Raw genomic sequence first — 144,179 nt, forward strand, 5'->3', positions numbered from 1 at the left:
AGGGTAGAGGGGCTGTGTGGGAGGGAGGTTCAAGAGGGAGGGGACCTATGTATACATGTGGTTGATTCAAGTTGTTGTACAGCAGAAATCAATACAACATTGTAAAGCAATTAGCTTCCAATTAAAAATTTAAAAGTGGAAAAAAATCACATTGTATGTTTTGTTAATATTTTGAATGTTTTAGGCAGAATGTTAATGATTCCTTTTACTTGAATGGAAACCTTAATCTTCCTTTATTTTTCCATAGTTTTTATCACCACCTGGAATATATATTACTTTGTTTTTCTTTCTTATAAAAGCTGCAGGAGTGAAGGAAATTTTCTTGTTGTCCACTATCTAATTCTCTTTAACAAGAACATTTCCTACGACATAACAGGTGATTGGGCTTCCCAGGTGGTGCTAGTGGTAAAGAACCCCGCCTGCCGATGCAGGAGACATAAGAGAAGCTGGTTTGATTCCAGGGTTGGTAAGATCCACTAGAGAAGGAAATGGCAAGCCACTCCAGTTTTCTTGCCCAGGGAAATCTCATGAATAGAGGAGCCTGCTGGGCCATAGCCCATAGGGTCACAATGAGTTGGACACGACTGAAGTGACTATGTACAATAGATGATCCGTAAATGTTTATTAATGAAAGAAAGGATAAGTCAGTGAATGAATGCATCTTAGCACCTAGCCACCATTCCAGCCGCAAAGATCTGCTCATGTTCCCTGTTCCTATCAGGTCTGTGCCTGTGTGCTTCTGCGTGCTGGTTTCTGTCTGACAAAACCCTTCTCTCTCCTTTCTGAAATATTTACTTGTCTTTCAAGCTCCAACTCCCATATGACCTTCTCCATAAATTCTTCTCTCATTATTCTGGCTAACCCAGATCTCTCCCTCCTCCAAGCCATTTTAGCACTTACGATCAGAGCCACATAAGTTATAATTTTAATGTTCCCTGTTAAGGTAATGTGAACTCTTTGAGGACCTTCCTCATTCTATTCTTCTGCATCTAGCACAGTGTTGTTTCCAAGAAATATATACTGGACTGCTATATTTAAAATGGATAACCTACAGGGTCCTGCTATATAGCACATGGAACTCTGCTTAGTGTTATGTGGCAGCCTGGATGGGAGGGGAGTTTTGGGGAAAATGGATACACGTATTAATATGTGGCCAAGTCCCTTTGCTGTTTATCTGAAACTATCACAACATTGTTAATCAGCCATACTCCAATACAAAATAAAAAGTTTAATGAAAAAAATTAAAAGAAATACATATTGGTAATGATGGGGGTCTCTGCTCTTTGTATATCTTGTGGGTGGAGAGTATCTCTTGTTCTTTCTCAGTTTCCATTCTTTCCATGGTGCCAGAAAAATATTTCATGAGCTAGTGACCTGTCCTCTTTGACGTTTCCAGAAACCAGAGTGTTTTAATTGGTTTAGAGCAGAGGAAATGGAAGATATTTGAGGTTTACAAACAGAGGAGAGGGTTTAGAAATTCTTTTCTGGAAGAAAAGGGACAAGGAGTTGGAGTGAGGGACTAATATTTCATAAGCATTTATTCTATCCAATCATTTTGTTTATTATGTCTTTCAATAGCTTCCACCAAACCATACTCTCGCTACGCTAATATCAAGGCTGACATGTTGGAACAATATTGCTTGCTAATGTGGATTCATAAAAGAGAGTGATTGGGTTTATGGCAAAATATACTACTCTGGAGTGAAATGTGTTCCCTGGTAGTGTGATGGTATTTGGAGCCTGGACCTTTGGGAGGTAATTAGAGTTATATGAGGTCATAAAAGTGGGGCCCTCATGATGGAATTAGTATCCTTTTAAGAAGAGATAACAGAGTTCTGTTTCTCTTTCTTCAGTATGAGCATGTGGCGAGATCAACACCACCTGAAAGCCAGAAAGAGTGCTCTCCTGGGAACTCAACCATGCTGGCACCCTGATCTTCTATTTTCAGCTTTCAGGACTATGAGAAAATAAATTTCTCTTGTTTAACCTCCTCCGTCTACGATTGTTTTGGCAGCCCAAGCTGACCAAGACACACACCCATGAGTATGTCATGTCTCAAGAGAGACATGGCAAGAAGAAGTCATGTCTCAGGAGACACAGGCCCGTTGCTTTCCTTGCTTGGCCTTGATGAAGAATCATATAACGTTGATATTTCCAGTAGATACCCCTGAGAGTCACTCCAATATATTGCCCAGTTTTTCTGCTTCCTCTTTCGGCAGGCAGTGAGAAGGCCATCCTGCTGTGTGATTCTTCCTGACGCTCTCGCCATGTCATTGGGTCCAAAGTCACAGTGTGGCTATAAAAAGGCGTTAGAGGCCCCCTAGTTTTGTGGCTCCATGCAGCCCTTAGGAGGATGTACTCTTCCTCTGTTAGATCATGGGCACAATGCTCCGTGCCCTTGAAGCATGAGGTTAGCTCCAAGGGTGAACTATAGGACTCTTTGGTCCCACTCAGCAGTATATGATAGTCACTAGAAAGTAGCTCCATCTACCGTGAGCTTCTAATCCACATTGATCACGCTCCAAATCCCCATCAGGCCTCCATGAGGTTCCCTACTGGGGCACCTCTCTCCTCTTGTGCTTTGTGTCCTTACCTCAACTGGTGGGAGCATCTCCCCCCTGCTGCCATCAGATACTATTATGTAACCCTTCCCTATATGGTTTAATTGCTAAGTCATGTCCGACTGTTATGACCCCATTAACTGCAGCCCACCAGGCTCCTCTGTCCATGGGATTTCCCAGGCAAGAATACTGGAGTGAGTTCCCGTTTCCTTCTCCAGGGGATCTTCTCGACCCAGGGATCAAATGCGGGTCTCCTGTACTGCAGGCATTTTCTTGCATTGCAGGTGGATTCTTTACCAATTGAGCCTCCAAGGAAGATATCAAACAGTATTATGTAACCCTTCCTTAGCTCATGTGTGATTGAGGGATGGTCTCACTACCACCCCTCAGCTGTCCTGGAAAAATATTTGGTTCTTCTCCTCGTAGCAGCGTATGAGCATCAGCGTCTGCTCACTTACGCAGTTAATGCTTCCAGGGGGATCTCATCCCCTCAGAAGCCCCTCTCTCCTTCAGCTGGGATTGGTCTTTGCCTGCAAATAGGAAGCTTGTTATTACATAGAAAGAAGATACCTTGGAAGGTTCCCAGCCAATCAGAAAAACCCATGCCAGCACTTTTAAGACCCTGAGCCCATCCTGGGGGAAGGTCTACAGTGACTTCAGTTCCATTCTAGGAACATGGCCATGTGGGGCACCAAAGATAACAGCTTGGAGGTTTTTTCTGTTTTGAAGTTTTTTTTTTTTTGTAATAATGTTTTCTATTTCAAGAGAAACTCAGTTTTACAAATTCACCTACTCATGTTTATGGCTTTAGGTCTTTTATCTCTCCAGCCATCAGGGAAAGAAATGACTTTGGCAGAAGTAAAGGTGGACTGGCCACTCTTATCTCTGTCAGGCTCAGGGGACTGGCTGTCAGATCTCCCAGCTAAATGACAGGGACGTTCTTCTTCTAGAGTTGATCTTATTCCCTGGCAAGCTGGATGTGATTTGTCTTAACACTCAGATTCCCTTGTCAGGTATGTTTGGACATATGGCTTTGTAAAAGTGGTGTTTTGAACTCTATTTGTTTGCACTCCTGCTAGAGCTGGTTGTTGGTAGAAGGGGAGTCTTGAGTAACTGAATTTGCAGCAGCTTTGCTTGGGCTCCACTGGGAGCCACTGGGGGATGGGCAGACTACATCTCCATGTGACAAATTTTACACACAGTTGTCCTTCTCTACAAACTCATTTATGAACAGAACCCATGGTGTGGAATGGTAGCTTGAGGAATACATCTGCGTGAAGTTTTAGTGGCATCTCTTCTCTACTGGGCCACCTTTGGCAATATTGACTCTTTGTGAAGTCAGCCCAGCTTGGGTTAACAAAGATTAACCAAAGGATGGATAATCTAGATTGGGTAGAAAGGGAATATATCCCTCTTGTTTAAATAGAAGGCATGACTGTCCCAACCCATGGGTCAACAACTTTACACTGGAAAAGTTAGGGGGCTGAAATGGGTGGGCAAAAGAGCTTTTGGGGATCTCAACATATTTTCTCTCCAGGCTTTTTAAGGTATAGATCGCATTTATTGGCAGACTGAAACTTAAAATTGAGTTTAGTTGCTAAGTGTTCCAGTAAAATTGGGTCTTACCCTGCTGGCTCCTAGTCTGACAAGAACAACTTAATGATCAAGATCAAGACAAAACAAACCCCTTCCTAGAACCAAAAAATGAACACACACAAAATTAACTGGATTAGTGAAGACTGGTACAAACAAAAAATCAAGTGTCCAACGGGGACTTTAAAGTCTGTTTTAAATTTTACATTACCTGGAAAATACTTAGGCATAATAAAACTTAGTGAGATGACCTGAATATGATTGATAGATCTGGTAATGAAAACAGACTTTAGGATGATTACATGAGGCACACCATGGGGCTTAAGACTGTGGGGCTCAGATTCCAACTGAGTCTTGGAGGCTTGTTCTCCCAGCTCTAAAAAGCCATCCACCTCAACATTAACAGATCGCAAGTTACTCTTGGTGAAGCCCCTCACATTGTGTAGAATAGTAGCTCATTGTATTAAAAACTGTAGTTGAATACCATGCCAGAGAAAGATCCTTTGTGCTAAGAGCTATTAATGACTCTGAATGGTGGGTTCCCTGCCCTAATAACTTGCTCAGCTTTATTGAGTCTATGAGCAGTGATTGGCTGGACAAAGATGATAAGTTTATCCCATCTTAAAGAAGGAGATCTCTCTCTGCTTCTCCCGAACACACACTTATAAGTTTGGGAACATTTCATAGAAAGTGTCTCTTTGATGAACTCACCAAAGCCTGGGTTTTTCAGATCAATGCTTTATATGAGAAACAAATAGACTTTTGGATAAGGCTTTTCAACCATAGACAATGTCTTTAAGCAATTACCAACTGGTGGTAAAGTCCACTAGGAACAATATTAGATCATGTGTGGTTTTGGTTGACTCTTTTCTAGCCTTTATATTGATTATGAACTAACACACAAGCTCATCAAAGACCCACAGTTATTGATACCTATATGTACTCAGTGGGCTTCCCAGGTGGCTCTAGTGGTCAAGAATCCATCTGCCAAAGCAGGGAGACATAAAGGATGTGGGTTCGATCCCTGGGTCAGGAGAATCCTCTGGAAGAGGGCATGGCAACCCATTCCAGTATTATTGTCTAGAGAATCCCATGGACAGAGGAGCCTGGTGGGCTACAGTCCATAAAGTCACAGAGTCAGACATGATTGAATTGACTTAGCATGCATGCATGGACTCGGTACTACAATTTCATAACAGCAGTCAGGGTTAGTCGATGGAGCAGTAAAATCAGAAAGTGTTTTGAAGCCCATCATTTCAATTTGTTTCTTATACTTTCGAACTGTGGTGCTGGAGAAGACTCTTGAGAGTCCCCTGGACAGCAAGGAGATCAAACCAGCCAATCCTAAAGGAAATCAACCCTGAATATTCATTGGAAGGACTGGGTGCTGAAGCTGAAGCTCCAGTATGTGGTCCTGTGCCTACGTTCTACATCTGTGACTAGCAGTAGGGTCTTTTCCCTAGTACCTATACAGCTCCCAGAGTAGCCTAGTATGGGTAAGGATTTTCTATGAAAGCCCATACATGGTGCTCCTGTGCATATCAACTTAAAAAATTCCAGGCTAAAATTCTTATGTCCATTCTCCGTGGTGTGGACCTGCCCACTCATTCATCTATGTGTTGGGACTGGCCCAAGACTCTTTATCAAGAAGGATCTCAGTTTTGCCTGCTTGTTGGCTCCTCCAGTTGGAGAAAGAATGGCTTCTCCTCAGTCATTCTTCTTGAGGGGCTCTTCAACCCTACAAGAAGATAGCACCTCCACTTTTGGCCCTGTTGTTGATTAAGGTGATAGGTTTGAAATGGTAGCTGAGACTGGCCACACTCTGGGTGCTTTTCAGGGTGGACAGTCCTGAGTTCATTGTCTCTCAATATTGACTTTAAAAAATTCTGCTAAGAAAAGCAATATGTAAGGAGATTGTTCAAGTGAAAACCTGGAGTCTGGAGTCTAAATTCTAAAGGGGCTGACATCTATCCTAGGTCAAGTCCTATCACTAGAGTCTGGGAATGAGATCTTATTACTCTGTCCTTCCTATATTCTCTCCCCTGAATCCTATTGTTTTCACTAGATGGGCCTTTGAGGGGTGCTCTGCTCCTAATCCATATCGGGAGTGGTTAGAAAATCTCAGTGGTGTTTACTACAAAGGCATTGCTCATTGCATCTTGTAGGGTCCTCCTTTAGAGGCTTTCACAGAATGTCATCTCTGTCCTAGTTCAAGTATGGCTATGCATGCATGCAAGCATGTTAAGTCTCTTTAGTCATGTCCAACGCTATGGACTGTAGCCCACCAGGCTCCTCTGTCCATGAGATTCTCCAGGCAAAAATACTGGAGTCGGTTGCCATTTCCTCCTTCAGGGGATCTTCCAACCTAGGGATCAAATCCACATCTCTCATGTTTCCCACATTGTCAGGTGGGCTCTTTACCGCTGGTGCCACCTAAGCCCCAAGTATGGCTATAACTCTGGTCACCTGGTGTTTCTCTTACAAACACTGTGAACCACATAAATGACCAACCTTCCCTTTCCACATTAGCTTCTATAACACTTGAGGTTATATGTGTGGCCAGCTCTTAGCTCTTTACCATCTTCATTTTTCCAGCCTCATTTAGGGACTCTGCTTCATTTCTACCTTAATTCTTTTCCTTTTTTACATGAGTTTCAACCTTTATCTTTTTGACTTAATATGATCTTATAAGCCCTCTTCAAACTTACCTGGAGCAAAGTGAGGATCAGTTCAGTTCAGTTGCTCAGTTGTGTCCAACTCTCTGTGACCCCATGGACTGCAGCATGCCAGGCCTCCCTGTCCATCACCAACTCCCGGAGTCCACCCAAATCCATGTCCATTGAGTCAATGATGGCATCCAACTATCTCATCCTCTGTCTCCCCCTTCTCCTCCTGCCCTCAATCTTTCCCAGCATCAGGGTCTTTTCCAGTGAGTAAGCTCTTTGCATCAGGTGGCCAAAGTATTGGAGTTTCAGCTTCAGCATCAGTCCTTCCAATGAATATTCAGAACTGATTTCATTTATGATGGACTGGTTGGATCTTCTTGCAGTCCAAGGGACTCTCAAGAGTCTTCTCCAACACCACAGTTCAAAAGCATCAATTCTTTGGCACTCAGCTTTCTTTATAGTCCAGCTCTCACATCCATAATATGACTACTGGAAAAACCATAGTCTTGACTAGACAGACCTTTGTTGGCAAAGCAATGTCTCTGCTTTTTAATAAGCTGTCTAGGATGGTCATAAATCCCATGGATGGAGGAGCCTGGTGGGCTGCAGTCCCTGGGGTCGTTGAGAGTCAGACACAACTGAGTGACTTCACTTTCACTTTTCATTTTCATGCATTGGAGAAGGAAATGGCAACCCACTCCAGTGTTCCTGCCTGGAGAATCCCAGGGACGGTGGAGCCTGGTGGGCTGCCGTCTGTGGGGTCGCAGAGTTGGACACGATTGAAGCGACTTAGCAGCAGCAGCAGCAGCAGGATGGTCATAACTTTTCTTCCAAGGAGTAAGTGTCTTTTAATTCTATGGCTGCAGTCACCACCTGCAGTGATTCTGGAGCCCAAAAAAATAAAGTCTGCCACTGTTTCCACTGTTTTCCCATCTATTTGCCATGAACTGATGGGAATGGATGCCATGGTCTTTGTTTTCTGAACATTGAGCTTTAAGCCAACTTTTTCACTCTCCTCTTTCACTCTCATCAAGAGGCTCTTTAGTTCTTCACTTTCTGCCCTAAGTGTGGTGTCCTCTGCATATCTGAGGTTATTGATATTTCTCCCAGTAATCTTGATTCCAGCTTGTGCTTCATCCATCCCAGTGTTTCTCATGATGTACTCTGCATATAAGTTAAATAAGCAGGGTGACAATATCCAGCCTTGACGTACTCCTTTTCCTATTTGGAACCAATCTGTTGTTCCATGTCCAGTTCTAACTGTTTCTTCCTGACTTGCATACAGATTTCTCAGGAGGCAGGTTAAGTGGACCTAATCACATGGACCACATCCTTGTCTAACTCAATGAAACTATGAGTCATGCTGTGTAGGGCCACCCAAGGTGGACAGGTCATGGTGGAGAGTTCTGACAAAATGTGGTCCACTAGAAAAGGGAATGGCAAACCACTTCAGTATTCTTGCCTTGAGAACCCAATGAACAGTAGAAAAAGGCAAAAAAGATAAGACACTGAAAGATGAACTCCCCAGGTATGTAGGTGCCCAATATTCTTCTGGAGATCAGTGGAGAAATAACTCCAGAAAGAATGAAGAGACAGAGCCAAAGCAAAAACAATACTCAGTTGTGGATGTGACTGGTGATGGAAGCAAGGTCCAATGCTGTAAAGAGCAATATTGCATAGGAACCTGGAAAGTTAGGTCCATGAATTAAGGCAAATTGGAAGTGGTCAAACACGAGATGACAAGAGTGAACATCAACATTTTAGAAATCAGTGAACTAAATTGGACTGGAATAGGTGAATTTAACTCAGATGACCATTATATCTACTACTGTGGGCCAGAAGGAGAAGGCAATGGCATCCCGCTTCAGTACTCTTGCCTGGAAAATCCCATGAACAGAGGAGCCTGGTGGCCTGCAGTCCATGGGGTTGCGAAGAGTCAGACATGACTGAGCGACTTCCCTTTCACTTTTCATTGTCATGCATTGGAGAAAGAAATGGCAACCCACTCCAGTGTTCTTGCCTGGAGAATCCCAGGGAAAGGGGGAGCCTGGTGGGCTGCCATCTATGGGGTCACACAGAGTCAGACACAACTGAAGTGACTTAGCAGCAGTAGCAGTTGGCAAGAATATCTTAGAAGAAATGGAGTAGCCATCATAGTCAACAAGAGAGTCCGACATGCAGTACTTGGATGCAGTCTCAAAAACAATAGAATGATCTCTGTTCATTTCCAAGGCAAACCATTCAATATCACTGTAATCCAAGTCTGTGCCCTGACCAGTAATGCTGAAGAAGCTGAAGTTGAATGGTTCTATGAAGATCTACAAGACCTTCTAGAACTAACACCCCAAAAGATGTCCTTTTCATTATAGGGGACTGGAATGCAAAAGTAGGAAGTCAAGAAACACCTGAAGAAATAGGCAAATTAGGCCTTGGAGTTCAGAATGAAGCAGGGCAAAGGCTAATAGAGTTTTGCCAAGAGAACACACTGGTCGTAGCAAACACCCTCTTCCAACAACACAAGAGAAGACTCTACATATGGACATCACCCGATGGTCAACACCAAAATCATATTGGTTATATTCTTTGCAGCCAAAGATGGAGAAGCTCTATACAGTCAGTGAAAATAAGACCAGGAGTTGACTGTGGCTCAGATCATGAACTCCTTATTGCCAAATTCAGACTGAAATTGAAGGAAGTAGGGAAAACCAATAGACCATTCAGGTATGACCTAAATCAAATCCCTAATCATTATACAGTGGAAGTGACAAATAGATCCAAGAGACTAGATCTGATAGAGTGCCTGATGAACTATGGACAGAGGTTTGTGACATTGTACAAGAGACTGGGATCAAGGCCATCCCTGAGAAAAAGAAATGCAACAAAGCAAAATGGCTGTCTGAGGAGGCCTTACAAATGGCTGTGAAAAGAAGAGAAGTGAATAGCAAAGGAGAAAAGGAAAGATATACCCATTGGAATGCAGAGTTCCAAGAAAGAAAGCCTTCCTCAGTGATCAATGCAAAGAAATGGAGGGAAACACTAGAATGGGAAACATTAGAGATCTCTTCAAGAAAATTAGAGATACCAAGGGAACATTTCATGCAAAGATGGGCTCGATAAAGGACAGAAATGGTATGGACCTAACAGAAGCAGAAGATAATAAAAAGAGGTGGCAAGACTATACAGAAGAACTGTACAAAAAAGATCTTCATGACCCAGATAATCACAATGGTGTGATCACTCACCTAGAGCCAGACATCCTGGAATGTGAAGTCAAGTGGATCTTAGGAAGCATCAGTATAAACAAAGCTAGTGGAGGTGATGGAATTCCAGTTGAGCTATTTCAAGTCCTAAAAGAAGATGCTGTGAAAGTGCTGCACTCAATATGCCAGCAAATTTGGAAAACTCAGCAGTGGCCACAGGACGGGAAAAGGTCAGGTTTCATTCCAATCCCAAAGAAAGGTAATGCCAAAGAATGCTCAAACTACTGCACAATTGCACTCATCTCACACGCTATTAAAGTAATGCTCAAAATTCTCCAAGCCAGGCTTCAACGGTCCATGAACCGTGAACTTCCAGTTGTTCAAGTTGGTTTTAGAAAAGGCAGAGGAACCAGAGATCAAATTGCCAACATCTGCTGGATGACTGAAAAGCAAGAGAGTTCCAGAAAAACATCTATTTCTGCTTTATTGACTATGCCAAAGCCTTCGACTGTGTGGATCACAATAAACTGTGGAAAATTCTGAAAGAGATGGGAAAGTGAGGATTTATATGAGTAAATAATAAACTCCAGGGCATGATGTTGTTATATCCCCTTTAAAGATAAGGAAACTGAGGCCCTAAGAGCAAATCAACTTGCCCAGTGTTGTAAAGCTGGTAGTAAGCAGATGGCTGAGGTTGAGCTCAGTCAGGCCTGGCTGACTCTCTAACCTTCTTTCTTCTCACTGCCCCCCAATTCCTCATGCTCAGAAGTACACTCAGAAAGAGGTGTACTGGTCAATGAGAGGAGCTGCTAATACAAGGAGCTGGTGGCGTGAAGTTGATGAGAACTGAAAGCTACACATCTATTTTACATCTAGGAAGGACATATTTATGGAACATTTCAGTCATCAGGGTATAAGTAATCTGCAGAATCAATCCCAATTGTGTTGTAAACTTGATTAACTGAGACTGGTTAGCTTGAGTAATTGAATTGTCAAGTTAACTGAGAGTTAACTCAACAGACTGTACTTTTCCACCCTGACTATTGACAGTTTTCTTGTAGTCTCCGTTTTCCTGCCTTGGTTCCTATACTGTGATGTACGTGTTGGGACTCTTAGTATAATTATAGATTTCATTCAATACCTAATGCAGTGCTCTTAAAGAAAGACCACATCATGCCTCTTGATTCCATCAAATGTTAGGAGTTCTCTTGGGCCTTGGGGTCAATCTTGTGTTTATCAGTTCTCTCTGAGCAAGATAGTTGATGGACAAACAGAGTGTGGAGCCAGGACACTACCGAGCCCACTGCAAGCTTGCATTTATATTATACTTCAACCCACTCCATTGGCTGTCCAGTCCTCTGACCTAAAATGAGGAGGGCTCTTCATAAAACTGCAGAGACAAGTCTATTTTGCTACAATTTGCCTATCTCACATGAAATCAAAGACCCCAAATTACGTTTCAGTTCTGCAAGCATTCCCTTCGGCAGGATTCTGGTTGGTCAGGATTTTGTTTGCCTGTGTGGCTTCCTCATTATCCAAAACCATTTATTGAATTCCTTTTGTGCCTGAAAAACATGCTGGGCTTTGAGAATAGAAAGATGTATGGAGCCTAAACAGTGAAAAGAAAGTGAAAGTTGCTCAGTCATGTCTAACTCTTCACGACCCTATGGACTGTAGCCCGCCAGGCTCCTCTGTCCATGGAATTTTCCAGGCAAGAATGCTGGAGTGGGTTGCCATGCCCTCCTCTAGGAGATCTTCCTGACCCAGGGATTGAACTCAAGTCTCCTGCATTGCAGGCAGACTCTACCATCTGAGCTACCTGGGAGGTCTGTATGGAGGCTAGATAAGTTTAATTTCATGGCAGTGAGCAGACCAAGCTGGTTGTGGCTGGGAGGTACACTGAAGGTGATACGAATCTTCTTCTGTGGTGTATCAGAAAGAGAGCCGGCCTTGACTTCAGACCCACCCCTAACCTTCTGTAGAACAGGTGGATACTTCCCCTAGAAGTTCCCCTTGCTGAACTTCAGTTTCCTTGTCTGTAAAATAGGGATACAAATGGCTATTCAGAGCTTTGTCAGAAAGATCAGGGATAGTGTACATGAATCTCCAGCACATAATAGATGCTCAATAAAAGATAGCTGGTAATAGAGTGCCTCTGAGTGTTTTCTGCTCAGAAAAACAGAGAAAACTTTCAGAATTGTTTGGAGAACTGTTGGTATCATTTCTGTGAGGTCCCCATAGATGGCAGGTTGAGGAGCCAAGGCTGCTGTGAGTTACAGTCTGTGGACATACGTGTCTATAAATTGCCCCAGCCTGTGTAAATGCACGATTGACTGCAACCGTCTGCATCATCGTGAAGATACACGTGTGCTGCTGTCAACCCTTCTACAGCCTCCGGCATCCACTTTGCCCATTCATCAAGCCCCATGGCTGCCCAACAGAAAGAACTCTGTGTGCCTTGCTTGTTCTGCACACTTTATACTGAGAGAGAGCAAATTGATAGGAGAAAATGTGATTTTGTTCTGCTGAGGAAAAGCATGGGGGCTGTAGGGAGTGTTGGGGAAGGGGAGCATGAAAACGAGTGAGGTGCAGAAAGGATACAGATGGAAGGGAAGGGATACTAAGAGAAGGGAAGGTGAGGGCTGGCAGAGTGGTCCCTTGTCTGGGGGTCTGCAACTTCCCATGGGTCCAGAAAGGTGTTTTGCATTCACAGGTTGAAATGACAGCCACAAAACTGGATGAAGGAGCCAGGCATTTTGCTTGCTCGGGCTGGGTCCATGGTCCACACGAGGGACTACCCAACCTCTTCTGTTCTCCGTCACACCTTCCTCTTCTCTCCTTCCATCTCCTCTTTTCTTTCCTTTTTGGTTTGAATTTTCCCCCCGCTCCCTCTCTCCTCCTGCTTCTCCCTCTTCCCACTCTCCTTTTCCAACCCCCAGGGCTGGTGCCAGGTATTCATTTCACTAACTGAACTTTTCCACCGCCCTCATCCCCTAACCAAGCCATTAACACCCCGCAGCTCAGTGGGATGCACGCTCAGCCTGTTATTAACCTCAGTTCAGCTGCCAACCAAGCCGTGTGCAGACTGATCCTGCAGGGAGAGGTGGACCTGGATGTCCTGTGAAATGATGGCATCTGAACGCTGCCTGGTCCAGGCAGCCCAGAGTCATCGGGCAGGATGGGGGCAGGAGGCCTGCGGGGGTGCTGGAGGGTGGGGAGGGTGGAACATAGAGGGAGTGAGACAGTCCAGAGCCACCTCCCAAGGCCTGGCTAAGGATAGAGAGGCAGCCTGAGCCCGTGTGTCGCCCAGGGGAGCAGACAGAAGCATGGGGAAGCCAGAAGGGCCCTGGGTCCTCATTATGGAGGGTCCAGTGTCCTCCCAGGTACTTACCTGCTTTGAGCCTCTACTTTCTCAGCTTTCAGATGGGAATGATGCCTTGTCCTGCCCCTCACGGAGCTCTAACGAGGTTTGAGTGAGGGAAAGGGAGGGAAAGCACTATGAGGCATGGCGGGTCAGTTTGGCTGTCATGACAAAGCATCCCAGACTCGGGGGTTAAACACAGTCCTAGAGGCTGGTAGTCCAAGATCAAGATGTCAGCAGGATTAGTTTCTTTTCAGACCTCTGTCCTCAGCTTGTAGACAGCCATTTCTTCTTCCACTGTCTTCATGTCATCTTCCTCTGTGTGTATTTGTGTCCTAATCTCTTTTACTTACCAGGCCACCAGCCATACGGGATGAGGGTTCATCTTACAGACCTCATTTTAACTTAAGTATCTCTTTAAATACTGACATGCAAATTGGTGAAGAGTTCCATATATTTTTGGGTGAGGGGTGGGGGGCTTCCCTGGTGGCTCAAATGGTAAAGAGTCTGCTTGCAAAGCAGGAGACCTGGATTCGATTGCTGGGTTCGATCCCTGGATTGGGAAGATCCCCTGGAGAAGGGCATGGCAACCCCTCCAGTATTCTTGCCTGGAGAACCCCCATGGACAGAGGAGCCTGGTGTGCTACATACAGTCCATGGGGTCGCAAAGGGTCGGCCATGACTGAGAAACTAAGCATACACATGGCTGCTGCTGCTGCTAAGTCACTTCAGTCGTGTCCAGCTCTGTGCGACCCCATAGATGGCAGCCCTCCAGGGTCCCCCATCCCTGGGATTCTCCAGGCAAGAATATGTGAGTGGGTTGCCATTTTCTTCTCCAATGCAGGAAAGTGAAAAGTGAAAGTGAAGTGAAGTCGCTCAGTCATGTCCGACTCTTAGTGACCCCACGGACTGCAGCCTACCAGGCTCCTCCATCCATGGGATTTTCCAGGCAAGAGCACATCTCTTTAAAGGAGCTTCCCAGACGCCTCAGTAGTAAAGAATCTGCCTGTCAATGCAGGAGACGTGGGTTTGATTCCTAGATCTGGAAGATCCCCTGGAGAAGGCAGTGGCAACACACTCCAGTATTCTTGTCTGGAAAAGCCCATGGACAGAGGAGCCTGTGGGCTACAGTCCATGAGGTTGCAAGAGTCGGACACGACAAAGTGCACACACACACATGCAAGAAAGGACATGAAGGAAAACACCTGCCATCTGTCATCATACCTTTTCCTAAAAGAGAGGATATTTTAACATCTGCTGCCGCAAAGAAGAGAGAAGGGACATAACCTCAGAATGATGTGTAGTCCTTTAAATTGAATAAATATAGCATCGGGGAAAAATTCTCTCCATTGCCCTTTTTAAACTAATTTTGCTGAGGTGGATGAAAACTTCAGTAATCTGACCTGACGTTTAGCTCATTATGCCTGCGTGTGAGCGTGTAACCTGAGTATGAGTCTGCGTGAGAGGAGGGGAGTATATGAACGTCTCCGTGAGAGTGAGTTTGTGAGTGCACGAATGAGTGTGTTTGTGGGTATGTGTTGGGGATGGGGAGGGGTGAGGTGTGTGAGTGTGATGGGAGGAAGGGGAAGGGGCACGGTGGCAGGAGCTGGAGTTTGCACTTTATCCCAGAACCTTGACTTGCTAGCAGCCCGCTCAGTTATGAGGGACATTTCTCTCTTCTGTCCTGCCCCTCCTCCACTTTCCTCTCCTCTTCTCCCCTACTCTAATTGCCCATTCCCTGGTCAGTCGGCAACCCCGCCAGACTTCTCACATCCTGCCAAGAAGAATTGCTGTTGTGTAAAGGAAACTTTACATCCTCCTGACACACAGTCACTTTGGGAAGAGAAACTGGGCCAAATCCTTATTCAGCAAAGGACTCAGCTCCCTCGGGGCCTGGCCCTGCCCGAGTCTCTCACGTGGTTCGCAACCTTGAGTCACTGATGCTGCCCTTCAGCTTCCCCACCCCAGCTGGGACAGAGCCACAGGTGACCTTGAAGCTTCCTGCAGGGACCCTTTGGTCCTCTCTCCTTGTTTCAGGGGGCAGAGTCACTTGATCATGGTTCACACCACTGGACTGAGGCTTCAGGTTCTCCCTGGCTGGCCCCAAACCAACTTTTGGCTCCTTTGCACTACCTTAGGGCAAGAGCTTGCACCAGTCAGCCAGACTGCCACCCCATTCCTCCATAATTCTGCACCTTATTGTCTCTATGATTTTTGTAGAAATTAATTTTATTTTTTAATTGAAGTATAGTTGATTAAAAATGTTGTGCCAGTCTGCTGTACAGCAAAGTGACTCAGTTTTACACATACAGTTAAGTTCAGTTCAGTTGCTCAGTCATGTCCGACTCTCTGTGACCCCATGGACTGCAACAGGAAGTTGGTCCATCACCAACTCCTGGAATTTACTCAAACTCATGCCCATTGAGTCAGTGATGCCATCCAACCATATCATCCTCTGTTTTCCCCTTCCCATTCTGCCTTCAATCCCTCCCAGCCTCAGGGTCTTTTCCAATGAGTCAGCTCTTTGCATCAGGTGGCCAAAGTATTGGAGTTTCAGCTTCAGCATCAATCCTTCCAATGAATATTCAGGACTGATCTCCTTTGGGATGAACTGGTTGGATCTCCTTGCAGTCCTAGGGACTCTCAAGAGTCTTCTCCAACACCATAGTTCAAAAGCATCAATTCTTCGGCTCTCGGCTTTCTTTATAGTCCAACTCTCACATCCATACATGACTACTGGAAAAACCATAGCTTTGACTAGATGGACTTTTGTTGGCAAAATAATGTCTCTGCTTTTTAATATGCTGTCTAGGTTGGTCATAACTTTCCTTCCAAGGAGTAAGAGTCTTTTAATTTCATGGCTGCAGTCACCATCTGCAGTGATTTTCGAGCCCCCCCAAATAAAGTCTGCCACTGTTTCCACTGTTTCTCCATCTATTTGCCATGAACTGATGGGAACGGATGCCATGATCTTTGTTTTCTGAATGTTGAGCTTTAAGCCAACTTTTTCACTCTCCTCTTTCACTTTCATCAAGAGGCTCTTTAGTTCTTCTTCACTTTCTGCCATAAGAGTGGTGTCCTCTGCATATTTGAGGTTATTAATATTTCTCCCGGCCATCTTGATTCAGCTTGTGCTTCATCCATCCCAGCGTTTCTCATGATGTACTCTGCATATAAGTTAAATAAGCAGGGTGACAATATCCAGCCTTGATGTACCCCTTTTCCTATTTGGAACCAGTCTGTTCCATGTTCAGTTCTAACTGTTGCTTCCTGACCTGCATACAGATTTCTCAAGAGGCAGGTCAGGTGGTCTGGTATTGCCATCTCTTTCATACACATACAAACATTCTTTTTAAAATATTCTTTTCCATTATAGTTTATTGTTGTTATTTAGTCACTAAGTCATGTCCCACTTTTTTCTGACCCCCTGGACTGTAGCTCACCAGGCTCCTTTGTCCGTGGGGTTTTCCAGGCAAGAATACTGGAGTGGGTGGCCATTTCCTTCTCCAGAAGATCTTCCTGACCCAGGGATTGAACCTGCTTCTCTTCCATTGGTAGGTGGATTCTTTACCATTGAGCCACCTGAGAAACTCCACTGTAGTTTATCACAGGATATACTGAATATAGTTCCCTGTGCTGTACAGTAGGACCTTGTTGTTTATCCATTTTATATATAATAGTTTGCATCTGCTCTTATGACTTTGTTTTGAAAGTTCTCCTCTCCTGGGAGTAGTGCCCTCTCAAATGCCCAATTTCAAAGTTCAGCTAAATGCCACCTCTTCCAGGAAGACTTTCTACATCACTGCAATGAATGCTGACTTTGCCAACCAAGATGAGGGAAGTGTAGGGACTGGAGTCCAACCTCCAAATCTTCCCCCATTTTTTAAAACTTGTGCTCCTGGCACTGGGCCTCTCATTTGCCTCTAAGGCACAGTTTTGTTTGAGATGATAACACTGAGATTAATCTCCTTGTTGGTCCCCTGTGCTGATTTCACCCACTGTTTTTTTAAAGCCACACTTTTGTTTTTACTGTTCTTAAGTCTTTTAATGTTTTTACTGTTTCTGTCTTTTTATGGAGTCGTTTTTTTAATGCTTATTATTTCTCATTGATTTTACTTTCTCGTTTAGTGTTTACTATAAAAGAGGAAATAGGAAATGGCAGCGTGAGGGGAGGGCTGGGCATCCTGGGCTTAATGGGCTGGGTAGGGGAGAAGGCGGCTGGGCTTTGAGTCAGACAGAGACAAGTGAGTCCAATTGCACCCCTCAGCCACTCATTACTCGGGGATCAAATCTACCTCTTGCTTGGAGCCCCAGTTTTCATCTGTAAACAGACCTGAGTACACCAGGTTGGGAGAATGAAATTAGATAATGCCTGTACAACTCGAAGCACAGTTTGTGGGCCCTTCTAGGTACTCACACAATAAAATTTCTGCTCTTTCATTTCACTCCCCAGGCTGAGCCCAGAGCTGGTCTTTAAGGAAGCCCTGGCTTGGATGTGAAAGGAGCACCGTTAGCCTGCACAACACCTTTCTGCGAGTTGGAGAAGGGCGCCCCTATGGGCAGACAGGGCACTGCACTGGGAACGCCAGAGCTTGGCTGGAACCCACACCCAGGGCTTATCTGAGCCTCAGAATGATGGCTGAAGGCAGCCAACCTCATGTTCACCATCCCACCATCCCTCCATCCCACCAGCCTCCCATCCCCAAGGCTGAGTTGATCGCTGTGAGGCCAGCCCCAAAGGAGCCTAAAGGGCACTGTTAGGCAAAGGTGTTCATGCTGAGAACCTTCTGGGGATAGGGGGTTGGGGCCCACATGCCTCTCTTCCCACGTCTATGCCACCAGGTGCGGGCCTCCCACTTCCTTCCTTTTGTATTTCCCATCGCTCTGTATTTTCTAGTGTATTGCAGGTGCTTAATAAATGCTTCTCTTGTGATGTACAAATGTGAGGGGACTCAGGGAACAAGCTGTGGAATAAAAGGAAAATGGCCTATGGACCGTTGTGGCCCCGCCCCCAGTTGCAGCCTCTGTGGGCCCAGGGGTGACACCAGGTCCTGATTCTCCTTCAGTCTCAAGCTCACAGACACTGTTAACTGGCCAAATGCATCGCCACAAGTTTCTGTTGCATTTTCTAGGCACTCCTACATTCAGACAGACCTGCAGGAGCCAGACAAGGTCCCTTTCACCATGCATTTTTAATATCCACGCGAGAGTTGACTCATTGGAAAAGACTCTAATGCTGGGAGGGATTGGGGGCAGGAGAAGGGGACAACAGAGGATAAGATGGCTGGATGGCATTACTGACTCAATGCACATGAGTTTGAGTGAACTCTGGGAGTTGGTGATGGACACAGGGAGGCCTGGCGTGCTGCAATTCATTGGGTTGCAAAGAGTCGGACACGACTGAGCGACTGAACTGAACTAAACTGAGGTCTGTGGAAGATTAAGTGCTCTTGGGGTAAAAACCCTGACTTAATCTCATTATTTGGAAAAGGTGATGGCACCCCACTCCAGTATTCTTGCCTGGAAAATCCCATGGAGAGAGGAGCCTGGTAGGCTGCAGTCCATGCGGTCGCTAGGAGTCAGACACAACTGAGCGACTTCCCTTTCACTTTTCACTTTCATGCATTGGAGAAGGAAATGGCAACCCACTCCAGTGTTCTTGCCTGGAGAATCCCAGGGACGGGGGAGCCTGGTGGGCTGCCGTCTATGGGGTCACACAGAGTTGGACATGACTGAAGTGACTTAGCAGCAATCTCATTATTACACTTCCCTTCAACAAATCCTCACTGAGCACTGACTCAGGGCCAGGTCCTCTTCTAGAACTGGGGACTGGTGGTCAAGGAGACAGTCGCAGGCCTATTCTCGGGGAGCTGGCATCTAACTGTATTGTCAGTGATGTTCTTTGTCACCTGTTTGGTCCCAGTTCAGAGGGACTCAAGCCGCAGATATTTGGGAGCAGTAGCAGAGCATGGTGTGGACAGGTTTGGTGTGAGAGGGGAGCGAACCAGTGCTGGAGGAGCAGTGAGAGGGTGGGAGGGGCAATTCCTCCTAGTAGCACCTTGAGGGTTGGCTGTGTTCCGTCTCCATTCTGTCACCTGCTGCTGCTGCTAAGTCACTTCAGTCATGTCCGACTCTGTTCGACCCCATAGATGGCAGCCCACCAGGCTCCCCCGTCCCTGGGATTCTCCAGGCAAGAACACTGGAGTGGGTTGCCATTTCCTTCTCCAATGCATGAAAGTGAAAAGTGAAAGTGAAGTCTCTCAGTCATGCCCGTCTCTTCGCAACCCCATGGACTGCAGCCCACCAGGCTCCTCCGTCCATGGCGTTTTCCAGGCAAGAGTATTGGAGTGGGGTGCCATCGCCTTGTCCGTCTGTCACCTGAGTGATTTTCTAAAATACGCATCTGACTACCTTACGCTCCTTCATAAGTGGCCACTCCCCTCTCCTCTGCATATGTTCCAAACAATATGGGCTTCCCAGGTGGTGGTGCTGCTGCTACTGCTGCTAAGTCGCTTCAATCGAGTCTGACTCTGTGCGACCCCATAGGCGGCAGCCCACCAGGCTTCCCCGTCCCTGGGATTCTCCAGGCAAGAACACTGGAGTGGGTTGCCATTTCCTTCTCTAACGCATGAAAGTGAAAAGTCAAAGTGAAGTCGCTCAGTCGTGTCTGACTCCTAGCGACCCCATGGACTGTAGCCCACCAGGCCCCTCCGTCCATGGGATTTTCCAGGCAAGAGTGTAACAAACATAGCTGCTAGTGCAGGAGACATAAGAAACGTGGGTTTGATCCCTGGGTCAAGAAGATCCCCTGGAGGGGGGCATGGAAATCCATTCCAGTATTCTTGCCTGGAGAATCCCCACGGACAGAGGAGCTTGGCTGGCTACAGACCAAGAGTTAGACATGACTTAAGTGACTGAGCTTGCAGGCTGCATGAACCTACCTATCTACCTTGTGCCTCTGGAACCCCAGGCCTCACACCATGCTCACCAGCCATTTAACCTGCTGTGGCTCCCTGGCCCATCCTCTGAGCTCGCAGCTTCATATGTTTGTTTGGGCATATCCTTCTGTTTGAAATGTCTTTATCCACCTCCATTGTCCCTTGGCCGATGATTAGTCATCATCTGGAGCTTTTTATTTTAATGGAACTTGAAACAAATACTTTTATTGCTGGGTTTTCTTTGCTGCTTGGACTTTTCTCCAGTTATAATGAGCTACTCTCTAGCTGTGGTGCACAAGCTTCTCCGATTGTGCAGCAAGGGTCAGTAGTTGCGGTTCCTGAGCTCTAGAGCACAGGCTCAACAGTGGTGTTACATGGGCTTAGTTGCTCTATGGCGTGTGGGATTTCCCAGAGTAGGGATTGAATCCAAGTCTCTTGCACTGGCATGCGGGTTCTTTACCCCTGAGCCATTAGGGAGGCCCTTATGTGGGGCTTATTTCATGCATTGCCTCATCCAGGAAGACCTTCCTTGCTCTCACAGGCTGTTTTCGGGACACAGAGATCTCCTGGGGATCTTGCTGAGAGCCAGATTCTGATTTAGTAGGTCTGGAGCAGGGCCCACAATTTGCATTTTATTTCTTTTTTTTTCCTCAGAGAGATGTTTACTTTATTTATTTATTTAAGTTTCATTTCTATTGAATATTTTATTGTGTATGTAGACCAAAAAATGTTTTGGTTGATCATTATTGACTGAATTGTGTCCCTGCCCAGAATTTGTACGTTAAAACTCTCCCCCCACTACCCACCCCCATGCAACCACCCCCTTGTAGACTATATTTGGAGACAGAACCTTTAAAGAGGTAATTAAGGTGAATGATGTCATGAGGGTTGTGCCCTAATCTGATACTTGGTCTCCTTTTGAAAGAGGAAGAGACACCAAGGAAAATCACAGAGCAAAGGTCATGTGAGGACGCAGCAGACAGTTATCTGCAGGTCAACAATAGAGTCCTCAGGAGAAAGTAAGCTGCCAACATTTGATTTTAAACTTTTAGTCTATAGAACTGTAAGAAAATAGATGCGTTCTGTTTCACAATTTGCATTTTCTTGCAAGCTGCCAGGTGATGCTGATGCTACTTCTTCCCGGACCACACTTTAGATAGCAAAACAGTCTAGGCTATTGAGTTTGGCTCAGAGTAAAATGTTTAACATTAGTCTTTTGCAGGTGAGGGCCTCCTTTGAAAACTAAGTGAAAGTTTTGGAAACTTTCATGAAATGCGTTCACATATACAACTATTTCTGGAATATTTTCAGAGATTATATTTTCTCCTGAAGCTCACCCATGCACCTCCAGCTTGGAAATCCCATCCCAGGGGCCACGATATAATGCAACAGTTAAAGACACAGGCCCCTGAGTTCAGAAACCAACTTTGCGTTGTAGTTGACTGCTCACCCCAAGATTTAGTTTCCTCATTAGAAAAGTTGTTTAAACTTTTAGAAAAAGATGATACTTTTTCCTGAGATAACCTTCTCACAGGGTCATTGTTATGATTCAAAGTGGTAATGCAAGAAAAGTGCTTAGCATAGGGTCTGATAAATTCTTGATAAATATTCTTCTTCTGGTTATTAGTACCATTAATAATTGATGTGTATGGAGAAGAGTTGCAGTCAGAGGAATCGAGACCCACAGAGAACAGAGACTAGCTGAACACTCAGGTTCCCCCACCTTTAAGTGCTCTGGGTGCAAAGCTGGTGGGCCCTATTTTTCCATGAGGACACTGAGGCTTCAGGAGGCTGTATCCTGTGTCCAGATTCACTGTGTTTCAAAGCAGCAGAGAGAGTTTTGCAGAGTGCAGCTCTGTTCCAGTGCTGCAATTATTTTCTGTATTTCCCTGGATGAAAGGAAGTACATGAAGCCATGGAGAGGTCTTTTTTCCCCTTCTTATACACATATTTAAGTTATTTTCCCACATTTTAATAAAATGATATTAACTCTAATTTTCATGATTTTCAGCAACATTACAAAGCTGCCAGTGAACTTTTCTAAACGCATTAGTTGCTTGGGTGGTTAATTATTAGCCATTAATTTTGGCGAGGCTTTCTGCAAAGTGACAGCTCCAAAGAGTCATTTACCTGTTTATTCATACTTCCCACCAAAGACCTATTTTTCTTTACAACAAACCCAATATTAAATGTGCAGCTTGTTTTATTTATTTATTTTTACAAAGAAACCCTGACCTATAAAAGCTCCCTTCTTTTCATTCCAGTTTCAAAACAATTCATTCAAATATTTTAGAAGTTATGCAAACGAGCTTCCCTGAATTTTTTAGAGTATTTCTCTAGAATCGATTTTGGGATTCTGTATTAATTACAAGTACCCAGGCATAGGGACTGTCACATGATGGATATATTTAGCAAGAATGACTAGGCTGATAATTATGCACAAGGAGCCTTAGAAAAGGGATTGTTTACTTTGATGTTTAATTTCATCAGACTTCTTTAGTTTGTTAAACTTAATCAAAAGTAATCAAAATACACTGGCGTGAATTACAGCAAGTTAATTCCAAACCAGTGGAAAACATCATGTCTTTCAAATACGAATGTTGAACTGGAACTTTTGAATGAACCACTCAGAGCTAGAAAGGGGTAGGTTTTTAAGTGTGGAACATTTCTCTAGGGCTTGAATTAGGATCTGAGGCAGGACTAGGCAAGATTCCAAAAGGAACTATGCTTTCAGGAAAGACTGAGGGCTTAGAAATGAGCTGAATTTGGGGGCTTCCCTGGTGGTTCAGTGGTAAAGAATCTGCCTGCCAATGCAGGAGACACAGGTTCCATCCCTGATCCAGGAAGATCCCACATGTCATAGAGCAACTAAGCCTGTGCATGCTCAGTCATGTCTGACTCTTTGCCACCCTATGGACTGTCGCCCGCCAGGTTCCTCTGTCCATGGGATTTTCCCAGCAAGAATACTGGAGTGGGTTATCATTTCCTCCTCCGGATGATCCTCCTAGCCCAGGTATCCGACTCGTGTCTCTGACATCTCCTGCTTTGGCTGGCAGATTCTTTACAGCCGAGCCACCCGACTAATTCTTATCTTGCTACTATTATTAGCGTAGGACACTTTGCCTTTATCGTATTTGTGGAGACTTTTCTCTGTACTAAGTTCTGTGTGTTTTGTAACCTTATTTCCTTTAAACCTGACCACGGCCCCCTTTGTCGATGCTCCCATTGAAAAGATAAGGGTTCATTCCCAAGTCTCTATAAGCCCAGGCATTCTCCCTTCAGATATTTACTCTAGGGACATTGCATTTAATTCTAGAGTCTTCTTTAGTTTGACAGCTTCATTAGGAGCAATCAAAATATGCTTATGAACATATAGAAAATTAATTTCAAGCCAATGCAAAAGATTATCTATCCCTGCCATGGAGAATCAAGTGAGAAAGTGGATGTGAAAATATTTTGCAAAATGTTGCCTGCTGTGCCAATGAACAGCAATAACAGTAAGAATCAGTCAAGCAGATCGTACAGAGGCCAGTTCTACAGATGAAGACACTCAGCTCCGCCAGCTCATGACTCATTATGGGAGGCTACGTTCTGCATTATCAGACTTGCAATTTCAGTGGGGCCTATTGAGTCATCCAAATATTGATTCATCAAATACATTTTCTAACTTTATTTACCATGATCAAGGTACATGGAAGGGGGACAGAGTTTGATAAGGTGTCATCTTGACTTCTGGGAAACCACCATGTAGCAATAGAGACAAACAGATAAACTATTCATGATAAACCAAGGATCTGTTGAAGAGGATCAAATGATGATGCATGTTTGCCACTGTTTTAACAATGGCACCCGAGTCTGTTCCATGTATCAAGGTATCCCCAAAACCTGGCACAGAGATTGGCCTAAGTGTTTGATCCATTTGGTTGAATGAATGAATTATAAATAGGTCCTGGATATCATGGTCCAGAGTTGATGATGGTCAGTTGAATTTTGTAAAGATTAACCTAGTATTTATGGGTAGAGAGGTTCTGAAGGGACACCCTAGGATTAAGGGTTAATATCAAGTGTTTGTGGAGAAGGAAATGGCAACCCAATCCAGTATTCTTGCCTGGAGAGTCCCATGGACAAGGGAGCCTGGTGGGCTGCTGTCCATGGGGTCGCACAGAGTTGGACACGACTGAAGAGACTTAGCATGCATGCATGTCTTGGAGAAGGAAATAGCAACCCACTACAGTATTTTTGCTTGGAGAATCCCAGGGACAGGGGAGCTGGGTGGGCTGCCGCCTATGGGGTTGTACAGTGTTGGACATGACTGATACGACTTAGCAGCAGCAGCATGAATTTTTCGGGGGGCATGACTAGTTGGGTATGGCTGCCACAGAGTGTATTGATCACAGGCAGGGGGTCTGGAGCCTAGACTGTGGTCAGGGGGCTGGGCTTTTGTTCTCATGTCACAGAGGGTGAGTTTATTCTGTGTGGTTTGGAGGAGGGGCATGGTCTAACCCTGTAGGAACTGCCTGTGGTAGGTACTTTGAGGAACCAGACTGCAGGGGACTTGAATCTCTGTCCCATTCTTTGCTAGCTGGGTTAATTTGGGTAAGTTACTTAACTCTTTCTACCTTAAATTGTCACCTATAAAATGGAGATGACAATGTTTTTTTTTTTTTTTTTTCATGGAATTATGAGGATTATATGAACTGTTAGGTACAAAGCATTTAGAACCATTCTGAACCATAGTTGGCCCTGAGTTGGTGCTGGCTCTTATTATTAACTGGTATTTGATTGCTCATGTGGGACTCCTGGCTTTGCCACTTATTGACTGCATAACCTTGACATAAAGGCTGAAGCTCTCCAGTCCTCACATTCCTCTTTTGTAAATGGGGCAATGAAAGTGCATTTGTCTAGGATGAGGCATCCATGAGATAATGCTTGCAGTCTGCCAGTGCCTACCTACCTGTGAACAAGTCCAGCTGGACTGGGTAAGGAAGACCACTTTGATGAGAGGAAGGTTGCATGAGACCGGAATGGTGCAGAGCTTGCTTAGCGGCTGACGAGATTGTCAATATAAGACAGTGGGCTACCCTTTTGTGAAGCGGAAATAAAGCAGTGTCTGGGACGATGGAGAGAAAGGTTATAGTCGCTCAGTCATGTCCAACTCTTTGAGACCCTATAGACTGTAGCCTTGTCAGGCTCCTCTGTCCATGGGATTCTCCAGGCAAGAATACTGGAGTGGGTTGCCATATCCTTTTCCAGGGAATCGTCTCAACCCAGGGATCCAACCTAGGTGTCTTAGGTCTCCCTCATTGCAGGAAGATTCTGTTTTTATAAAAATTAATTAATTTATTTTAATTGGAGAATAATTACTTTACAATATTGTGATGACTTTTGACATGCATTGACATGAATCAGCCATGGGTGCACACGTGTCCCCCCATCCTGAACCCCCCTCCAAGCTCCCTCCCCACCCCACCCCTCTGGGTTGTCCCAGAGCACCAGCTTTGGGTGCCCTGCTTCGTGCATCAAACTTTCACTGGTCATCTATTTTACATATGGTAATATACATGTTTCATTGCTATTCTCTCAAATCATCCCACTCTTGACTTCTCCCACAGAGTCCAAAAGTCTGTTTTTTTACCTCTGTGTCTCTTTTGCTGCCTTGCATATAGAATTGTTGCATCTTTCTAACTTCCATATACATGCATTAATATACTGTATTGGTGTTTCTCTGACTTACTTCACTCTGTATAATAGGTTCCAGGTTCATCCACCTCATTAGAACTGACTCAAATGCATTCCTTTTTATAGCTGAATAATATTCCCTTATGTATATGTACCACAACTTCCATATCCGTTTGTCTCCTGGTGGACATCTCAGTTGCTTCCATGTCATAGCTATTGTAAACAGGCTGCAATGAACATTGAGGTACATGTGTCTTTCAATTCTGGTTTCCTCAAGGCATATGTCCAGCAGTGGGATTGCTGAGTTGTATGGCAGTTCTATTCCCAGTTTTTTATGGTCACTGTTCTCCATAGTGACCATACCAGTTTGCATTCCCACCAGCAACGTGAGAGCATTTCCTTTTTTCCACACCCTCTCCAGCATTTATGTTTGTAGACTTTTTGATGATGGTCATTCTGACTGGTGTGAGATAATACCTCATTGTGGTTTTGATTTGCATTTCTCTAATAATGAGTGATGTTGAGCATCTTTCCATGTGTTTATTAGCCATCTGTACGTCTTCTTTGGGGCTTCCCCGGTGGCTCAGACGGTAAAGCGTCTGACCACAACATGGGAGACCCAGGTTCAATCCCTGGGTAGGGAAGATACCCTGGAGATGGAAATGGCAACCCACTCCAGTACTCTTGCCTGGAAAACTCCATGGCCTGAGGAGCCTGGTAGGCTACAGTCCGTGGGGTTGCAAAGAGTCAGACACGACTGAGCGCCTTCACTTTCACTTTCTTTCACTTTCACGTCTTCTTTGGAGAACTGTCTGTTTAGTTCTTTTGCCCACTTTTTGACTGGATTGTTTGTTTTTCTGGTATTGAGATGCATGAGCTGCTTGTATATTTTGGAGATTAATTCTTTGTTAGTTTGTAGGCAGATTCTTTACCATCTGAGCCACCAGGGAAGATCAAGGGTAAGGTGAATTTGAGACACTTGCCTGTTGAATCTGGAGGTTTATGGAAGGGAAGGGAAGGGGAAGACAGCAAGGTCTCTAAGCTGGTTTGGGGGCATATATGCGCACGTGGACTGAGGTGGGGCACACAGGAGAAGCTGGTTTTGGGGTGAAGAGTGGTGATGTACTCACAGGGGAGGCAGAAGTGGGACTGAGAGGGCTTTAGAGAGTATCTCTTGTAAACTGATCATGTTCTAACAAAGTCTGCATTTTTAAGAAGATGAACTTACCCACATTATTTTTTTTATTATGGTATCATGTATGCAACAAATTTACTATTTTAGTCATTTTTAAACACAGTTTAGTGGCATTAAATACATTCACACTGGTGTGCAATCTTTGCCACCATCCCTCTCTGAAACTCTTTATTTTCAACTGAAAATCTGTACTGTGAAATACTGGCTCTAGATGTACGTTGCTCTTTGTAAATAAGGTTCCATGCTTCATGTCTTCAGTTAGACCAGATTCTTAACATTGGATTCATCTGTGGAATACATGAGGGCCCTAAACTTGTGTGCCAAATTCTGTGTGTGTGTGTGTGTGTGGGGTATGTGTGTGTGTATATATATATATATATATATATTTTTTTTTTTTTTTTTTTTTTTTTTTTGAGGAGCAGCTGGGCTCTACAGACTCACCGGTCCCTTCCTGTGTTGAAAATCCATCAGCCATTATCCCCAGAAAACAATTCATGAGAGCAGGAAAAGATATAATACCCCAGAGGTAAGAAAGGCTTGGGATGAAAGCAAACTGAGCTCACAGAGGAAGCCCTTTGTGTTCTTCCAGCTCCAACAGCTTCCCTGGTGGCTCAGATGGTAAAGAATCCACCTGCAATGCAGGAGACCTGGGTTTGATCCCTGGGTTGGAAGAGCCCCTGGAGAAGGGAATGGCAACCCATTCCAGGATTTTTGCCTGGAGAATTCCATGGACAGAGGAGCCTGCTGGGCTACAGTCCGTGGGTTCACAAAGAGTTGGATGCAACTTCATTCATCTCATTCAGCTCTAATAGGAGTCACTCCAGGGCTCCTGGGAAGTCAAGAATTCTGCAGTGGAGCGGTTCACTGTTCCTGGCACTGCATTCTATTGGCTCACATTCCTTTGGTTCATGCAAGGCAGGTGTTTTGTGGAATTGACCAGAAGGAGCCGGGACTCATTCAGCTTACTCTGCTTTTACCTGTCTCACAGCTGCCCCAGGGGGGAGGCAGCTCCTGCCAAATGCTGGGACACGAGAATAGCTCCCTATTTGTGCTGTTTTCCCTAAAGAATTCCACACTTCCTTGCTCAGTCACTAAGTTGTGTCTGACTCTTTGTGACCCCATGGACTGAAGCCTGCCAGGCTCCTCTGTCCATGGGATTCTCCAGGCAAGAATACTGGAGTGGGTTGTCACTTCCTCCTGCAAGGGATCTTCCTGACCCAGGGATTGAACCCGCATCTCCTGCATTGGCAGGCAGGTTATTTACCACTGAGCCACTAGGGTTTCCCAAAAAATTCCACACAGGCCAACATCTCCATGTTCCACTGTTTCATCTCTATTTTCATAAGATCTGTCTTCTCTCTAAGATGCCTGCTGGCCTCTGATGCTATCCTTTCCCAAGGGTGCCCTGGCACAGCCTCTCTGGGCCCTTCAGCTCTCACTGTTTGCTCAGCACCCAGTCCTGGCAGCCAGCAGAGCGCCTTGCTAGCTTTTATCCTCTACAGCTCTTTGCATGTTTAGTACATTCTTAATTAAAAGCTGGGCACCTCATCTATTTCTGCCAATTGCTTCTCTGTTGTGAAGAAGAGAGGCCTACTGGAGGCAAATGTCAGCTCAGCACCCCGCCCTCCTGTTCTACCCACAAGCACACGCATGCATACACACACGCGCACACACACACAGCAGTAGAACTTGGTGCTGTATTTACATAATTCTATTGACATTTTGAGGCTAAAATTATGTATGCTACTTTAATTTGCTGTTAAATTAAATTATGAATGTTTGGAACGTAGTAATTTCTTTTGTTCTATGAACAGATTGTTTTATATATCTGCCTATATTACCAAGTTATTAATTTAATGATTTCATAATAGCAGCTCATTCCTCTGGGTAATATAAAGGCTGAAGTGCACGCTCTGTACAGCACAGGCAGACGCTGCTTGCCCTACGTGAATTGAAGGTTTTAGGAATAAAGATATTAGTTTTGGCAGAATGTTTAAGTGTGCATGGGGAAACGGGAGGGATGTGTCAGGTCAGCTCCACCTAGCCCATCGCATTTTAAAAAGGCAGGACATAGTCCATTGCCCATGAGACTGAATGAAAAATAATTTTCTTAACTAAAGTCAAGCACCTGGCAAGTTTGAGAGCTGCTTGCTGCCTGCCCAATTACTCTGGCAGTTCTGGACATAGGGTGGATTCATCTGGGGTCTTGCCTCCTGGGGGTCTGTGGGCTATCCGCATCCTGGATACGTGTGGCTATGACAACAGGGAGTCGGTTGCATCATCCCGCTCCTTGCTGGTATCCAACCCTATTGTGGGGAAAGGTCAAAGGGCCAGATGCTGTGTGATGAGAGGTGATGGAGTCTGGATACAGAGGAGTCTTCCTCCATCCTTGAGACTTGCAGCTTGGATTCTTAGAGCCTCATATCCTAATCAATAAAATGGGGGCACTGGGGTCACCTGCCCAGCCAATTTTTTGTAGGAGTCAACAAGAAATGTGATGAGGGTGAGCAATGCTTTGTTATTGGTAACAGGGCTCTTTGAGGGGCTACTTTGTGTGAGATGTGGGCTGGCATCACTAATGACCACATACAATATAGAGTAACCATCATGGGAATTCTCCTTCTAGCCTTAGGGGACCCCTTGCTCTCTGGGTCTCAATTCCTTCAGTTGACTCCTGAGACTTGAACTTACTGACCTCCAAGGCCCTCTCCACCTCTGGTAGTTTGGGACTCTTATTATTTTTCAGGAGAAACCACTGAAATGCTTCATTTCAGTTGCAAAGTCAGTGCTGGAGGTGGAGCCTTACTAAGGAGTTCTGGCATATCCAGCTGTTCAATAAATATTGAACACCTCTAACTCAACAAGTACTGATTTAGAGCCACAGATACCACAGGCTACAACACAACACTGTTTCTGCCTTCTCTGAGCTGAGAGTCCCATGGGAATCAGGTGCACAGATGGATAGTCATGTTACTCTGTGATAATGAGGGTGGGTACCTAACCCAGACTGGGGCCAGGAACAGGGACAGGAAGCCTAGGCTGAGACCTCAAGGTTGATTGTGCTATGGATCAACCATGCAAAGAGGAGATGGTAGGTGGGAAGGACCAAGGCATTTCAGGAAGTTGTAAGGGCATGTGAGAGACGGAGGCAGGAGAGACCAATGCAGCTAGGCTGGGGCATTGAACCTGGGTTTAAGGGGGCAGTGGTGAGATATCAATTTAGAGAGATCAGCAGTGGCCATACCTGGGGGATGTGAAATGCCTCCTTAGGCAAAGGGCAAGGGGGAGCCACTGAAGAAAAGGGACATGATCAGTGTGTCAGAAAGGACCTCATGGCTTCAAAGGAAGGATAGTTTGGAAGATGGTCAGAATGGAGGCAGGGAGACCAGTTGGGAGACTGCTGTAGTAATGGGGTGAAAGGCAATGAGGGTCTGATTTAGGAAGTGACAGTGGAGTGGGGGAAATACACAGATGCAAGAAGTGCTTGGAAAGTAGGCTTGACAAGGTTCCCATTAGATGTCTGGGTAGATGGGATCAACTAGAGAAGAACTGTGAAGGTGAGGCCACCAGAGGGCTTTGAGGTTGCCCTTTCCCCTTTGAGGGCTTCCCTGATAGCTCAGTTGGTAAAGAATCCACCTGCAATGCAGGAGATCCTGGTTCAATTCCTGGGTCAGGAAGATCTGCTGGAGAAGGGATAGGCTACCCACTCCAAGTATTCTTGGGCTTCCCTTGTGGCTCAGCTGGTATAGAATCCTCCTACAATGCGGAAGACATGGCTTCGATCCCTAGGTTGGGAAGATCCCCTGGAGAAGGGAAAGGCTACCCACTCCAGTATTCTGGCCTGGAGAATTCCATGGACTCTATAGTCCAGGGGGTCGTAAAGAGTTGGACACGACTGAGCGACTTTCATTTTGCCCTTTGAGTTCCTTCCTCTGTATAGCACAAGGAGCTCTGCTTAACGCTCTATGGTGACCTAAAAAGGAAGGAAATCCAAAAAACGAGGGGATATAAGTGTATGTATTGCCAATTCACTTTGCTGTATACCTGAAACTAACACAACATTGTGAAACAACTGTACTCCAATAAAAATTAATTTTAAAAAATCTAGAAAAAGAGGAAACATATCACCACTCCCTCCTTCCAGGGCTGCCAACACTGGCATGTGTGTAAACACGAATGGTTGGATGCATGTAGACACACATGAGTTTCAGCCCTCTGTGTGCTCACTAGGATAGGCAAAAAATATTTCTCTGCAGAGCTGACAGATTTCCAAGTTAAAGACAATGTCATTGCTTATGCTTTCTTTCCGTGCTTTTTTTTTTGGACCCAGCATGTCAGCTCTATAAAATATTCCTGATCTCCTCAAGAAAAGAAAAGAGTTTCTTTTCCTCTGTGCTTTGCCTATGGCCTTTGTTCTCATTGTCTCTGTTTCATGTTAGCTTCATGCACTGATGTGCATCTTAATGGTTTCTGGATTTCTGGTGAACAGCGCCAAGTCAGGTATGCCCGCCATCATCATTGTTTAAGGATTGATGTGCCAGTGGACCTCACGGGCACAGGGTCTGATCCCTTACAAAGGAATCTTTCCCAACTTCCCCAGGAAAACCCTGAGATATGAGACACTTAGGTGCCAGCATTTGATGTAGAGCACTGTCCCCATTATAGAAGCTCCAAAGCCAGACCCCTTTGGGGGCCAGAGAGTAGAGCTACAAAGGAGTTGCTTTGTAGATGTAAATTCTTGTTGGCTGACTCCTTAGCTGGAAGTATAGTCAAAACTATGGTTTTTCCAGTATTCACGTATGGATGTGAGTGTTGGGCCATAAAGAAGGCTGAGGGTCAAAAAATTGATGTTTTCAAACTGTGATGCTGGAAAAGACTATTGAGAGTTCTTTCGACAGCAAAGAGATCAAGCCAGTCAATCCTAAAGGAAATCAACCCTGAATATTCATTGGAAGGATTGATGCTGAAGCTCTAATACTTTGGCCACCTGATGCAAAGAGTCAACTCATTGGAAAAGACCCTGATGCTGGGAAAGATTGAGGGCAGGAGGAGGTGGTGATCGAGGATGAGATGGTTAGATGGCATCACCAACTCAATGGATGTGAGTTTGAGTGAGCTCTGGGAGATGGTGAAGGACAGAGAAGCCTGGAATGCTGCAGTCCATGGGGTTGCCAAGAATTGAACAAGACTTAGTGACTGAAGAACAACAACAAAGGCAAGATAGAGACATAAAGGGAAAGAGAGGAGGGCTGATCATGGCTCAGGTGAAAAGAGGATGGGAGCTAGAATAGAGAGAAACAATGCCTGCTTAGACACAAGATACAGAGACAGTGAAAAATAGAAAAGGGCAGGGGAGGTGACAAAAATGATGTGGAAGACCTTGGGGTGAGCCAGGAGCTGGAACTGAAGCAGAAGATCAGCAGGGAAAGGGGATTTTCCTAATAATGTAGGGCAAGAAGTCAGCAGAGGATTTGCCAGCTAGGATCTGGGTGGTATGTGGAGACCAGCTTTTTTGGGAGATCAGAGGGAGATAGGGAATAGAAGAGAGCTTGGACTGGAGCATACATAGCACAAGATGTGTTTGTTTCGTTCATGGCTGTGTGCCAATGCCCGAGGCTGGCACTGCATTGGTAGTGAATACAACTGAATGAAGGCTGGGCGCTGTCTCTGAGAACCAGGCAGACATGAAGGGAGGAGGCATGACAGCAGGTGGGAGAAGCATGCAGCCTCCAGCCTCCAGGGTCTGGAGGCTTCCTTGGTGGCTTAGACAGTAAAGAATTGGCCTGCTGTGCAGGGGACCCTGGTTCGATCATTGGTTCAGGAAGATCCCCTAGAGAAGGAAATGGCTACCCACTCCAGTATTCTTGTCTGGAGAATTCCATGGCCAGAGGAGCTTGGCAGTCTACAGTCCGTGGGGTCGCAAAGAGTAGGACATGACTGAGAGACTTAACGCTTTCACTTTCCAGGGTCTGTATCTCAGGACTGACTTGTAAGAAAGCAGTTTGGAGGCAGATATATGGTACTGGGTTGCATTTCAAGATATTTCCAGCTGGTGCCCGAAGAATCCTCTATCAGCAGTAAATTATTGCTTCTGTGCTAAACATTCTGAATGGAGAGAATCATGGCTCAGAGGTCCCTGGAAGAAGAGCACTGGATAGGAATTAGGGTCAAGGCTGTGGTTCCAGGGTCCCCTAAAGAAAGTCTCAGGGTGCAGAGGCAGAAGGCTCCCTGGGGAAGTGAAAGGGGCCTTTAGTTTTATTGCAAAATATCTGGTGTCCTTTTTGTGCCTTGATTCTCACCTCTCTGGACGAGAATGCAGGTTGGGGTGGGAATAATGGTTAAAATCTAGGAGGAAGGGAGTCTGCCTTCCCATTGTCTGTCTTGAAACACACACACACGCAAAACCTCGGAGAGTGCGAGAGGCCATTTGGAGCGATTTGAAATCTGGAGCCCTTGGCTATTTAATGTTTCCAGCAATGAACTACATGATGAAACAGAGAGCACCCTCATTGATTTCACAGATGACACCCAGCTGAGGCTGGAGGGGCACCTTGGAGGATCCGATTAGAATTCAAATTGACTCCAGTGGGTCTTAGAGAATGGTCAGGAACCAGCCAAATTAGATTCTGGGAGGACAAGGGCAAAGCGAGGAAAATGCAGCCACACAGATGATGGGGAGGAATGACTTGCTGAGCCCCAGTCCTGCCTGAAACCGGAAGACTTCTGTGACCTCTCTGCCTGATTCATCAAGGCTGACATCTGCACACAGCTTACAATGATACAATGAACTTGCACCGTTCTTTCCTTTGAGCCCTGTGACACCCTCCCTACCCCTCTAGGAGAGAGGAATTGTTATGAGTAAGTTCACAGGGCTTTTGAGATGTTAAAAAATCTGCCTAAGGCCACACAGCTGATAGGTGTCAAAGTCAGATGCAAACCCTGTGAGCACTTTCCGGGGCTCCTTTGACAAGTACCGAAGGTATTGACAGTGTCATCTGACCTAAGGTACAGTCCCTTGATCCTTCCCCCTGCCCCCAGGCTATCTCCCATCCCTTTTCTTGTGTCATATTCTCCTCTGGGTGGCCAAGACCCTAGGGGTGTATCTGTGTAACCCAGTTCTCATCAGCACCAGTTCTGATCAACCGTCTGAATGTTGGATGACTTTGGAACCTTGGATGAATCCAGCCTCCCTCACCTGGCTGGCTGAGAGCTCTTGGAGTGAATTACATAATTAGGAAGAGGATGGAGCCGCTGCAGATCCACTGCCCAGGCCCTCCATTCTGCTTGGCAATAGCTTTTGTGTGTCTCTGGTCAGTTCACTCTCCTCAAGGGCCTCACCTCATTACTGGCCTCATTGTTATTGTTCTGTTGAAGAGAAGACGAGGGTTATGGGACAAAACTGTTCTCAGCAACTTTCAACTTGTTTAACTTGACATCAGCTCTCACCTCCTCTTCTCCAGGCTCAGGGCAAGGAATGATGATGCTGTCTACTCGCCTCTCCTGTGCTCGTAGCCTTCCCAGTCCACTTTTTCCCACATGCACTCCCCCGAGGCCCTCCCCACTTTATTAGTTCCTTCCTCATAGACCTTTTGAGAAGGCGATGGCACCCCACTCCAGTACTCCTGCCTGGAAAATCCCATGGGTGGAGGAGGCTGGTAGGCCGCAGTCCATGGGGTCACTAAGAGTCGAACACGACCGAGCGACTTCACTTTCAACTTTCACTTTCATGCATTGGAGAAGGAAATGGCAACCCACTCCAGTGTTCTTGCCTGGAGAATCCCAGGGACGGGGGAGCCTGGTGGGCTGCCGTCTATGGGGTCGCACAGAGTCGGACACGACTGAAGCGACTTAGCAGCAGCAGCAGCGGCAGCATAGGCCTTCAACATGTTCCAGCCTATCTTAGCTCATGAAACTCTCCCTGGATGGAGAGGCAGTGGGGAGTGGAGGAGCAGAGGGGTCTGCTACTGTGGTCCTAATGATGTTCTGGTTCTTAGGATTTTTACATAAACTCTCTCACAAGTATGCATTATTGCATAATTTAAAAAATAAATTTAATGAAAATAACTTCTTCCACCATGCTACTACTGCCTTGCTGCTTGAAACTATTGGAAGATCAATATAAGAGTCTGTGTTCAGTTCTGTTTGACTCTTTGTGACCCTATGGACTGTAGCCCTCCAGGCTCCTCTGTCCATGGGATTCTCTAGGCAAGGATACTGGAGTGAGTGCCATTTTCTCTTCCAGGGGATCTTTCCAACCCAGGGATCAAACCTGAGTCTCCTGCCTCTCCTGTATCTCCTGCATTGGCATGTGGATTCTTCACCACTGAGCCACTGGGGGAAGCCCCCTTAGAGTTCCTATGTGAACCCAAATCCCTAAAATGATCAAGATGGAGCAGCTAGAAATTAAGACTCATCAGCAGGATGTACGTTGCCTGTTGGGTGCTGTGGCCATGGAGTAGATTGGGGGGCTGTGTTACCCAGTGTGATTTTGGGCATCTCTGGGCACCCAGACTGTGCAGTGTGCCGTGGATTTATGGAGAGTTGCCTCACACTCTCTGCCCAAAGTGGCTGTTTGTGGGCAGCTGCCAACAACTTGGCCAACTTCCTCAACAATGCTCCCAAGGGCAGACATCATGTTACCCCAGCCAAGACAAAATCCTGGGCCCCACTCCCAGCCCCGGGGTGGGAGGAGGCTTGCCCAGAGGGACAGGCAGCCTCTGGGCATCCCAAGCACAAGGGCTTGCGTGCCGCCTGGAGGGTGGCCAGCACATTCCTGGGCTTGGGCTGTGCTGGGCTGGGCTGGGGAACAGCTGCGCCCGCCCTGGGCAGAGGCTGATCGAGGCTCCTGGGCTAGGTGGGCAGGCTGCTGTCTGTCTGTGCTCCCTGGGCTGGGGGAAGGGGGTGGAGAGCGCTGGACCTTGCCCACAGCCAGGCCCTGCATGCCTGGTTGGCCACTTTCTGGTTTGCCACTCTATGGGCCCCTCTGTCCTCTCCAGTGTCCTTTAAAGGTTCAGAGTGTGCCTCACTTGGGGCTACAGAACCAGCTGGGGAAGTAGTCCTTCAGTCTGCTCTTCGGCTCTCCAGGCCTGGTTTTGGGGGCCTCACTCCAAACTGCCTCTGCAGTGACTGTCTTCAGTCTCTGTGGGCTTGGCCTGGCCCCAGTGGAATTTGTGACCTGCCTGTGGACAGCACCTTTGGGACCACCGACCTGCAGCGCGTCTCATACCCCTGTTCTCCGTCTGCCCACCGAAGGTGCCACCCAGCCCCACATCCGCCAGAGAAGGCTGGGGCTGCCACTCATCCCCTGTTTGGACCCTCGGGCCTTGCCTGGAACTCATCTGACATTGTCTGCTGTCACTGCAGCACAGAAATGGCTCCTCAGTCCCTTTGCTTCAGGCACAGCCCATCTCCCCATCTGTAAGTGACCCCCCTCCCCCGCCCTGGCTTGTGCAGTGTAATCAGGACAGGCTCTGTGCAGGAGATGGACTCCGGAAGTGGGTCCATGAGACCTGGCAGGACAGGACTGAGGCGAGAGGACGATCGGGGCTGCTGGGTAACGGGACATGTCCTGGGAAATGGCATCTCAGCTGGCTTCCCATAGCTGCCAATTAGCTGTGCCAGCCGGTGAGGGCTGCAAGGGGCAAGGAAGAGCACGCCCTCAGGCCACTGAGATGCCGCCACTGTATTCGAAGCTGCGTCGTGCTCAATCCTAGCCGACTTGTCATCCTCCATGTGTCCCTGTGGGATGAAGACACTAAAGCTGGCCTCCTCCTAATGACAAACAGAGAACCCAGGCAACTTGTGAGGCAGACACGTCCCTGCGTCGGCCCTGCCACCACCCGGGCAATTAACTGCTGCTGTGACTCTGGGTCTCTGTCCCCACCAGCCCCTGCTTCCCAACACCCATGTTGAACAAGAGTCTTCACAGGAGGACAGAAAGTGATGGTCTGGTCTGGCAGCAGAGGTGGCCGGGCTGAGAGATGACAGGGGTCTGAACGGAGGGGCTGTGTGATTTTAATCATGACAGATCCTGTCTTGGGAGGGAGTGTGAGACAGCTCCCCGAGAGACTCTGAGGGGCCACAGCACCCTGAGGATAAGTGAGGATGACATCCAGAAGACAGGATACTCTCCCAGATCATTGTCTCCCCCGGGGCTGGCCCCAGGCCCTGCCAATTACTGCCACGTTGGCTGGGCTCTGCTGTCTGTGAAGGGGCTTGAACTAACCTTGTTGTGGGTATTAGTAGCAATGAGTACGAGGTGCCCCCTGTGCTTGGGGGCCTGGGAGGCTGGGGAGTGACCTCCAGGAGCACAGATCCCTGGGGTCCATGTCGGGCCCTCCCATCTTCTGGCGGGTTGTTTACTCTCATGTCGCAGCCCAGTGGCAGCCTTGGCTAATCGGAAGCTGCGGCTGACCTGGGGACGATGGTCTCTGAGGAGAGATCCTATTTTGAGCTGGTGAAATGAATAGTGGTGCTAATCACACATTCTCAGCTCAGACCCTATGGCCTACTTACGGCAGCTCCCAAGCCTCCGGGGCCTGCGCATTCTCTTCTCTCCCATCCCGCCTCCTCTCCTCTGAGCCCGTGCCCTTGCTCCCCTTTCTCTCTTCCCGCTCTTTCCTCCCATCTCCCTGGGAAAGGAGACCCTGGAAGCCTCTGAGGGCTCTAGTCTCTGCCTCTAGGAATCCTTAGACCTTTAACATGACCCCAGGAACTTATAAAGCTAAATGATCCTGACCGCTGACATGAAGTGAAAGTGTTAGTTGCTAAGTCGTGTCTGACTCTTTGTGACTCCATGGACCATTGCCCCCCAGGCTCCTCTGTCCCTGGGATTTCCCAGGCAAGCATACTGGAGTGGGTTGCCATTTCCTCCTCCAGGGTGTCTTCCCGACCCAGAGATCGAACACATGTCTCCTGCATTGCAGCAGATTCTTTACCACTTGAGTCACCTGGGAAGTCCTAATTGGAGGATAATTGCTTTACGATGTGATTTCTGCCATACAACAACGTGAATCAGCCACAGGTATATGATGTCCTTTCACTCCTGAACATCTCTCTCACCACTCCACCCCATCCCAGCCCTTTAGGCTGTTACAGAGCACTGGCTGAGCTCCCTGCGTTATGCAGCAACTTCCCACTAGCTGCCCATTGACCCACTGCAATGTATATGTTAGTTTGATTTCTTTAATGTTCCTCTGCCTTTGTCCCACCAGCCTAGGAGGCTTTTGGCTTCTTGTGGTTGCTAATATCTGGATGGTCCCATTATTCCTGTTTGGCTTCTCAGCCTCTTTAAATCCCTCTATTTCAAATACTTACCTTTGAATATTTACATGTGCCAGGACCTCGGATGACTTTACGTACATGACTTCATAGAAACACCTCTTAAAGCTCTGTGAAGCAGAGTGTACCCATTTTATAAACAGGAAAACTGAGCCACAGAAAGGCTAAAGTAGAGCTGGTGAACTGTAGTGCTGGGTGTTGAATCAGGTCATCTAGCCACAGAGCTTCCAATTTTTAACAGCACTATGATCTACACTCTCCTTGGGCCAGGCCCTGAGTAATGGTTTGCACTGACAAAATTTAATTATGTGCCAGGTTTTAGAGTAAGATGGGAGACGGAATCCAGTCTGCTCCTGTGATGGGTTTTGTGACCTTGCATAAGTCACTTACCCATGGTGAGCTTCAGTGTGCCCACCTATTAACTGAGAATAATAACAGAACCCAATTCAGAGGGGTTTTGTGGGATCAAATAGAATGATGGACATAAAACATGCATCTCCTGCCAGCATCTCCAGTTGGCACTTAACATAGAGCCTGGCACATAGCAGTGTGCTCAGTTGCTTAGTCGGACACGATTCTTTTGCCACCCTATGGACTGTAAGGTCAGGTTCCTGCATCCATGGGATTTTTCTCAGGCAAGAATACTGGGGTGAGTTGCGATTTCCTTCTCCATTGGCACACAGTAAGTGCTTGATAAAGCTCAGCTTTCCTAGCTCTTGATTTGACACTCCTGTCCTGGTTCCCAGGAGTCCGGCAGATGAGACTGGGCAACCTGGATCCCAGATCAGGTGGGGATGAGGCACAGTTTGAACCAAGGGTGGGCACATTGGGTTCAGGGCTCCTGGTTCTAAAGATGTCCTTGGGTTTCTAGTTACCCTGTTCTTGGCTGTAGTGCTTTGTGTATTCTGGGAAGAATTTCCCTGCAGTCTCATACTGAGAACCTCTCCCTCCACACCCTTTTGTCCAGTAGGGATCTCTTTGTGGTCCTGGGAGGACTTTGCAAGACTGAATGAAACTGGAAGCCCCTAGACCCAGATCTTTGGTGTAATGTCAGCTTGCTGAGAACTTGAGGTGGCCTCTGTTTCTCTTTTCTGTTTGAACCTCAACCAAATATGGAACACACACATGGACACTCATACACATGCACACTCATGCCTTCATACACTCATGTTTGCTCATACACAGACACACATACACACACGCACACACTCACCACTAAAATCAATGATCTGGTAGCAAACCTCAATGAACTGTGGAGCATTGAACAGTTTCAGCCAACTGATGAAGATCCCAAATAATTTCCATTCTAATCTATGTTGCTTGACTTCCAAAAAGGTAATGGTCCCTTTGGTGACATGTCGTCTTTTCTGTACACAGTTGATGGCTGTGACTTCTGAACCGCTACAAATTGTAGAGGAAAAGCAACCCTTGAATTACTGCTAACCACTCTTTGCTGGGATGTTGGGGGCTTATGTAGCCATGCTGGTGGCTGGCTCAGGGGTGGGTGAGGAGAGTTGTCAGGGAGCAGAGGGAAGGAGGTCTGAATCTGAGACCAAAAGATGATAATGATTCTAACAGTCATATGAGATAATACTTATACACTTTCCAATTACAGAGCATATTCACAAGCATAATCTGCCATGAGTGGCTCAGAAGGTAAAGAATCTGCCTGCAATGCAGGGGACCCGAGTTTGATCCATAGGTTGGGAAGATCTCCTGGAGGAACAAATGGCAACCCACTCCAGTATTCTTGTATGGAGGATTTCATGGACAGAAGAGTCTGGCTGGCTATGGTCCATGGGGTCGCAAAAATTTAGACACAACTAAGTGACTAACACTTTCACTGTTCTTTCGCTTTCACAAGCATAGTTTTCATTTAATCTTATTATGACTTGTCATTCTATAGGGGATGAGATTTCTGTTAGGATCTAGGGATACCCAGTTAGTTAGCAGAGGTACAGTCACAACAATCTAATACCAGGTCTTCTGACTACCATATGGTATTTCTGATGGGTGTGAAAGGTAAGGAGGTTTATAGGTCTTAACCAGATAAGGAGTAGTTGGCTCAGGTAGCTGGTGTCTTTCTGGTTGCACAGAACATGACTCAAGGTCCTGTGATTAGTTCCTGAGTTGAGTGATCGTCTGGTTTTAAGCTGAAACCCGATCAGTTCTGCTCAATCAACTTCCAGGTTGTGGTGTCTGGAGATAGGCTCAGAGTGAATTGGCTCATGTAAGACTCTCTCCTCTGGAAAAGGAAATGGCTCAGAGCAGGTACTTTGAGGAGTTTGGGAAGTCTTTTAATTTCTCTCTAAACCTCAGCTCCTTCATCATCTGTAAATGAGATTATAGCAATCCAGTCCTGGTGAGAGTTACACGAAATAAGTATGAAAGTGAAAGAGCTTTATGAATAGTAAAGCACCAAAAGGTAAAGGAATCTTATTGTGTCTTCCATTATCACCATCATCACCACCACCACAGTCACCGTTACCATTGTTTTCACCGCCACCATCGCCATCATTATCAACATCATTATTATCATTGTGATCTGGTAAGGAGAACATAAATCAAAAAATTACTAAAAATGTGGAGTAATAGAAATATCAAGGGGCTCATTTAAAATGTGTCTTCCTGGCCACACTTCCTAGGACCCTGAATCAGAGTTCTCAGTGGAATCCAGAAATCTTCCTTTTAATAGGCACCTTGGGGTGATTTTGTTGCACGCTGTCTGTGGATCATACTTTGAGAGACATTGCCTTAGAGCTGTAGGACCAAAAAAAGAGATTATATGTCACACAGGGTTCAGTGATACATATGAAACGTATAAGCTGATGATATTAATATATGTGTAAGTAGCCTAGAACCTTTGAGAGGGATCCATCAATGCCAGTGGTGAGGTCCCTGACAGTGTGGTCCACCCACCACCGTTCAAGGATAGCAGCAGCCTCCCCAGATTTCTTGGTCTTGCTCTATCTAATTTTAGCCACCTTAGATGAGCTGGTTAGAACACACATGTCTAGCACACTCGTGAACTTGGGGTTGAAACAACAGTGTTAAGACCTAAAGAAAAGAGGTATTTATTTCTACTCATATAGTACAAAGCAGTTAATCCACTTAACTAACCATAATTAAATCACTCAAAATGAAGTTGATGTCTCTAGACTTTGAGCTGGAGCAAATCTCCACTGTGGCTCTTGGGGAGGGCACTCCCCACCCCCTAGCTCTCTGCCTGCTAACCTGGGCCAGTGCTACTCTGTCCTCTGGGCGAAGTTGCTTCAGTTGTGTCTGACTCTGCGACCCTAAGGACTGTAGACTGCCAGGCTCCTCTGTCCATGGGATTCTCCAGGTAAGGATACTGGAATGGGTAGCCTATCCTTTCTCCAGGGAAACTACCCGACCCAGGAATCGAACTGGGGTCTCCTGCATTACAGGTGGATTCTTTATCAGCTGAGCTACAAGTGAAGCCAGAGACATGTCTGCTAAATTGAAAATGGGTTCTGGGAAGAGGAGAAATTAATGGGGTAAACTGATGCCTCGTGAAAGAACCTGTTTTTTAAGACCATGGAAAAGGACTCAGGCAGATTTGAGGCTTGGGGCCCCTGAGTGTTTAGAGAATGTGAAAATTGAAAAAATGAAAGTGAAAGTCACTCACTTGTGTCTGACTCTTTGTGACCCCCTGGTCTGTAGCTCACCATGTTCCTCTGTCTGTGGAATTCTGCAGGCAAGAATACTGGAGTGGGTAGCCATTCCCTTCTCCAAGGGATCTTCCTGACCCAGGGATCAAACCCAGGTCCCCTACATTGCAAGTGGATTTTTTACTGTCTGAGCCACCAGGGACGTCCTTTGGGAGTGTAGGGGCTGTTATCAAGAACCTCTGGCCCTGCTGTTGCCGGGGTCATATACTTATTCCGGGGAGGAAGAAACTCTGGAATGTTCCATTAAATTCTGTAGCTCAGGGATCCTTGCAAGAGAGTGTAACCTGGAAATAAAAGAATGTTGAAGGGTGGGTGGCAGGTACAGTGTGGGTCTCCCTAAGGGCTCAGCATGGTAGCTGAAACAGGCGGGGCCCTGGTGAGCAGGTGCAATGGGTGCAGACAGCCTGGGTGCTGATCTGAGAGGAGTGCGAGGTGTGGGGTTCCCAGAGGCAGCTCCCAGAGGTGGAGGGTGGGCCTGCCAGGGGGTGGACCCCAGCATTTCCTTGAGATGGGAGGGTGGGTGTGGTGGGACAAGAGGACACTTATCCAGTTTGCCTCATGAGGTGGGAATGGGTTGGCCTGCCCAGGTGGTGCTGTTGTGGGCAGACTGGGCCACTGGGTAAGGATTTCTTTGCCAAGACCTTGCTGGTCTTCTCCCTTCCCAGCTCCTTTGCTGGAGAGAGAAGGCTTCCTTTTCTTTCTCTTGAATTCTGTCTGTACCTAGTGGTTCTGGGCTGTGGACTCTTCCATGCCCAGTCTGGCACATATGATACAGACAAATAAAACCTAGAGACCTTGCTGCTGTCCCTTTTCAAGTCTTGTGGTCCCAATCTCCGACCCTCTTCTACCCTGGAGAGTAGATTTATGATTGTCTGCTGAATCACCTCTAGAGTGTCTTACCTTGAGAGGAGGAGCAAGGGAAAGGTGGCTTACTGCATTCTGTCTGGGACCTGCCACACTGTCCTGGTGCAGCCAGATGGGGCATTGGCTTGGAGCTGCTCTGCAGTCTGAAGCAGGATTTGGGGCTGCTGGTGGCATTACTTACAGAGGCCAGGTGGTCTGGAAGAGTACTCAGAATTGTTCTGCGTGCTTCTCTCTCTATACTAGCCCCTGAGGCCATTATTGCAGAGGGTAATAGCTGGACGCTTCAGGTCTGAGCCAACATAGCTAAGCTCAGGGTCTCACTGCTACTGAAGGAAGGGAGTACTGTGTGAGGTGGTTCAACAAAGCAACCCATCCACCACCAGCAAGTACAGTCTTCAGGAGTCATGTCCTCTAGCAGAGCCATCAACCCAAGTGCTTACTGGTATCCCCAGGCATGAGGGCAGCTGGGAAGCTGACCTTATAATCCAGCAACTTTTTCATCAGCCAGAAAGGAACTTGTCTCCCCTCTTTTTTATTGGAATCTTAATTGTTCTACATTGTTAGTTTCTGCTGTACAACAGTGTGAATCAGCTATGTGCTTGTATGAGTGCCCAGTTCTGTCCAACTTTTTGCAACCCCATGGACTGTAGTCTGCCGGGTTCCTCTGTCCATGGAATTTTCCAGGTAAAAATATGGGAGTGGGTTGCCATTTTCTTTTTTTTTTTTTAGTTTATTATTTTTTAAATTTTAAAATCTTTAATTCTTACATGCATTCCCAAACATGAACCCCCCTCCCACCTCCCTCCCCATAACATTTTTCTGGGTCATTGCCATTTTCTAATCCAGGGGATCTTCCTGAAACAAGGATCAACCTTGTGTTTCTTGTGTCTCCTGCCTTGGCAGGTGGATTCTTTACCACTGAGCCACCTGGGAATCCCTGAATCAGCTATGTGTACACATATATCGCCTCCCTCTGGAGACCCCCCACCCCCACCCCTCCATCCCACCGCTCTAGGTCATCACAGAGCCCTGAACTGAGCTCCCTGTGTTATATAGCAGGTGGCTATTCCCACTGGCTATTAATATCTATTTTATGCAAAGAACAAACCCCCTCAGTTTCTCTGATTTATTCATCTCAACGAAGCTTTTACCATGTGCCTGCATGAAGTTTAATATTGTGGGGAGAGAGATGAATGATGTGGTCCCTGTCTTTGGGGTGGTCACCATCTAGTGGGAGTGGCATCAGCCTCTTCAGATGACCAGATGTGCTGTGGCACCACTGAGGAGATCTTCACAGTGGTGGTGACCAGGAGTTAGATGTTGAAGATGCCAGTGGGAAGTCTCCAGGAAGATACACGAGGAAGGCAGCGGGGCATACCTACCCAAAGTCTTGAAAGTCCAAAACACCCAGGTGAATGTCTCCAAGTGGGATTCAGGACAAAGAGGCTTTGTTTCCTAGGGACTCCAGCTGGTTGGAGAGCTGGACCTAGACTTAACCAAAAGGGATCCCTTACTCATGGGCATCACCTTGTCCGAGACTTTTAGGCAAGATGCTAACTCTCCCATGTGGGTTTGTTGAACCTCCCCTCTCATGTCATCATGGAAACTTTTTCTCTGGTCAGTAGGCTCCCAAGCATCTTCAGGGAGGTACTGGAGTGAGTGGGAGACTCAGAGGAGGGACGGTCCTCAGCAGGGTGCTGCCAGTTGGTCTTGGACTAAAGGGTGAGGGATGACTCTCCTGGTGTGTGTGTGAATGAGGGTGAGAACATCAGTGTGTGGATAAAAATTGAACCTGGGATAATCTTCTTTGCACCTTCTCCACTCCTGGTGTCACGCCTGCATGTTGTGGGTTTGCAGTGAATGGGTGTTGAATATTGACAGCCTTTAGAATCTGAGTCACCAAGGAGTATCTGCTCCACAGGAAGGAGATGAAAGAAACTGAGTAAGTCTGTAGAATTTTTAAAAGTTCTTTTATTTAAAATTAATTCTTTTTGGCTGTGCTGGGCCTTTGTTGCTGTGTGAGGGCTTTCTCTCTAGTTGCAGTGAGCAGGGGCTACTATTTTTCTTGCAGTGCTCAGGCTTCTCATTGCAGGGGCTTCTCTTGTTGTACAAGGACTTAGTTGCCCCACGGCATGTGGGGTATTTCCCTACTAGGGATTGACCTCATGTCTCCTGCAGTGATGGTCAGATTCTTTAACCGCTGGACCACCAGGGAAGTCCTGAGTCTGCAGTACTGATGGCGGCAGCTCCATCTGGAGCTTCCATGCTCCGAGAGGGCTGCTCCCTGTTCCTGTTTGGACATGTGTTGGAGCTGGGCTCTGGGGAGGTTCTGAAAAGACTTGGCTACTTGAGACCCTTCATTACGTGTCTCCTAGATTGTCATCTGCTATCGCCCTGTTTCCGGTTACTCACAGAGCCCTCTCACTCCCTCAGTGACTCGACTCATGTGGTTTGTTCTGCCTGGAAAGGGTTTCCCTTCCACCACTGGACAGTTCTTCCTCATCCTTCCAAGCTCATGTTAAATGTCACCTCCTCCAGAAAGCCTTTCTTGATACCCATCATATGACCCTCCTCCGTGATCCCTAACTCTGCTGTGTCCCTGCCATAGCGCAGATACAGTTGCTGTTTGTGGCTGTTACTCACTGCTTTACTTTCCTCTCTTCCCCAGGAGGTTGAGATTCCCTTGAGATAAGACGGTATTTTGTTCATCTCTGAATTTCCAGAGCCTAGAAGGTGCTTAAGCTGTGAGTCATCATCACTCAACAAATACAATGGAGTGCTTTCTCCATAACAGGCACAGTGTCTTTTCTGTTAAATGGGGAACATGTATAAGAACTCTGAGGTTCAAAGAACCTCGATGCATTTGAAAGAAACCAGAGTGTCCAAAGCTCTGTGTGCAAGAAGCAGAGTGATATGAGATGAGGCTGGATAGGAGGGCAGTGGCTGGATTGTGCAGGGCCCCGTAGACCTGTAAGCCTACGAAGAGGGTGTGAATTTTATTTATTTTTTATAATTAAAAAACATTATTGGTGTATAGTTGCTTTACAATGTCATGTTAGATTCTGCTGTAGAGCAGAATGAATTCGCTATATGCACACATATGCATGTGCGTGTGCTAAGTTGCTCAGTCGGGTCCTCCTCCTGGCGACCCCATGGGCTGTAGCCCACCATGCTCCTCTGTCCATAGGATTCCCCAGGAAAGAATACTGGAGTGGGGGGGGGTTGCCATGCCCTCCTTCAGGGGATCTTCCCGACCCAGGAATTGAACCCGCATGTCTTATGTCTCCTGCATTGACAGGCAGGTTCTTTACCACTAGCGCCACCTGGGAAGCCCCATATGTACATGATATATCCCCTTCTTTTTGAATTTCCTTCCCATTTAGGTCACCACAGATCACTGAATAGAGCTCCTTATGCTATATGGTAGGTGCTCATTAGTTACTTATTTTATACACAATAGTGTATATATGGGCTTCCCTGGTAGCTCAGCTGGTAGAGTCAGCCTGCAATGCAGGAGGACCCCTGTTCAATTTCTGGGTCAGGAAGATTCCCTGGAGAAGGGGTAGGCTACCCACTCCAGTATTCTTGGGTTTCCCTAGTGGTTCAGACAGTAAAGAATCCACCTCCAATGCAGGAGACTTGGGTTCTATCCCTGAGTTGGGATGATTCCTTGGAGGAGGGCATGGCAACCCACTCCAATATTGTTGCCTGGAGAATCCTCATGGACAGAGGAGCCTGGCCAGCTACGGTCCATGGGGTCACAAAGGGTCAGACATAACTGAGTGACTAAGCACAGCACAGCACAGTGTACAGACGTCAATCCCAATCTCCCAATTCATCCCAGCCCCCTTTCCCCTTGGTATCCATACATTTGTTCTTTATGTTTGTGTCTCTGTTTCTGCTTTGTAAATGAGATTGTCTATACCAAATTTTTTTTTCAGATTCCACATATGTGGGTTAATATACAGTATTTATTTTTCTCTTTCTGACTTCCTTCACTTTTAAATGCACAGATGCATCTGATGGGCCAGGCATTTAGCAGATTCAGTAATGGTAGATGCTGCTGCTTAAATGTCTCTTAATAATACTTCAGGAGATTCTCATCACTCCCTTTTGAGAGATAGAGGAAAGACAAATAGGTAAAAGCTATAGAAAAGGCAACTAAAATGATCAAGAGAGACGGGGGAGCAATTAGAGTTTTTAAGTCTGGAAAGATCAAGTCTGAGAGACGATGAGATGAAAGGTAAGCTGATCATGAAAGAGAGAGTATGTGTCGGAATCCTGACATCTTAGACCTAAATTCCTCCTTCTCTTCCATCCCCATAAAACTTGACAGGAGATAATTTTAGGAGAACTAAAGGGAATTCTGCTTTGCCCAGTGAGTAGTATAAATTTATGCAACTCTTTATCCCCAAGAGATACTGCACTAGCTGAGCATATAAATAACTTCAAGAAAGGTTTACAAATTTAAAAGATTGAAGTTCCCTAACGAGCTGAGGAATGGAGTTTAGGACTTTAGGATGCTACCCTTTATATCACATTCATGCCCTGACTGGGCTCTGTGCTCTCTCGTCGGTCAGAAGGCGTCAAATCTCCCAGACTTGGCAGTGGGTAATTCCCAGTCTCCTCTGCCGGGTTGCTCTGCTGTTGATTGAGTGTGCCTGTCTGTGGGTGTGGCAGCGTGTTCAAGGTTTGCCTGATTTTGCCTGTCTCTGAAGATGTGCTTGGGCTTCCCAGGTGGCACTAGTGGTAAAGCGCAAGTCCCGCTTGCCAGTGCAGGAGACACAAGGACACAGGTTCCATCCCTGGGTTGGGAAGACGTCCTGGAGGAGGTCATCACAACCCACTCCAGTATTCTTTCCTGGAGAATCCCGTGGACAGAGGAGCCTGATGGGCTACAGTCAATAGGGTCTCAAAGAGTCAGACACTACTGAAGCAACTTAGCACGCAAGGACGAAGATGTCCTTGAGCCTCAGAAAAAGTCTCTACTGGGCTGTGTAGGTTTAGTCAGTGGGGAAGGAGAGCTCATCTTGATGACAAGCTTTGAGAGTTCTAACACGAATTCTTTTTCTATTGTTGAGGTGTACAATTCAGTGGCACTTAGTACATTCACAATATTGTGTGACCGTCACCACGACCTAGTTCTGAGACTTTTTCATCACTCAAAAAGAAAATCTCACACCTTTTAACCAATCACTCCCCATTCTTCCTCTTCCAGCCCTGCCCTCAGACAACCACTCATCTGTTTTCTGTCTCTACAGAAATTTGAGGGTTAATTTCACTTTCCAGGCAACATGTCTGACTGGGTCCTGTCTCCCTCTCGAATCCCATCTGGTTCCACGCTCCCCTCTGATTGTAATAATCTGGCCACCTCAGCCCCCTGATTCCTTACAAATATGACTTTTGGGTCTCATGGCCTGTGTGTGTGTACAGTCACTTGATGGCTCTCGCCTGTACTCTGGGTGGAATGTCCTGCCTGAGTCCACCCTGGGCTCTGAGACCCTCATCCTGGAATTGTCCTTCCAGGCTGAGGCATGGCTGGGCTGGGCAGTCCTGAAAAGAGAGAGATTAGAGATTGTGTGAGAATTCTTGGTGAACTGTATGGTACAGTCTACAGTACAGGGCTGGGCTTTATTACTGGCTCCAGGAAGGCAGTTCCTCCAGAGAACATCCGTGGATCTGGCTGCCTCTGGCGTAAAACATGGCAGGTACCACTCTCCAAGTGAGGGACAAGACATGGCGGCAACATAAAGGCTGTCAGTGGAGGTAAGTGACTCCTGCCAAGGAGACATGAGAAGAGTGAGCTTCCTCAGCCCAAGATTTCTCATAGTGGTGGTTCTGGGGCATTGTCTGTCTGTCTACAGCTGAGAGGGTGGCAGGATGGGAGTGGGGCCATCTATCAGGCCTGGGATCCTGTTATTCCTACTGATTCCTACCGCCTTCCCTGGGCTGTTGGGAGGACCAAAGTGTGCATGGGAAAAGAGTCTGGAAAGAGTGAACTGGTGTATAAGCATAAGGCAGGAATATTCACATTGGTGATAATGATGAGGTGTTGAGTTCTTGCCCACTGTCCTCTAACCAGCATATGTGATGGGCATGAGGGGCCAACCAGTGGTCAGTTTTACATTCACTCATGAACTTTATTCTTTCACTCACCCATTCATTTATTTATTCACTCATGGTTTAGATCTGTACTAACCAATATGGTGGGCCATCCCAGGCGGTAAAGAACCTGCCTGCCAAGGCAGGAGACGTAAAATACGCAAGTTTGAGTCCTGCATCAGGAAGATCCCCTGGAGGAGGGCGTGGCAACCCATTCCAGTATTCTTGCCTGGGAAATCCCATGGACAGAGGAGCCTGCTGGGCTACAGGCCATAGGGTTGTGAAGATTTGGACATGACCGAAGCAACTTAGCATGTATGCATGCATATGTCCAATAGTTGTTGACACTTGAACTTTGCTGGTCCAAATTGAGATGCCCCATAAATATAAAAAACACACTATACCTCAAGATTTAACCTAAAAGTTGTAAACATCTTGGTAATAATTTTTAAAAATATTGTTTGCATATTGAAATAATAGTATTTTTGTTATGAGTATAATATGTATTATGAAAAATAATTTCATCTATTTCTTTTTACTTTTTGTAATATGACTACTAGAAAATTTCTCATTTCCTATGTGGTTTAAATTTTGTTTCTATTGTATAGGGCTGATTTAATCATATCTGTTCCTCTGAAGGATGGGAGTGTGTGAGACTGACTGGCCCAGACTGGGATTTATCCCTTCCAGGAACATCATAGAGGGGGAGATGCTGGCCCACAAGTATCCCAGGTGAGAAAGGGGCACCCCAAACCACGAACGGAGGATTTCATTACAAGTCTCTCCTGAGGGACTTAATATGGTGTTTATGATTGATTAAGGCACGAAAGCTGTTCATTATTTATGTTTGCTGGTTTGTACTTCAGTGTGTCTCAATAGAGTGGGAATAGGAACTGAATAAATTACCCGGCGGTGTGGGAATTCTTGTAACCCAGAACTCGCATACTCGATGGGTTTGTGAGTGTGTGCACACATTTTAATGAGATGCAATTTTCTTTCAATTTGAGAAATCCCCCAAGCGCCCCTGCTTTGTTTGCTCTGACTCTAACCCAGCAGCTTCAGAGGCAGCAGCAAATGGAGATATGAGATGAAAACATCTGGGCACAATCCTTCCCGAGGCTTTCTGGTGTTTTCTTCTTTGGGAACTTTCTGCTGAAGGGCATGTCCTCCTGACACTTTAGAACTCTAGCCTTTGTGCTTTCCTCCTCTCTGGTCTGTTTTCCCTGCGGTGGGCCGTTAAGACAGCACACAGTCAAAGCAGACAGTAAGCCCTTGACACAGAATGTGGAATTTCAGAGTCCCAGTCATATGCTCAGAGGGAAGAAATACCCACAGTCTCAGCATGTAAAATGCTGGAAAGCAGAGCGGGAAGGGCTGGCTCCTGCAGAGGGTTCGTTATGGGCCCGTAGGCACTACATTCATTCATTCATTCATTCTTGAGCACAATCATGGCCCGGTGCTGAAGAAACCAAAATGAAGGGAGTTCACATCTTGTCCTCAAAGTATTCCACTGGAAGAGAAAACAGTGTAAAAGAGAAAAGCAATTCAGCACTGCCACCTTGGGAAGATGGAGTAGAGATAGTTTTCCCTATTCCTCCTGCCAAGGACAATGAAAAGATCCTGGACCTTATATATAAAACAAGCAGAAGGAGACTTCGAAAGGTTGAGGAAAGAAGGCACACTATAAGGGCTTTTGGGACCTGAGAAAAGATCTAATGGTGAGTTCCCTCTGTCTTCTTATCTTTTATATCCAGATTTGGAGCTAACCCTGGAGAAGGAAATGGCAACCCACTCCAGTATTCTTGCCTAGAGAATCCCATGGACAGGGAAGCCTGGTAGGCTATAGTCCATGGGGTTGCAAAGAGTCAGACAAGACCGAGTGACTTCACTTTCACTTTCACTTTCACTTTGGAGCTAAAGAAACAGGCAACCCAGGCATGTTAACAGATGCAGAGAGAAAAAAACACCCACCCCCGCCTCCAGCCTGCTTTCTAGCCAGAGGCCCAGGAAAAGAGTGCCAAGCAAGACAGAGAACATTTAGACTCTAACTACTGTGCTCCAAACAAGCACCAGGAAAGAGACTATAGCGCTGTCCCACCAGCTCAGGCCAAGTGGGGATCCAGGATTCTGACTCTCGCAAGGCTGTAATGAGGTGCCCGTGCCATGGTGGGGGCTGGAGGTAAGGGCCAATGAGCAGTGAGGACTCTAGTCACCATGCTGTCACCCCTCAGGAGAGATCACACAGAGAAAATTAAGGAGCCTTTGCCTCCCATCCGGGGCTTCCTATCTGGGGCTTCCCTGGTGGCTCAGATGGTGAAGAACCCATTTGTAATGGAGGAGACCCAGGTTCAATCCCTGGGTGGGGAAGATCCCCTGGAGAAGGGAATGGCTACCCACTCCAGTTTTCTTGCCTGGGAAATCGCATGGACAGACAAGCCTGACCAGCTACATACAGTCCATAGTGTTCCAAAGAACTGCACGTGAAACTGGGTAGTACGGCCGATTGGTCAAAGGGGCTAGATTAAGAACTGCATGTGACCATGTATGAAGAACCCCGCATCCTCCCAGCCAGGTGGTTTCACTGGGGGTCCTGGTGGAGACCCAGAATTCCCAGCCCTGCCCAGTGGTAACAAGACCCCTCTCACCTGAGGGTCCAAGTAAGGAACCTGAACTTCTACCCCCATCTATTGGTAAAGGGCAGTGCCTCCCCATCTCCTAGAATAGCGTCAGAGGAAGGTAGAAACGTTATCAGATCTGAACAGCAGAGAGAATAGAGTGAAAAAAATGAAGGGTCTCAAGGATTTATGGAACTGTTTTAATCTATCTTTATTTGCTTTATAGCTAATATGTCCTTGTATTTTTTTAGAGTCTTTTGCCTAGGGATTGTAATATTGATCCTTAATTTAATCACATACACCTGAAATTAATATTATACCATGCTTTGTTTAATGTAAGAATCTACAGAAAATGTAATTACATGTATCCCTAATGTCTTTTGTTCTATTGTTTCATATACATAATTCTACATATTTCATAAGCCTTATATTACATTATTACTACTTTGCTGTAGTCAATTTTCTTTGAAAAACTCTAAGAAAAAATTAGAGAAATTTACTGATGTAGTTACCATTTTCAGTGCTCTTCTTCTTTCCTATAGATCCACTGTTCCATTTGGTGCTGAACAACCTCCTTTAAGCAATTATTTTTCTTTGTTTTTTTGGTGGCATGGGTCTGCTAGCAATGAATACTCTGTGCTTTCAATGATCTAAAATATCTTGATTTTGCCTTCAGTCTTTCAAAACTTTAACGTATTTTTCAGATTGCTTTTGTGATTTCTTTCTTTCTTTTTCAGCAATTTGATGATGATACCCCTCAGAGAAGTTTTCTTTGTATCTGTCCTATGGGTACATTTCTGGGCTTCGTGGCTCTTTGGTGTCATTTTATCTAGATTTGGAAAAACGTAGCCTGATATTTTATCACTTTTTTTCCTGACAAAAAATTAAAAATAAAGACAAGGTCAATATTTTTGATTTTTCCTTTCCCCCCATGTTTCAATAAAGCTTAGTTTGGCGTTGCTATTGATTCTCTTTATTTAAATTTTTGATGTTTGTTAACATCTGCATTGATATTGATTTTTTAAAATACTGCATTATATTATTTTGACAATTGAACTTTTGGAGGAAGTTCCCTAAATTTTACACCCAAAGCAAATGCTTCATTTAAACCCTTTCCTTTTCTCCCAATTACTTAAGAGATCTTTCCAATATCTGTGTTGTCTCTGGGTCTATTTCTATTGATTATTTTATGTATTGATTATTTGTCACATTTTTCTGCTTTTTTGCATGCCCAGCAACATTTGATTATCTTTTGGACATTATGGATGATATACTCTAGGGATTCTGGTTTCTGTTTTCCTACACTGAAGAGGGTTTTATTCTATGAAGCAGATAATCACTGACAGAGCAGCGCAATTTGTGGAGATTTGATTTTAGGCTCTTCTAGGATGGCTGTATTTCAGTTTTTCCCTAAGTTTGGGGCTCAGATATAGTCTCGGCTTTGAAAGTTATCACCCTTGTTGTTGTTCAGTCGCCAAGTTGTGTCCGACTCTTTGTGACCCTGAAACTGCAGCACAACAGCCTCCCCTATTGCTCAATATCTCCTGGAATTTGCTCAAATTCATGTCCATTGAGTTGATGATGCTATCTAACTATCTCAGCCTCTGATAACCTCTTCTCCTTTTGGCTTCAATCTTTCCCACCATCAAAGTCTTTTCCAATGAGTTGGCTCTTTGCATTAGGTGGCTTGCCATAGGTAGGCTTTTGGGGTTTGCCAAAGACCTCTATACTAGGTTTGTTTGAACCCCAAACTCTCTCTTCAACATGAGGTAGCTGTTGCAATCTCTCTCCTATGGACTGAATGCTTGTACCTCCTCCAAAATCATATGTTGAAGTCCTAAGGCTTGATGTCATGGTATTTGGAGATGGAACCTTTGGGAGATAATTGGATTTAAATGAGATCACAAGGGTGTTAGTAGCTCAGTCATGTCTGACTCTTTGCGATCCCATGGACTATAGCCTGCCAAGCTCCTCTGTCCATGGTATTCTCCAGGCAAGAATACTGTAGTGGGTTGCCATTTCCTTCTCCAGGGGATCTTCCTGACCCAGGGATCGAACCTGCATCTCTTGCATATCCTGCATTGCCAGGCAGATTCTTTACCATCTGAGCCTGTGAGGTACTCACAAATGGGATTAGTGTCCTTATAAGAAGAGGAAGAAACCAGAGTTCTTTCTCTCTCTTCCATGGAGGACAACAAGAAGGTAGCCATCTGCAAACCAGGAAGTAGGCTCTCACCAGAAACTTAATCTGCCAGCACCTCGATCTTAAACTTCCTAGCTGTCAGAACTGTGAGCAATACATATCTCTGTTTAAGCCACCTACACCATTATACTTTTTTTTTTATAGCAGCCTGAACTGATTCTTCTTACCTCTTTTACCCTACAAGTAATAGCTTTCATTGGATTTATTAGAGCCTTACTCAACATGTGACCAATTTAGAATTCAGCTAAGATTTTGAAGGCAGATTTTATGCATATTCTGTGCCTCACCCTTTGGTGGCCCAGTCTGTTCTGGAATTTTCCTCCTCAATTTCCAGCCACTATGACAACCCTACATTCCAATCTCTGACTTTGCAGCCCAGTAAGACGACTGCTTTCTGCTCATAATCTTTTTTCCATGTGCCATGTGGACCCAGGTGTACCTGGAGATGAAAAGTCAGGTAAATGCCATTATCATCCAGTTTTCTTACTGCTGTGGGTTGGATTGTGTCCTGTCAAATTCCCATGTTGAACTCCTAACCCCCAGGACTTCAGAATGTGACCTCATTTGGATATAAGGTCTTTGCAGAGATAATCAAGTTGAAATGGGTCATTAGGCTGAGTCCTAACCAAAGGGACATTTGGACGCAGGCCCACACACATAGGGAGAGCTCCATGAGAAAATGAAGGCAGAGATTGGGATGATGTTTCTACATGCCATGGGATGTCAGTGATGGCCAACAAACCTCAGAAGCTAGGAGAGAGGCATCGAATAGATTCTTTCTCACAGCTCTTAGAGGTACCCAATCTTGCCCCACACTAAGACTTCCAACCTTCAGAACTGAGTCAATAATTTTCTGTTGTTTAAACCACTGAGTTTGTTACAGAAGCTTTATTAAGGTAAGAAACCTCCCCTTCATTAAGTCTTACCCCTCTAGATTCTCCCTATAGGTCACTCTGTAGGCCTTCAAATAGTTGTGTGTTATTTTTAATATATTGTCTAGAGTTTACGATTGTCATTTGCATGGATGTTAGTTCAATATTAGCCATGCCACTATTGCCAAAAGTTGAAAGTCCATGAGCCAGCTTTCTAATCTTCCTTGAGTCTGTGCTTGGCAGCCTGTAAGCCAATTTTGTTTACCCCTGAATCCAGTCCAGTGTCCCTGATCCCATGTTAGGGTCTGATATCCTGACCTCAGATGGTCTACAAGAAGAATTAGAACAATATTTAGGGTCTTTAATAGTCAAGTAGATTTGTTATGACTGATCTTAAAATTGTGAAGGCAATCCCCCTGAACTTTTCCCTTTCCTGGGATGGCTGAGTGGGACTTCAGTTGAGCCACTATTCAAGTATTTATGCAGATGGCAAGCTGTTCTCTGGGGAAATTTGACCCTATGTATAAGTGATTCTAGGGTTTCCTGGGTGGCTCAGTGGGTAAAGAATCTGCCTGCAATGCAGGAGATACGAGTTAGACTCCCTGGGTCAGGAAGATCCCCTGGAGGAGGTCATGGCAACCGACTCCAGTATTCTTGCCTGGAGAATCCCATGGAAGAGCCTGGTGGGCTACAGTCCATAGTCTTGCAAAGAGCTAAACATGACTGAAGTGACTGAACACACATGCCTAAGTGATTCTGCAACCCACTTCCACGCAAGTGTGTGTGTATTCTTTTGTAGACGTCCATGCACATTGACACATTGGAGAGGAGCTAGGGGACTTTCTGTTTGGAGAAGAATACAAATTGGGCTCTTTGTGTTTAATAACACTTCAATTTTTCTTAAAATCAATGGCTCCCTTTCACTCAATAATTGAACATATCTGTTAACTTGGAGTACTTAACCTGTTAAATCTCCTGAAAGCAGCCTGACAGGGACCTTGGAGAGTTAGCCCAAAGGACAGTAACCATCAATTCTTCTGGATTCTCTAAGCTCATTCTTGCTTTTGTGATTTCTGTTACCAGAAAGTCACACACCCATAATACATTACTTTAGCTTCCCATAGAAGTGTCTTTTCAGAGAATGGTGATCTAATATTATGCCTTCAGTTTTCATCTAATGTTGATAAAAGAAACAGTGATATGAAGACTACTCTGCAACTTTTGTGTAACCACTGTTGAGGCTACTCTCACTGTATTGTTCAACATCTTATATAAAGTTCTAGGAGAGTGGCTTTGACTTTTTTCTTTTTAATCACAAAATCCTTTCTTCAAAGACAAGTTTATGTGAAAACTTCATGCTTATGATAGATGAACATGTTGAAGTGGAAGCTAGAGGCTGTAGAGCAGTGTCTTCCCTCTCACCCTGCTTTTCCTTCTCTAGACTTTTTCTTACCCTCACATTCCCCTGCATGATCTCTTGTTAAAGGGCTTCATTGAACACAGTGTAAAAATCTTTACTGCTAATTCTAAGGTAGATTTTACGTTGGGAGTTTAGTGCTAGGACAAAGTTAAGCTGAGTGCCGAAGAATTGATGTTTTGAATTGTGGTGTTGGAGAAGATTCTTGAGAGTCCCTTGGACTGCGTGGAGATCCAACCAGTTCATCCTAAAGGAGATCAGTCCTGGGTGTTCATTGGTGGGACTGATGTTGAAGCTGAAACTCTAATACTTTGGCTACCTCATGCGAAGAGCTGACTCATTGGAAAATACCCTGATGCTGGGAAAGATTGAGGGCAGGAGGAGAAGGGGACAATAGAGGATGAGATAGTTGGATGGCATCATTGACTCAATGGACATGGGTTTGGGTGGACTCCGGGAGTTGGTGATAGACAGGGAGGGCTGGCAGGCTGTGGTTCATGGGGTCACAAAGAGTTGGACACAACTGAGTGACTGAACTGAACTGAAAGTTTGTCTCATCTCACGAATAGTGGTGTTTCTGTTGACAGAATCAGATTTGTAATTTTGTGTGTTTCCTTCTTGTCTTGGATGACAGGAAACTCAGAAATATTAGATGGTCAAATTTAGTACTTGCTCTGGGATAGATGCAACAATTTGCACCATTTTTTCCAGTCAAAGTTGAAGAGTTCATTGTACCCCTGATTCAAGGTTTATCATCACAGAAGCTCTCTGCTGTATGTATGCAAACTTGCACTTATTTATTATCATTATCCCTTGATTCTCTTCTCATGACCCACTTCCCAGACCCTCCACTCCAGAGATAACTCAATTCTAATGGGTTGAATATATAACTCTATGTTAGACTATGTTTCTACAAAGTCAATATTGTTTTGGGACTTTCCAAGTAGTCTACTGGTTAAGCCTCTGTGTTTCTATTGCAGGGACATGAGTTTGATCACTGGTCAGAGAACTAAGAACTTGCATGCTGTGTGGTGTGGTCAGAAAAGGAGGAGGGCATTGTTTTATATGCATGTGTATTTGTGTGTGTATCATATATATAGTATCATACATATCAGTTCAATTCAGTTGCTCAGTCGTGTCCGACTCTTTCTGACCCCGTGTACTGCATCATGCCAGGCTTCCTACTCAAACTCATGTCCATCGAATTGGTGATGCCATCCAACCATCTCATCCTCTGTTGTCCTGTTCTCCTCCTGCCTTCAGTCTTTCCCAGCATCAGGGTGTTTTCCAATGAATCAGTTCCCTGCATGAGGTGGCCAAAGTATTGGAGTTTCAGCTTCAGCATCAGTCCTTCCAATGAATATTCATGACTGATTTCCTTTAGGATGGACTGGTTGGATCTCCTTGCAGTCCAAGGGACTCTCAAGAGTCTTTTCCAACACCACAGTTCAGAAGCATCAATTCTTCAGTGCTCAGCTTTCTTCACAGTCCAACTCTCACATCCATACATGACCACTGGAAAAACCATAGCCTTGACTAGACAGACCTTTGTCGGCAAAGTAATGTCTCTACTTTTGAATATGCTATGTAGGTTGGTCATAACTTCTCTTCCAAGGAGCAAGAGTCCTTTTAATTTCATGGATGCAATCACCATCTGCAGTGATTTTGGAGCCCCAAAAAATAAAGTCTGACTCTGTTTCCATTGTTTCTCCATCTATTTGCCATGAAGTGATGGGACTGGATGCCATGATCTTTGTTCTTTGAATGTTGAGCTTTAAGCCAACTTTTTCACTCCTTTTTCACTTTCATCAAGAGGATTTTCAGTTCCTCTTCACTTTCTGCCACAAGGATGGTGTCATCTGCATATCTGAGGTTATTGATATTTCTCTCAGCAATCTTAATTCCAGCTTGTGCTTCATCTAGCCAGGCATTTCTCATGATGTACTCTGCATATAAGTTAAATAAGCAGGGTGACAATAACCAGCCTTGATGCACTCCTTTCCCAATTTGGAACCAGTCTGTTGTTCCACGTCCAGTTCTAACTGTTGTTTCTTGATTTGCACACAGATTTCTCAAGAGACAGGTCAGCTGGTCTGGTATTCCCATCTCTTTAAGAATTTTCTAAAGTTTGTTGGGATCCACACAGTCAAAGGCTTTGGCATAGTCAATAAAGCAGAAGTAGATGTTTTTCTGGAATACTCTTACTTTTTCAATGATCCAACGGATGTTGGCAATTTGATCTCTGGTTCCTCTGCCTTTTCTAAAACCAGCTTGAACATCTGGAAGTTCACAGTTCACAGACTGTTGAAGCCTGGCTTGGAGAATTTTGAGTATTACTTTACTAACGTGTGAGATGAGTGCAATTGTGCAGTAGTTTGAGCATTCTTTGGCATTGCCTTTCTTTGGGATTGGAATGAAAACTGACCTTTTCTAGTCCTGTGGCCACTGCTGAGTTTTCCAAATTTGCTAGCATATTGAGTGCAGCATCATCTTTTAGGATTTGAAATAGCTCCATTGGAATTCCATCACCTCCACTAGCTTTGTTTGTAGTGATGCTTCCTAAGGCCCACTTGACTTTGCATTCCAGGATATCTGGCTCTAGCTGAGTGATGTATCTCATATATACATATATATGATATATACTGCAATTTATTTCATATATTCTTCACCACCCATTGTATTTTTAAGGTCCATTCAGTTGCTCTGTTTAAATATAATCTACTGCTTTCAAGTACTACATAGTATATTTTGTATTCTCTTTCCCAGTGACATATACCCAAGTTGCCTCCAACTGTCGGTCGCCACAGATACTGACTGCATTGAGCATCCTTGTCCGTATACCCCTTTGTTGCTGTCTAAGAATTACACTGGGATATAAACTTTAGAGTGGAATTTCTGGGTCATAGCATATGTATCTACTTAATTTGACCAGGTAGTGACAGATTGTTCCCCAGAATGGAAGCACCCATCCACATCCTCACAGCTGTGTAAAGAGTTCCTGTAACTTCAAATCCTTAACAACTCTTGACATTATTCATTTTTACGTTTCTGTCAATATGTATTTTTCAATGCTGCTTTGACTTGGAGTTCTCTTATTCTTAATTATTATTTTTTCTGGATGATAAAGCATGAAATACTTTTATTGAAAAGATGTTTCATGGAAGCAACCTAAATATCTATCGACAGAGGAAAGGGTAAAGAAGATGTGGTATAGGTACACAAAGGAATGTTACTCAGTCATTAAAAAGAATAAAATAACGCCATTTGCAGCAACATGGATGGACCTAGAGACTGTGATGCTGAATGAAGTAACTTAGACAGGGATACTGAATGAAGTAACTTAGACAGGGAAGGAGAAATATTGTATGACATCCTTATATGTAGAATCTAAAAAGAGTGATTTAGATGAACTAACAAAACAGACTTAAAGAACGAATTTATAATTGCAAGTGGGAAGGATGGGGGGAAGGGATAGTTAGGGAGTTTGGGATGGACATATACACATTGCTGTATTTAAAATGGATTATCAACAAGGACCTACTGTACAGCACACAGAACTCTGCTCAAATTATGTGGCAGCCTGGATGCGAGGGGAGTCTGGGGGAGAATGGATACATGTATACGTATGGCTGAGTCCCTTTACTGTTCACCTGAAATCACAACATTGTTAATCGATTATACCTTAATACAAAATGAAAAGTTTAAAATAAAAAAAATAAATGCTATATTAAAGATGCTTAGCATAGTAAAGTCACTTAGGAAATTGTTTGGCAAACATATGCATGTATATATTCCATGTATTCCAACAGCCTCATAGAAAATCATTTTGCCATGTAGTTGAGTAGGTGTTTAAAAATATACGAAGGACACCTTTGTACAAATCATAAGTTTATTGCTCAATAAATCTTCGCAAACATACCAGAATCAAATTATGGGACAATATATTGAGAACTTCAAAATACCTTATTGTGTTCTCTTCCAGTTGCAACACTCCTAACAACAATCTTAACTATTTTGAGCAGATCCTCATATGGGTTATTTTGGATTTCTCCTCTGTAAATAACTTGTTTGTATCTCTTGCCCATTTTTCTGTTGAGGTTACTGTTGCTATTTGGTCCTTGTTGATTTTCATGAATTCCTTGTATATTCTGGGTCAACATTGTTTAACTGAAATATAGAATGAGCCACACAACTTTCCAGCAGCCACATTAAAAGAATAAAAATAACCCAGTGAAATTATTTATTTTAATTAATTTGTTACTTAATTATTGGACAGTGAAACCGTAGTTATAGATTATTTCTTCAGTTCTATAGACAGCAAATACTTCCTCCCATTTTAACATCTGGCTATTTACTTTTCTTGGGAGTGATGAGATATCTTTTCTGGTTTAATATATGGTCATTTTGTTGTAAATCTTTATACATACTTGAAAAGATAGTTATTGTATTGGGTATAAGATTCTTTCTCCATGTTTTAAGAATCTATACCTTAATAATTGATTATCCTATCAATTTCTGAGAGGAAGAGATGTAAAATCTCTGATTGTAATCATGAAGGTGTCAATTTATCCTTGTAATTCTGTTTCCTTTATGTATTCCAGGCTATTTTATTTATGATCTTCTTGGAAATTGCTCATTTAAAAAATATCAAATGATGTCTCTCTTTGCCTCATTAAATGTTTGATACTTAGAAATACAGTTTCATGAAGTTCATTTATTGTTTTTTCGGTGTATCTTTTTTCCAAGCCTTTGTTTTAAGCTTTTGGTGTTGTTTCATTTTACGTTTCTTCATGCCTTCATTTGTTCGTTCTTCCCTCCCTCTCTTTCTTTCTTTCTTTCTCTCTTCTTTTTTGTAACATCAAACAACTCTTAAATTGAAGATAGCAAAACTGCTATTGCAGATCTTTCTCTTTTTCTTGGAGGTAATTTCCCCCCAGGTTTTTTTAAGATTATATTTTATAAGTTCTCACTCTTTTCTGTGTGCTCTTGTATAATATTCTTGGACTTCATATCTTGTGCATTCTGGCTTTTATTTATTTTTTTTAACTACACTGCACAGGATGTGGGATCTTAGTTTCCTGACCAGGAGTTGAACCTGCACTCCTTGCATTGGAAGCTCAGAGTCTTAAACACTGAACATCCAGGGAAGTCCCTCTCCCCAGTTTTATTAAGATATGATTGGCACTCGGCATTGTATTGGGCTAAGGTGTACAACACAATGATTTGATATATGTATATGCTGCGAAATGATCCACAGTAGGTTTAGTAAGCCTCTGTCACCTCATACTGTTAACAGACTTTTCTCTTGTGATGAGAACTTTTAAGATCTATTCTCTTGTCAACTCTCAAATATAAATACAATATTGTTAACTATAGTCACCATGTCATACATTGCATCCTCCAAGCTTTTTTATATTATAGCCAGAAGTTTGTACCTTTTGATCCCCTTCACCCGTTCACCCCCTCATCCCAACTCTGGGATTCAGTAGTCTGTTCTCTGTATCTATGAGTTCATTTTTTTAAGATTTCCATATACCTGAGACCATACAGTATTTGTCTTTCTCTGTCTGACTTACTTCTCTCAACTATTAGCTTTTTTGGATGATGTCCTTTCTACACAGACTTTGTTAATTTTTATATTTGATTTGTCCTCTTTTGTTTCAAGTAGTCCTAATTAACATACTAGAAAACATGCTTTTTCATTCAGAATAGCTCTTGTCTGTGTCTTTCTCAGAGACTCAGATGTAAAATTGATTTGGCAAAAATTCTTTAGAACTGGCTTCTAAAGAGCTTATATCTCTTGAAGAATAAAATAAATATTATCAATCAGTTTCTCTGCTCCTGGCAAGATAGAGAAACAGGGTAAGCTCTAACTTATCCTCCTATGTAAAACAAATGCAGTATGTATATCTGTCTATCCATATATATATATACACTCACACATGTGTATATACACACACACACACACACACACATCCATATATATGTGTGTGTATATGAAACCACAGTTTCAAGTCTTTGGACTTCAGGCAACAAAGGACAGTGATTCCTGAGAGATGAAAAACAGTGTGATTTCCAGTATTTCCCCAGCTACTACTTGGAGAGAGAATAGTACATTATGGTGAAGTACAGTTTATTCCAAGAACACAAGTTGGTTTCACATTAAAAAATAATCAGTGTAATTCACAATACTAACAGACTAAAAGGCAAAACCACATGATCATCTCAATACATGCAGAAAAAAAATTTGATAAAATCTAGTACTGTTTCTTAAAAAAAAAAAGAAAAAACAACTAGGATTAGAAAGGAACATATTCCCTATTCCACCCAGTAAAGGTCATTTCCAAAATTTCTATAGCTAATTCATACTAGTGGTGAAATACTAGATGCTCTCCTCCTAAGGTTGAGCACAAGTCAAGGATGTCACCTTTCAGTAGTTCTATTCAACCTTGTACAGAGGGCCTGAGTGCAATAAGGTAAGAAAAAGAAAAACATTCAGATTATAAATGCTGTTCTTATCTCAGAGGGTATAATTGGCTACTAGAAAGTTGTATAAGGTCTACATAAAAGCAACAATGCAATATAGCTTTCTCCAGATTATAAATATTTTCTCAGGTGATTAAATATTTATAATGTTTTTAGTGACTGCATCTATAGTACTCAATTAAATAGTTCCTTTATATTGCACAATTTAAAATTTTCTGATAGGGATTTCCCTGATGGTTCAGTGGCTAAGACTCCGTACTTCCAATGCAGGTATCCTAAGTTTGATCCCTGGTCAGGGAACTAGATCCCACGTACTGCAACTAAGACTTGGCACAGCTAAATAAATGAATAACATTTTTTTTTTCTGATAATGTTATTAAGATTCTAGTAAACATCTTTATCAGTTTAATTTTATTCATATCTCTGTTATTTTCCATTGTGCAAATTCTCAATAATTAAAGTTGAATTTCTAAGTAAAAGGTGATGCATATTTTAAAACCTGTGATATGTATTATCAAATTGTCCCTAAGGCAGGTTGCCCTAATTATTAAATAGTACTTTGTTTTTTCAATTTGCATTCTTTTGTCACCAAGGTATATTTTGACGATGGGATGTCAGTTTCTTATTCCTGTCCCTGTTAATCAATTTTTCTAGCACCATTTGTTAACAATATTTCTCATTCCCCATTGATTTGAAGCATTATGTAAATATATTTTACATATTCTTAGGCCTTTAGATAAAATTTTCTCTTGTATAAGTACCTTCTTTAAATGTTGTTTTTAGTTTTATCACTTATTTTTAATAATTTATAGAGCTGGTTCCCTTCCATTTTTATTTTTCAAAACATGTATAATATCATATAAGAAATGAATTGCCAGTCTAGGTTCAATGCAGGATACAGGATGCTTGGGGCTGGTGCACTGGGATAACCTGGAGAGATGATATGGGGAGGGTGGTGGGAGAGGGGTTCAGGATTGGGAACTCATGTACATCCATGGTGGATTCATGTTGATGTATGGCAAAACCAATACAATATTGTAAAGTAAAAAAAAAAAATAAAAAAAATGAAGCTCTCAATTAATCCATTATATAATTTCTAGGATTGTTTCCCCAGATTAAAAAGAAAAAATCACTGGAACTTTGGTTGGAAAGACATTGAATTTATGAATAAAATTTTATGGAGAATTGTGTTCTTTATCATGTTAAACCTTTTTACAAGAACACAGACTGTCTCTTCTTTTATCCAAGCTTTCTCCAAGTGTATCTTTGATATCATCCTTAGCTACATAACTATCTGGGAGAGCATTTTACAATTTCCAGTTGATTCGTTACACGCATCTGCATTGACTTTTTGTCTTATCATTGTGTAAATTTGAGAATGAGGATGATAGTTTCTGCTTTTGAATAAACTTTTGAGGTTTTTTTTTTTTAAGGGTCCATTATATCATTTTCATTATAGGGGACTGGAATGCAAAAGTAGGAAGTCAAGAAACACCTGGAGAAACAGGCAAATGTGGCCTTGGAGTATGGAATGAACCAGGGCAAAGGCTAATACAGTTTTGCCAAGAGAACGCACTGATCATAGCAAGCATCCTCTTCCAACAACACAAGAGAAGACTCTACACATGGACATCACCCGATGATCAATACTGAAATCAGATTTTTGCAGCCAAAGATGGAGAAGCTCTATACAGTCAGCAAAAACAAGACCGGGAGTTGACTGTGGCTCAGATCATGAACTCTTTATTGGCAAATTCAGACTTAACTTGAAGAAAGTAGGGAAAACCACTAGACCATTCAGGTATGACCTAAATCAAATCCCTTACGATTATACAGTGGAAGTAACAAATAGATTCAAGGGATTAGACCTGATAGATAGAGTGCCTGAAGAACTATGGTCGAAGGTTCGTGACATTGTACAGGAGACTGAGATCAAGACCATCCTCAAGGAAAAGAAATGCGAAAAGGCAAAATGGTTGTCTGAGGAGGCCTTACAAATAGTTGTGAATAGAAGAGACGTGAAAGGCAAAGGAGAAAAGGAAAGATATACTAATTTGAATGCAGAATTCCAAAGAATAGCAAGAAGAGATAAGAAAGCCTTCATCAGTGATCAATGCAAAGAAATAGAAGAAAATAATAGAATGGGAAAAACTAGAGATCTCTTCAAGAATATTAGAGATACCAAGGGAATATTTCATGCAAAGATGAGCTCAATAAACTACAGAATGGTATGGACCTAACAGAAGCAGAAGATATTAAGAAGAGGTGGCAAGAATACACAGAAGAACTATACAAAAAAGATCTTCACGACCTAGATAATCATAATGGTGTGATCACCAACCTAGAGCCAGACATCCTGGAATGCAAAGTTAAGTGGGCCTTAGGAAGCATCATTACAAACAAAGCTAGTGGAGGTGATGGAATTCCAGTTGAGCTATTTCAAATCTTAAAAGATGATGATGTTAAAGTGCTGCACTCAATATACCAGCAAATTTGGAAAACTCAGCAGTGACCACGGGACTGGAAAAGGTCAGTTTTCATTCCAGTCTCAAAGAAAGGCAATGCCAAAGAATTCTCAAACTACCACACGATTGCACTCATCTCACACACTAATAAAGTAATGCTCAAAAATCTCCAAACCAGGACTCAACAGTCTGTGAATGATTTTCAAGCTAGTTTTAGAAAAGGCAGAGGAACCAGAGATCAAATTGCCAACATCTGTTGGATCACTGAAAAAGCAAGAGAGTTCCAGAAAAACATAAATACTTAAAAAACATAAATACATAAAAAACATAAATATATAAAAAATAAATACATTAAAAAACATCAGTCAGTTCAGTTCAGTCACTCAGTCATGTCCGACTCTTTGCGACCCCATGAATTGCAGCACGCCAGGCCTCCCTGTCCATCACCAACTCCCGGAGTTCACTCAAACTCACGTCCGTCGACTCGATGATGCCATCCAGCCGTCTCATCCTCTGTCATCCCCTTTTCCTCCTGCCCCCAATCCCTCCCAGCATCAGAGTCTTTTCCAATGAGTCAACTCTTTGCATGAGGTGGCCAAAGTACTGGAGTTTCAGCTTTAGCATCATTCCTTCCAAAGAACACCCAGGACTGATCTCCTTCAGGACTGGTTGATCTCCTTGCAGTCCAAGGGACTCTCAAGAGTCTTCTCCAACACCACAGTTCAAAAACATCAGTTCTTCGGCGCTCAGCTTTCTTCACATAAATACATTAAAAAAATACTTCTGCTTTATTGACTATGCCAAAGCCTTTGACTGTGTGGACCGCAACAAACTCTGGAAAATTCTTAAAGAGATGGGTATATCAGACCAGCTGACCTGCCTCTTGAGAAATCTGTGTGTAGGTCAGGAAGCAACAGTTAGAACTGGACATGGAACAACAGACTGGTTTCAACTGGGAAAGGAGTACATCACGGCTGTATATTGTCACCCTCCTTATTTAACTTCTATGCAGACTGCTCATGCAAAATGCTGGGCTGGATGAAGCACAAGCTGGAAGATTGCGGGGAGAAATATAAATAACTTTAGATATGGAGATGACAACAAAGAAGAACTGAAGAGCCTCTTGATGAAAGTGAAAAAGGAGAGTGAAAACATTGGCTTAAAACTCAACATTCAGAAAATAAAGATCATGGCATCTGGTCCCATCACTTCATGGCAAACAGATGGGGAAACAGTGGCAGTCTTTATTTTCCTGGGCTCCAAAATCACTGCAGATGGTGACGGCAGCCATGAAATTAAAAGATGCTTGCTCCTTAGAAGAAAACCTATGACCAACCTACACAGCATATTAAAAACCAGAGACATTACTTTGCTAACAAAGGTCCATCTAGTCAAAGCTATGGTTTTTCCAGGAGTCACATATGGATGTGAGGGTTGGACTGTAAAGAAAGCCGAGAGCTGAAGAATTGATGCTTTTGAACTGTGGTGTTGGGGAAGACTCCTGAAAGTCCCTTGTATTGCAAGGAGATCCAACCAGTCCATCCTAAAACAAATCAGTCCTGAATATTCATTGGAAGGACTGATATTGGAGTTGAAACTCCAATACTTTGGCCACCTGATGAGAAGAACTGACTTGTTAGAAAAGACCCTGATGCTGGGAAAGGTTGAAGGCAGGAGGAGAAGGGGATGACAGAGGATGAGATGGTTGGATGACATCACTGACTCAACGGATAAGAGTTTGAGTCAACTCCGGGAGCTGGTGATGGACAGTGAAGCCTGGTGTGCTGCGGTCCATGGGGTTGCAAAGAGTAAGACACGACTGAGCCACTGAAGTGAACTGAACTGATATCATCAGCTTTTGTAAGTGTTCATGGACACCACAAAAGAAGGTATACCCTCCATAAAGTGTCAGGTTTAATGAAGAATTTAAATTGGTTTTTTATTGATTACATTCTTTATTTATTTTTTGCTTTTATTTTTTAATTTTTTAAAATATAAATTTATTTATTTTAATTGGAGGCTAATTACTTTACAATATTGTATTGGTTTTGCCATACATCAACGAATTTAGAAAGATGGCAATGATAACCCTGTATGCGAGACAGTAAAAGAGACACAGATGTATAGAATAGGCTTTTGGACTCTGTGGGATTACATTCTTTAGATTCTTATGTTCCATGTTTGTTCTATCAAGGCCCAGAAATATCTATCAAGGTGGATATTAAGAAATATCATGCTGCTAATATATTTCTGCCAACTTCTTCTTGTAGTTTAAATAGTTTTAATTTTGATATTATGTTATTCCAAGTGGCCATTTCATATTATTTCATCTGCCTCATGGATTTTCTTTTTTATCGTTAAACGTGATCCTCTTTATCTTGTTAATTGCATATTGCTTTGAGTTCTATTTTAATATTAATCTTATGGACTCTGCTTTCTTTTTTTTGCATTAGCCAGGTACATCTCTGTTCATCTTTTTATTTTTAACCTTTTTGTGTCTTTGTAAATGTATATCCTGGAGATAATTTATAATTGGATTCTTTTAAAAATAAGATCTGAATGTCTTTTGCTTTCGGTAGATGAGTTTATCCGGTTGCTATTTATTACTATCACAGAAAAGTTTTGTTCTACTTTTCCCATTTTGTTTTTATTGGCCACTTTTGTATTTAAAAATATATATTCTTTGCTTTATTTTTAATAATTGATTTAACCCTTTTATTTTCTTCTCTAATGATTAATTTTGACTAAGAATACACACTTTTCCCCTCTAAGCATTGTCAGTCAAGTATCAATTATCTAAATATATAACATTATCAATATTATCTAGTATCTTCTGAAATATTATTAAGAAACTAGCATATTTTTCTTTCTCCATCAATTATTCTCTTACCAAGAGAATGCATCAATTTAATCTGCAGTGTTTGGATTAATTATTTTGATTTGCTATCATCTTACATTATGTATCTTCTTTTGATAATTATTTTTGACATTTCCTTTTGTTTTATAATTACATTGGGAGCAGATGTTTTCCTTTGAATCTGTGTCTTAATGATTTCAATATTTACCACTCATTTAAAGCATGCCTTCTTCATTGTTGATTCCTTTGTTTTGTTGTGTATTTAAGAATGTATTCTGTTGCCATCACAGGTAAGTAACAACTTAATTAGCATGGAATTTTCAGGTACTAACTCTTTTTCTCTCAAAACTCTGTCACTATGATTTCATTTTCTTTGGCGTTTAAATTTAGGAGACACATTCTGAGGTTAATTTGCTATCTTTTTAAAGAGAGCTCTTTTATTTTCCTTACTAAGTTTTTATGATGCTTTGTTTTACTTTATTAAACATTTTCACTGAAGCAATTCTCTCCCTCTATTTTTACTTCATTCTAAGTAACTCCTTTTGGTCTGGCAAATCCAGTTGTTTTCATTTCAGGAAAGTTTTCTTTAATTTTGTCTTTGCGTTACTACTTTTTCATTTGCTTATTTTTTGTTTATTTGTTTTTCCTTCAGCAATTCCAGTTATGTTTATTTCCATCCACTGTCTTCCATATCCATATTGTGTTCTTTGTATTTTTTTCTTTGGGCTTTTCCATTTATGAGAAAAGTCTTCTGAAATGTATATTTCATAGCATTGATTTTGTTTTAGCATAGTCAGGACTGCTCTTTATTGCTTTCTGTTTTTGTTTAACTCTGATGTTGCATCTGAAAATTTCTTGCAATTTCTTTTTCATTTTAGAATTTTATGTAGCATATACATTATAATGTATACATTATACATATACATTATAATGTATATGTAAGAACTAACATGTAAGTTCTGTAAGTCATGAATTATGATATTAATATGATAACTCACAACTGACTCTATCATCCAGTTTAGAACTAGAATATTAACCATAGCACTAAAGGTATTCCTCTGCTTGCTTCAACCCCATTGATAACCCCCATCTTTAACTTATATTTGTTATTTCTTCATTTTTAAGAAATAGTTTATCAGAAGTGAAAGTCGCTAAATTGTGTCTGACTCTTAGGGACCCCATAGACTATGGAGTCCATGGAATTCTCCAGGCCAGTGTACTGGAGTGGGTTGCCTTTCCCTTTTCCAGGTGATCTTCCCAACCCAGGGATTGAACCCAGGTCTCCCACATTGCAGGCGGATTCTTTACCAGCTGAGCCACAAGGGAAGCCCAAGAATACTGGAGTGGGTAGCCTATTCCTCCTCCAGTGGATCTTCCTGATCCAGGAATTGAACTGGGGTCTCCTGCATTGCAGGTGGATTTTTTTACCAACTAAGCTAGAACAGCAGACTGGTTCCAAATAGGAAAAGGAGTACGTCAAGGCTGTATATTGTCACCCTGCTTATTTAACTTCTATGCAGAGTACATCATGAGAAACGCTGAGCTGGAAGAAGCATAAGCTGGAATCAAGATGGCCTGGAGAAATATCAATCACCTCAGATATGCAGATGACACCACCCTTATGGCAGAAAGTGAAGAGGAACAAAAAAGCCTCTTGATGAAAGTGAAAGAGGAGAGTGAAAAAGTTGGCTTAAAGCTCAATGTTCAGAAAACGAAGATCATGGCATCTGGTCCCATAACTTCATGGGAAATAGATGGGGAAACAGTGGAAACAGTGTCAGACTTTATTTTTTTGGGCTCCAAAATCACTGCAGATGGTGATTGCAGCCATGAAATTAAAAGACGCTTACTCCTTGGAAGAAAAGTTATGAGCAACCTAGATAACATATTCAAAAGCAGAGACATTACTTTGCCGACTAAGGTCCGTCTAGTCAAGGCTATGGTTTTTCCAGTGGTCATGTATGGATGTGAGAGTTGGACTGTGAAGAAGGCTGAGTGCCAAAGAATTGATGTTTTTGAATTGTGGTGTTGGAGAAGACTCTTGATAGTCCCTTGGACTGCAAAGAGATCCAACCAGTCCATTCTGAAGGAGATCAGCCCTGGGTGTTCTTTGGAAGGAATGATGCTAAAGCTGAAGCTCCAGTACTTTGGCCACCTCAAGCGAAGAGCTGACTCATTGGAAAAGACTCTGATGCTGGGAGGGATTGGGGGCAGGAGGAGAAGGGGAGATCCAGGATGCGATGGCTGGATGGCGTCATGGACTTGGTGGACATGAGTCTGAGTGAACTCCAGGAGTTGGTGATGGACAGGGAGGCCTAGTGTGCTGTGATTCATGGGGTCGCAAAGAGTCGGACATGACTGAGCGACTGAACAGAACTGAACTGAAGCTATGAGGGAAGCCCTTACCAGAAGTATGAACTCATGTACACCCGTGGCTGAATCATGTCAATGTATGGCAAAACCAATACAGTATTGTAAAGCAAAATAAAGTAAAAATAAAAATAAAAAAATTATTAAAGCAAAAAAGTAAATAATATAGTGTTTAATGGCTTTATAACATAGTATTTTACAATGTGGCTTACTTGTTTTTGCATTCAAGTTGTTCGTTTTCTACTTGCTGAGTTTTAAGAATTATTTATATGGTTTAGATAACAGTCTTTTATCAGTGTGTCTTTTGCAGGTATTATCTCCCAATCTGTGACTTGTCTGCTCATTCTCTTGCCTTTTGTAAAGCAGAATTTTTCATCTTAATGAAGTTAAACTTATAGAATTTTACTTTCATGGATCTTGCCTTTGGTGGTACATCTAAAAAGGCATTGCTATATCCAAGTCATCTAATTTTTCTCATATGTTATCTTCTAGGAGTTTTATAGTTTTGCATTTTACATGTAAGGTTATGATCTATTTTAAGTTAATTTCTGTGAATGGTATAAGGTCTGTGTTTAGATTCTTCTTCTTTTCTCATGAATGTCCAATTATTCTAGCAATGTATTGCTTTTACTCTTTTGTTAAAGATCAGTTGACTATGTTTGTGTGTGTCTGTTTTTGGACTCTCTATTTTGTTGCATAGGTCTATTTGTCTATTCTCTCACCAATAACGCACTTTCTTGGTGTAGTTTTATGTTGTTTTGTAGTCATGTGGTATCAGTCTCCTTAGAATTAATTCATTGACATTTACAAAACTACTTGCTGAAATCTTGATTGGAATTGTTCTGAATCTATAGATCAAGTTGGAAGGAACTGACATCTTGATAATATTAAGTCTTCCTATCCATGAACATGGAATATCTCTCTATTCAGTTAGTTCTTTTTTTTTATTTCTTTCATTAGAGTTTTTTTGTTTTTGTTTTAGTTTTCAAGTAGATTTTGCAATGTGTGTATTTTATTTCTACTTATTCTTAATCATGGTAGCTTATTTCCTTGTGGAATTGGAAAAGATTTCTTATTATGAGCTTAATCTTTGGTTGATCCTAATATGTGGGAATACTGAGAACCTCTAAGTTGGGTTATTTTCATTCAGAGAGGATTTGTGTTTACTTCTACTGGGAAGCAAGCAGCATTACTGACCTAGGATCACTTCAGCCTCTTGGACCTCAATTTAATAAAAGATGTTCTTGTTCATTTCTCTCAACTAGCATAGGCTCACAAGTTTAGTCTCTTGATTTTAATGCAGATGCAAGAATTTAGATATGCAACAATCCTGGCTTTATGTTCCTTGCCTCAAGCTATTTTCTCTTTCTCCATCTCTCTTTTGTAGGTTTCCTTTCTTGAAAACTCAAAACTGATTTAAAAGATGACTTTTATAATCCATTCAGGTCTAGTTTATCAGAATGCTAGAAGATTTATAATTATTTCCATATTTTATCTATTTCCCCTTTGCAGTTCGCTATCTTTTAAATCTCAGCTCTTTTCATTCTGTTCCATTAGAGGCAATTACTTGTTGCATTCTATTGAAGATACTAATTTACAGAACTTTTTTTCTGGTGCCTAGAGGTGATTATCTCTTTAGAGGTTTGTTCTTCCTCTGCGTCTTAGATGATGTCCCATTTCTCTTGTTAAGCGATTTTCTTGCACTGAAAATTTTATTCATATTCAAAAATTAAAACCTGTATGCTTTTGTTGGACATTTGTGCATATCAGTTTCCATGTTCTTTGTTCATTTGAGGCAAAACCTCTAATACTGACTTTCCCAAACCTAAAGTTGTTGGCTGGTTTTGTGCATGCAAGTTCTAGCCTAAGTGCCAGATTCTAGTCATAATTTACCTAGAAGGCATCTTCTTCTGTTTCTCCTGTCTTGTTCTCTGATAAGCTGAATGGATAGAATACCTGAAAAATACATTTCTTAGCTGCCCTCTACTTCTGACAACTGATTTCTAAGGGTTGCTGCTGAAGAGATGTAAAAAGATGCAGAGATTAAGATTGGGGGCCAGTAGAAGGGAGCAAGAGATTGAGCAACAGTTCTCCAGATAAAATTCATCAGCACCAAGGGATGGTTCCTCATATTTATGCTTGGCATAGACCTGGGTTTCTGAATTTTGGAGTCAGAGGTTAGAGAGTGGGGAAAGCATGAAATGTCATCCTAAATTTTTTAAAAAGAGTCTTTGCTTCATATGACACAGAACTTTAATATTTCATAGGGCAAAACTTGGCTAGGTTTTTTTTTCCCCTCAATATACATCTACTTACTTTCCTGTAAAGTTCTCTTAGTTTCCTTTGTTATTGATTTTCATTTTGTCAGGATCTTTGTAGGCATTTTAAAATGGGAAGATCTTGTGTTGGGTACCATGTTAGTGGTAAGTTCAACAGGTGGTTTTTAAAGGGCACAAAATCAGAAGTATTTGTTGCTTCAACTTGATCAATATGGTGAGTGCTGTTTTTACCCTTAATTCTCTTTGCAAAGAGGAGTTCCAGTGGGGTTTTCCAAGCCTGTTCTTTGCACTGGGGACATGATGGAGACTCAGCAGACAGGTTGGGTGGATGGAGAAAATGGGACCTTTTATTCCTTTATCATATCTAAACTGATCTACTCTCAGTAGAAAATAGTAGAATATCCATGTCGAATTGATATTAACAATATTTTCTTCTCTTTCAAAACTGCCTGAAGATAGTAATAAACGCATAACCTAATAATGGACACTTCCTTACTTGATTCATTCATTCATCTACCCATCAATTTACTGAGCTCTTTTCTAAGGATTGACATGAATTAAAGGAGTGATAGCTTCTCATGCTTCCCACAGTCAACTGGGAGAGAAAGGTATTTAAGCACCCAGATATAATTTGATGTGACGAGCATTACAATAGAAATTGGCACAAGAACAGACAACAGAGTGATTGATTCAGCCTCACAGAGAAATGATATTTGCATTGATTCTTGAAGTCTAAATCATTTGCCAACAGACGCACAATGGTAAGAGTTATTTAGAATATGGCTTGTTGAGGAAACTGGAGTTAGGCATGTGTTTGTGGGAATGGGGGTGGGGATTGGTGGTAAGTCTGGAAACACACACTGAGAACAGCTGACAAAGGGCATTGTATGCTAGGATAGAGTGTGGTTTCTAACCCAGGGGCATGGGTAGTCAAAGAAGATGCCTTAATCAGCTCCTGCGGCTGTTACAAATCCCATGGACCGGGTGGCTTGAACAACAAACATTTATTTCCAACAGTGCTGGAGGCTGAAGTCCAAGATCAGGGTGCCTGCACAGTTGGGCTCTTTGTGAGGGCCCTCTCCCTGGTTCTGGCCTCACATGGCCTTTTTTTTTTGGTGTGTGCACTGGGAGCAGAGAGAGAGAGTGAAAGAAAGAGAGAGAGAAAGAGAGAGAGAAAGAGAGAGAGAGCGAGAGATCAAGTCTCTTCTTTTTTCTGTAAAGGCATTAATCCCATCACAGGGACCCCACACTTATGACTTCATTTAACTCTGATTTCCACCCCCACTCCCAAAGTCACCACCTCCAAATACCATCACATTGGGATTTAGGGCTTCATATGAATTCTGGAGAGGCACATATGTTCAGTCTCTAGCAGAAGGGTTTTAAGTAGACTAGTGACAGAATCAGGTTTGTGCAATTCTGGTACACAACAGCAGCCTAAAAACAAAACACAAACGAAACCCACCAATAAGCAAAGCAAAAATACCTTTTCAGAGTGCTTTTTAAAATGCAAAATATCTTTCTCTATATCATTTTATTGGCTTTTCTTTGAAACCAACCTTTGATGGATTTTTGGCTCTGTTTTAGAGATAAGGAAATAGAATACAAAGGTGACTCACTTGCCCAAGCTGGCTCAGCTAGTAGAAGGAGTGGAAAAATACATTTAGGAGCTTGGAAGAACAATAGAGCTGAGGCATTTTCTCAGCTCTTGGCTCAGGGGGATACCTCATGGTACTGATTTTTATCTCCAGTGAGGTCTGCAGAGAAGTTTAGGAAACTGTTAAGTGACTGGAAAATAGTAAGTGGTACACCCAGCAGCTGTAAATCCCAGACCAGTGAGCCTTCACTCCACCAGGATGGCAAGTACTGTGGATTTACATCTTATGTGAGCAAGAGGTTCCTTATGAAACCGTATAGGAACAAAATCAGCCTGGAAAATCCCTGAGAAAGGTTTTGTGTTAGAAACATGAAGCCTTTTACGAATTTCCTCGTGTTTGAACAGGACAGTGTTAATTTGGTTTGCATTTGTGAGTCTACTGTATGCAAGTACTTGGCATTTCACCAGAATCCCACTGAGTGTTGTGAGATACTCACACCAGGAGATGGAGGAGGGGCCTGAGAACCAATCACCCTCTCACTGTGGGCGTGTGTTCTTTGAGTGTAAAGATGGGTAGAGTCACCCACATTTTAAAAATTTCTCTTTCTTTCTCTTTTGCATTTGTATAGAGCCTAAGTCAGAGAAGGCAATGGCAACCCACTCCAGTACTCTTGCCTGGAAAATCCCATGGATGGAAGAGCCTGATAGGCTGCAGTCCATGGGGGGTCGCTAGGAGTCAGACACGACTAAGCGAATTCAGTCCGTTTTCACTTTCCTGCACTGGAGAAGGAAATGGCAACCCACTCCAGTGTTCTTGCCTGGAGAATCCCAGGGATGGGGGAGCCTGGTGGGCTGCCGTCTGTGGGGTCACACAGAGTCGGACACAACTGAAGTGACTTTGCAGCAACAGAGCCTAAGTGGTTGCATTTGAATGAATTAAATGTGCTTAAGATGTGACTCTGGAGAAGACAATGGCACCCCACTCCAGTACTCTTACCTGGAAAATCCCATGGATGGAGGAGCCTGGTAGGCTGCAGTCCACGGGGTTGCTAAGAGTAGGACATGACTGAGCGACTTCACTTTCACTTTCACGCATTGGAGAAGGAAATGGCAACCCACTCCAGTGTTCTTGCCTGGAGAATCCCAGGGACGGGGGAGCCTGGTGGGCTGCCGTCTACGGGGTTGCACACAGTCAGACACGACTGAAGCGACTTAGCAGCAGCAGCAGCAGCAAGATCCAACTCAGTTATACACATGGTAGTTGCTATGTATTGACCTCTGGACTCTTTCCCACTGAACTTGTACTTGACCTGAGAACCCATCTCAGCTCAGAGTTTAACTCAGGCAGCTGCAACCAGTCCATGGGAACTGGCATTCCTGAGCTATATTAATGCTAGTAGTAGTAGTGTTTGTCACTCAGTCGTATCTGACACTGCGACCCCATGGACTGTATCCCACCAGGCTCCTCTGTCTATAGAATTCTCCAGGCAAGAATACTGGAGTAGGGAGCCATTCCTTTCTCTAGGGGATCTCCCTCACCCAGGGTTCAAACCCATGTCTTCTGCATTGCACGCAGGTTCTTTACTGTCTGAGCCACCAGGGAAACCCTATAGTAATGCTATCTATTTTCAAAAATATATTTGAAACTGATGTATTTTAAAAATATCAGTTGCTAATAAAAGGTAAATAAGCACTGATTTCAAGAGGCAGAGTCAGCCTCATCCCCGTGTTCCTGAATTTGGACCCTGTGCCTATAAGAAAGCTGTGCTGTGCTTAGCTTCTCAACCGTGTCTGACTCTTTGCAACCCCATGGGCTGTGAACCACCTGGCTCCTCTGTCCATGGGGGCTTCCTTGGTAGCTTGGTTAGTACGAAAGCTGGTCAAGGGCAAAGTGTGTCTGCAGAGAAGTTCTTCAGGCCCACCTGTAGTGAGAGGTTGGCTCAGGTCACCAGCATGAAGAGGTTTTGATTTCCTTTCTCAAGGAGCTGAACACAGTGAAAGTCAGGCAGTGAGGGGTGCCTGGACTTTCAGCCAAAATGCTACCTCTGCCACTCAATGGCTGCATCAGCCTCTCTTTCTGTAGAGTGTGGGTAATTCTTTCAATCTCCCTGTGTCATTGGGAAGATTAAATGATTTTACAGGGGCAGGTCAGAATGGGTCACCGCCCCCAGATGGCCTGAGGGCCTGGAGCTGGGCACAGTCATCACCAGCCGCTTCATCCTCCCTTCCTTCAGCCTGTCCATCCTTGCAGGATCCTTGCTGCCAGCTGCTTCTCCACCCCAATCTGCCTTCAAATAAATCAATAAGTGGACAGATGAGCCAACTTGGGAATTAGAATATTTGCAAAGTGTAGCTCTCAAGACAATGGACACGTGAAATAATCTGTTCCGGCACTGGGTGAATTTGCTCCAACCAAAGGGCCATCACCAGTGTCAAAGGCAGTTAGCGTCATGGCGCTTCTGTATCTATTTCTTGTTAGCTTTCCAACATTGAACAGTAAACACATTTCACTGTTTTGTAAACCTCTCCCAAACCAATGTTCTGACAGCAGTGTTAACCATTTTCCTCCTCTTGCATCAGCCCTCCCAATAGCTCTCTCTTGCTCTCTCTCATTTTGAAATTTTGCAAATTCAAGACCCAGGGAACCCGCTGAGTTCAGGAGAGAGAACTGAGAAAGTTCTCACAGATAATCTCCTCTCTTGATCTCCTTTCTCTTCACCACAGCTAAAAATACACTTTTCTCCAACCCATCCTGTCAATTCCCCTGTAATTAGAAGGGCTGCCAGAGGCTCACCTGACAAGTCTCTACTCCAGAGCACAGGCTGGAGAACAGGTGGTGAAGGTGGGTGATGGGGTGGGAGGAGCTGGGGGACTGGGTGAACCTGGGGTTTGGAGCTAAAGCCGCTGGTCAGTGAAGGGGGAGACTCATGCAGGATGGGTGGACTCCTGTTCCCAGAGGACATGAGCTGGGGAGCTCCTTCCTCAGCCAGGTATTTGCAGGTGCTGGGCCCCTCGAGAAACTCTGATGGTGTGCCAGAGAGACACACATAAGCCACCACAAAGTTCCATGCATACAAAGATGTCTGAAGTGAGGTTTATGTGTTAACATTGGCTATTTCTGGGTAGTGGTGGGAGTTTGATAAACATTGCATTCTTTATTTTTTTTTATTGGAGTATATTTGATTTACATCGTTGCTTAGTTTACAGCAAAGTGAATGTTTAATCCATTCTTTATCCATCTAGGTTATTATAGAATATGAAGTAAAGTTCTCTGTGCTATACACTAGTTCTTATTAGTAATCTATTGCTTGTTTTAAAAATAATGAACATGTTTACTATATAAAGTGTTAGTTGCTCAGTTGTATCTGACTCTTTGTGACCCCATGGACTGTACCCCACTAAGTTTCTCTGTCAGTGGGATTTCCCAGACAAGAATACTGGAGTGGGTTGCTATTTCCTTCTCCTGGGGATCTTCCCAACCCAGGGATCAAACTCTTAAGTCTCCTGCATTGGCAAGTGAGATCTTTATCACTAGCACCACCTGGAAGCCCCAAATTATACACGTGTGTATTATATTTAATTTTTTAATTAAAATATCAATACAACATGATGAGTTTTCTAGAAGTTTTCTAGTAAGAGGAGCCCCCTGGTTGAAGATAGTTTTTGGACCTGAGTGTAATGAGCTAAATTTTTTTCTACACAGGCCCTGTGTGGTATTTGAGGATACACAGAGGGTACATCTGGGAAAGAATGTGAGTTGTGGAGAGGTGAAAGTTAATTCTGGAAGGCCAGGCAGCAGCTAGGCCACGAAATGTTTACATGCCAAGCTAGGGGGCTGACTTTGCTGCTCCTCAGTTAGGGAAGGGATACAGATGGTGGCTCAAGGCAGTACAGTTAAGGGCAACTAAAGCCCCAAGGGAAATAAATACAGTGCAATCTTTCCAAAGCATTGATTTTACTTGAACACCTTGGAGAAGAAGTTGAGTAGTTCAGTAGCTAGGTTATCTGAAGAATCATTGTGCTGTGCTTAGTCACTCAGTTGTGTCCAACTCTTTGTGACACCATAGACAGTAGCCTGCCAGACTCCTCTGTCCCTGGAATTCTCCAGGCAAGAATACTGTAGTGGATGGCCATGCCCTCCTCCAGGGGATCTTCCTGACCCAGGGATCGATCCTAGGTCTCCCGCATTGCAGGTGAATTCTTTATTGTCTGAGCCACCAGGGAAGTCCAAGAAAACTGGAGTGGGTAGCCTACCTTTCTCCAAGGGATCTTCCTGACCCAGGAATCAAACCCTGGTGTCCTGGATTGCAGGTAGATTCTTTATCAGCTGAGCTACCAGGGAAGCCTTTGAAGTATCATTAGAGCATTAGAACAAGTCTTTGGACTGGGGTCCTGGCCGGTTCCCTAAGAGGGAGTGTGTTTTGTCTACTATTGTTGGGGGGTCTCTGGAGGTGGGGGGATGGGTCACCATCCTGTCTGCTTTAGAAAGATCATCTAGTGACCCACATGAAGAGGGAGGATGAGATTTGAGGCAGGGTGACCAACTAGGCAGAGAGGAGCTACCACACACCTGAGGTCAGGGGCGGTGGCCGAGAAGAGCAACCCCACGTCCAAGGAGCAGTGGCTGAGCAGGCACAGGAGGGCTGAGAGGAGATACTCCACGTTCAAGGTCAGAAGGGGCGGCCCTGAGGAGATACCACTCATCCAAGGTAAGGAGCAGTGGCTGCGCTTTGCTGGAGCAGCCGTGAAGAGATACCCCACGCCCAAGGTAAGAGAAACCCAAGTACGACGGTAGGTGTTGCAAAAGGACATCAGAGGGCAGACACAGTGAAACCATAATCACAGAAAACTAGACAAACTGATCACATGGACCACTGCCTTGTCTAACTCAATGAAACTAAGCCATGCCCTCAGGGCAACCCAAGACGGGTGGGTCATGGTGGAGAGGTCTAACAGAATGTGGTCCACTGGAGAAGGGAATGGCAAAACACTTCAGTATTCTTGCTTTGAGAACCCCATGAACAGTATGATAAGGCAAAATAATAGGATACTGAAAGAGGAACTCCCCAGGTTGGTAAGTGCCCATTATGCTACTGGAGATCAGTGGAGAAATAACTCCAGAAAGAATGAAGGGATGGAGCCAAAGCAAAAACAATACCCAGCTGTGGATGTGACTGGTGATAGAAGCAAGGACCAGTGCTGTAAAGAGCAATATTGCATAGGAACCTGGAATGTCAGGTCCATGAATCAAGGCAAATTGGAAGAGGTCAAACAGGAGATGGCAAGAGTGAATGTCAACATTCTAGGAATCAGCGAACTAAAATGGACTGGAATGGGTGAATTTAACTCAGATGACCATTATATCTACTACTGTGGACAGGAATCCCTTAGAAGAAATGGAGTACCCATCATGGTCAACAAAAGAGTCCGAAATGCAGTACTTGGATGCAATCTCAAAAACTACAGAGTGAGCTCTGTTCATCTCCAAGGCAAACCATTCAATATCACGGTAATACAAGCCTATGCCCCAACCAGTAAAACAGAAGAAGCTGAAGTTCAATGGTTCTATGAAGACCTACAAGACCTTTTAGAACTAACACTCTCAAAAGATGTCCTTTTCATTATAGGGGACTGGAATGCAAAAGTAGGAACTCAGGAAACACTTGGAGTAACAGGCAAATTTGGCCTTGGAGTATGGAATGAACCAGGGCAAAGGCTAATAGAGTTTTGCCAAGAGAACACACTTGTCAGAGCAAACACCCTCTTCCAACAACACAAGAGAAGACTCTACACATGGACATCATCAGATGGTCAACACCGATATCAGATTGATTATATTCTTTGCAGCCAAAGATGGAGAAGCTCTATACAGTCAGCAAAAACAAGACCAGGAGCTGACTGTGGCTCAGACCATGAACTCCTTATTGCCAAATTCAGACTTAAATTGAAGGAAGTAGGGAAAACCAACAGATCATTCAGATATGACCTAAATCAAAGCTCTTATGATTATACAGTGGAAGTGAGAAATAGATTTAAGGGACTAGATCTGACAGATAGAGTGCTTGAAGAACTATGGACTGAGGTTTGTGACATTGTACAAGAGACAAAGATCAAGACCATCCCCAAGAAAAAGAAATGCAAAAAAGAAAAATGACTGTCTGAGGCAGCCTTACAAATACCTGGGAAAAGAAGAGAAGTGAAAGGCAAAGGAGAAAAGGAAAGATATGAGCATCTGAATGCAGAGTTCCAAAGAATAATAAGGAGAGATAAAAAAGCCTTCCTTAGTGATCAATGCAAAGAAATAGAGGAAAAAAACAGAATGGGAAAGACTAGAGATCTCTTCAAGAAAATTAGAGATAGCAAGGGAACATTTCATGCAAAGATGGGCTCAATAAAGGACAGAGATTGTATGGACCTAACAGAAGCAAAAGATACTAAGAAGAGGTGGCAAGAATACACAGAAGAACTGTACAAGAAAGATCTTCACGACTCAGATAATCAAGATGGTGTGATCACTCACCTAAAGCCAGACATCCTGGAATGAGGAGTCAAGGGGGTCTTATAAAGCATCACCATGAACAAAGCTAGTGGAGGTGATGGAATTCCAGTTGAGCTATTTCGAATTGTGAAAGATGATGCTGTGAAAGTGCTGCACTCAATATGCCAGCAAATTTGGAAAACTCAGCAGTGGCCACAGGACTGGAAAAGATCAGTTTTCATTCCAATCTCAAAGAAAGGCAATGCCAAAGAATGCTCAAACTACCGCACAATTGCACTCATTTCACACGCCAGTAAAATAGTGCTCAAAATTCTCCAAGGCAGGCTTCAGCAATACATGAACCGTGAACTTCCAGATGTTCAAGCTGGTTTTAGAAAAGGCAGAGGAACCAGAGATCAAATTGCCAACATCCGCTGGATTATTGAAGAAGCGAGAGTTCCAGAAGAACATCTATTTCTGCTTTATTGACTATGCCAAAGCCTTTGACTGTGTGGATCACAATAAACTGTGGAAAATTCTGAAAGAGATAGGCATACCAGACCACCTGACGTGCCTCTTGAGACACCAGTATGCAGGTCAGGAAGCAACAGTTAGAACTGGACATAGAACAACAGACTGGTTCCAAATAGAAAAAGGAGTATGTCAAGGCTGTATATTGTCACCCTGCTTATTTAACTTCTATGCAGAGTACATCATGAGAAACGCTGGGCTGGAAGAAGCACAAGCTGGAATCAAGATTGCTGAGAGAAATATCAATCACCTCATATATGCAGATGACACCACCCTTATGGCAGAAAGTGAAGAGGAACTAAAAAGCCTCTTGATGAAAGTGAAAGAGGAGAGTGAAAAAGTTGGCTTAAAGCTCAAGATTCAGAAAATGAAGATCATGGCATCTGGTCCCATCACTTCATGGCAAATAGAGGGGAAACAGTGTCAGACTTTATTTTTTTGGGCTCTAAAATCACTGCAGAATGAAATTAAAAGATGTTTACTCCTTGGAAGGAAAGTTCTGACAAACCTAGACATCATATCAAAAAGCAGAGACATTACTTTGCCAACAAAGGTCTGTCTAGCGAAGGCTATTATTTTTTCAGTGGTCATGTATGGATGTGAGAGTTGGACTGTGAAGAAAGCTGAGTGCCAAAGAATTGATGCTTTTGAACTGTGATGTTGGAGAAGACTCTTGAGAGTCCCTTGGACTGCAAGGATATCCAACCAGTCCATTCTAAAGGAGATCAGTCCTGGGTGTTCTTTGGAAGGACTGATGCTGAAGCTGAAACTCCAATACATTGGCCACTTCCTACAAAGAGTTGACTCATTGGAAAAGACCCTGATGCTGGGAGGGATTGGGGTCAGGAGGAGAAGGGGGCAACAGAGGATGAGATGGCTGGATGGCATCCTTGATGGACATGAGTTTGAGTATACTCCGGGAATTGGTAATGGACAGGGAGACCTGGTGTGCTGCGATTCATGGGGTCGCAAAGAGTTGGACACGACTAAGCGACTGAATTGACTGACTAACTGACCAATTAGGAGGCTTCAGAATAGTTCTTTGGAGGGGCTGAGACTTGGCCATGGCAGTGGCCATGGGGAATAGAAGGCAGAGGGATGTGGGTGTGGTATCAATTGGACCCTGGCATTTCTGGTAGAGGGAAGGACAGGTGGGAGCCAAGAATGACCCTCAGAGTTCCATCTTTGATCCCTGGGAAATTAGTACACTATCAACCACCACAGGATATAAGAGGAGGATGAGGTTTTATTTTGTGCCTATAGGTGGGGGTGGACTTGAGACCACTCAAGGAGAGGTTCTGAGATGGAAAGAAGACAGAGATGAGGGGGTGATCATGGTGATGGAGACTTTAGGAAACAAGCAGAGGAAGAGGGCCTAGTGATGCACAGCCCACATTCCCATGCCCCAACCACTCCACACAACTAGGGTTGGGGAAGGGAGGGCAAGGGCTCATCCTGGCCAGTGCAGGCCTCCAGCCTGTGCTTCTTCAGCTCCCCTGCTAGGATGTCACTTTCTCCTGTCTTTTTGGCAAATGCTCATCTTTCAGCTCCTCTCTGAAATCTTCCCTCCTAAGTGTAATGACAGTTCCTTCTTTTTTGCCTTCTCTGACACCTAAACTTCTGTGCCTGTCCCTATAGCACTTTTCTGAGCACTCTGGTGTCCCTGACTGCCTTTGTCCACCAGATTATGAGCTCCTATGTCCAGCCATGCATGAGGTGCTCAAGAAATGTTTTCTGGGTGAGTGAATGAGTTATCAACAAGGAAGGAATGCAGGGAACCAGGGAAGGGCGCAGCCATGGAAAAAAAGGAATTCTTGGTCAAGAATACCAAATACACCAAAAAATAGAGTTATTTAAAAGGCTTCCCAGGTGGTGCTAGTGGTAAAGAACTCTCTTGCCCACTCAGGAGACACAGGAGACCTGGGTTTGATCCCTGGGTTGGGAAGATCCCTGGGTTGGGAAGATCCGTGGGTTGGGAAGATCCCCTGGAGAAGGGAATGGCAACCCACTCCTGTATTCTTGCCTGGAGAATCCCATGGACAGAGGAGCCTGGTGGCTACAGCCCATGGGGTCACAAAGAGTCAGACTTAGCATGCAAGAGCTAAGAAGCATCCATTTCACTTGGCGGTTGGGAGGTGTCCTTGGTAAGAATAACTTCCCTGGCATGAAGAAGGCAGAAAACTGTTGCAGCATTTTACATTAAAAAGTGAATACAAGAAAAGAAGTAGGGACACAGGGCAGACTTTTTTTCCCTTAAAAGCTCAGGATAAAATGGGAGCAAGATAAGGTAATAATTACAAGTGACATAGATTTATAAGGCTTGAGGTGAAGGGGCAAGTGGAGGGGAGCAGCTCAGGATGTAAATAAATGAGGGCCATCGATTGAAGTAGGAATAGATGGGACCAAGGGCACAGGTGGAGGGGATTGGCTGTGAACCTAAAGGCAGATACCTCTTCCATTATGAAGTAGGAGGAGGGGTAAAGAGGAAGGAAGAGGCTACAGGTTTAAGAAGATCAGGAAGACTGTGAATGGGAAAGGACGCTGACACAGACAGATAAAAAGGCTCCTGTGTGTGCTTTGGACCACTTGAGACTGGAAAATATCACCAGGTGTCCAACCCCTGTGGTTTTATCATTTTTCTAGCACTGCTCAGATGTGCAGGTAAAGTTGCAGTGAAAAGAATGTGTAGGGCAGGTGTGACAGAAAGATGAGAGTGTGAGAAAAATCAAGGAGCCTGCTGGAAGGAGAGCTGAAACTCTTGACCTAAGTTGACTGTAGGAAAGACAAGAGAAGATACTGGGAGAAGACGTAATTCTGAAGAACCAGGTATCACTGAGGTTGAAAAGCAGTTATAATGGAATTCAGAGAGCAGAAAAGGTGCTTTTAAAAATACTCCTTCATATATTTTTAAATTGAATGTAAGTTTTCATCATTAGTTTATCAGTTGCAAAGAATATAATCATTTGCATTTTGTAACGACAAACTTATAAATCTATCTTAAAAGTAAATAAACTGCTACATCATTTTAAAAGCATGTTCAATGGACACTGATTACAATAGCAGTGTTACAGTACCATTATACACTTTAAAAAGATACAAACAAGCTTAACGTTAACAATCGAACAAGCGTTAAGTGAACAATATAAATCATGGAATTACTTGGCCAGATGGGAAGTGTGGTCTGAGAGAGCAATGTTGAGGTTTCAGAGGGAGAGTTAAGTTCAGAGGTAGAGTTAAGGGTATTTCCATGCCCGAATACTGTGACACTAGGGTTCTGGGTCCCCTTGCCACATTGCGAGCTCCTGAGCTGGGGGAATCAGAGATGGTGGACAAAATCCTTCACTGATATTCCATGAAACACCAGCCTCACAGGATTCCAGATGACAAAAGTCTTCTGTAATTAGACATATTTTGAGGGGAAATGCCTATTTTGCTCCTCTCTTGGAGGTTAGGAGTGCACATTCTTATTGTGAGGAATGACATTTCAGTTCTCTAAGCACCATTTCTGCTGTCCTAACAATGTAGTTAGATCACAAATTTTGTTTGAGCCAATATTCAGTATTTACATGGTTACAGTACATGAATCAGTGTACTGCTGAACCAAGTAGTGTACTATAATTAAATTTTCTTTCTTGTGTGCTCACATCAGGTTTTTTTAAAAAATATAAATTTATTTATTTTAATTGGAGGTTAATTACTTTACAATATTGTATTGGTTTTGTCACACATCAACGTGAATCCGCCACAGGTATACATGTGTTCCCCATCCTGAACCCCCCTCCCTCCTCCCTCCCCGTACCATCCCTCTGGGTCATCCCAGTGCACCAGCCCCAAGCATCCAGTATCATGCATCGAACCTGGACTGGTGATTTGTTTCATATATGATATTATATATGTTTCAATGCCATTCTCCCAAATCATCCCACCCTCTCCCTCTCCCACAGAGTCCAAAGACTGTCTTATACATCTGTGTCTCTTTTGCTGTCTTGCATACAAGGTTATCATTACCGTCTTTCTAAATTCCATATATATGTGTTAGTATACTGTATTGGTGTTTTTCTTTCTGGCTTACTTCACTCTGTATAATCGGCTGCAGTTTCATCCATCTCATCAGAACTGATTCAAATGTATTCTTTTTAATGGCTGAGTAGTACTCCGTTGTGTATATGTACCACAGCTTTCTTATCCATTCGTCTGCTGATGGGCATCTAGGTTGCTTCCATGTCCTGGCTATTATAAACAGTGCTGCGATGAACATTGGGGTACACGTGTCTCTTTCAATTCTGGTTTCCTTGGTGTGTATGCCCAACAGTGCGATTGCTGGTTCATAAGGCAGTTCAATTTGCAGTTTTTTAAGGAATCTCCACACTGTTCTCCATAGTGGTTGTACTAGTTTGCATTCCCACCAACAGTGTAAGAGGGTTCCCTTTTCTCCACATCCTCTCCAGCATTTATTGCTTGTAGACTTTTGGATCGCAGCCATTCTGACTGGTGTGAAATGGTACCTCATTGTGGTTTTGATTTGCATTTCTCTGATAATGAGTGATGTTGAGCATCTTTTCATGTGTTTGTTAGCCATCCGTATGTCTTCTTTGGAGAAATGTCTATTTAATTCTTTGGCCCATTTTTTGATTGGGTCATTTATTTTTCTGGAATTGAGCTGCAGGAGTTGCTTGTATATTTTTGAGATTAGTTGTTTGTCAGTTGCTTCATTTGCTATTATTTTCTCCCATTCAGAAGGCTGTCTTTTCACCTTGCTTATAGTTTCCTTTGTTGTGCAGAAGCTTTTAATTTTAATTAGGTCCCATTTGTTTATTTTTGCTTTTATTTCCAGTATTCTGGGAGGTGGGTCATAGAGGATCCTGCTGCGATGTATGTCTGAGAGTGTTTTGCCTATGTTCTCCTCTAGGAGTTTTATAGTTTCTGGTCTTACATTTAGATCTTTAATCCATTTTGAGTTTATTTTTTGTGTATGGTGTTAGAAAGTGCTCTAGTTTCATTCTTTTACAAGTGGTTGACCAGTTTTCCCAGCACCACTTGTTAAAGAGATTGTCTTTAATCCATTGTATATTCTTGCCTCCTTTGTCAAAGATAAGGTGTCCATAGGTGTGTGGATTTATCTCTGGGCTTTCTATTTTGTTCCATTGATCTATATTTCTGTCTTTGTGCCAGTACCATACTGTCTTGATGACTGTGGCTTTGTAGTAGAGCCTGAATCACATTCTTCTTTCTCAAGATTGCTTTGGCTATTCGAGGTTTTTTGTCTCACCAGGTTTTGCAACAGCTTGATGATTCTTTAAAAAATGTTATTCTTCCTTGAAGCTAGCACTCTGTCTGTCCCCATCTGGATTAGTTGCTCTCTGGGACTGTTGCAAAGTTGTTGTCTTGGACTTGCCTTCTCTGTCTTTCTAGGATTTACTTTCCCATTCTCTTGCCTGGAGCCCTGTTTCCTGGGATCCATATTCTTCTCTTTTTGGCTTTCTTCCTTATACCTTCTACTACCTACTAATCATTTCCTGAAATGCCTGAATGTGTCTTGTAGGTCTAAAAATATCTTTATTCTATCCTCATACTTGAATCATAGTTCAGTTGATTCTAGGCTGAAAATAAATTTCCCTCAGAATTTTTTCTTCTAGTGTCCCATGTGGTTATTAAGGAGTCAGTTGTTATTCATATTTCATGTCTCTAGATGTGACACTTTTCTTCTTTGGAAGCATTTCAGACATGATCTTTACCTGTGACGTTCTAAAATCTCATGATAAGCAGCCTAGATGTGAAGTCTTTATTCGTTTGCTTTGTTGGGCAATCAGAGAACCATTTCTTTCAATCAGGGGACTCATATATTTCAGTTCATGGGAAACATGTTTGTATCACATATTTGATGATTTTTTCTCCATGTTTTTACCTGCTTTTGTCTGGAATATCTGTTAGATAATTAATGAACTTGGATTATCTTCTCACTTTATTTCCTATTCTTCATCTTTGTTTTTTATTTTCTTCAGTGTGGGCCTGAGAATCCTACCCTTCCCCTTTTTTCCGTCTTCACTTCTTAAGTTACATCTCAGTTGGGATCCAGGTATTTGCTATTGAAAGTTTGTTGCTGAACCATGAAAGATGTCGGGATTCTTGGCCTCCAGAGGAGAAGATTCAATCTGGGGCCAGAAACGAGGCTTGGTCACTCAGAGCTTTTGTGTAATAAAGTTTTATTAAAGTATAAAAGAGATAGAGAAAGCTTCTGATGTAGACATCAGAAGGGCGCATGAAGAGTGCGCACTCGCTAGTGTTAGCAATGGAGTTGTATACTTTTTAATTACTTATTACAGTGAATCAAAAGAATGTCTGGAGTTTGTAAATGCCATACTAGACCCACTCCCATAATTTACATTTTAAGATAATAGGATTAGCCAGAAGGTTTTTCCAGAAACTGTCCTCAAGCAGGATACATTATTGTTATATAATCCTAAGGAATGTAGAGGGAAAAAAAAGTTGGTCCTTTCCTCCTCCTTGAGAATTCCAGATCCTTCTCTCCTTGGGGACCCCTGGACTTTCTTATCAACCTGCCTAGGAATTGACTCTCCCAGTATCAGGGTCCATTATAGTGGCTCTGAGATATAATCTGCTGTTAACCCCCCTGTGAAGAACTGGAGATTCAGACTCAAAATAAGGTTAGCCAACTTCATGGGGGCAAGGAGGCACCCCTATCCTTTTGAGTTTCCTACAGTAAGGAGAGTGAAAAGCACACTCATGTCTTAGTACATAATATGGCTATCATTTGCAGTTGGAAATCCTGGTTACATTTTTTTTCTTTTTAATTTATTTTTTATTGAAGGATAATTACTTCACAGACTTTTGTTGTCTTCTGTCAAACCTCAACATGAATCAGCGATAGGTATACATATATCCCCTCCCTTTTGAATGTCCCTCCCATCTCCCTCCTCATCCCACCCCTCTAGGTTGATACAGAGCCCCTGTTTGAATTTCCTGAACCATATAGCAAATTCCTGTTGGCTATCTATTTTACATATGTTAATATAAATTTCCATGTTACTCTTCCCATACATCTCACCCCATGTCCATTAATCTGTTCTCTATGTCTGTTTTACCACTGCTGCCCTGTAAATAAGTTCTTCAGTACCATTTTTCTAGATTCAGTATATGTGTGTTAGAATACAATATTTATCTTTCTCTTTCTGACTCACTTCACTCTGTATAATAGGTTCTAGGTTCATCCACCTCATCACAACTGGCTCAAATGCATTCCTTTTTATGGCTGAGTAATATCCCATCATGTATATGTACCACAACTTCTTTATCCATTCATCTGTCAATGGACATCTAGGTTGCTTCCATGTTCTAGCTATTGTAAATAGTGCTGCAATGAACAATGGGGTACATGCGTCTCTTTCAATTTTGGTTTCCTCAGAGTATATGCCTAGGAGTGGGATTGCTGGGTCACACAGTGGTTTTATTCCTAGTCTTTGTGTGTGTGTGTGTGTGTGTGTGTGTTTATTTTTATTTTATTTTATTTTTTAAATTTTAAAATCTTTAATTCTTACATGCGTTCCCAAACACGAACCCCCCTCCCCCCTCCCTCCCCATAACATCTCTCTGGGACATCCCCATGCACCAGCCCCAAGCATGCTGTATCCTGTGTCAGACATAGACTGGCGATTCGATTCTTACATGACAGTATACATGTTAGAATGCCATTCTCCCAAATCATCCCACCCTCTCCCTCTCCCTCTTAGTCCAAAAGTCCGTTATACATATCTGTGTCTTTTTTGCTGTCTTGCATACAGGGTCTTTTAAGGAATCTCCATACTGTCTTCCATAGTGGCTGTATCAATTTACATTTCCACCAACAGCGCAAGAGGGTTCTGTTTTCTCCTCACCCTTTCCAGCATTTATTGTCTGTAGACTTTTTGCTGATGGCCATTCTGACCGGTGTGAGGTGATATATCATTGTCGTTTTGATTTGCATTTCTCTAATAATGAGTGATGTTGAGCATCTTTTCATGTTTGTTAGCCATCAGTATATCTTCTTTGGAGAAACGTCTGTTTAGGTCTTTTTCCAGCCTTTTGATTGGGTTGTTTACTTTTCTGGCATTGAGTTACACCAGCTGCTTGTATATTTTGGAAATTAATCCTTTGTCTGTTGTTTCATTTGCTATTATTTGCTCCCATTCTAAGGGTTGTATTTTCACCTTGCTTATAGTTTCTTCTGCTGTGCAAAAGATTTTAAGTTTAATCAGGTCCCACTTGGTTACTTTTGTTTTTATTTCCATTACTCTACTCTGGGTCATAGAGGATCTTGCTTTGACTTATGTCACTGAGTGTTCTGCCTGTTTTCCTCTAAGAGTTTTATAGTTTCTGGTCTTTAATCCATTTTGAGTTCATCTCTGTGTATGGTGTTAGAAAGTGTTCTAATTTCATTCTTTTACATGTAGCTGTCCAGTTTGGCAATGGCAACCCACTCCAGTACTCTTGTCTGGAAAATCCCATGGATGGAGGAGACTGGAAGGCTGCAGTCCATGGGGTCGCTAAGAGTCGGACATGACTGAGCGACTTCACTTTCACTTTTCACTTTCCTGCTTTGGAGAAGGAAATGGCAACCCACTCCAGTGTTCTTGCCTGGAGAATCCCAGGGAGGGGGGAGCCTGGTGGGCTGCCGTCTATGGGGTCGCACAGAGTCGGACACGACTGAAGCGACTTAGCAGCAGCAGCAGTCCAGTTTTCTAAGCACCATTTATTGAAGAGGTTGTCTTTGCCCCATTGTGTATTCTCCTTTGTCAAAAATAAGGTACCCATAGGTGCTTGGGTTTGTTTCTGGGCTTTCTATCTTTTTCCACTGGTCTATAATTCTGTCTTTGGGCCAGTACCATACCATACTCTCTTGATGACTGTAGCTTTGTAGTATAATCCGAAGTCAGGCAGGTTGATTCCTCCAGCTCTATTCTTCTTTCCTAAGACTGCTTTGGCTATTCAGGGTCTTTTGTGTTTCCATTTGAATTGTGATTTTTTTTGTTCTAGTTCTGTGAAAAATGCCAGTGGTAATTTGATAGGAATCACACTGAATCTGTAGATTGCATTTGGTAGTATAGTCATTTTCACAATATTGATTCATCCTACCCAGGAACATGGAGTATCACTCCATCTGTTTATGTCATCTTTGATTTCTTTCATCAGTGTCATAATTTTCTGTGTACAGTTCTTTTGTCTCCTCAGGTAAGTTTATTCCTAGATATTTAATTCTTTTTGTTGCAATGGTGAATGGGATTGACTCCTTAATTTCTGTTTCTGATTTTTCATTGTTAGTATATAGAAATGCAAGTGATTTCTGTGTATTGATTTTGTATCCTGCAACTTTGCTAAATTCACTGATTAGCTCTTAGTAATTTTCTGATACTATCTTTAGGGTTTTCTATGTACAGTATCATGTCATGTGCAACCAGTAAGAGCTTTACTTCTTCTTTTCCAATCTGGAGTCCTTTTATTTCGTTTTCTTCTCTGATTGCTGTAGCTAGGACTTTCAGAACTATGTTGAATAATAGTGGTGAAAGTGGACACCCTTATCTTGGTTTCTGATCTTAGGGGGAATACTTTCAGTTTTTCACCATTGAGAATAATTGCTGTAGGCTTATCATATATGGCTTTTACTATGTTGAGGTAGGTTCCTTCTATGCCCAGTTTTGGAGGAGTTTTAATCATAAGTGGGTGCTGAATTTTGTCAAAGTCTTTTCTGCATCTATTGAGATGATCATATGGTTTTTATCTTTCAATTTGTTAATACGATGTATTACATTGATTGATTTGCATATATTGAAGACTCCTTGCATCCCTGGAATAAACCAAATTGATCATGGTGTATGAGCTTTTTGATGTATTGCTGAATTCTTTTTGCTTAAATTTTGTTGAGGATTTTTGCCCTTATGTTCATCAGTGATATTGGCTTGTAGTTTTCTTTTCTTGTGTTTTCTTTGTCTGGTTTTGGTAACAGGGTGATGGTGCCCTCATAAAATGAGTTTGGAAGTGTTCCTTCCTTTGCAATTTTTGAAAGAATTTTAGAAGGATAGGCATTAGCTTTTCTCTAAATGTTTGATAGATTTTCCTGTGAAGCCATCAGCCTTGGGCTTTTGCTTTTTTGGAGGATTTTTGATCATAGCTTCAATTTCAGTGCTTGTAATTGGGTTGTTCATAATTTTTATTTCTTCTTGTTTCAGTCTTGGAATATTGAACTTTTCTCAGAATCTGTCCATTTCTTCCAGGTTATCCATTTTAATTGCCATGTAGTTTTGCATACTAGTCTCTTATAATCCTTTGTATTTCTGCATTGTCCCTTATAACCTCTCCTTTTTCATTTCTAATTTTGTCGATTTGATTCTTCTCTCTTTTTTCTTGAGGAGTCTGGCTAAAGATTTGTCAATTTTATTTATCTTCTCAAAGAACCAGCTTTTAGTTTTATTAATCTTTACTATTGTTTCTTTCACTTCTTTTTCATTTATTTCTTCTCAGATCTTTATGATTTGTTCCCTTCTATTATTTTTTTTTTTGTTATTCTCCTTTCTCCAGTTATTTTAAATGTAAAGTTAGGCGGTCTATTCAGTGTTTTCCTTGTTTCTTGAGGTAGAATTATATTGCTAAAACCTTCCCTCTTAGAATGACTTTTGCTGCATCTCATACGTTTTGAGTTGTCGTGTTTTCATTGTCATTTGTTTCTAGAAATTTTTTGATTTTCCTTTTGATTTCTTCAGTAACCTGTTGGTCATTTAGAAACATGTCTCACCTCCATGTGCTTGTGTTTCTTACAGCTTTTTCTTGTAATTGCTATCTAGTCTCACAGCATTGTGGTTGGGGAAGATGTTTGATATGATTTCAGTTTTCTTAAATTTACTGAGGTTTGATTTGTGACCCAAGATGTGGTCTATCCTGGAGAATGTTCCATGTGCACTTGAAAAGAAGGTGTATTCTTCTGCATTTGGATGGAATGTCCTGAAGATATCAGTGAGATCCATCTCATCTAATGTATCATTTAAGACTTGTGTTTCCTTATTAATTTTCTGTTTTGATGATCTGTCCATTGGTGTGCTGCTGCTGCTGCTAAGTCACTTCAGTCGTGTCAGACTCTGTGAGTGGGGTGTTAAAGTCTCCTACTATTATTGTGCTACTGTCAGTTTCTCCTTTTATGTCTGTTAGTGTTTGTCTTATGTATTGAGGTGCTCCTATGTTGGGTGCATAAATATTTAAAATTGCTATGTCTTCCTCTTGGATTGATCCCTTGATCATTACGTAATGCCCTTCCTTATCTCTTGTAATCTTTATTTAAAGGTCTATTTCATCTGATATGAGGAGTGCTACTCCAGCTTTCTTTTGCTTCCCACTTGCATGGAATATATTTTTCCATCCTCTCACTTTCAGTCTATATGTATCTTTAGGTCTGAAGTGGGTTCCCTGTAGACAGCTTATATATGGATCTTATTGTTGTATCCATTCAGCCAGTCTGTGCCTTCTTGTTGGAGCATTTAATCCATTTACATTTAAAGTAGTTATTGATATATATGTTCCTATTGTCATTTTCTTAATTGTTTGGGGTTGATGTTGTAGGTCTTTTTTTCTTCTCTTGTATTTCTTGACTATATAAGTCCCTTTAACATTTGTTGTAAAGCTGGTTTGGTGGGACTGAATTCTCTTAACTTTTGCTTGTCTGAAAATCTTTTGATTTCTCCATCAATTTTGAATGAGATCCTTTCCAGGTACAGTAATCTTGGTTGTAGATTGTTCCCTTTCAGTATTTTAAATATATCTTGCCATTCCCTTCTGGCCTGCAGAGTTTTTACTGAAAGATCAGCTGTTAAGTGTATGGGGTTTTCCTTTTATGTTACTTGTTGCCTCTCACTTGCTGCTTTTAATATTCTTTCTTTGTGTTTAGTCTTTGTTAGTTTGATTAGTATGTGTCTTGGTGTATTTCTCCTTGGGTTTATCCTGTATGGGACTCTTTGTGCCTCTTGGACTTGATTTACTATTTCCTCTTCCATGTTGGGGAAATTTTCTTTTTTTAAAAAATTTATTTATTTTAATTGGAAGTTAATTACTTAACAATATTGTATTGGTTTTGCTATACATCAACATGTATCCACCACAGGTATACATGTGTTCCCCATCCTGAACCCCCCTCCCTCCTCCCTCCCCATACCATCCCTCTGGGTCATCTCAGTGCACCAGCCCCCAAATTTTTTCATACCCTTTTATTTCTCTTCTTCTTCTGGGACCCCTATAATTCTAATGTTGGTGCATTTTGTATTGTCTGAGAGGTCTCTGAGACTATCCTCAGTTCTTTTCATCCTTTTTACGTTATTCTGCTGTTCAGAAGTTATTTCCACCATCTTATTTTCCAGCTCACTGGTTTGTTCTGCTTCAGATATTCTGCTATTGATTCCTTCTGGAGTATTTTTAACTTCAGTAATTGTGTTGTTTGTCTCTGTATGTTCATTCTTTAATTCTTCTAGGTCTTTATTAATTGATTCTTGCATTTTCTCCATTTGTTTTCAAGGTTTTTGATCATCTTTACTATCATTATTCAAAATTCTTTTCCAGGTAGTTTGCTTATTTCCTCTTCATTTATTTGGACTTATATATTTATAGTTTGTCCCTTCATTTGCATAGTAATTCTCTGCCTGTTGATAAGTTTTTAAAAAACTTATTGTATTTGAGGTCTCCTTTTCTCAGGGTTCAAGGTTGAATTCTTTCTTCCTTTTGGTTTCTGCTCTCCTAAGGTTGGTCCAGTGGTTTGTGTAAGCTTCGTATAGGGTGAGATTTGTGCTGAGTTTTTGTTTGTTTGTTTTTCCTGTCATAGGCAAGAGTGAGTGAGGTGGTAATTCTGTCTGCTGGTGACTGGGTTTGTATTTTTGCTTTGTTTGTTGTTTAGATGAAGCAACATGCACAGGGTGCTACTGGTGGTTGGGTGATGCCAGGTCTTGCATTCAAGTGGTTTCCTTTGTGTGAGTTCTCACTATCTGATGCTCCCTAGGGTTAGTATTGACCATGACAAAGCCTTTGACTGTGTGGATCCCAATAAACTGTGAAAAATCCTGAAAGAGATGGGAATACCAGACCACCTGACCTGCCTCTTGAGAAACCAGTATGCAGGTCAGGAAGCAACAGTTAGAACTGCACATGGAACAACAGACTTGTTCCAAATAGGAAAAGGAGTACGTCAAGGTTGTATATTGTCACCTTGCTTATTTAATTTATGTGTAGAGTACATCATGAGAAACGCTGGCCTGGAAGAAGCACAAGCTGGAATCAAGATTGCCAGGAGAAATCTCAGTCACCTCAGATATGCAGATGACACCACCCTATGGCAGAAAGTGAAGAGGAACTAAAAAGCTTCCTGGTGAAAGTGAAAGAGGAGAGTGAAAAAGTTGGCTTAAAGCTCAACATTCAGAAAACGAAGATCATGGCATCCAGTCCCATCACTTCATGGGAAATAGATGGGGAAACAGTGGAAACAGTGTCAGACTTTATTTTTTGGGGCTCCAAAATTACTGCAGATGGTGATTGCAGCCATGAAATTAAAAGATGCTTACTCCTCGGAAGGAAAGTTATGACCAACTTAGCATATTCAAAAGCAGAGATATTACTTTGCCAACAAAGGTCCATCTGGTCAAGGCTATGGTTTTTCCAGTGGTCATATATGGATGTGAGAGTTGGACTGTGAAGAAGGCTGAGCGCTGAAGAACTGATGCTTTTGAACTGTGGTGTTGGAGAAGACTCTTGAGAGTCCCTTGGACTGCAAGGAGATCCAACCAGTCCATCCTAAAGGAGATCAGTCCTGGATGTTCATTGGAAGGACTGATGTTGAAGCTGAAACTCCAATACTTTGGCCACCGCATGCGAAGAGTTGACTCATTGGAAAAGACCCTGATGTTGGGAGGGATTGGGGGCAGAAGGAGAAGGGGATGACAGAGGATGAGTTGGCTGGATGGCATCACTGACTTGATGGACATGAGTTTGAGTGAACTCTGGGAGTTGATGATGGACAGGGAGGGAGGCCTGGTGTGCTGTGATTCATGGGGTCACAAAGAGTCAGACACGACTGAGTGACTGAACTGAACTGAACTGAGGGTTAGTTCTCTTGTAGTCAAGGGTCTTGGAGTCAGTGCTCCCACTCCAAAAGCTTAGGGCTTGATCTCTGGTCAGGAACAAAGATTCCACAAGTGATTTGTTATGGTATTAAGTGAGATTAAAACAAATATCAAAAACGAGAAACCAAAGATGAACCCCAGACAAATAGAAGTTACAAAATCAGGCAAATAATAATTAAAATAATGGAATATACAGATATACATATACACCCATGAGCAAAGTCAAAACAGTCCAACAAAAATAAAGTACAATGGATTGACCCAGTGAACAAAGGGAATAAAAAATTACATTTACCAGTTAAGAACAAAACTAACTAAAGCATAAATTGGAAAGCAAAACTAAAGCAACATGCCAAGTGGAGAATAAAGCAATGAAAACAAAACTGACAAATATGTTGAGAGGAAAGGAAAGAAAGAATAGATATGCAAAGTTAAATAGAGGTAGATGACGAAGATTTATATACATTAAAGATTAACTACAAAGGGAAAAGAATAGTAGGAAAGGAAAACAAAGAAATAAATGTAGGAAAAAATGCAATAGGTTTAAAAAAAGTAAAATTATAAAAGGAGAAAAAAAATGGAAGAAGAAAGAAAAAAGAAAAACTCTGCAGAACTGCAAAAGCCCAACATTGAGGCAGAGGTTTATAAAAACAGTAAAAAGTGTGACTGAATATACACATATGGATATACACCCATAAGCAAAATCAAAAAAGTCCAACAAAAATTAGGTACAATAGGTTTAACCAGTGAACAAAGGAAACCAAAAATTATATCTATCAGAACAAAACTAACTAAAGCACAAACTGGAAAACAAAGCTAAAGCAAGGTGTCAATTGGAGAATAAAGCAATGAAAATAAAACTAGCAAATATTTTGAGAGCAAATGAAAGAAAGAAAAGAAAGAAAGAATAGATATGCAGTGTTAAATAGAGGTAGATAAAGAAGATTTCTACATGCCAGAGATTAATTGCAGAGGGAAAAGAACAGTAGGAGAAGCAAAGAAAAGAATAAATGTAGAAAAATTATAATAGGTTTAAAAAATTAAAAATTAAATGATAAAAAGGAAAACTCCACAGAATTGCAAAAGTCCAATGTAGAGGTAGAGGTTTATAACAACAATAAAAATATGATTGGAAGAAAAAGAAAAAAAAAGCTCAAAAGCTTGATTGGATTTCATAGTGCCAATAAAACTGACAACTACAACGGAGGGGGAAAAAGGGGAAAAAACTTGTTCTACAGAACAAGTCAAAAGTTAAGAATAATAAATGTTATTCTTGAGTCATTGCTGTCAGAGTTCTTTACCTCCAACACTGTGCTGATCTCTGGACCTGCTGTGGCGGCAGCTCAGATTCTAATCTGGTCCTACTCCTGTGTGTTCTTGCCTCCGATGTCCACAGCTATCAGAACTAGCTGATAGCTAGTATTCTTTTGTGGGAGCGCTCAATGACCTTTTACATATTCCATAGACACAGAGTTGGCCTAGTTGATCATGTGGATTTAATCTGCAGCTTGTACAGCTGGTGGCAAGGTTTTTGGTCTTCTTTCTTAGTCACACTGCCCCTGGGTTTCAATTGTTTTATTCCCACCTCTGCATGTGGGTCGTCCACTGGGGTTTAGTCCTGAGGCTGCCCTGGAGGACTTGGTTTTGCCCCTGTGAGGGCCAGGTGTGGAGGTGGTGCAGCTGCTTGGGTTGCAGGGGTTCTGGCAGTACGAGGTACTCAGGGGAGTACCTTGGCGGCTAGGGCAGCAGGAAATATAGTGCTCTAGAAGGGTATGGCAACCAGTGTAGGCCAATGTGCTCCAGTATTCTTGCCTGGAGAACCCCCTTTCCTGACAGAGAAGCCTGGCAGGGCATAGTATACAGGCTCACAAAGAGTGGGACACTACCGAAGTGACCCTGTGCACACACATGCAAGACTCTTTTTTTGCCTATGGCAGCTCTGCCCCAGTGAGAGTTGAGCATGAAGGTGGCACAGCTGCTTGGCTTGTGGGGACCCTGGCGGCACCAAGTGTGCAGGGACACAGAGTGCCTCCGCCACAGGAGTTATAGCCCTATCAGAGTCTTTTCTCAAGGCTCTTGTAGCTGGCGATCAGAAGGCCTCTTTGGCCAGTCTTTCTCTGGAGCTCTGTTCATTCAGGCACTTAGTGGGCTCCCTTGCCTGGGGTCCTTCTCTGTTGTTCAGAGTGTCAGTCACATACAGGGGCCCCCCTGGGTGGAGTCCTACTCTGTAGTTCAGTGCGTCAGGCGTTTGATGGGCCCGTCTCTCTGCTGCTCAGCTGACGACGCTGATGTGCGGGGAGAGAGGCTGTGGTGATGGCTCCAATCCTACGTGTGATTCAGCAGTATCACCTTGCATCTATGGCTGCCTAGCTTTCCTCCACAGGCATTTCCCACCACAGTCTCCTCCCTCACATCCCCTCGATCCATCTCTCCACAGTCAACAGCAGTCCTTGCCCTGGGATTGCTCCAGCTTTCAGCCGTTGCGCCTTCCAGGGGACCTGCACCCTGTCCGGGGTATGTATGGCTGCAGCAAGGATTCTCATTCCATTTAGGCTGCCACAGTTCAGCTGTCTCACTCTCAGCCTCAGATGTTTCTCCTCTGACTCAGACAATTGCCCTGATGTGGGGATCGGACCGCTGCTTCAGTGCCCCCACCTGCTGAGGGCAGGCCCAGTCGTACTAACATGCCCGTTTTTCCTCCTACTTCCTTTGTCCTACTGAGTTTTGCATGGGTCATTTTATTTTTCTCCACTGGTGAGGTACTCCTGTCCACTCTCAGCTGGTGTTCTGCATGCACTTCTGTGTGTATTCCTGATGTATCTGTGGAGAGAGATGTACTCCATGTCCACCCACTCCTCCACCAACTTGTTCTCTCCCTGGTTACATTTAACCAGACTTTTCCAGCCTTATTTGGCCACAGAACTCCTTTCCCCTCTTAACACTTATTAACACTGTATCATTTGGGCTGAGAGGAAACAGCTGGCACACTCAGATGGGAATAATGTAAAGAAGGTTAGCTTAGAGACGGACTGGGTGCAAAGGCATGGGAAAGGTGTAATGGATATACAGGAACTTGGGGCCAGAGCAATGGTGTTGTTTCTAACGCATCTTGAAGAGCCAGGAAGGTGCAAGGGAATTGAGGCGGGCCGGAATCAAGTTTATCAGTCTTATCAGCATCTGTTTAAAGTTCCCTGTTCTGTATTTCAGATTCCTGCTCCTTTTCCACCTCTTAGCTTACATCTGAGGTCTGGAGGGTTTGGGAACTACTTGGTGCTGGGACTCTGCAGCCCCACCTGTCAGACTCTGGGCTTGTTCCTCATCATACCTGCCACGTGAAACCTGCAGGAGACGAGAAACTTTTATGCTGTCACAGAATCTCCGGTTCTCCAAGTTTGTTCCTGATGGCACACTCATAACTCTCTAGGAAGGGCACAAGAGCGGGTAAGAGGGGTCTGATGTCTGATGCTCCCTGCTAAGGAGTATCCCAGGATAGGGCTCAGCCTGAGGCATAGCATTCATCCAGAAGTGTGGCCTGGGCACCGGAGTGGGAGTCACTCTTCTAGAAGTTCTGCTCCCTGGAGCCAAGGGTGGTGCCTAGGAAGCAGCATGCTAGTCACTAGACACATTGTCAGCCTGGAGGAAGAGACAGTGAGATGGCCCTGGGTTTAGGCAATCGGGCAGAACCTGGGCAGCCACACTGGAAGTAGACCAAGAGGAGTACTCTGGGTTGGGGATTCTGGCTGCAGTGACTTTTGATGGGTTCTCTGGCAAGCATATGGGCAGAAGGAGAAGCATTCAGGCTGCTGGGATGGAGGGGTGCTGACACTCATTTTCACCAGCTTTACCACTTTTCCTGCCACTACCTCCCACTTTCTCCTTCCCTCTTCCTGGTCCTCTCTCTGCCCTTCTCCTTTCTGCTCATTTCCCCTTTCTCCTGAGATGCTCCTTTTACTTTCCCCCCGTCTTTCCCTCATCTTTTCATTTCCCTTTTCTTCTGTGTTTCAGTCTCTTTTCCCTTCTGTGATACACTTTTTGTATTAGGCTGTGCTATCTATATATTTTAAATCCCAGAGGTGTATCTGCTAATTGTCCTTTTAGGGAAATAATTATGCAAGTTAAGATGTTTAGATAATGAAAGTGTTCTCTGGGGCTGGCCTCTTTACAAAATGATGATGGGGTGGTAGTGGGAAGGGGGATCACTTCTACTTAAAATAGCAGGATAGCTCAGTCAGTAAAGAGTCTGCCTGCAGTGCAGGAGACCCGGGTTTGATCCCTTGTTTGGGAAGATCCCCTGGAGAAGGACATGGCAACCCACTCCAGTATCCTTGCCTGGAAAATCCCATGGACAGAGAAACCTGGCAGGCTACCGTTCATGGGGTTGCAAGAGTTGGACATGACTTAGTGACTAAACCACCAGCAGGCTGGCACAGCTCTTACCAGAATGCTTTGAACACTGGGGATGCAACACAGCCCTCCCAGAGCTTGACCAGAGGGCTAATTCTGGGAGCAGCATCCTGGGAAAAAGATTGGGTATTCTGTGGCCTTCTGGGAAGGCAATGATCAAGGAACTCTGTGATATGACTTGGAGTTCAGGATCCTGTGGAATTACTAGATCTGAATGAAGATTCTGAAGACACTTGGAGTTTCTGAAACATATATACCTGCACACGCACGCGCAGTCACACACACACATATGTACCTGCACACGCACGCGCAGTCACACACACACATATGTACCTGCACACGCACGCGCAGTCACACACACACATGTCGGGCAAGATTATGGGTTCCCTTAGGCAGAAGAGTCAGACACGACTGAGCGACTTCCCTTTCACTTTTCACTTTCATGCACTGGAGAAGGAAATGGCAACCCACTCCAGTGTTCTTGCCTGGAGAGTCCCAGGGACAGGGGAGCCTGGTGGGCTGCCGTCTATGGGGTCGCACAGAGTCGGATACGACTGAAGACTTAGCAGCAGCAGCAGCAGGCAGAGTGGTTTTGCAGATATAAATTGCTGAAACACATCAACTTTGCACTTAGAGTGCAACAACTTAGAGTGCTTCATTGCACTCTAATGGTGGCCGTAAGCATCCTGCTCACTCACTCATGTCATGTAAAAAGTGTTCACGAGATACATCCTTTCTTTCTCTGGGTTTTGCTCTTGATCCAGCACTGGGTGCATTGTAAGACCCTCCTGGCATTCCTAATCACAGGAACCTGCCACTCCCTGCATCCAGCAGCAAGCTGATGTCCCTAGGCAGGAAGAGTTGGAATGTTCTCAGCCAAAGACCAGTGGACATAGGGAGAGGTGGCAGTGAGAGGAGGGCATGAGTGGAGAAGCTACAGAGAAAGGGTTCAGAAAGTATCGAGTGGTAGGGAGCACGCAAATTGGATTGGGAAAACGTGCTTCCTGTTGGGGAAGGGAGGATCTGGAAGGAGTAATGACTGGGAAGAATGAAAAGGGGCGGAAGACTAACTGAGAGACTGCTGTGTTTTGCAAAGAGAGAATATGATGCCCAGGGAGGTTAAATTACATGTCCAAGTCATGGTCAGAACATGGAGTGCAGGGATGCGAATCCAGCAGTCAGCGTCCTTGTACCAGCACACCCTGCCCAGAAAATAGGATTGCAACTGATGTCAGAGTTAAATTATTCCCTCCAAAACCTCAAGAAAGAGGACTCTTCAAAGACCTCTCAGGCAAGACGTGCCCACAGAAATATGTGCTGTCACTAAGAATCTGTGATCCACCCAGGTTTAACCATAAGAGAGGAAGAACAGTCCTCTCCAGATTTAACTAGAAGTTACTCTAGTGGCTCAAAAGGTAAAGAATCTGCCTGCAATGCAGGAAACCTGGTTTGATTCCTGGATTGGGAAGATCCCCTGGAGAAGGGAATGGTAATTCACTCCAGTATTCTCGCCTGGAGAAGTCCACAGACAGAGGAGCCTGGCAGGCTACAGTCCATGGGATTGCAAAGAGCTGGACAGGACTGAGTGACTAACACGCTTATCTCAGTAAACCTTAAGCCCTTTTCATTGTCCACCTCCCCATAGTCCAGGGCACCCTCCTTTTCTTCATCATTCCTCATGGGGAGCAAAGGAAGTGGTTTTACACTGTAGGGTGACAGCAAAGAAATGTAGCCTAAGGACACAGTAGAAGGAGGCAAGGCAGTTCAAACAAAAGGTTCCCACTCTTCCTGCTTATTTTGTTCCTCTGGCTTATTTTTAAATTGTCAGGCACAAGCACAGAACAGCCTCAATTGGGGATGCTCCTAATTTCAGAACTTCCCTTTAGTTTCCATTAGGGAAACCATGGAGCCGAGTTTTTTCATGAAGTTCTGCCTCTGGGTCATATTGGCTCACCCATTCTTGCAGGCTTCCTGGTGGTCTCAGAGCCCCTCACCACATTCACAGCAGGCAGAGTTGCCACGTTTAGCAAATAAAGACACACAATGCTCTGCTTAATAAGAGTTTCAGATAAAACTCAAATGCATTTTAGTTTAAATGTATTCCATGCAATATTGAGGACACATTTGTACAATGGAAGTGTTTGCTGTTTATCTGAAAAGATTTTATTTGAAGATCTGAAGCTGGGAATGCCACCAGCATGATTTTACTGGAGTGAGTCCAGCTACATACATCAGTTAGAAGATATCAGGCACTCTGAGTCTCTGAGACAGGCTGGGACCTGGGAACCTTTGCTACAGTGCTGCAGTGCTTATGCGTGGATGAACCTCTCCTCCAGCAACAAAATACAAAGAAACTATATGAGACTAAAAACAACTGCAGTTGGGACAAACTCTGGAGAAGCCATTAGCCTAGACCTCTCTCAGGATCAGTGAGTATCCATTTTTCTGACTTGTAAAATAATACACATTCATTTATAAGAATTGGAAAAGAACAATAAAATTGTAGAAAAATCAGAAAGCGTAATAAAAAAATAAACATTCACCATAATTGCAGTATATAGATTAGATTTAGACTGCCTGAGTTCAATTTCCAGCTCTTGTGCTTAACTAGCTGTATGACTTTAGGCAGTTTCCTTAACCTCTCTGTGCTGCAGTCTTTCAATCTGTGAAATGGTAGTAATAGAGAGGGTTGAATGAGTTTGTGAGGATTAAAGGAGTTTATGTGTGTTCAGGTGCTTTAAAAAGTACCTGATATATATATGAAATACTGCATAAGTGCTTTCAAAAAAAATTAAAGTTCTTTCACCCCGAGATAAGTGTTCTTGGTGTCTTTTTTATGCATGTCTATGCATTCTATCATATAGGCATATATGACAGATTTCCATACTGTGGTGAATTGCATTTTTCAAAGTTGGATGTGATGGTTCTTTCTCCTGACATGCTCTTCTGTGAAGTGGTCTGGACATTTCTCCATCAAGAGGTGAAATCAGATCCTCTCCTATTAAATGCTAGAGAAGGCAATGGCACCCTGCTCCAGTACTCTTGCCTGACAAATCCCATGGATGGAGGAGCCTGGTGGGCTACCATCTATGGGGTCACACAGAGTTGGACACGACTGAAGTGACTTAGCAGCCCCTTAAATGTGAGCTTTTAAAGTTTCTGGTCAGCAGAATGTGGTAGAAGTCGTGTTCTGGGACTTCCAGGGCCAGGTCAGAGGAGGCTTGTGGTTTCTGCTTCCCCTTCTGGAACTCTCATCCTTGGGTCCTTCCTCTTGGAACCCACCCACCTCCCCCGCCCCCAGACCAAGGTGCATGGTGAGACCTCAGGTAGGTGCTCTGCTTACTTCCCTAGCTGAGTAGCCTGCTGGCAGCCAGCCTCACCTGCCAGCCTGCATCAGTGGGTCAGCCCAGCTACCTGCAACTTCCTGAGAGACCCCAAACCACACAGCTGAGCCTGGCTGGACCACAGAGCTTTGAGGGATTTACATCCATTATTGTTTGGAGCCACTAAATTATGAGATGGTTTATTATGCAGTGACAGAGAACTGGAAAACTATTCAAGGAAATACACCTACCCAAGATCCTGAATTTTAAGTATGAACCAAAGTGTCTTCTGTCCTCAGTTTCACTATTACTTTCAGATAAAAGGTACATTTTCTGTTCTTAAATTTTTTTTAAATTAAGAGTTTAAAAATTTATTGCTATGGCTGATTCATGTTGTATGGCAGAAACCAACACAGTGTTGCAAAGCAACTATCTTTCAATTAAAAATAAATTACTTAAAAAACAAAAATATTGTTGATTCTTTTAATAAAAATAATATTAATTATCAAGTTTAATGCAAACTAAAACATTTATTGTAGTATAGTTGATTTACTATACTGTAAATTGTAACTAAAATATTCTTAGTTTCAGATATACAGTAAAGTGAATCCGTTATACATTTATCTACTCTTTCTTAGATTCTTTTCCCATGTAGGTCATCACAGAGTGTTGAGTAGAGTTCCCTGTTTTTACAGTATGTCCCTATTAGTTATCTATTTTATATATGGTAGTATCTATGTGCCAATACAAATCTCCCAATTTATCCCTGCCCCCTTTTACCCCTGGTAACCATAAGTTTATTTTCTATATCTGTAATTCTATTTCTGTCTTGTAAATAAGTTTATTTGTACCATTATTTTAATATTCCACATATAAGTGATATCATCTGATATTTGTCTGCTGTCTGACTTACTTCACTCAGTATGACAATCTCTAAGTCCATCCATGTTGTTGTGAATGACATTATTATTATTATTATTTTTAATGGTTGAGGAATATTCCATTGTATATGTGTACCACATCTTTATCCACTCCTCTGTTGACGGACATTTAGGTTGCTTCCATGTATTGGTAAATAGTGCTGCTATGAATATAGAGATGCACGCATCTTTTTGAATTATGACTTTCTCCAGCTATATGCCAAAGGAGTGGGGTTGCTGGGTCATATGGTAGTTTTGTATTTGGCTTTTTAAGGAACCTCCATACTGTTCTCCATAGTGGCTGTACCAATTTACATTCACATCAACAGTGTAGGAGGGTTCCCTTTTCTCCGCACCCTCTCAAGCATTTTTTGTCTGTAGATTTTTTGATGATGGCCATTCTGACTGGTGTGAGGTGATATCTCAATGTAGTTTTGATTTGCATTTCTCTAATAATAAGTGATCTTGAGGAAAAGGGACATTTTCAAATAAACTGCCCTAAGAAAATATATTCCTCCTTCTTTGGAAAAGTTAATGACCAGCTAGGCTTGAGCCCTAGGTCATTCATGTCTGAAGGCATCTTAGAGTCCATCTAACAGTCCCTCACTTGCCTGTTTATTGTACAGATGAGAATCAGGAGGTAAAGTGGCTCACTCAAGGCCCTCTGGGTACTAAACGATAAAGCTTGGCTGCATCTCAGTTGTCCTCCAAACTCAGCGCTCTCCTTATTACGTTGTACTGCTTGTTTGTAAGAATGGTTACCGGCAGGGTAGAATTGGGCATTTCTAAAGTCATGATGAGAGTGATGAAAGTCATCTGGGCTCTTTCTCAGCTATGTCCAGTCCATGCTTTCGGGGGAGGACACGGCTTCTTTCAACAGTGCCTTTTTATGCTCTGTCTGGTGAGAAAAATGTGAAATGTGGTGTGTCACAGTCAAGTCTGGAGAGAGGGCTTCAGTGGGGAAATGGATGTTCTGAAGTCAGGATGGGTGACAGGCTTTGGGACACCCTGTTGTTCTGGGATCCAGAAGATTTGGCAAGGATGGGGCCTGTGGTGAGTGTGTGAGCATCAGTGGGAGGGCTGCTCCTGGGCTCAAATGCTCACTAGCATCCCCACTGAGTAGTCCACATTCAAAGAACTGTGGTGTCTGAATGATGTAGGAGGCAGTTATCATCTCAGGAAGAAGGAAGCATCAGAGGGAGGTGCTGTAGCGAGGAGAGATCATCAAGATATATGTTACGGGTTGGACTGTGTCCCACAGAAGTCATATATTAAAGTCCTAATGCCTTTGAATGTTATTCATATTTGGAAATAAGACTGTTGCAGGTGTCATTAGTTAAGATGAGATTATACTGGAGTAGTGCGTGCGTGCTCAGTTGCGTCCGACTCTTTTGTGATCCTATGGATTATAGCCTGCCAGACTCCTCTGTCCATGGAATTTCCCAGGCAAGAATACTGGAGTGGGTTGCCATTTCCTCCTCTAGGGGATCTTCCTGACCAAGGGACTGAACCTGAGTCTCTTGTGTCTTCTGCAATGGTAGGTGGAATCTTAACCACTAGCATCACCTGGGAAGTCATGTAATGGTTTAGGGTGGACCACTAATCCAATATGACTGGCATCCCTATAGAAAGGAGAAATTTGGACACAGACACATGCATAGGAGGAATGCCATGTGAAGATAAAAGAGATTGGGGTGATTTCTCTACAAGGTGATGAATGCCAAAGATTGCCAGTAAACCACTAGAAACCAGGGGATAGGCATGGGATAGATTGTCCTTACAGCCTACAGAAGGAACCAACCCTGCCCACACCTTGATCTGGGACCTCTAAGCTCTGTAACTGTGAGACAATAAGTTTCTGTTGTTTAAGACAGCTTGTCTATGGTACTTGACTATGGCAGCCCCAGGAAACTAACAGAATGTTATGTAAGTCAATGCACAAAGTCTTGAGATAAATAAATAAGATGAAAGGGGCCAGAGAGTTGATTGGAGGAGGGAAGGATAGGTGGGGGTGACCTTGGCTTACGGTAAAACTCTAGCAGGAGAATTACAATGCAGGACCCTGGGATTCTGGAGCAAAGTCATGCCATCTGCAGTGGAGAATTATGCACCCTTTGAAAAATAGCTCTTGGCACGTTACTGTATCCTGGTGGAAACAGAGTACTTGGCCATAGTCACCAAGGGACAATGGATCCGGAACTGCTCATTATGAGCTGGGTTCTATCAGACCTCCAAGTCATGAAGTCCGACAGGTCCAGCAGGCATCCATCATGGTGTGGAAATAGTACATCTGAGGTTGAGGCTGGTTAGGACTAGAGGGCATGACTGATGTGTAAGATTAGGTAGTCCAGACCTGCTTGTAGCCCACCACAGTTGGACCAATGCCCTTCTCTGTCTTGTGTCTATCACCACAGAGGAGAATCACAAAAGACCAGCTGGAAGAAGAGGAAAAAGCCTCAGCTTGGTTTACAGTTGGATTAACTCAATACATGGGTGCATGTCAAAATGGACAGCAACCACTTTTCTCCCATATTTAAAGTTGGCCCTAAAAGTTAGTAAAGAATTCACCTGCAATGCAGGAGACCTCGGTTTGACTCCTGAGTCAGGGAAGATCACCTGGAGGAGGTCATGGCTACCCACTCCAGTATTCTTGCCTGGGAAATCCCATGGATAGAAGAGCCTGGTGGGCTGCAGTACATGGGGTTGCAAAGAGTTGGATACAACTGAGTGACTAACACTTTCACTTTCTAAAAGACGGTAGGAAAGGGAAGGTCTTCCCAGTGGGTAGAACCATTAGCAGTGTACCTGATCATATTTATAGGAAAGGAAAAATGGCCCAAAGTGGATGGCCAATGGCCTGGTCTTGGGCCAGAAAAGGAAAGGAATAGAGGAACACAGGCAGTGAGGTCTGGGGTGCAGGTGTGTGGTGGACATGTAGGAGTGGACGTGATGTGTGAAGATTTTTATATCGCATTCACCACTAAGTTGGTTTGTATTAACGCTCACCAGTAAGCATCCACCATCAACTGTACAACCAAGTAGTCTGAATGACTTGTTCTGTGAGCCTTAGCCAGACTTCATCATCAGCCGCCCCAGGCTGATATGATGGGCTCCTGAGTGGAGAGACCGAAGTATCAGAGAGGAAGGTATGTGTGGACCCAATAGCATGGACTTCCACTTTCCAAGACTAACCTAGCTGCTGCTGCTGAATGTCCAAATTGTTAGCAGAAGAAACCAATTCATCCTGGCTCTATTCCTGGAGGAAACCAATTGGCCAGACTACACTGGCTCACGTCCACCCTGAGAGGGGCAGTGATTCCTTCTCACAGGGATAAATATCTTGGCTGGGTATGGGTTTGCCTTTCCTGCCTGCCAAACCTCAGCTAGCATTATTATCTAGGGGTTTGTAGGATGACTGATCCAGAGTTATGGAATCCTATACAGTGCAACATCTAATCAGAAGATCCACTTCATATTGAAGAAAGTGTGAGATTGGGACCATGACCAGGGGATACTTTTGTCTTATTACATACTACATCCTCAGAGGCAGCCATCCTCATGAAAGAAAGAAGTAGCCTTCTGTTGATACAACGGAAGTCCTAGCTTAGAGGAAACATTCTAAAGGGATTAGGTGCCATCATTCAGGGTTGCAGAGTATTTATTAAATCAGTGACTCATGTGCCGTTCAGTCTCCAGTAAGAATGCAAGTGTCCAGAAACCAAGGAGAAGCAGCAGGAGTGGCCTTAGTTACCATCACACCAATGACCCAGGGGGGATGTCATTAATATATGCTCTGTCCCTGCAACTTTGGGTTCTGCAGGGTTGGAGGTTCTGATTGCTGAAGAGGTGCACACTTGTCACGGGTCACAGCAAGTATACCACTGAATACAACTTGCAGGTGCTTGTCAGGGCACATTAGACTCATTGTTCCCAGAGACAACAGGCAAGGAAAGGAGTCACTACAGTAACAGCGGCAAGTGACCTTGATCAGCAGGAAGATATGGATCTGCTTTTACACAATAGTAGCAGGAAAAAAAACACACATGGAATCCAGATGTTATAAACTGAATGTGTCCTTCAAAAATTCGTATGATAAAACCCTAGCCTCTCGTGTGGCTGTATCTGGAAGTAGGGGTCTCTAAAGAAGTAATCGAGGGCTTCCTTGGTGTCTCAGTGGTAAAAAATCCACCTGCCAATGCAAGAGACACGGGTTCGATCCGTGATTGGGGATGATCGCACATGCTTTGTAGCAGCTGAGCATGGGTACCACAACTATTGAGCCTGTGCTCTAGAACCTAAAGCTGCAACTACTGAGCCTGTGTGCTACAGCTACTGAAACCCAAGTGTCCTAGACCCATGCTTCGCAACGAGAGGCCACAACAATGAGAGAGAGGCCCATGCACTGCAACTAGAGAGTAGCCTCCGCCCTCTTCAATTAGAGAAAAGCCTGCACAGCAACGAAGGTCCAGTACAGCCAAAAATACATAAATAAAAATAAAATAATAAAAAAGACATGATTGAGGTTAGATTAGTTCACCAGGACGGGTCCCTGATCTGTTAGGATTAGTTTAGGATTAGTGTCCTTATAAGAAGAGACAACCAGAGAGCTCTCTCCTTATGTGCAGGCACCAAGGAAAAGTCATGGGAGTAAATAGCAGGAAGGTGGTTGTCTACAACCAAAGGGAGACCCCTTCATCAGCCACCAGCCCTGCTGACACCTTGATATTGGACTTCTATTCTTCATATCTGTGAGAGAATAGCAATTTCTGCTGTTTAAGCCCTCCCTCTCCCAGTGTGGTTTCTTGTTAAAAGCAGCCTGAGCAGGCTGACGTACCTGGTGATCCACTTGGTCTGTCCTTGTGCTCCTTAGTCACGTTGCAAATGTGAGTGGACACAGGCAAGCACCCTGGCCTGAGACAAGTGATCATTATGGGTCCCTGAGGAGTGAAGGTTTGGGTCACACCACCAGGGAAGCCACCAAAACCTGCCAAAGTTTTGGTGAGCCATAGCTAGGGTTGAGGAAAATTGAGAAGGCGTAGTGGAGAAGGGAGAGGTTGGTATTTGTTCTGGTCCCATAGTCAATTGCAAAGACGGGGGCAATAGTTCATCCCACTAATCTCCCTCTTCTCATTCCCCCTCAGATAAAAACCAAACCGAAACAAAACCTGGAGCCATGTTGGAGTTGCTGCCCAAATCTTGTAGAGAAGTAGATTTGCTTGGTGGGAGGGATAGACTGTGGTGACCACAAGAATGTGCCTTGCGGACTTCTGAGTACAGGGAACACAAGTGACTAAGTGAGCTGGATGTCAAGTCCATCATCACATTAGCATGAGGCCCCCCTCCCCAAAGGCTGCTCCCAGCCAATGACAAATGTGGCGGGTCACACCTGTCCTTTCTTAAGGGAAACAGTCTTCTGATGACTGTCATTGGCTGGAGGAATCCTGAGCTTTCCTCAGACTGTATCACCCTTTAGGATGCTTCTACTTAACCTTCTATTCCTCTGGCCTTCCTTTAGGGTCAGACTCACCTTATAGTCTGACTGTTCTTCCAGATTTCTCTGGACGCTTACCCATTTTTTTTCCTCATATATATTTCCCCTAAAGAATTCTTTGCAAATTTACTCTTGTCTTCGCGTCTTCTTCCCAGAGGACTCAGAGGACTCAGTTCTTTAACCCTTGCTCACACCTCTGTAAATAGATCTTCTATAAAACATCTCTTTAGACATCCCAGCTGACTGTGACATCTGTTTCCTGCTGGGACCTTGACGGATATAAATTGCTGTGGACCAGAAATGTTGCTGTAGCATTCCAAAGGAGAAAAAGCAATGTTAGCGTGGTGAGAATAAATAGCAAGGAATAAATGTGTTCTGAACTATGGGGTTGCTCTGGGGTTAGAGTTTGGTATTTCAGATAGGGATGTTTGTGTGTGTGTGTGCATGTGCGTGTGCGTGTGCGTGTGTGTGTGTGTGCAGGTGTCTGCTGCATTAGCAAAGGTACTGGAGTAGAAACAAGCAGTTATGGCATCATCTGTCCAAGAGCCCACACTATTTTTCTGAGGATCTCCACCTGTACTATGGAGGAAAACACTAGGAAGGTTCATTTCTCCACCTTCATTGCTTGCAATCTGTTAGGAAGCCTCTGTCATTTCCCCTTTCATCATCTCACTTTTTTTAATGTGGACCATTTAAGAAGTTTTTATTGAATTTTTTGCAGTACTGCTTCTGTTTTATGCTTTTGTGTTTTTTTTTTTTTTGGCTTTGAGGCATGTGGGATCTTAGCTCCTTGAGCAGGGATTGAACCTGCACCCCCTACATTAGAAGATAAAGTTCTAACCACTGCACCACCAGGTAATCCCTATCACCTCGTTTAGTATATCTTTCTATGTGCATCTGTGAGCTTTTGTTAGAGAAGAGCTGAGGCAGTGGCCATGGGACTCCATGGAAGCCTCATGGAAAAGGGGAAAAGACAGGGAAGAATGAGTGCCTTGAAATTCTGGAGTCCAAGGCTCAGGATACTGGGTGTATTGGGACTGAATAGCCCCATTTCTTAGGGTTCCAAGAGGGCCAGCAGTTTCTTTCAGAGGCCAAGGGAACGTTGATTTCACAAGAGGTGCAGAAAACAGAATTCACAGAGAGCCAGGGAGTTCGATCCCTGGGTTGGGAAGATCCCCTGGAGGAGGAAATGGCAACCCATTCCAGTATTCTTGCCTGGAAAATCCCATGGACAGAGAAACCAAGTGGGCTACAGTCCATGGGGTCACAGAGTCGGACACGACTGAGTGACTAAAACAACCACAACAATCATTCACTCAACACACGTTTACAGAACACCTACTACATTCCAGGAACTCTTCTAGGCCCTGGGGATGCACTATTAAAGTAAAATGAAAATCCCTGACCTCGCGGAGCTTACATCCTCATGGGGAGAGGCAGACAGTAAATAAATAAACAGGCAAACCAGGGTGGTAAGTGCTATGGAGCAAAGCAAACGAGAAAGAGGAATAGATTTGCATGTGTCCAGCTGTGGCAGCCATGGGCTTCCCTGGTAGCTTAGTTGGTAAAGAATCTGCTTGCAGTGCAGGAGACCTCGGTTTGAATCTTGTGTCGGGATAGGCTACTTATGCCAGTATTTTTGGTCTTCCCTGATGGTTCAGTTGTTAAAGAATCCACCTGCAATGTGGGAGACCTGTGTTCAATCCCTGGGTTGTGAAGATCCCTTGGAGAAGGGAATGGTTACCCACTCCAGTATTCTGGCCTGGAGAATTCCATGGAATGTATAAGTCCATAGGGTTGCAAAGCATCAGACATGCCTGAGCAGCTTTCAGTTTCACTTTCCGGTTGGGGTGGCTAGGGAAGACCCTACAGACAAGGCAACATAGAACAGAAACTTAAAAGAATGGAAAGGTGCAAGGCCCATGGGCTCCTTGGGGAGTGGTTCATACAGTGCAAAGAACAAGTGCAAAGGCCTGGAAGCAGGGATGTGCTTGGTCTCATTAACATCTGTCTACTTCATACATCCCCATGCACATGCAGCTGCCCATAGACAAGCTGTTGATTCACAGTCAAGTTCTAGTGGTTTGAATTCCAAGACTATGCTAATATTATGTAACCAAAGCATCTAAGAGGCACCAGTGGTATAACAAAAAATTATTTCTCAACATGGCATCAGACACGACATCCATTATCTTATGATCTGCATCAGTTTCAGAAGCAGATAAGGCTCCTCAAGTGTGTCTCCTCAGGTGCACTTTCTCTTGATCCAGGATTTTGAACTACTGAAGCTAGTCCCTTGGCTTTTAGAACTGGAAAATTTGAGTCCTGGTTGACTTACAGGCTGCACAGCCCTGGCTCGTTACTTAACTTCTCTGAGCTTCTGTTTGTTTATCTACGGGCAGCCAGCAGAAGTAATAACGACAACTGTGATACAAATCAGGGATGAAATCAAATAAAGACTGTGTATTATAAAGTATTTACCAATGGTTGGCTTTTATATAGCAAAGATACATTAACTAAGTCGTTAGTCTTATTTGTACATAGGGCTTCCCTGGTGGCTCAGATGGTAAAGAATCTGCCTGAAATGCAGGAGACCCAGGTTTGATCCCTGGGTCAGGAAGATCCCCTGGAGAAGGGAATGGCTGCCCATCCAGTATTCTTGCCTAGGGAATCCCATGGACAGAGGAGCTTGGCGGCCTACCATCCATGGGGTCACCAAGAGTCAGAGACGACTGGGCGATTAGTGCATTATTTGTACACGTGCATGTCACTTCAGTTGTATCCGACTCTTTTCAACCCGATGAACTATAGCTATCCAGGCTCCTCTGTCCTTGGGATTCTCCATTCAACAATGATGGAGTGAGTGGCCATTCCCTTCTCCAGGTCATCTTCCTGACTCAGGGATTGAACCCGGGTCTCTTGCATTGCAGGGGAATTCTTTACAGACCCTGCCACCAGGGAAGACCTATTTGTATAAAAATCATGTCAAAGATATTGACTTAAAACAATTGTTTATTTGCTCATGGCTTTGAAACTAAATATGGGCTTGGCTTAGCTGGGTGGTTCTTCTACTGGTCTTGCTAGGGGTTAATTTTGTGGTTGCATTCATCTGGCATCTCAATGGAGGCTGGATGTCCCAAGATGGATTTATTCACATCTTGGTCTGGTCTGATTCACGTGTCCCCAGGTAGGGCTTTTGGTTGGGGTGTCTGGTTCTCTGCTACATGGTTTCTCCCTTCTTGACAGGATGACATCAGTTTTTATTTTACATGGTGACAGCCACTTTGCAAGAGAATGAGGGCAGAAGCTGTTAGGCCTTTTGGGGTTGGGGCTCAGAAGTCCCACAGTATCACTTTTGCCACTTTTGATTGGCTAAAGCAAGTCACGGAGCCAGCTGAGATTCAAGGGGTGGGGAAATAGGCTTCACCTTGTAACAGAAGGAGCTGCAGATTCACATTGCATGGATGGAAGAAATAGGTTGTCTGTAGAAAACCATATGTGACAGTCTATCCTCTGGCTTCAGCAAATCACTCTCTGGCATGTGCAAAATATACTCGCCATTCCCCAAACCCCCAAAGTTTTATCTCATGATGATATCAAGCTGGAAGTCCATTATCTGATAATCTGCTCCAGATTATCATATAGATAAGACCTCTTGAGCATGGCTTTTCAGCTGCAGCTTCTCTTGATACAGTGACCTTGAACTTAAAAGACAAGTATTCTATTCTCACACCTCTAAAATACAGTCGTGAGAAAGCAACTAGATAGACCCTGTTGATAGATACTCCTATTTAAAATGGAGGGGATGGGAACCACAAAGCAATCATTAGGCTACAGCAATTATGAAGTCCAACTGGTCACACTGGCTTCTCCTTGTTGGTGTTATTGGTCACTAAGTAGTGTCTAACTCTTTGCCACCCCATGAACTGAAGCATGCCAGGCCTCCCTGTCCCTCATTATCTCCTGGAGTTTGCCCAAGTTCACGTCCATTGAGTCAGTGATGCCATCCAACTATCTCATCCTCTATGGCTTCCCCTATATGGGTCAGAAAATGTTTCTTGATTGGGACCTGATTTTACTTCCTGAGAAGGTTTCCTAGCCAACTGTCTCTGTGGCTTTTAGGTCTTCCCGCTGAGCTCTTAGCTCCATCCTCTGAGATGCATTTTCTTACCCATAGGAAATTATGCGTGTCTGTAGCTAAGTAGCCTTGTCAGTCTCATTTCTGCTTGTAGAAAGTGGAGGTCCAGTGGCCTCTTTTCATTGTGAATTATCTCTTTCACTTTTAGTCCAACCTTGTAGTGCTTTCATTGATAAAATTCTCCTAAAAATTTTATGCATTTCCTAGGAATTTTAGTGAGATTCACTCTATGCATTCAGAATTTTGTCCATATATTTTTTTGAGCATGTCAGTCACTGTGGGCCAATACCCTCAAGATTCTCAGAAGTCCTTTTGTCTCATTGGAAGGGTCTCCTAGGCACTTCCTTTCAGAGGGCTTACAAGCATAGATCTGATTTGATTGTTTTGCTGGGGCCATTTCTTAGTGGAGAATCTTTGCCTGGCTGGAGATACTAACAATTTAATTTTTTCTAAACTGGAAGATTCTGGACTCTCTCCTCTTTTCCTAAAGCATACAGATAGCTAACAAACACATGGAAAGATTCTCAACATCACTCATTATCAGAGAAATGCAAATCAAGACCACAATGAGGTACCATTTCACGCCAGTCAGAATGGTTGCTATCCAAAAGTCTACAAGCAATAAATGCTGGAGAGGGTGTGGAGAAAAGGGAACCCTCTTACACTGTTGGTGGGAATGCAAACTAGTACAGCCACTATGGAGAACAGTGTGGAGATTCCTTAAAAAACTGCAAATTGAACTGCCTTATGACCCAGCAATCCCACTGCTGGGCATACACATCAAGGAAACCAGAATTGAAAGAGACACGTGTACCCCAATGTTCATCACAGCACTGTTCATAATAGCCAGACATGGAAGCAACCTAGATGTCCATCAGCAGATGAATGGATAAGAAAGCTGTGGTACATATACACAATGGAGTATTACTCAGCCATTAAAAAGAATACATTTGAATCAGTTCTAATGAGGTGGATGAAACTGGAGCTGATTATACAGAGTGAACTAAGCTAGAAAGAAAAACACCAATACAGTATACTAACACATATATATGGAATTTAGAAAGATGGTAGTGATGACCCTGTATGTGAGACAGCAAAGGAGACACAGATGTATAGAACAGACTTTTGGACTCGGAGAGGGAGAGGGTGGGATGATTTAGGAGAATGGCATTGAAACATGTATACTATCATGTAAGAAATGAATCACCAGTCTAGGTTTGATACAGGATACAAGATGCTTAGGGCTGGTGCACTGGGATGACCCAGAGAGATGATATGGGGAGGGTGGTGGGAAGGGGGTTCAGGACTGGGAACTCATGTACATCCGTGGCGGATGTATGTCAATGTATGGCCAAACCAATACAGTATTGTAAAGTAAAAAAAAAATAAAAAACAAAAAGAAAAAAAAAAAGTAAGCCTGAATACTGAACAGTGTCTCCTTTGGCTTATCTCTCTTTGGTGGTATCTTAACATACAGAGGGCCTCCCCAGGTAGCTCAGTGGTAAATAATCTGCCTGCCAATGCAGGAGATACAGGTTCAATCCCTGGATTGGGAAGATCCCCTGGAGAAGGAAATGGCAACTCACTCCAGTATTCTTGCCTGGGAAATCCCATGGAAAGAGGAGCCTGGCGGGCTGCAGTCCATGTGGTCACAAAGAGTTGGACACAGTTTTAGCAACTAAATAGCAGCAGTATCATACACAACAGGCAGCATCCAACTGGTGCCTTCAGCATTGTGTCTAGAAATTTCCTTCCCTAAATCCTCAAGTTCAGTCAGGTCCTTTATATCACTTAAATTACTGTAGACAACATTTTGGCTAATAATTCTGCCACCAGGTAACATAGATTGTCCTTTTCCCAGCTCCTAGTGACAATTTCCTCACTACCTTTTTGCATACAGTAGAAGATTGTTCACCATTTCTCCAGCCTCTGTTAACAGTCTATTCGCTGCTTTCCTTGCTCCTATCCGCTGGCTTGTCCCAAAGCCAACACCACATGGTTTAGATTTTTGTTATGGCAGTACCCGTCTTCTAGATAGGAATTGCTTTAGCAGTTACCTAATGCTGTGCAATAAATCACTCCATGTTTTTGTGGTTTCAAACAAGAACCATTTATTTGCTCACTCCTCTGTGGTTCAGTGATTTGGGCAAGCTTATCTTGGATGGTTTATCTCCATCCCACATGGTGTTGGCTGGGTTCAGTCATATGCTTACACTCGGTTGTCAGTTCATCTGGGAGCTGGCTGATGGAGATGGCCTCGTGCACATCTTCCAGTTGGCTGGGGCTATCAAGGGAGGGACCTCTCTTCTTTCCTGTGTGGCTTCTACAGCAGATATCCTGGACTTTCTACAGGGTAGTGGCAGCATTCCAAGAGAGCTGGCTTCAACTTGCAAGTGCTTATAAATCTCTGGCTTGCATTATATTTGCTGTTGTCCCATTGTCCAAAGAAAGTAACTTGGCCAAGTTCATAGTCATTGTGAGAGTGAATGAAGCAAAGGAATAGCTTCTGGGAGGCATGATCCACTGAGCGGCCATGAATGCAACTAGATACCATGCTTGATGGGTTCATTGATCTGCTGTTGCTGACGTCCAGACCTGGTTTGTGGTAGAGAATCCAAATGCCTATCTTGTGCCGGTAGTCCTCTTCTTCCAGGCACATAGGAGAATGGCAGTTATTTCCCTATCCCTCCTTACAGTGGGGTCATGAGACCAGTGGGCCATATCGGCTGAAATTATGTTATTTCCTGGTTGTTCTTGCTGTTCTGTCGCTAAGTTGTGTCCCACTCTTTGTGATCCCGTGGCCTGCAGCACACCAGGCTCCTCTGTCCTTCACTATCACTCTGAGTTTGCGCAAACTTATGTCCACTGATTCGGTGATGCCATCCAACCATCTCATCCTCTGTCACCCTCTTCTCCTCCTGTCTTCAATCTTTCCCAGCATCAGGGTCTTTTCCAATCAGTTGGCTCTTCTTATTAGGTGGCCAAAGTACTGGAGCTTCAGCTTCAGCATCAGTCTGTCCAATGAATATTCAGCATTGATTTCCTTTAGGATTGACTGGTTTATCACCTTGCAGTCCAAGACACTCTCGAGTCTTCTCCAGCATCACAATTCAAAAGCATCAGTTCTTCAGTGCTCAGCCTTGTTTTTGGTGCAACTCTCACATCCGTACGTACATGGCTACTGGAAAAAACATAGCTTTGACTATACAGATCTTTGTTGGCAAAGTGATGGCTCTGCTTTTTAATACACTCTCTAGGTTGATCATAGCTTCCCTTCCAAGGGGCAAGTGTCTTAATTTCACGGCTGCCATCACTGTTGGCAGTGATTTTGGAGCCCAAGAAAGTAAAATCTGTCACTGCTTCCACTCTTTCCCCATCTATTTGCCACAATGTGATTTCTGGTGTGGCAAATCCAGCCTCGCCATCCCTCCAGTACTATGTGTGCCCTGAGGTGTCTGCTGAGAGTGTGGTGGTTTCTGTTGGCCTAGGTTGATGACTGACTACATGAAGCAGAGCTCCCATCTTCACCTCCACACTTCGTACCAGTACAATGAGCTAGCAATGAACTTTCACCATTTTAAACCATTGAGATTTGGGGTTTGTTGGTTACTATGACATAGCCTAGCCAAGCCTATCCACATGGATATAGAAGCCTCAGTCCCTCTATGCTCTGTGGTCAATTCTAGCTCCCTCCTTGAGTAATTTTTGTTGTGACTTCTGCAGCCAGAAAAAGAGGATATGGACAAATAATGAGTATTTAATGGAGAAGACAGGCTTCGCAGGTGGCTCAGTGGTAAAGAATCTGCCTGCCAAAGCAGGAGACACGTATTTAATCCCTGGGTCTGGAAGATTCCATTGGAGAAGGAAGTGGCAATCCACTCCAGTATTCTTGCTTGGAGAATCCTGTGGACAGAGGAGCCAGGTTGGGCTATAGTGCATGGGGTTGCAAAGAGTCAGACATGACTTAGCAACTGGACAACAACAGTGGAGAGGTGGAAAAAAAGAGGGGGAAGGAAAAAAAATAATCCCTGGGCCAATAAGGAGCCCACTGTTTATTTACCAAGCATTTATGAAGTGCTTCCTGCATACTGGATTCTTTACACTGCCTGGGCTATGTAGTGATGTATAAGACACATGCCCTGGAAGAGGACATGGGCTAGGGAGGCTTGACACATGAACAATGAACCACACTTGAGAGCCATTAGTGCCACCGAGTGGTGGGACTGATTTTCTGTTTTCCTCTGTAATTGTCTAATTGTCCCTGCAGGCAATTTCCACAGAGAAATTCCAGTCTTGGTGCCTGGAGTGACAGCCTCACTGTAGTACGTGTGTGGCCAGCCTCCCACGGTGAAATCACTGAAAGCCAGCGCTCATCTGGATTCATAGGATCTGTGAGGTGTTTAAAAGTCAGTCTTATTACTTTGTAATCTTATATCAGATTCAGTCCTTACAGATGACAAACACAGGGACAAAACAAAGCTGTTCGAGGGCTGCAGTTTGCAATTTTGAGGCAGGAAGGTGATTTTTGAGCGTTCAGTGCCAGCTCAGAGCTGAGGGCCTTGGTGGATAGCATTCATGACAAAGCTTTGAGACTCTGACCTTATAAAGCCACAATATAGTACAGGATTAACCCATGAAATACTAACTTCTAACTAGTGATGGTTCAGGCTTCCCAAGTGGCTCAGCGGTAAAGCCTGCAATGCAGGAGACTTAGGTTTGATCCCCAGGTTGAAAAGATCCCTTGGAGAAGGAGATGACAACTCACTCCAATATTATTCTTGCCTGGGAAATGCCACAGACAGAGGAGCCTGGTGGGTTACAGTCCACGGGGTCACATAGAGTTGGCCACCACTGAGCACACATACACGCATTTTAAAGGTAGATCTGCCTTGGAATGTCTGGGACCAGCCAGGCTGGGCTGTTCAGGGCTGTTTGGGAGCTCAGTACAGGATCTGAACCAACTGGGATGCTGCCAGCTGTCATGCAGGGACTTAACCAAAAAGTGTAATCTGAGTGCGGTTGGGTTGTGTGTGGGACAGAGCTCAATTCTATTTAGTGGAGATGAATTTTACTCTACATATAACATGAGATATAAAGAAAGTTTTCTTCCCTCTAACTCTTTAATTTATTCTGAGCCCACATCCTGCCAAGCCAATGGAAAATTCAATTTTAACCACAACTAGGGCTCCATTCCCCTCTGCTCTATGCCTGCTTTGAGTTGTGAGTCATAAAATCTTAAAAAGTGCAGACTATTTGCTGGGCACCCTCTGGTCTTTAGTTCAGATGACACTGTCCCGTCTTCAAGCCCACACAGTCCCTTGAAGTTTGGCTGCGTCTATGCTGTCTGGCACACACCGCCTTTGCTGAGACCCATACTTAGTTCTAATCACCTTGATGCAGCCGATGGAGGTATTGCCCGCTGAGGTCCTGACACCTCCTATGGGCATACAAGTGAGCAGGGAATAGAGCTTGCTACTCCCAGAAACCAAAAGTCTGTGCCCTTCTAGTCCTGGATCTTTCAAACCTTCTCTAAGGTCTGCCTGTGTCACGTTACTCTCTCTCTGCTGACCCAATCCCAAGCCCTAGTACTAGTCCTCTTTCCAGACATCTCTTTTTTTGGTTTTCTGGTCTCCAAGATCACATGAATTTTAAAAACAAAGGTCTTTTAACCTTATTTTGTGGACAAAAGAAGCACAGTTTCTAGGATTCAGAGCCTTACATAGTCTCTTGAAAGGAAGAAGAGGAGGTGAGTAGTACCTCTTATTCTTTCTGATTTTTCTACAGTAATGAGACCAGAGTTCATTCTACCTATCTATTTATCTATCTCTGTATCACCTGTCCAATTCTCCCCCTCCATATAGGTATTAAATCTAGAATGGTGGTAGAGGGGAGTCAGACATATATACACTGCTGTGAATAAAATAGGTAACTAATGAGAATCTACTGTATAGCTCAGAGAATTCTACTCAGTGCTCTGTGTTGACCTAAATGGGAAGGAAATCCAAGAAAGAAGGGATATACATGAACACATGGCTGATTCAATTTGCCATACTGCAGAAACTAACACAGCATTGTAAAGCAACTATGTTGTTGTTTAGTCACTATGTCGTGTCCAACTCTTTGCAACCCCATGGACTGCAGCGCGCCAGGCTCCTCTGTCCATGAGGTTTCTCAGGCAAAAATGCTGGAGTTGGTTGCCATTTCCTACTCCAGGGGATCTTCCTTACCCAGGGATCGAACTGCATCTCGTGCAGTCTCCTGCATTGCAGGCAGTTTCTTCTCGAACTGTACCACCTGGAAAGCCCCAGGTCTGAATGTGGGTTTGGCCTTTTTCACAAGGCATTTATCTTTAGACTGGATTTCATGGCTTCTTTTCCCACCTACTTCTGAGGCACCAGTCTCTGGATAATTTAACAGGGATCCCTTTCACTAGGAATAGTTTTTCTTCTTTTTCTTCTCCTTCTCCTCAGGCTTCTCCTCCTCCTCCTCCTCTTCATCTTCCCTTTCCAGGGAAAGTCTCCACTTTCATAATACTCTTGACCATTGAGGAACTCAGCTCCAGAGCTAGCCCAGAGTGGAGAAGTAAGGATTTATTATTACCATCAGTTCAGTTCAATTCAGTCACTCAGTGGTGTCCGACTCTTTGTGACTCCATGAATTGCTGCACGCCAGGCCTCCCTGTCCATCACCAACTCCTGGAGTTCAGTCAAACTCACGTCCATTGAGTCGGTGATGCCATCCAGCCATCTCATCCTCGGTCATCCCCTTCTCCTCCTGCCCCCAATCCCTCTCAGCATCAGAGTCTTTTCCAATGAGTCAACTCTTCGCATGAGGTGGCCAAAGTACTGGAGTTTCAGCTTTAGCATCATTCCTTCCAAAGAACACCCAGGACTGATCTCCTTCAGAATGGACTGATTGGATCTCCTTGCAGTCCAAGGGACTCTCAAGAGTCTTCTCCAACACCACAGTTCAAAACCATCAATTCTTTGGTACTCAGCTGTCTTCACAGTCCAACTCTCACAAACATGAGTACTGGAAAAACCATGGCCTTGACTAGACAGACCTTTGTTGGCATAGTAATGTCTGCTTTTGAATATGCTATCTAGGTTGGTTATAACTTTCCTTCCAAGGAGTAAGCTTCTTTTAATACCATAGATAGCTACAAAAGGCTCTATTTAATACCATGTCATGTTACTGCAGCCTTCCCAAGAGGCTCAGTGGTAAAGAATCCGCCTGCCACTGCAGGAGCCGCAGGAGACTCTGGTTCAATCCCTGGGTTGGGAAGATCCCTAGGAGTAGGGAATGGTAATCCACTCCAGTATTCTTGCCTGAAGAGTCACATGGACAGAAGAGCCTGGTGGGCTACAATCCATGGGATTACAAAGAGTCAGACATGACTGAGTGACTGAGCACACAGGCACTCATGTTACTGTGATAAATTAACTGGTTTACATGACTTTAGAAAAGGTATAAAGTAGAGATATGCATAAATAATCAAATTGCATACCACTGACACTCTGTGAAAATCAGACTTTATCCATCTGACTTTTTTGTTTTTAGTTTAAAGAACTGGATGATCATGATCACATTTGGATAAACTTCTACTTGTTAACTTCTCTCAGTGCCTGACTACTCCATGGCATTTGGGGAATTACTGAGGCAGTCTCCAGTCTTTTGAGTCTGAATTCTAAATAAGGGACCACTTTGTGCTCAGTCGTGTCTGACTCTTTGCGACTCCATGGACTGTACCCTCCAGGCTCCTTTGTCCATGGGATTTCCCAGGCAAGAATACTGGAGTGGGTTTCCATTTCCTATTCTAGGGAGTCTTCCTGACACAGGGATTGAAACTGCATCTCCTGTCTCCTGCTTTGGTAGGCAGATTCTTTACCGCTTAAGCCACCAGGGAAGCCCAGGGTTTTGACCCATGACAGTAAATGGCGGAGAGTGCGAAACAGTTCCTGCTTTGTTGGGTTGATAGCGATACCTCCTCTTCCGTTTCAGAGACTTGGTCCATGTGGGAGACCTTATGACAACATGGGTTGATGGTGATGATGGTGATAATCACCATTATCAGTGTCCATAAGCAGGGACAGAGCTTTAAGGCTTTTTCTTGGGGAAAGAGGATGATGGGCTACTTCCCAGGATAATTTCCAGTTTGCAGAATACTTTCTAGACTCTACTTCTCGGGTCCTGAGAAAAAGCTTGCCAGAAGTGGGACCTGTGCTACTGGAATCGAGATTCTAGTCACAGAGTTAGGTCATGTCTGTCTTTGCTTCCTCTTGCAGGGAAATTTTCTATTCTCATTTGATAGAGATTTGCAAATGATTGTGTTTCAGGGGAAGCCTTGCAATAACCTGCCTCACTCAATGTTCTATTTATATGTCATTTTTCGGGGTTAATTTATTTCAGAGAAATAAACCACAAGCATCCTAGTGCCAGCCTCAGAGCTGGTTCCCAGTCATGAGGGTGGCCAGGACGAAGCAGGAAAGAGGCCTCGCTGGGTCCAGCTAAGACTGCAGAGATGGTAAATCAGAAACACTTATCTCTGGCAGATCTAAAAAAAAAAAACTGGGACATCTTTGGAAGCCTTCAAAATTTCAGAGGCCAGTCAGTGAGGAGCAGCTAAAAGGTGAGACTCTCTTTGGAGTGTGGTAGGTCTGGAGAACACACAGATCACCTGGCTGCATCCAATCTTTCCCTGGACATTTTGTTTTTGTCATTCCTACACCCATGTCAGTGCCTAGAAATCATAATTGGCTCAGATATGTATTTGTTCAACTCAGTCTCATGAGCTGGAGTTGGCTGGTTACATGGGAAAGCTGTCATAGAAACATGGGGTTCTACTTAGTTCTCGTGTATTTGACTGTGTGTAGAGGTAGACACCTGCATTACAGATCAAGGGAGCAGACGTATGGTTCTAGCGCTGTCCTAACCTCTGACTTGTTGCTAATTTCTCCGTGGCACCCACTGGATAAGCCTCCCCTTATTTTTTCCTTGTTGGATGACTGACTCCTCTGTAAGCCCTGATGCTAAAAGGCTAGAGGGTGCATGGTGGCTCGTCACTTGCAATAATCAATGTGTTTCATTACCTAGTACATGTAGGTATTTGATATTTGCAGTAGTGTATTTATGTCAAATCTAACTTCCCAGTTCATCCCAACTTTCCTTCCCCTCCACCTCCACATGTCTGTTTTCTACATGTGTTTCTATTCCTACCCTACAAATAAGTTCATTGGCATCATTTTTCTAGTTTCCATATATATGCATTAATATATGATATTTGTTTTTCTCTTTCTAATTACTATGCTCTATATGACAGACTCTAGGTCCATCCACGTCTCTACAAATGACCCAGTTTAATTTTTTTTATAGCACTACTATGACGGACTAGTACACCATTATGGGCTTCCCTGGTGACTCAGTGGTAAAGAATCCACCTGCCAATGTAGGAGATACAGGTTTGATCCCTGGCTTGGGAAGATCCCCTGGAGGAGAGCATGACAACCCACTCCGGTACTCTTGCCTGAGAAATCCCATGGACAGAGGAGCCTGGAGGGCTACAGTCCATGGGATCTCAAAAGAGTCAGATATGACTTAGCAACTAAACAGCAGCAACAACAAATATTCCATTATATATGTATAGCACATCTTTGTAAAGTAATTATACTCCAATTAAAAAAATGCCTGGATGACAACAAAAATTAATGTTTGCAGCTCAGTGAACATCAGTTCTACAACAAAGTTGCAAGTGTCTGTCTCCCTCTGTCATTCCCACTTTGCTTGGGGACCTAGGTTCAAAAATGGAGACTGGCCCAATAACTCACTAAGTAGAAGTAAAAAATTTAAGAAAAATGTTTGATAAACTCTTCAGATCACTATCTCTTTGCAGATTGTCACCAATGAGGGTGAATGCTGATTCAGAAAAACAGTGAGTGTGGTAATGCTGAGTATGACCAGATCACATTGGTTTCAGCACTTATTTCTGGTTAAGAAACTGTCTTGAAATCTACTTCCTTGGATCACTCCATTTCCTCCTTAAGTTACCAGTGTTCCTTTGTTCTCCTGGATTGCTGTTTCCATGCCATAATTTTTTATTTGTTAATATGATATTTGTCTTTATTTTTATTGGAGTATAATTTCTTTACAGTGTTAGTTTCTGCTGAACAATGAAGTGCATCAGCCATCTGCATACACATACCCCTCCCTCTTGGACCTCCCTCCCACCCCTTCATCCCACCTATCTGGGTTGTCACAGACACCAAGCTGAGCTCCCTGTGCTAAACAGCAGCTTCCCAGGACTGGTGTTTTGTTTGTTTGGTTTCTGTTTTTTTTTTTTTTTTTTTGCTGAGCTCTGGGGCTTGTGGGATCTTAGTTCCCTGACTAGGGATTGAACCATGGCTATGAAAGCCACTGGGCCTCCCGGGAGTTCTTGGGAGTAATGTTTTTATGAGAAGAAGAGAGATTAAAGCTCTCTCTCTTTCTGTTCACACAGAGAAGTCGCTTGACGACACTGGAAGATGGTTCTATCTAGAAGCCAGGAAGAGGGCCCTTGCTGGAAATTGAATGTGTTAGCACCTCCCTCTTGGCCTTCACAGCCTCTGAAACTCAGAAAGAAATGTCTGTTGTTTCAGGCCTCCAGCTTATGATGTTTTGTTAGAGCAGCCTGAGGTGACCAAGGCACTGTGCCCAGCACCCCAGAACATCGACTCCTCAGTGAAACAAGCAGTGGAGGGAAAATATACCCCATTGGTTGGAAGACCCTGAATTGACTGGAAGCAAATTTTCACTGGGCTTTCCTGGTGGCTCAGCAGTAAAGAATCCACCTGCCAATGCAGAAGACCCTGATTTGATCCCTGGGTGGGGAAGATCCCCTGGAGAAGGAAATGACAACCCACTCCATATTCTTGCCTGGGAAATCCCATGGAAGAGGAGGTTGGTGGGGTCGCATAGAGTTGGACATGACTTGGCGGCTCAACAACAACAAAATTTTCACTAGTTGGCAGGTCAGAGACTTGGGTTAGAAAGTGAGATGAGTTATGGAAATTTAAGGACCTTCCGTATTTGCATACCTGCTTTTTGTGGCCTAAGAAAGTCATCCTTGCTTTTTGGGAGGTGTTGCCACCTGGTTTCTGATAGCAGTCTGCTAGAATTAGCTCAGGCACCTGTTTCCTGAGACACTGTGCCTCTCTGGGGCTTCTGCCCTCCGTCAACTATGTTTAAGAATAGAGTTTAGATATGTGCATTAAAATACAATATTTGTCTTTCTCTTCCTGACTTACTCTGTACAATATGCTCTAGGTAGATGGTACCGACGATTCTAGTGCAGGGCAGCAAAGGAGACACAGACGTAAAGAACAGCTTTTGGACTCAGTGGGAGGAGGAGAGGATGGGACGAATCGAGGGAGTAGCATTGAAACATACGTGTTACCATTTGTAAAACAGATAGCCAGTGGGAGTTTGATGTATGACGCAGGGCACCCAAAGCTGGTGTTCAGTGACAACCTGGAGGGAGGGGGTGGGGAGGGAGGTGGGAGGGGGTTCCTAAGGGAAAGGACACATGCATGCCTATGACTAATTCATGTTGACGTATGGCAAAACCCATCACAATGTCGTAAAGTAATTATCTGCCAATTCAAATAGAAGAAAGAAGGAAAGAAAGGAAATAAGAGAACAGGAGTACTTGGGACCTGATCCTCCCTCACTCTAGACAGCAAGCCCTCAGGGGACTGTCCCAGGCCCTTTCCGCTGTGGGGTTGCTCTGGCATGCAGGCAGGAGAGGTGGCGGGGCCCCCAGAATAGCTCCTCCTAGGCTGCACCCAGGTTTCTGCTTCTTCTGGATCTATTGTCCTGTTGGCTTTGGGCTGGGGGAAGGGGAGGGCAGGCTGCAGAATATGCTATGCTATGCTGAGTCATTTCAGTTTCCGTCTGACTCCTTTGTGACCCTATGGATTGTAGCCTGCTAAGCTCCTCTGTCCATGGGGTTCTCCAGGCAAGAGTACTGGAGTGGGTTGCCATACTCTCCTCCAGGGATTTTCCTGACCCAGGGATCCAACCCATGTCTCTTATGTCCCCAGCACTGGCAATGCAGGTTCTTTACCATTAGCTCCACCTGGGAAGCTGCAGAATGGAGTTGGAATCTGTTTATTCAGCAGCTTGTCCCCTCTCCTCCCCCAACGCACTTCCATCCTCCAGCTGGTGGAAGCATCAGCTGGTCAGCCAGGGTAGTCTGGCACTTTATCAGTAGCTTCCAAATTTATAATTTATAGCATAAACTTTATGCCATGATCCCTTAAGGGCTGTGGCATTTGATATGGACACGCTAGATGAGACTTAAAAATGGATCTTCTCCTCTGTTCTCTCTTCTATGAGACTCAGGAGTTGCCTCTGAAGCTCAGAAGCTGAGTCTCGATGCTTTTTTGTTCCTTTTTTTATTTTTTCCTGCTGTAACAATGCTTCCCAGAAATAGCAAAGGAATGCTTGTTGTATGAGTTGAATGGTGAATAGCTGAAGTCATCCAAAATAGTATTTGGACACACAGATGCATGTCTTATGTTCTCAGTGATTTCTAGAGATAAGATGCTAAGTTAAGTTTAAGATTCTCATGGCCAGTGTGAAAAGGAAAATCATCACAGGATTAACAATGTTCAAAGATTTTAAAAAATTGCTTAGCAGTAGTACACGTTTTTCTGATTTGAGAGCCATAAAAGTTTACAAAACAGAAATAGATTCACAGACATAGAAAACAAACTTATGGTTACCAAAGGGGAAAGAGGGATGAGGGATAGATTAAGAGTTTGGGATGAGCTGATATACAATACTATATATAAAAGAGATTAAAAAAAAAAAGATCCTACTGCATAGCACAGGAAACTATATTCAATATCTTGTAATAACCTATAATGGAAAAAAATCTGAAAAAGACTTTATACACATATATTTTATATATTTGTTGTTTGTTGTTGTTTAGTCACTAAGTCGTGTCTGACTCTGTGATCCCATGGACTGCAGTACACCAGGCTTCCCTGTCCTCCACTATACATATATGTATTATATCTATCTATCTATCTATCTATCTATCTATCTATCTATCTGTCTATAGATAGATAGATAGATGTCCCAGTGGTTCAGAGGTAAAGAATCTGCCTGCAATGGAGGAGATCCAGGTTCAATTCCAGGGGGTGGGAAGATCCCTTGGAAGCAGCCTACTCCTGTATTCTTACCCAGAGTATCCCATGGACAGAGGAGCCTGGCAGGCTATAGTCCATAAGGCTGCAGAGACAGACATGACTGAAGTGACTGAGCACAGCGCACACACACACACACATATATGAACCACTTTGTTGTACTCCTGGAACTAATATAACATTGTGAATCAACTCTACTTCAATTAAAAAAGAATACCTGTTTAGTGAGATAACGGAATGCATGAGTTTTGGGACATCTTGCATAATCAAATGTAGGCGTGTTCACACACACACACAATACTTTTGCAACTGTGTCTAACACAGACTGAACACAGCCTATGTGAAATCATATCTTGATGAGAATGAGCACAGTTAGCCAGTGTTAGCATTTAAATACAGTGCCGTATGCTTTGGCAATCAACTAGACAGAGGACAGTTTCAAGGATTATTAAATGAAAATAATACAAGAGTCTCTTTAAGAAATGTGACTGGATAAAGACCCAGTACTTTCACACTTCCTCTGTAAAAAGACCTGATCTATTCTAGAACATGAACACATAGGTGAAAGAAGGAGAAGGTTTCAAAGCAGGTGTTACCCACTGAGACTATAAAAAACCCAATAAAAATAGTTGTGTTTTCCAATCTGCTACACATGAAGCAACAGTTAGAACTGGACATGGAACAACAGACAGGTTCCAAATAGGAAAAGGAGTACGTCAAGGCTGTATATTGTCACCCTACTTATTTAACTTACATGCAGAGTACATCATGAGAAATGCTGGGCTGGAAGAAACACAAGCAGGAATCAAGATTGCCAGGAGAAATATCAATAACCTCAGATATGCAGATGACACCACCCTTATGGCAGAAAGTGAAGAGGAACTAAAGACCCTCTTGATGAAAGTGAAAGAGGAGAGTGAAAAAGTTGGCTTAAAGCTCAACATTCAGAAAATGAAGATCATGGCATCTGGTCCCATCACTTCTTGGGAAATAGATGGAAACAGTAGAAACAGTGTCAGACTTTATTTTTTGGGGCTCCAAAATCACTTCAGATGGTGACTGCAGCCATGAAATTAAAAGACGCTTGCTCCTTGGAAGAAAAGTTATGACCAACCTAGATAGTATATTCAAAAGCAGAGACATTGCTTTGCCGACTAAGGTCCATCTAGTCAAGGCTATGGTTTTTCCAGTGGTCATGTCTGGATGTGAGAGTTGGACTGTGAAGAAGGCTGAGCACCAAAGAATTGATGGTTTTGCACTGCGGTGTTGGAGAAGACTCTTGAGAGTCCCTTGGACTGCAAGGAGATCCAACCAGTCCATTCTGAAGGAGATCAGCCCTGGGATTTCTTTGGAAGGAATGATGCTAAAGCTGAAACTCCAGTACTTTGGCTACCTCATGCGAGGAGTTGACTCATTGGAAAAGACTCTAATGCTGGGAGGGATTGGGGGCAGGAAGAGAAGGGGATGACAGAGGATGAGATGCCTGGAGGGCATCACGGACTCGATGGACGTGAATCTGGGTGAACTCTGGGAGATGGTGATGGACAGGGAGGCCTGGTGTGCTGTGATTCATGGGGTCGCAAAGAGTAGGACACGACTGAGCGACTGAACTGAACTAAACACGTGTATTGAAAAAGATGTTAAAAAAAGAAGTTTCTGTGGTCCAAAAACCTTGAGAAATTCTGCATCCTAAATATCTTCTCTTCGTAAAGTAATCCACAGCATATAAGCAGTGCTGGGACAGTTTTAGGTAAGGAAAAATTTCAGTTTTGTTTTGTGCATCAGAATCTCCTGGGTACTCTAAAGAAATACTTTAAAAATACCCATCCCTCAGAGATTATGATCTAACTGGTTTATGGGGGGATATTTAACAAAAATTTCCCTGGGTTGAAAGGCATTGGTGAATTCTTCATTTTTAAAAGCTTATATAGACCTTGCATTTGTTTCCTGGGATGGCTGCAACTTAATACCATAAACTGAGTGACTTAAAATAGCAGTTCTCCTACAGTTCTCCCGCAGTCCAAAATGAAGTTGTCAGCAGGGCCATGTTCTCCTCAAGGCTTTTAGAGAGAGCCTGTTCTATGCTTTTCTCTTAGCATCTGGTGGTGCCTGCAGCCCTTGTTATCCCTTGGCTTGCAGCCCTGTCATACCAAGTGCCTTCCCTGTGTGTCTCTCTCCTTTTCTAAGGATACCAGTGATATGGAACTAGGGCCCACCCTACTCCATCCACTGTGACCTCATCTTAACTTGGTTACATCTGCAAAGACCCTGTTTCCTAATAAGAGCCTGCTCACAGGTAGGTACCAGGATTAACACTTGTTCTGTTTAGTCTCTCAATGGTGTCCAACTCTTTGAGATCTCATGGATTGTAGCTGCCCGGCTCCTCTGTCCATGGAATTTCCCAGCCAGTAATACTGAGAGTGGGTTGCCATTTCCTTCTTCAGGGGATCTGCCTGACCCAGGGATTGAATCCGCATCTCTTGCACTGGCAGGCAGATTCTTTACCACTGAGCCACCAGGGAAGCTTAAGGTTAACGCTACGATTTATCATTTAAGGCAGGCACAAATCAACACATTTAGATCTCCTTTGGGAGAATCCTTGAAACACACTTTGAGAAATACTGCCTACCAGTACTCTTGACTGGAAAATCCATGGACGGAGGAGCCTGGTAGGCTGTAGTCCATGGGGTCGCTAAGAATCAGACACGACTGAGCAACTTCACTTTCACTTTTCACTTTCATACATTGGAGAAGGAAATGGCAACCCACTCCAGTGTTCTTGCCTGGAGAATCCCAGGGACGAGGAAGCTTGGTAGGCTGCTGTCTAAGGGCTCGCACAGAGTCAGACACGACTGAAGTGACTTAGCAGTAGCAGAATTTTAAATTCTGTGCGGTGTAACTTCCTGGTTAAAACCAAGATGCATTACTGACACATTCTATTCCCCATTAACAATTTGAACTGTGGTACAGAATTGTTGGGACAATCAGATGCTGCTGGATGTTTTCCTGTGAAGATGATTTTAGTTTTAGAGTGATTGCTCAAAAGCCATTCTTTCTGACCTGAATGATCTGTTATGACCACGCCCAGGGTGGACAATAAACACTGAAGCGACGCGGCAGCAGCAGCAGAGAGAAGGATACTTACCTGGGTGTCCTTAATAGAAGGCAGGCCTACTGACAGGTGTTTAAAAGAACAAAGCTCCAGTACACCTCCTTGTCACAGTCCTAGGAACTTGGACTGTCACAAGTCCTATTCTTGCCTGGGAAATTCCATGGACAGAGGATCCTGAAGGTCTACAATCCATGGGGTCTCAAAAGAGTCAGACACTACTTAGCAACTAAACAAGAAGTGTTAAGACTCTCCTAGGCCGAGAGGAGCTGAGCACCTGATAGTGCTGAAGTTCCAGGAAGCATTCAAGTGGAGTTTTTTTTTATTACCTGAAGAGCAGAATTGCCCAGAGGAAAGACAGGACTAGGATTGAAGCTCAGGCTCTGCCTCTAAGGCCTGTGCTCTTACCACTGTTGCACTGTCTTTCTCTGGAATACGACAGCACTCACCTTATAGGATTGCTGTGAGGGTTCAGTGAGATGCTGTAGATGAGAGTGCTCGTAAATGATAAATTTAGAAAAGAACAACTTCATTTTGGAGGATGATACAAACAACTTAAATGTTGGTATTATTATCAAGGAGCATAAAACTGATCATCAGCACTGGCTTTGGACAACATTATGAAGTCAAGTTCATGGCTGAATGCCTCCCCGCTCACCATTCTAAGTCATTTCTCTTCTTAAATCTTACCTGCCTTTACTAAATGCAGCTCTGTGGTTGACCTGCTGATTTTAGTGTGTGTGGTTCTGGCTGTGTAAATGGAATTGCTGATTTCACCAGCCCTGTTATTAGGGTCAGAGGAGGGCTTTGGTTAGGAAGCAGGAGGAAGCAATTTCTTCCTGTAATCAGAGGACTGAGCAGTTGGCAGGGGCTGCATTGAGGCCGAGGCACCTGGTGGATGTCCTGCTTGCCCTTGGAGAGAGCTTCTTTGGGAGCCCAGCCCCTGAGGATCATTCTTGACTACCGTCTTAGGGAATAAAGGAATAGAGAAAGCTGAGTGCAGTCATTGCATGGAGCAGGACCTTGTCTCACGGGTGTGTGCTTGGAGGTCAGAGTGGCCGACATCCAGGGAAGAGTGATGTATAAGAGAGTAAAGAGGTACCTTAAAAAAACTTGAAGAAACCAAAAAGCAGCTCTTATCCCAAATGTGTCATTGACTGACCTACTCCAGAGGCTGAATAGCGCACTGGGTGTCTTTTCTTTTGGGCTGAGAGTCACTGGTACCAGGATTTTTCTGCCAAAATGAAAATATCTCTGCGGGTGGGTGCATCTTTCATCCATAATGTGCGGCTGAGCTCTCATGTCCAACTCTTTTTTTTTTTTTTCATGTCCAACTCTTTATGACCCCATGGACTGTAGCTCACCAGGTTTCTCTGTCCATGGGATTCTCCAGCCATGAATATTGAGGTGGTTGCCGTTTCCTCCTCCAGGGATGTTCCTGACCCAGGAATCGAATCTGCGACTCTTGCACCTCCGGCAATGGCCAGGCAGATTTGTTACCACTGTGCCACCTGGGAAATCCATTTGAAGATAAATTTATTTATTGTCTGAAAAGGCTTGGGAACCTTAAAGTTCTAAGCCCCTTTTTTGCTTACCCCAGTGCAGTTTCTATAACAAGTCCTTGGTCAGTTTTTCTGGAATTGCATTTGGATTAAAAGAGATAGAAGCATGTGATGCTATGCTATGAGGGACAAAAGAGGGGAGCTCTGTTTCTGAGCAGCTTATGTTCATGAACATGGTATGACTTCAGAGTTTGCATAAGTTCATTTTTGACCAATCCATTTGTTGTTTCCAAAACTTATGATTGCCGGGGGGAAGGAAAGGGGAAAGGGATAGTTAGGGCGTTTGGGAGGGACACATACAAACTGCTATATTTAAACTGGATTACCAACAACAGGCTTCTCCAGTGGCTCAGATGGTAAGGAATCCACCTGCAATTCAGGAGACTCGGGTTTGATCCCTGGGTCAGGAAGATCCCTGGAGGAGGGCATGGCAACCCACTCCAGTATTCTTGCCTGGAGAATACCCTGAACAGAGGAGCCTGGTGGGCTACAGTCTGTGGGATTACAAAGAGTCAGGCATGACTGAGTCACTAACACACACACACAACCAACAAGGAACTACTGTATAGCACAGGAAACCCTGCTTAATGTTGTGTGGCAGCCTAGACAGGAGGGGCATTTGGGGGAGAACAGATACATGAGTATCTATGGCTGAGTCCCTTTGCTGTCCACCTGAAACTATGACAGTATTGTTAATCGGCTATACTCCAATACAAAATAAAAAACTAAAAAAATCCTAAGTGAAAGAAATGTATGTATGTGGTTCTAGGTGACCCAATTGAATGTTACTGACTATCAGACTTAATATTCTAGAGCTTCTATAGATGGCTAAGTCACATTAGGAGCTTCCCTTCAAGAATACTATTCTGGACTGAACCACTTATCCCATGATGTCAGGCATACAAAGAGTTAAAAACTCAGGGAGAAAAGAAAATACATGCTTTAGTGGAGGGACTAAGGAAGACTTCAGAGAGGATGTAGGACTTGAGAAACACATGGGATTTTTGACACATGAAATGGGCTCAGTTGCAGAGAATGGGGTGAGGTTCAGGGAAAATGGGGTGGGGGTGATTTTGGATCAGAGATCCTGAGCAGCAGAGAGACAGAGACTCATGCAACATTTGAGGCAGAAGTGGAGTGGTGACCAAATGGTGGGAAGAAGAAATGAGAGGCCTGGGGTCACGTGCCTTGTTGATGATTCTGTCCGCTAGAGGAAGAGCAGAGGTTGCCATCTTGCTTCAGAGTGGTAAGAGCCATTCTCAGATGCTGGGTGGAGTGATGGAGCCAGATCTCCAAGGAGAGGCATCCACAGACTTCCTGTCTTGGTCAGTGATCTTGTGCCTGACACAGACATGTCCCTTACCTTATACATATCCCCTGGGGCTCATCTTCACAGAATTTACCTGCTCCCTGCTTTGCTAGTAAAACAGGATTTGACATTTTTCTGGATTTGCTGGAGGGAGCGCCTTACTCTTTGCAAATGGTGTAGTATTAGCATACCTGCTAAGCAGAGGGAGGGGAGCTTCAAGAATCTAGAACAGTATGAGAGGAAGCACTTCTGGCTGGTGATCTTGGGAGCCCAGAGCGCTCATCCTTCATCCACCACTCACTCTATCTGTGTGACTATTTCATCTTTCTGTGTGCCTACCTGTCAGGAGAAAAGACTGAATAAGATGGTCAATAAGAGATCTCCAAATTCTGAAAGACAAAATTTCTGTGTCCTGTCTACCCTACTGTTGAGGACAAATTTGACTGCCCCAAAGGCTGATGCTTGCCCCATGCTCACTCAGACGGCAGGGGTGGGGGTGGGGGTGGGGGGGTGGTGGCTTCTAGAGCCAGAACATTCTGAAAAACAAACCAACAAGCAGCTTTCTTGAAACAACCCAGATTGCTTGGTTAAACCTGCGTGCTATGTGTGCTCAGTTACTTCAGTCATGTCCGACTCTTTTTGACCCTATGGATTGAAGGCCACCAGGCTCCTCTGTCCATGGGATTCTTCAGGCAAGAATACTGGAGTAGGTTGCCAAGCCCTCCTCCAGGGGATCTTCCCGACCTAGGGATCGAAACCACGCCTCCTGCATTGCGGGTGGATTCTTTACCACTGAACCACTGGGGAAGCCCCTGGTTAAATCTGACTTTGTCTCTATTCAAGGTTGAATCTAACAACCCCTCCTTGCTAATAGATTCATCTGTCCCATTCTTTAGAATTCACATATTCTCGTTAATATACAATATATGTTTTTCTCTTTCTGACTTACTTCACTATGTATGACAGTCTCTGGATCCCTCCTGCTGCTGCTGCTAAGTCACCTCAGTCGTGTCTGACTCTGTGCGACCCCATAGACGGCAGCCCACCGGCCTCCCCCGTCCCTGGTATTCTCCAGGCAAGAACACTGGAGTGGGTTGCCATTTCCTTTTCCAATGCATGAAAGTGGAAAGTGAAAATGAAAGTGGAGTCGCTCAGTCATGTCCGACTCTTAGCGACCCCATGGACTGCAGCCCACCAGGCTCCTCCATCCATGGGATTTTCCAGGCAAGAGTACTGGAGTGGGGTGCCATTGCCTTCTCCGCTGGATCCCTCCATGTCTCTACAAATGACCCAGTTCTGTTCCTTTTTACGGCTGAGTGATATTCCATTGTACATATGTACCGTGTCTTCTTTATCCGTTGTTCACCTGCTGATGGACATTAAGGTTGCTTCCATGTCCTGGCTATTGTGAATAGTGCTGCAATGAACACTGGGGTGCATGTGTCTTTTTGACGTGTGGACATGGTGGGAGCGGGATTAATTGGGAGATTGGGATTGACAAATATATACTACCATGTGTAAAATAGATGGCTAGTGGGAAGCTGCTGTAGAGAACAGGAAGCTCAGTTCAGCGCTCTGTGATGACCTAGAGGGCTGAGATCAGGGTGCCAGGAGACAGTTCAAGAGGGAGGGGATTATATGTATACATATATATACTTTATGTATACATGTATGTACTTATATACATATATATACTTTCTGTTGTACAGCAGAAAGTAACACAATATTGTTAAGCAATTATATCCCTCCCCAAAAAACACCCAAAATGAAAACAGCAAAAACAGCAACAACAACCCCTCCCCCCAAATCTGGCCCTGTGTCTGCAGTTAAAGTTGTAGGACAGAATATCTTTGCAAACTCCAGGCAGAGGAAGGAGCTGGCACAAGGAAGGAAAATGCTAGGCAGAGAGAGAAGGAAGAGAAGGTTTTGGTGGCTACCTTTGGACTTTGAGAACTGGAGGTTGTACAGCCATGTCAGTCTGATCTCTGGATACACACATTCAGGGGCAAGTTGAGTTTCAATAGAGTGTGAGTCATCCTCTCTTCTTTGCATTTTCCCAATGAAAATTTCCCTCCAAGACATTCGAGTAGCAGAAATGATTGCATAATTGCACCCCTGTTCTGTTGTTGCCAGGCTCTCCAGTTGCTTTCACCATTTACTCCTCCTCAATAAATGTTCACTTTCCAGGGGGAAAGGCTGTGCAAGAATAATATTGCTGAAGAAAGGTCATGTCCAGGGAGCCGGAGCAATGCAGTCTACATTGAGATCGCACCTGGGAGTCCCCTCCCCTGCAGGATGTTGGCTGGCCCAGCAATGGATGACTCCACTAATTAGTTCACCCCTCGGCCCCTGGGGCCGACTAGCCTTGACCTTTGATCCTTACCCTCCTTTTCTCCCCACAGGCCACAATTGCTAACTGTGGATGGCCAAGCCAAATGTCTATGAGAAAGCCCCCTTCTTGGCATTCCCCGGAGGCTGTGTGACAAATCAAGGTTACCTTGAAAGGAATACAGGCTGGAGGAGGGCTGGATCTATCCATCTATCAAGATGTGAGTCACCACCATGATGTCATCTGAATCTCAACTTGATTCCATTAATTTTGACTGTGTAAGCACATAAACTACCAGAAGCAAATGGATCATGTCCGGATGCAGAGGCACCTGCACTTGGGCACAGACACCCACCTGGATGCCCTCATGCACTGACAACCGTACGCACACGCATGCGCACACATGCACACACACACACACACACACACACACACACACACCTGCATGGATTTATCCACGGGTCTAATATGCCTGGATTTATCCGTGGGTCTAATATGCCTGGATTTATCCACAGGTCTAATATGCCCGGGAACAGGTCCTGTGATTGCAACAGCTGGATGTGGAGAGGGATGGCTCTTCTGGGCAGTGTTAATGAGGGTGACCTTCAGGCGGAAATCTCTGGGCTGCCTGGAGTGCAAGGGAACACGAGACCTTGGCACCCCTCTCTCTAGAAAGCATGGCAACGCTTACACAATTAGGCTTAATTATGTCCCGCTCTGCCTTCTCTGAATGTTATTCCATGGGGTCTGGCTTTCTCTCCTCCTGTTTTTCACAGATGCTCTTCCTGACGCTCTAAACTCAGCTGGACTCCTGGACGGTGTTTGGAAGCCAGCCACGGAGGCCACCATAACTGCCGAAGTCCTGCTTCTTGGCATTATCTGAGTTCTCCCTGTTCCTAGAGAAAGTTAGCCTCTGTCACTGCCCAGTGGGTCTTTACAGGACATTTTTATGACATTAAGGCCAGGTCTGTTGACAAAGGCCATCAGAGCAGCTGGTATGGCTGTAACAGCACATAGCTGGGCCAGGAGATGCAGCCTAGAGACCCAATGCTTCTCTTGGCCTTAGTTTCTTCCTCTAAAAATGGGAATAAGAAAACCTGGCCATAATGGATGGCAGAAGTCAATACACTATTGTAAAGCAATTATCCTCTGCTTATAAATAAATAATATACCATTAAAAAACACAAAAAACCCACCGCGTCTATGGAGCTGCCTATTGGCCACATGATAGAAGACTAGGAGGCATGTGACTATGGTGTCCATGGAGGCTCTGGCTTTGGGCAGAGTGGTGATCCCACCTACTTGCTTCAGAGTTGATTTCAAGTTCCCAGGAGAGACATGAGGAGAAGGCAATGGTGCCCCACTCTAGCATTCTTGCCTGGAAAATCCCATGGACGGAGGAGCCTGGTGGGCTGCAGTCCATGGGGTCTCTAATAGTTGGATATGACTGAGCGACTTCACTTTTACTTTTCACTTTTATGCATTGGAGAAGGAAATGGCAACCCACTACAGTGTTCTTGCCTGGAGAATCCCAGGGACGGGGAAGCCTGGTGGGCTGCCTTCTATGGGGTCATACAGAGTCAGTCACGACTGAAGTGACTTAGCAGGAGAGAGCCTGCTGCTCCTTGTTCTTGTTGACTTTCCTAGAATGAGCCCTCTGAGGTGTCTGGCTAGGATATAATCCATCACCTGCCTCTCAGATGAATCCCTTATCTTGTCCCTCCTGCTCAATCCTGCCTTCTTGATACCTGTAGCTTCCAGGAGGAAAGGACAGATGGAGAGGTCGCCAGCATTGGTGGCTTTGCTAGGACTGATCCGGGAAAAGCTCACTCAATGGAAGGGCTTGAAGGAAGCAGCTAACTGAATGCAAGACAAACTTCATTTCAGGCTGGATGAGAGCAAGCAGGACACAGGAAAAATGAGCCCTTCTCATGCATTGGGCCACCCAGTGAATCCACCAAAGACTTACAACCTGACGTGACCAAAGTCTGATGGTTAACTGAGGCCTGGGACTGCAGGAACAGATGAAATTCTTTTTCCATAAGAATTTCATAGAATCTTTTAAATTAAATATTGCCTTGCTGTGTGCTGTTGTGTACACACCTGTTGCCTAAGCTTTTGGAGTAACAGGCCATGCCCCTCATCACAGCAGTTAATGACATGATGGCAAATGCAAAGAGTATTTAGGTGGTGTGGCACACTTGCTAGGAGGAAAACCTCTGTACTCTTAGCGCTTGAATTTCAGTCCTGACTTCACTGCTTACTAGGCACATGACCTTCTCTATATTAACCAGCATTTTGAACCACATTTTCTTCATCTGTGAAAGTGAACAAATCATAGTACCTGTTCCACAAGGTTCCTATGGGAATTAAATGAAATAATGCCTGCTAAGTAGTCAAAAGTCCCTAGAACATCCTGGATAATCAATGAATATTAGTTTTTATTAATTACATATTTGAAGTTTCAAGCACTCTAAATAATAATTTGTTGTTGTTCAGTTGCTAAGTTGTGCCCGACTCTTTGTGACCCCATGGACTGCAGCACACCAGGCTCCTCTGTCCTCCACTGTCTCCTGGGATGTATTAAAATTCATTTCCATTGAGTCATGGATGCTATCTAACCATCTCATCCTCTGCCACATGCACCCTTCTTCTTTTGCCTTCAATCTTTCCCAGCATCGGGGTCTTTTTCAATGAGTCGGCTCTTCGCATCAGTTGGCCAAAGTAATGGAGTTTCAGCTTCAACATCAGTCCTTCCAATGAATATTCAGCGATGATTTCCTTTAGGATTGACTGGTTTGATCTTGCTGTTCAAGGGACTCTGAAAGTCTTCTCTATCACTACAATCGAAAACATCAATCCTTTAGTGCTCAGCCTTCTTTATGGTCCAAATCTAATAATCTCTAAAAAGGTAGATACTAATTTAAACTTCACAAATGCTATCACAAGTATTATATAATTTTATCCTGAACAATAATTTTGTATGTAGGTCCCCAAATCTCTATTTTAAAAGGAGAGAGGGCAGGAGGGAAGGAAGGAAAAAAAAATAAGAAAGAATTAAATTACTGTTCTGTGCCAAGTATTAGGCTAAGATCTTTTCTATAAGGCAAATACTATTATTAATGTGATTTTACATATGAGAAAACTGTGGATCAGAGGGAATAAGAAATTTGCTCAAAGACTCAAGAAAGGATAAAGAAAAAGGGATAAAGAATTTACAGTTTGCATTTTAACTATTTCTTGTGATAGGTTATTTTATAATACGTACATTTTATCATTAAGATTGTGTCTATTAATTCATGCACCGGTTTATAGAAAGATCAAAATATATATCTTTGACATTAATGAAAGCACAAGCAATGTAGTGCTTAAAGTGAAAAGTACAATTTTTTTGTTATGGTTTTAACAATGTTATATGCAATAAGTTTCTGATCAAACAGAATTTCTGAATTATAATGAAGTCTCATGAAAATAATTTCAAATATATTTTTCACTTTAGAAATCAATTTAGGCATCATGTATTAGAGGAAGAGATTCTGTTATTATGTCTGATTTTTAAAAATTTTATAATAAAGCAAATCACTGACTTCTTGCCTCTTGCCTCTTCTCCTAATGTATAATAATAGATTTATAATGGTAATCAGCCTTGTTTCCTCTCTGGATAAAGAAGTGGCCTAATAATATGAGTAATGGTAAGCTGCTGTGTAGCACAGGGGGCTCAGCTCGGTGCTCTGTGATAACCTAGAGGAGTGGGATGGGGGGATGGAGGGTCAAGAGAGAGGGATATATGTCTATATATAGCTGATCCAGTTTGTTGCACAGCAGAAACGAACCCAATATTGTAAAATAATTATACTCCAATAATAAAATAAAAAGGCAATACGTATGAGAAGAGTAATATTGCCACAATCATGTTTAGAAACTTGTTGAAGATGAGGTAGCTGCTTGATAATTCTGTCGCTTGGATAGATCAGTCTTTCTTTTGGTGATTTCTGGGATCTTCTCTAAAAAGAACCAGTAGTTGTTAAAGGAGATTGGATCCTAAGGGTTCTCACACAAGGAGAATATTTTTTCTTTTCTTTTTATTGTATCCATATGAGATGATGGGTGGGAACTAAATCTATCGTGGTAGTAATTTCTCAATATATGTAAATAAAACCATCGTTCAGTACATCTTCAACTTATGTGGTTACGTATGTTCACTATTTCTTGATAATACTGGAAGCAAAGGTATAACCCTGTCTTACATCAGTCATGAAATTTAACTTGAAATGGATGGAAAGTCTTAAATGCAAGACCTGAAACCATGAAACTCTTAGAAGGAAATATAGGAATAAAACTCCAAGACATGAGTCTTAATAATAATTTTTTTTGATATGATACCTAAAGCACAAGCAATAAAATAAAAAACAAAAAAGTTCGCTGACATCAAATTACAGATTATTTACAGCAAAGGAAACGATCCAAGTGAAAAGACAATCTACAGAGTGGGAAAAATATTTGCAAATCATGTTTGATAAGGGATTGATATCCAAAACGTATAAATAACTCATATAATTTAATAGCAAGAACCTCAAATAGCCCAATTAAAAATGAGACAAAAGCCTGAATAGACGTGTCTCTGAAGAAGATATACAGAAGCTCAACAGATATTTGAAAAGATGCTCAACACCAATAGTCATTCAGTTCAGTTCAGTTCAGTCGCTCAGTCGTGTCCGACTCTTTGCAACCCCATGAATTGCAGCACCCCAGGACTCCCTGTCCATCATCAACTCCCGGAGTTCACCCAGACTCACGTCCATTGAGTCCATGATGCCATCCAGCCATCTCATCCTCGGTCGTCCCCTTCTCCTCCTGCCCTCAATCCCTCCCAGCATCAGAGTCTTTTCCAGTGAGTCAACTCTTCGCATGAGGTGGCCAAAGTACTGGAGTTTCAGCTTTAGCATCATTCCTTCCAAAGAAATCCCAGGGCAGATCTCCTTCAGAATGGACTGGTTGGATCTCCTTGCAGTCCAAGGGACTCTCAACAGTCTTCTCCAACACCACAGTTCAAAAGCATCAATTCTCTGGTGCTCAGCCTTCTTCATAGTCCAACTCTCACAGCCATACATGACCACAGGTAAAACCATAGCCTTGACTAGACGGACCTTAGTCGGCAAAGTAATGTCTCTGCTTTTGAATACGCTATCTAGGTTGATCATAACTTTTCTTCCAAGGAGTAAGTGTCTTTTAATTTCATGGCTGCATTAAGGAAATGCAAATTAAAACCACAATGAGATATCACATCAAAACTGTTAGAATGGCCATTATGAAAAAGATGAGACAACAAATGTTAGTGTGCATATAGAGAAAAGGGACTCTTTTACACTGTTGGTGGATATATAAATTGATGCAGTCACTATGGAAAACAGTATAGAGGATCCTCAAAAAATTAAAGATGGCACAATATCATGATCCAGCAATTCCACTAATGGGAATTATTCAAAGGAAACAAAAATACTAATTTGAAAAGACAGTTGTACCCCCATGTTCATAGCAGAATTACCAACCTAACTGTCCATCACTGGATGAATGGATAAAGACGAGGGTTTATATATGTGTGTGTGCGTATATATATATATATATATATATATGCACACACACAATGGGATATTATTTAGCCATAAAATGAGGAAATCCAACCATTTTGGGCACATGGATAAACCTTGAAAGCATTGTGCTAGTGAGATAAATCAGACAGAGAAAAACAAATACTGTCCAATCTCACTTGCATGTGGAATTAAAAAAAAAAAGCAAACCAGAGTCATAGAGAAAGAGATCAGACTTGTGGTTACCAGAGGCAGAAGGTGTGGGAAGCAGGGATGGAAGAAAGTGGTCAAAAGGTACAAACTTTCCATTGCAAGATAAATAAGTCCCATGGATGTAGTGTACGGCACGGTAACTACAGCTAACGCTGCTGTTCAGTACGTAGGAGAGGAGTCAGAAGAGTGGGTTCTGGGACTGTCATCACAAGGAGAGCATTTTCCCTTTTCCTTTCCTTGTTTCTTTTCTTTTTATTCTATCTATGTGAGAGATGGATGTTGGGCTGAACCTATTGGGATAATCCTTTCTTTTTTTAATTTTTATTTTTACTTTATTTTACTTTACAATACTGTATTGGTTTTGCCATATATTGACATGAACCCACCACGGGTGTACATGTGTTCCCAAATTTGTATGGAAATACAAAAAACCTCGAGTAGCTAAAGCAATCTTGAGAAAGAAGAATGGAACTGGAGTAATCCTTTCTTAATGTGTGTGCAATTGCACTTATTTTACATGCCAGCAAGGTAATGACAGAATGCTTCAAGCTAGGCTTCAACAGCACATGAAATGAGATCGTCCAGATGTACAAGCTGCATTTAGAAAAGGCAGATAAACCAGAGATTCAAATTGCCAACGTTCATTGGATCATAGAAAAAGCAAGAGAATTCCAGAAAAACATCTACTTCTGCTTCACTGATGACGTGAAAGCCTTTGACTGTGTGGATCACAACAAACTGTGGAAAATTCTTAAAGAGATGGGAATATCAGACTACCTTACCTGCCTCCTGAGAAATCTGTATCCAAGTCAAGATTCAACAGTTAGAACCAGACATGGAACAATGGACTGGTTCAAAATTGGGAAAGGAGTACGTCAAGGCTGTATACTATCACCCTGCTTATTTAACTCATATGCAGAGTACATCATGCGAAATGCTGAGCTAGATGAAGCACAAGATGGAATCAGGACCGCTGGGAGAAATAGTAATAATCTTAGATATGCAGATGACACTACTTTAATGGCAAAAAGCAAAGAGGAACTAAAGAGCCTCTTGATGAGGGTGAAAGAGAAGAGTGAAAAAGCTGGCTTAAAAGTCAACATTCAAAAAGCAAAAATCATGGCATTGGGTCCCATCACTTCATGGCAAATAGCCGGGGAAAAAGTGGGGATAGTGACAGATATTATTTTCTTGGGTTCCAGAATCACTGCCACCATGAAATTAAAAGACACTTGCTCCTTTGAAGAAAAGCTATGGCAAACCTGGACAGCATATTAAAAAATAAAGACATTACCTTGCCAACAAAGGCTATATAATCAAAGCTATGATTTTTCCAGTAGTCATGTGTGGATGTGAGTTGGACCATAAAGAAGGCTGAGCACCAAAGAACTGATGCTTTCAATTGTGCTGGAGAAGACACTTGAGAGTCCCTTGGACTGCAAGGAGATCAAACCAGTCAATCCTAAAAGAAATCAATCCTAAAGATTCACTGGAAGGACTGATGCTGAAGCTGATGCTCCAATACTTTGGCCACCTGATGCGAATGCTGGGAAAGAATGAGGGCAGGAGGAGAAGGGGCAACAGAGGATGAGATGATTGGATGGCATCATTGACTCAATGGACACGAATTTGAGCACACTCCAGGAGACAGTGAAGGGCAGGGAAGCCTGGTGTGCTGCAGTCCATGGGGTTGCAGAGAGTAAGGCATGACTGAGAGACTGAACAACAACAATGTATGTAAATCAAACCATCATGCTTTGTGCCTTAGATTTATACGGTGATGTATAACAATGATTTCTCAATAAAACGAGGAAAAAAAAGCTTCATGATGTCCAGTGTAACTTAACCCAATAAAGAACAGAAGTGGGGATAAGATATTTGAAAAGATTTTCCTCCTCTGAAGAAAACATGCATTAAAAAAAAGAGTTAGAGCATTTCAGTTATATACCTCAGCATCCAGTTAAAGAACAAACTGGCTAATTTAAGCGTCTATTGTAAATATATTTTATTTATTGAGATAAAATTTATATTTAATATTATAAATGTCAATAGCACAGTGGAATATTATAGAGATTTTAAAAGCAAAATGCCATATATAAAACTTTTGCTGTATGTTTTAAAATGGTTTAAAAATAAAATTGTGAGATGTAGAATTTTTAAGTAGCTTTAAAATGAGATGTTAGCAATTGATTCTATACCTTTGTATTGGGGTTAGCAATTGATTTGTGCAAGTGAAAATCGATCTACATTATGTAAAGACAAATAAATGTGGGCAGAGGGCAAAAATTGACATAGGAGAATCTAGTGGGAGTTTAAGTGGCTATACTATGTGTCCTTTGCTGTGTCCTTAGTTGCTCAGTCGTGTCCAACTCTGTGATTCCATGGACTGTAGCCTTCCAGGCTCCTCTGTCCATGGGGATTCTTTGCCATGCCCTCCTTCAGGGGATCTTCCCAACCAGGGATCGAACCCAGGTCTCCCGAATTTCCCCCCAGTTGGACTGAGATTCTTAAGACTCATTTTAGCCATCAGAGTTCACCTTACCTGTTAGTCATCCTCAAGACTTCTCCCCTTCCATCCTTCTCCAGCTATTCGCACAGCTGTAAACAGCTGAAATGGCTGCTGGCTTGTGTGAAGAGTGCAGCTACAGTACCATGCTCTGACCAGGTAGTTTGGTAGGTCTTTCTCCACAGTGATTCCCTAGGGGATGTTGGGTGTTCAGGGAGTGAAAACTGAAGCATTTTAGGAATGGAAGACGATTCTGGGGCCATTTAGCTTTGGAGAAGAGTCTCTACATAGAGGAGAAAGCAATGCTTCTCTATCTGGCCATGCAAGAGAATTTCCCCAGGGCTTTTTTTTTCTTTTCTTATTTGAAGGATAGTTAATTTACGATGCTACAAGTGTACAGCAGAGTAATTCACACACACACATATATGGGGCTTCCCAGGTGGCCAAGTGGTAAAGAATCAGCCTGCCAATGCAGGGCATGCAGGAGACGTGGGTTCGATCTCTGGGTCGGGAAGGTCCCCTGGAGAAGGAAATGGCAACCTACTCCAGTATTCTTGCATGGAGAATCCCATGGACAGGGGAGCCTGGCATGCTACAGTCCATGGGGTCGCAAAGAGTTAGACACGACTTAGCGACTAAACAACAGTAACAACACACACAC

This window comes from Ovis canadensis, chromosome 2 (genome assembly GCF_042477335.2).
Source record: "Ovis canadensis isolate MfBH-ARS-UI-01 breed Bighorn chromosome 2, ARS-UI_OviCan_v2, whole genome shotgun sequence".
Taxonomy (NCBI): domain Eukaryota; kingdom Metazoa; phylum Chordata; class Mammalia; order Artiodactyla; family Bovidae; genus Ovis; species Ovis canadensis.